Source organism: Sinohyriopsis cumingii, chromosome 15 (assembly GCF_028554795.1).
Source record: "Sinohyriopsis cumingii isolate HCF-2022 chromosome 15, ASM2855479v2, whole genome shotgun sequence".
Taxonomy (NCBI): Eukaryota; Metazoa; Mollusca; class Bivalvia; order Unionida; family Unionidae; genus Sinohyriopsis; species Sinohyriopsis cumingii.
The window spans coordinates 40,856,221-40,998,766 of NC_142975.1; the positions used below are offsets into that span (position 1 = coordinate 40,856,221).

At 38.8% G+C, this 142,546-nt stretch overlaps 1 protein-coding gene and 2 long non-coding RNA genes across 4 annotated transcripts; 1 reads left to right on the forward strand and 2 right to left on the reverse strand.

Annotated features, from left to right (window-relative positions):
- Positions 1–70,430: 70,430 nt before the first annotated feature.
- LOC149781665 (uncharacterized) lies at positions 70,431–76,936 on the reverse strand. The gene is made up of 2 exons (XR_016414517.1): positions 76,806–76,936; positions 70,431–70,754 (listed from the first exon to the last, which is right to left on the reverse strand). It is a non-coding gene; the product is annotated as an uncharacterized LOC149781665 (long non-coding RNA).
- Positions 76,937–83,517: 6,581 nt separating this feature from the next.
- Positions 83,518–107,301, forward strand: LOC149781666 (beta-1,3-galactosyltransferase 5-like). 2 transcript variants are annotated; one of them, XM_089935745.1, is made up of 2 exons: positions 83,518–83,704; positions 105,426–107,301. In XM_089935745.1, the coding sequence occupies exons 1-2, from the start codon at positions 83,674–83,676 to the stop codon at positions 106,718–106,720; spliced, it is 1,326 nt and encodes a 441-aa protein (XP_089791871.1). In that variant the 5' UTR covers positions 83,518–83,673; the 3' UTR covers positions 106,721–107,301. The 2 variants fall into 2 exon arrangements, with proteins under 2 accessions (XP_089791871.1, XP_089791870.1); XM_089935744.1 differs by lacking the exon at positions 83,518–83,704 and adding an exon at positions 104,353–104,481.
- Positions 107,302–109,384: 2,083 nt separating this feature from the next.
- On the reverse strand, positions 109,385–111,316 carry LOC149781667 (uncharacterized). Its single transcript, XR_016414757.1, has 2 exons — positions 111,226–111,316; positions 109,385–110,365 (listed from the first exon to the last, which is right to left on the reverse strand). It is a non-coding gene; the product is annotated as an uncharacterized LOC149781667 (long non-coding RNA).
- Positions 111,317–142,546: the final 31,230 nt, after the last annotated feature.

Sequence of the window (142,546 nt, forward strand, 5' to 3'; positions counted from 1 at the left end):
GGAGTCTGAAACAAATGGATCAGACTTTTTAATACAACCCAAGAGAAATAGACCTTCCCGAGCTAAACATTCTTATCCCGTCACACTCCCACGTCGCCTGAGATCCAACATTAGTGATCTCTGCTAAATCATTGACAGTAGCAGGTCAAGAAGTTGCAAAGACATAAGGCAGTTAAAGCTCATTACCTCCCGTTTCTGTTTTGTTTAAAAAATAGCATAAACCAAAAAGAAACACCAAATGGTCTTTTTCAGGGCCACCCACTTCTCTCGAATGGAGACTATTCAACGTTGCCACCAAAAAGAATTAAACCGCTTTTTCCCATGGTGTACGTGTGTGAGTGCGTGAGTGTAAAAATGATTACAAAAACCAAACCCAAGAGAGACACTGAAGTGTTTCTCTCTGGTATATTCTTTGATACAAATTACAATCGAATTTCACAACACATCACTTTATAAAGTTCATTAGCTTCTTCTGTTTCTTTCACCCTTCTTTTTTTTTCTTAATTTCTTCACTCTCACAATTGTTCTTCTTCTTTCTCAATTTCTTCTCGTCTTCTTTTTTTGCTTGTTTTCTTCACGGGTATTTCTTCTTCCTTGTCGCAGGAATCTTCTTCATGTTCGGAAGCATTTTCCTCCCACTCCTGTGGTTTTTGGGTCGGTTCTCTGTTTTCTTAGGGCAGACTGAAGACCAATGTCCTTTCTCTTGACAATGATAACAGGTATCTTGACCTTTGTCTTTCTTAACGACTGTCATACTTTGACGTTGTGAACATTCTGAAGAACAATGTCCTTTCTTCTGTCCGATATAACAAGTAACTTGACTTTTATTTCGAAGGGTGGATTCAGTATTCCGTCGGATTCTCTGAAGAAAACCTTCTTATGACACCTCATAAACCTTTGATCAGAAGTTCGATTTGTGTTAGCTCTTCCATCTTTTTGGTAGGATTGAGAGTGAAATGAACACTTTGAGGGAAGACACTGACCGTCTATTGATATATAAGGGACCATCGCATTTAAAATGTAGTTATTTGACATTTTGCAATCAAGATGAAACGATCGCACCATTTCAAGGAGAAAGGAGAAGAAAGTAAGAGACAGAAACTTGGCCTATCTCCTCGCACAGTAGCTGAAGTTTTGGCTCAAATTCATGCCAGTGATTTTGAAGATGACATGAGTGAGCCACCATTTTGTGGAGAAAAGAGACGAAAGAGGCAGACACCTGACCTATCGCCTCGCACAGTAGCTGAAGTCTTGGCTCAAATTCATGCCAGCGATTTTAAAGATGACATGAGTGAGAAAGAATCCAGGCCCAGAGACCATACGTAAAACCAAAGTCCATCACCAGTTACATCTAAAAAAGAACTACCACATTCTGGAGACGGATATACGCTCCTTTTAGAAAATTTAGAACCAAGGCCTACACGATACACGGTGAAATTTAAAGATTTCAGGTCAGAGGTACCACTGAAGGAAACAAAGGAGTTCATCACAGATTTGTGGAATTTGTTATTGACTACATTGACACGGCAACATCAAACCAACGAAGACGATCGCTTGACACTTTCCATTTACCACGACAGTCTGAAGTCACCTGCTGGATTGACTTTATCAGGCTATCGGAATTGACACCTTCCAAAGTCATCGACAGGATACAACACGTTCAGAAGTCAAATGACTCACTGATGGAAAAGCGATACTGTAGATGACCCACATTTCTATTGCCAAACCGCACGCATAAAGGTAGTATTGGTTGACAACCTTCATAGCACCAAACCGAGCCTCGTCCGAATTAACAACACTCAGAACAAACTGTGTTTAGCCCGGACTATAGTTGTAAGACAAACGTATGCCAACAAGAACGTCACAATAGAATGGAAAAGAGCCTGGGAAACTATTCAATGATCGGACCGAGCCAAACAACGAAGTGAAGCAGCACTCCTGTTATGCGCACGCCGGCCTATCCAAAGACACCACTTGATGCATTCCTGAAATGCAAATAGTGCAAGACGTCTTAGCTCCAAGCTTCACCTTGAAAGTGCTCTCTCAAACAGTGTGTGGACTTCTGTTGTTTTGAGAAACAGATTTCCAAGACGGAAAATAAATTCACGTCTTTCTTCACGTTAAACATTTCGATGCCATTACCAGTATTACTTAATTCCTGGGTTACAGTTATGAGTTTAAGACATGTGACTATGACTATAACAATCGATAGCAACACAACTACTGTGGCTCGAAATCCTCAGGATGTTTTGCCTCTGAACCCTGTTTTGACGATGGACATGAACGAGTGCATTGCTCAGCTTGTGGGCGCATTTTTTTCAGCCCTACCTGTTACCAACAACAACTCAAGACGCTAGGTTCACAGCGGAAAGTGCTTGTCAACTCCTGAGATTGTGCCCTGCTTGTGGACATGTGATGCGTAGCCATAATGCCAAGGTACACCTAAGCAGCAGGGAAGTTCTACAGACCAGACGTTCCAGACCAAATAAGGCCTCCTACGAGAACATTTCCCGTAGAAGCCTCAGATTTCAAAAATAAGCCTTCCTGCGAGAATTAATTTGCGTAAATTCACTCCCGACTGCAATTTTTTGTGTGCAAATTCAATGATTCCAAACAAGTATTTTAGGGGGGGGGGGAAATTTATTCTGGTGTCGATGAAGTTTGCAAAGTTTGGCTGCTAATCCTAATTTTACCTCGCATTAAAACAATATAGTTGAAAATAATATGAGTCGGAAAGCTAGTAGAGTTGGAGAGCCTCATTCTGCCAGATTAGCGCGAGAAGAATTAGCGGCACTAAAGAAACTTATCCCGGCAAAACAATTATTTAAGAAAAAAGTTCGTGATTACGAAGACTCGCAATATGGAATTACTGAGATATCGTCAAAGTTGTTGAGTCCAGTCACTGGAGCGATCGAACAAGTAGCATACGGTGATGAAAAGAAAGATAAGGAACTTAGGAAGAAGGGGCTTATCCCCATGACGAGAGACATTGAGCAACACACTCGATTATTGCCGGAGCGAATAGTACAAACACAAACACGAGCACAAGCACAAGCACGAGCACGAGCACAAGCACAAGCACAAGCACAAGCACAAGCACAACAAGAACAAGCACAAGCACAAGCACGAGCACAAGCAGAATTGAGGACGGGTCAAATTCCTGAAGAATTAGATGAAGATCAAAAATTACGGCGAGAACAAGCGCAAGAAGAAGAACAAGAGCAAGAGGAAGAAGAAGAAGAAAAAAAAGAGGAAGATAAAGATATTCAACCTCGAGATATAAAAAAAAAAAAATTTACCGAGAATGGTTGGAAAACATTGCAAGAACAATTTGACTTATTTGGTAAAGATATTAAAATATTTGCTATATTTGCCGAAGATTCCTTTGACAATAGAAAAGTTTTTTTAACGGAGGAGGGATTGAAAAAAATTAAATCGCGGGATTCTTGGTATAATAATTTATTTCGAGCTAAATATAATTTACCTGAGGCGAAGAAAACAAGTTTTTTTTATAGTGATTTTCTGGATTTCGCAAAAACAAGAAAAGAGGAAAAAAAATCTTCGGGGATATCGCAAAAATCAACTCAACAAGAGAAAGAAACTGCGAAGTCCGACTATGAAAATCTTCATAAAGCTATCGGAATTGTTTTTACCCGTGATGTGCATGAACAAATCGCAAGGGGAGAAAATTTAGTAGATATTGCCGCGGATTATGATGATAGCGATAAATATTTTAACTCCAGTGTTCGTGGAAAACCTCTTGAAAAAAGCAAATATATCGAATGGATATATTTTGCTAGTAAAAAACCTCCTTACAAACGTGATGACGAATATTTTAAATTTATGGAAAAAGTAAAACAAAAAGAAAAAGAAAAGGAAGAGAAGGACGTGTTAACGGAGTGGTTTAGCGAACCATCAAAACCAAAACCAAAGACAGGAAGCGGATATACCGTTTGCCCTGATAGTGTTGTCAACGATGTATCTCGCCTTGAGGTATTAATCGGAGGAAAACGAGCCGGAAATAACTCCCATGAAATAATTAATGAAGCCTCGGATATTTGTCAGCGATTATTCCGCGGTGGTGTCATTGATTCTCATATTTACAAGGAACTTATCGATGAGCTCATCGATTAAAACAACACAATTGAAATAACATGATTGTTCACAAATATCAGCGCAGACCCAAACAGGTCCGCGTAGTAAACTCTCGATTGCCCGTATACAGATATATTCACGGCAATGGATTCGGCGATATTATTGGAAGTCTCTTCACGCGAATAATACCTAAAATTGGACCCATGATCAAACAGCTCGGGTTAAAAGCAATAGGAAAAATCGGCGAGACTGCCGTTTCTGGTATCAGTAATTTGGCCAGTAAAGGCTTCAATGTTGTCAAAAGTAAAATATTAAATTTAATGCGCAAAAAACAACCCGTCAAATTGCCTATCACCAGAGAAATGCCACCCGAAATCAGCAAAGTCATAAACGACGCGGCAAATAAAAAAATAAACGATCTAGCGCAGGAAGTCGCTAAGACAAATTTAGCGCAGGAAGTCGCTAACACAAATCTAGCAAAGGAAATTGCTAAGACAAATCTAGCAAATACAAGCTTCATTTCAGGTAGCGGTCTTCGTTTTAGATGATATTCTTAATAATAAATGTTCGCACAAGTGTCAAATGAAGTGTTTGACATGGACGAGCCTGTAGGCAGGGATACATCCGTGCGAGATTTCCAGTATTTCTCGTACGATGCAGTTGACCCAAATACAAATAATCGCTTGGAAATTCAAGTCCACGATACAACAAGATATTTTCTTCCATCTGAGGCATATATCGAGGTTGTTGGGAGAATTATTAGGACAAACGATACCAACTTTGGCGAACATTTTAAATTCGGATTTGTCAATAACGGCATCATGGCTTTATTCAAGAGCGTCACTTACATGATCGATGGAAGAGAGATCGAATCAATTACGGACAACGTTGATATAGCAACGACGATTATAGGCCTAGCGAGATACTCGGATGATTTTACCAGGTCAGCTGGCCCTAGCATGATGTTCGCCAAGGATAATTCTGATTTCGCTGATCATGTCCAGTATACCATCAGACAACCGAAAAAAAATACTAACGCCGCCGAAAATGCTGACGTCGAAAGCATGATAATTAATACCAATGACAATTACAATCTTGGATTTGCCACGCGAAGAGCTATGTTAAAGGGAAATGAACGAAGATTTTCCTGTGCAATTCCGCTATCTCACATTTTTGGATTTTGCAGGCATTTCAGAAAAGTTATCTACGGGGCAAAACACACGATAACTTTCGTTCGAGACGCTGCTGGCAGTGACAAAGCCATCTGGCGAGAAGCTAGTGCGGATGCCGCTAATGTCGGTAAAGTTGTCCTTGAAAAATTTACCTTGTGGATGCCAGCGATAGTTCCATCGATGCTCGAGGAAGAAAAATTATTATCATTCATGAATCAAGGCGGAAAATCCGTCATGTCCTGGTTGACAACGATGACCGACTCCTGCGATGTTAATATTAACGGAATATTTACCTGGAGAATTGCGTCACAACAAGGCGCTTCGGCACCTAGGCAAATCTTTGTTGCTCTTCAAGCCGCAAACAGATACGATCAACTTCACAGTCATATGATATTCGATCGATTCGCGGCAACAAACGTTTCACTGAGAATAAACGGCCAGCAAGAGCCATCCGAGGAAATAGCCATCGATTTTGAAAATTTTTCGACGGCCCGCGCGTATCATCGCTTGCTAAGTTTCATGGGCCGCGATCAAAATATCGATACCGGATTGCAAATATCACAGCTAGATTTTAATACTCGCTATCCTATCTATTACTTTTCCCTGGAGCATCTCGATTTGGTAAAACAATCCGTTGTCGATATCCATTTCAAAGCTAGAATTAACACAGCCGGAGCAGCAAGAGCCATCGCGGTAATCCTCAGCGATAGAACAATGATCTTGGAAGGCATTAGCGGCAGAATGAGAGTCATCGATGCTCCTGTCGAGAACATGTGACAAATTCCAAATTTAGATTAAGCGATTATTAATATGCCATACGAGCACGTCAGTGTAACTCTGACTCCGGGTCAGATAAAAAAGCTCCAATCAGCGATATCAAAGCGATGCGGTATGAAATTAACACTGAAAAACGATCAGATTCACGGTGGACCTAACAAACTGTCGCTAACTAGAGGTCAACGTGAACGATTTACCAAGGCCAAATCAGCAAATTCCGGTGTTCATGTGAGCCTTTCTATAGGCGCCATCAGAGACATGGTCAAAACAGGCGGCATTTTTCCTCTGTTAGCTGCTATTCCGGGACTGCTAGCTGGGATTCTTCCGGCAGTTGGAAAAGCCGTAGGTTCCAAATTAGCGCATAAAGTGATGGGAGGAAGATACCGTAAAAAAAAGGGAGGATTATTTCCCGCCTTCTCTCCCCTAATCGCGAAAATGTTGCAAAAACAACAAAAAGGATCAGGCCTTTATCTAAGACGGCCCCCATACGGATCCGGCCTAAGACGAGTCTACCAGCCTCAAATTTAGATTTGATCAACGAAGCAAAGAATAAAAAAATAAAGTTTTTCAGAGGCGTATTTATGCGAGATCAACTACCAGAAAAACCAAACCCTACCGAGGCAGGAATAATTAATCTCGATAAAAATACCGGCCCTGGCACACACTGGGTTGCCTACGCGATTAATCCTCGCGAAGTCGTTTATTTTGATTCGTACGGATTAGCACCGCCAAATGAATTTATCAGCTATGTGTCAAAACTAAATCTTCCGATTTGGTATTCGACTCTTCCAACACAAACATTAGCTGATCCACCAATATGCGGTCCAGAGTCAATTAATGTTCTTGACGCAATTTCAAAATCATCCGGTCCGTATCACAAAATTGTATTTGAATACGCCGTAGATAAATATCATGGTTGATATTTACGGTAGATTTATCTACAGGAAGGAAAAAACAGAAGTGACTGACGTCGATCTATCAAAGTTCGCAACCAAGAGCGATATTAACAATCTTCTATCGCTGTCAGAGGTGGACCCTGGTGAAGTTGCTGTTTTTCAAAATACCGAAGGGCGATTACACACCAGCAACGTGAAAATAACTGATATAATCAAGCGAGAAGAATATAATGATCATATTAGTCAGTTTACTCGTCAATCGGAGATGGTATTAAAATCTATTGCTGATATTACCGATCTATTAGCGGTATTGCCACTAAAGGCCAATATCGCGGATGTGGAAAAATCCGACAAGGAGTTATCAGCAACGTTGCTTCTGAAGGCTGATAAAGCATTACACGACGATCTTCAGGACAGAGTGACAAAAAGATTTACCAAGCTAACTAACGATCTTAAAAAACTAGACGATACATCAAAAAATCTCAGTAAAAAACTCGACGAGGATATAAAAAAATTCATCGAAACTTCCTCAACTACACATAACGATCTTACCGAGAAAACAAAGAAAATAAACGAAGATATCGCCCAAATCAACAAAGATATTGAAGCGGCACGTGCATTAATATTTCAAAAAGCCGATAGAACATCACATAACGATCTTACCGAGAAAACGAAAAAAATAAACGAAGATATCGCCCAAATCAACAGAGAGATTGAATCGGCACGTGCATTAATATTTCAAAAAACCGATAGAACATCACATAACGATCTTACCGAGAAAGTAAAATCCATCAACGAGGAAATTACCAAAATAAATACCGCGATGGGTCAGAAAATCGATAGAACATCACATAACGATCTTACCGAGAAAACAAAGAAAATAAACGAAGATATCGCCCAAATCAACAAAGATATTGAAGCGGCACGTGCATTAATATTTCAAAAAGCCGATAGAACATCACATAACGATCTTACCGAGAAAACAAGAAAAATCAACGAAGATATCGCCCAAATCAACAAAGATATTGAATCGGCACGCGCATTAATATTTCAAAAAGCCGATAGAACATCACACAGCGATCTCATCGAGAGAGTAAAATCCATTAACGAGGAAATTACCAAAATAAATATCTCGTTAGGTCAGAGAGCAACAATCGACGATATCAACAAGGAAATTAATAAACTCAACGATCTTGTTGTTCCCGAATTTACCAAGGGGTTTAACGCGATACGTGAATCGACAGATGAGAAAACAAGAAAAATCGACGAGGATATTACTAAAATTAACAATGAAATTAACGCGGTACGTGAATTATCGCGTCAAAAGGTCGATACATCAGTGTATGATGGAAAAATTCAAGAAATCAACGAGAAACTTCTCGCCGTAACAACAAGCGTCGACGAAATCAAAGTAGAAATATTACCGTTGGATATTACTATGTTGGGGCTTATTACGGTACCAGAGGAGATATATACAGCAAATCTTCTTCTCAATATACCATTTATGCTGAGGGCAGAATATTTTACATGGACACCTGATAATGATTCTTTTAACTTTACCGCGCCATTTCATGCTGTATATCGAGTGTATATTATTTCGAAGTCATTAATAAAATTTAACGTGATGGCTCTTCTTCGTGAAATTTATGAATACCATCCTGGATTTTTCGTTATTTCTATAAGCGAGAATAAAACTGAAACTTTTAAATTAACGCCACTGGATAGAACCAACATGGGACCAGTGCATTATTTTGTAATTTTCGAATATTTAGCTGGTTGGGGCACAACCAATCCCTCCAAGACTGTCAACGTTGCCGAGATAGAGGACCCGAGCCATTTAAAGTTGCCGAGATAGAGAATCCCCAATCAATTGGCTAGATAAATTAACAATAATGACCGCATCGGATTACCGTTATAATCAGGCGCGATCATGGCAGGATTCGCTAAAAAAAACTCCTCGACGAGTATCAGATAAAAATAAAAAAATACCAGCGTAGATTAGTTATCATTGACGTCGCCGTGTACACGGTATCCGCGGTAGTCGCTGGTGCTGGAATAATTTTATCCGCGGTAACAACAATAGCGCCAATCGTTGCAACGATAATAATCTCGTCAACAACGACAATCGCTGGTGTTCTTAATATCGTAGCGAAAAAAATCTCATCATGCGCGAATGAAAAATTATCATTGTACAAAAACAAACTAACCAAGGTCAATGACGCGTATTCGAGATTATCATCGTTGCTTTCGGAGAGTCTCAACGATGGCGTTATCTCCGATCTAGAATTTTCGGTAATGATCGGTATTTACTCGGAGATTGAACAAATGAATATTAATAATGTCCGAGCTAGCTCAGATCGTGACAAACACGACACCGCCGACAACAACACTAATATCGTTAAGCTCAACCAAGCCTGAATTTAGCATTAATTTTTCAACACCAATCAGCGTCAAAGAAATTGCGTTAACACAATTGCGTGTCTACAATAGTTGGCCTAATGTTAGATCGACGTCGTTCGGTAAATTATCATCGAATAATTCACTTGTTTTTGCCAACAAAAACAAACCCGATGGAACACCTGATTGGATCGTCGTTGGCATACCAACAGGCAGTTACGAAATTGATCAGCTGGATAAGGAATTTACCACCAGAATATCAAATATAACCGGCGATGCTACTCCGGGAATAAGGATATCTGCGCATGAACCAACACTGTCATCGATGATAGAGGTGAAATCGCCGTACATGGTAGATATTTACCAATCATCGATTAGGACCATATTAGGTTGGCCCGAAATCGCACCTCTAGCAAAACCAAAAAAATCAGATTTTATTATTCCAGGTTGGTACGAGGAAGCTCCTCCAGAACTACCGGAACCAAAAAAAGAAAATTTTACCACCGACGAAGGATGGTATGGAGATATCAAACACAAACCTCTGATCGATAGCGCCATCAACCTCATGAATAACCACAAAATTAACCTGGTAATATTCGCTTTTACTTTTATTAACGAAAGAATTCTCTCGTGGTTGCCTCTTCCTAAAATTCCCCCCGGTGTGAAAATCTTCGACGCTACCCACATTTACAGGATAATAGCCCCCATAGACGGTATCTTGGTAAGAAGAACCCTCGACGAATTTATTCAAGAACATACAATACAATTAAATTTATTGCGGGAATCCTTTCATGAATGCATCTTAAATAAATCAGGCTCATGTAGCGAAATTATCAAACGCGTGAAGATTTTAAATCAACTCGCGAATGATGTTGAATATTATCATGGTATGTTTATTCAGGCGATAGTCGACGATATATCAATTGCCGATTATGTTCTTCCTATTAGCAAATTCGAGTTGATCAGAAATTCAGGAGAAAAACAAAAATTCATGAGAGTATTTGGTTTAACCGAGGAAACGCTACCAAATTTCAAATTTCCCGATTATGATGTTGATAAAATGAGAAAATCCGTCACTGATACCATCGATGATTTATTTCCGAAGTTACATGCCGCGTGGACTAAAAAAGTACAATTGGAATTGATTCTCAAACACAATAACGATCCCGCCGGGCAAGGTCGGCATATCTCGCCAGGTATCGTTAATATAACGGAAGTTATCGCGATTTATCTTCACGCGGATGTTGTCGAAGGCAGCTACAATGTTGATTCGTCAGAGTCAAATCAAGCACAGCAGGGATTCATCTTGTATTCGTTTTCACCTAGCGCTTCTCCTGGTTATTTGATAATAAAGGAGCCGGTGAATCCGTTTTATCTGCGATGTCATAATCGATTGTTGTCAAGGATAAATTTCAAACTGACGGACCAGAAAGGAAATTTGCTTGATATCCGCGGAGAAACTGTTAGTATCAATCTGCTGGTGAAATCATAGATTTTCAAATCGTAAATCTATCTACCAGGGAAAAATAAATAAAATCCGGGAAATTTTCAAAATTAGTAAAAAATTGCATAATTTCAGTAAATAAATTATTTTGGTAAAGAAAATTGCATAATTTTATGTTTTTGATGGGGGGTAAATACCCGTCAAATTGTGCAATTTATATAATTTCGTAAATCCGTTAGGGTAAATACCCGTCAAATTGTGCAATTTATATAATTTCGTAAATCCGTTAGGGTAAATACCCGTCAAATTGTGCAATTTATATAATTTCGTGAATCTGCTGGGTAAATACCCCATCAAAATAAAGAAAATTGGATAATTTCAGTAAATAAATTATTTTGGTAAATAATAAAAAAAAATTAATAAAAATCAGAAAAATTAAGAAATTTGCGTAATTTTATGTTTTTTTATGGGGTAAATACCCGTCAAATCGAGTAATTTATATAATTTCGTGAATCTACTGGGGTAAATACCCGTCAAATTGTGCAATTTATATAATTTTATGTTTTTTGGTGGGGTAAATACCCGTCAAAATAAAGAAAATTGCATAATTTCAGTAAAATAGGCCAAAAAAATAAATAAAATCCAGGGAAATTTTCAAAATTAATATATTTTTTTAATTTTGTTTTTTTTTGTTGCAGAAATCTTCAGGAAGATATTTCCTTGGCCTTACTTTCATCGACAAGTTTTTTTAGCTGCCTGACACGCGAGCTTGTAATTTTTTTTGACTCGTATGCGTCTGATAAAATCAATCTAGCTTTTTCCACTAGCGTAGATAATTTAACAAAATCCTCGACGCGATCATCGCTGACTGTCGAAAGTGATTGATACATCGCGATTTGGATTTTCTTTATTAATTTGTATTCGGATGGTAGCGTGTATTTGTATTCAAGTTTTCCTTGAACAATTGTCTCGAATTCGGATCGGATTTTATTCGCGTCCAACTCCGAGGGAAGATTTATATTTTTATTTCTCAGGTCATCGATAGCTTCGATGATGTTGCTTATGGTTTGTTCGTTCATGTTATATTAATTTTGTAATATTTAATTATTCTTCGTCGCTCTCCGAATCAAATATTATTGGTATATAGGAGAATTTGATCCACACGCCGAGATTATATGAAAATGTCGCATGTTGAATTCCCTCTGCCGCAAATTGCACCGATCGTGAGTTAATTTCATAATATTTCGCAGCTGCGCTCATCGATTCGAATATCATATCCTCGCCCGTTTCTTGATTTATCGACTTGACGGCCTTGGCGTATTTCGGATGTTTGCCGGTATTACCGGATCTTGAATTTTCGCTCGAAGTTACAACCCGAAGATTGGAAAGTTTATTGTTGAGTTTATTTCCGTCAATATGATCGATAACAAGTCCAATTGTTATTGGTCCGTTGAAAACTTCGAATACAAACCGATGACATAAATAATTCGTTTTTCTTTGTTTTTTATTCTTACCGACTGTGAACATGAGATAACCGGAATTAATAACTTTACCAACACGTTTCTTTGTTTTAGCATTTCTGACAATACCATCTGATGACGCCTCGTATCCCTCGATGGTTGGGTGAGATTTATACTCGCATGTCATTTTCATTGCAGGAATCGTTGATTTCATTTCCATATACAATATTCTGTTTGTTTAAATCGTAATTTGCCTTGAATCGATTAATATAATCTTCTTCGCATGTTATCACCGACGAGGATCTTTTTTCATAATATCGGCGCAATTCCCGATAATTTTTCCCTCCACAGGACAAACACAATCGAGTCTTTCCTCGAGTGCCAACTTGACAAACTAAACACCGTTGTGGTCCTTTACTGCCTCGTCGAATTGCATATATGTGAGCGCCACAATAATCACCTCTGCAGGATTTGTCGCATGATTTTGTTGATCCGATTGGTATCCACGAACATTTATTCATTATAATTTAAATATTTGTCTAAAATATAATAATGGATATTTTTGATCTTGATGAGGCAGAATATATCATTCCTGAGGTCGATCGCGCCAAGAGAGAATTCCTCGATGATGGAGCGATTCATGTTTGGTCGACATGGAAAACTAACGCTGTTGACGCTACGATGAATCTAGAGCGGGCCAAGAAGATAATCGAGCATATAAAATTCGAACACAAGGAAGAACGATTTATCTTTGGAATAAAATTTATTGCACAAATGCCTGACGACACTTGGATTATTCGCGATAAACGAGATCCCGTGCGTGGCGGTAAGAAAAACGTCATCCTTGATAAAAATTCGAAGCCAGGATTATTATTGGGAATCGATGGTCCTTATTATGCTAGGGCGTATCCTTCTAGCGCTGTTGTCTATGGAATTTATCGGCTGAATAACAACCCGGATGTGAAAAATCTACCTGCTATGAAAGAATCACCGATGATAAATTGCGTTGCCGAGCGCGTTATCGAGCATATGAAAAACGCTCGTCGTGGATCTGGATTGACTCAGTTGAGGTTGGATAAAATTAACACGTGGGCGAAGACAGTTGTTGATGGCGCATCGATTGACGATGTTGCTGTGTTGAGCAAGAAACTTAAATTTCCTATCACGGTGAAAACGCTATCAGGAGAAATATTATATTCGTCGCCGTATAAATCTCGAGGAGTTCCAATCGAAATTATTGATCATAATTCACATGCGTGGTCGCAGTCGGTAATGATATTCCCGCGAGATCGCGCTGTTAAATTTTATCCTGTGGAAGGCGCAAAAGACAATTCCGATGCCATGTTTCGATATATCAAAATATTAGCCGCATCTGATCCAATATCAGTTTGGTTATTCTCGAGCGAAGAAAGATACGATCAATTTATATTGCCGCGCGGAGATATTTACCGTGATGAAAAATTACATGAATCTATGAAAAATATCGCGGTGAAATATTCGTCAAATCCTGATCAGTTATTAACGAACTGCTTTACTGTTCCGTCTGTTGCCGCTCACGCTGCAAGAGAGAGAAACTCATGGAAACCTACAAGGAATGAATTTCTCACTGATATTCAACTTAGCTGTATCGAATACGGCCATGGCGGATTGTGGAATACCAAATATTATTTCGAAGATATGATATCCGTTGACATGAGCGCGTGCTATCCTGGAAGTTTCCTCGGATACGGCGATTGTGCGGATTATTTTGCTAAATTCGGCCATCCCACCAGCGAGATGACGAGAGTTGCAATTAACGGACCGTTACCTGATTTTGTCATGACCGGATTCGCTTGTGTCACTTCATTTGAGTTTGCTGAAAATTTACATAAAATTTGTTATATTTGGTTCGGTCGGCATTTCTCTCAACGCAGATGGGTCCCTATAGTGTTATTGAGATATATGCTAGATTCGTCAATGTTAGTATCGTTGACAGTGAGCGAGGCGATTATATCATACAGGAAACAAACTAAGGTGTGGCTACCGACGGACTGTGAAAACGCGAAAGATATTGGAAGAAAAATAATTGGCAAATTTACTCAAGGAGGATCCGTTGATCATAAACACCGACACGCTAGGTTATTTATCAACGACGCCGAAATGGACTTTATTATTGCCGATACGGTATCGCGAGGAATATTCTGCAACAGAGAGAATATTATCATTGACGGAGTAAAGTTAGGTACCGTAATTAGTTACCTTGACGGAGAATCAGCACAGTATACGCATTTGAGATCATCGATGCTCGCTTATGTGAGTATAAATTTACTGTCGATGATAAATAAATTTTCTGATATCGCGGTAAGGGTCGCAACGGACTCGTTTTATATCGATAAGAAATATCAGTATAGGCTAGAAAATTTAATCGCTGATGGTTCTTGGGGCACTTGGAGGATAAAAAACGAAGATATCCTAGATTACTGTGAGGACGCCGATGTCGAAGATTGCGATAAATTTCATCAAGATAAATTTGAGGAAATATCGACGGCTGCATCTGCATTTGACCCGATTTCACGTAACAAATTCGTTTACATGAATGGTCCTGGTGGTAGCGGTAAAACAACGCGAGCGATAAATTTATTTGCGAAATCTGATATGATCGTGTTGACTCCAACTCACAGATTAGCGCGAGAAATAAGGCAACGCGGCGTTGATTCTGGTACGTATCACAGTTATTTCAAATACAGCGGTGGATTATGGGATTCGGCTCGCATGGGAAATAAATATATCAACAAAATTATAATATTTGATGAAATTTGCACAGTAAATTTAGTTGTATTAAAATCGTTCCTAACCTGGCTGGAGGAGAAAAATACAGCCGTGATAATGTGCGGAGATCATGGCCAACCTGATCCGATTGATGGTGAATCTCCTCACGAATGGCTCAGGAACTTTGTTGACTATTATGAGGAAATCGACGCTGATTATAGATCCGATGATATTTTACTGACTGAATTTAAGAAAATAATTCGATTACAACCGAATAAAATTCAATGCGATGTGATGAGAAGAATAATCGACGAGACTCCGATGGATATTTTTCTAAATTTGTGGCGTCCCGATCATTTGATCGTTGCTAGTAGGAAAATTGTTCGCGATGTTATTCAGGAAATGTTATTCAAGCTTCATTGTGAGAAATTTCCAACATTGCAGGTGCCGTTGTGTTACAGGCCCGCTGATACCAGAAAACAAAATATCAGTGTTACTTTACCCTGCGGAGAGGAAAAGATCTTGGTACTGAATGATATTATTCTTGTTGATATTAATCTTGTTAATGACGCGATAAACGCAGAAAGATCGCCATGGAAACTAGGATATGCAACAACGATACACTCGTCGCAGGGATTGACCGTAGATGGTCAAGTTTGGATCGTCGATGATAGAATTTCCTGGTCAAATTTAGTTTATTTAGCCGTGTCAAGAGTAAGAAAATTATCTCAGTTAGGTAGAATTCGGTTTCACATTAATGACGCTGGCGGTAGTTGAGTATCTTTCGGTATTATTTGTAATTCTTCCTTGGTAAATCCGCGCTGTGGCGCTAGCAAATCTGGGAAATAAATTGCCGGTCGTCCCGATGATCTTGTTACGGCGGATATTTTATGTGTTGTAACGCTCCAATTTGGATCAGTTGCTCTTTTTCTTCCTCCTTCGGCCTCGCCTTCTTTATATAAATACCTGACCGTGACGCTACCTAGCACAGGCGGAATTGCGGAATCTCGCTTTAGGGGTATATTTGGTTTTGTAATTGCAATTGCGGGTTTCATTGCTATTATTCGTGTTACTTCGTTATTTAGCGCGTTAATCACGTGAGGTAATCTTGTTACCCAATCATGAGATCGATTATCCTGAATAAATTCGCGCGCGTACTGGTATCCGAATAATCGTTCCGCGAGAGTTTTATTGAATCTCTCAACGATAGCTTGATTGTGATGAACACCAACTATACCACGTCGGATTTTAACATTATTCTTCTTCATCAGTGAAGTAACCGCGCCAAGAAATTCTCGACCTGGATCAACCTGAAGAAGCTTCGGCCATGTTAATGGAGATCGTGAATAAATTTCGCTAAACGCCTTAGCGATCTCCGTTGCTGTTTTATTCGATAACGGCTCGGCTTCCTTGTATCTGCTTGCGATATCAACAACCGTTAACACGTATTTATATGTGACTCCGTCGACGGTATCGTAAGGAAGAAACATTAAATCAGCCTGATGGACTTCATTAGGGACACTGACAGAGAAACTCGCGTACGGTATTTTCTTAGGTGGAGGAAGATAAATTTGCCAGACTGCCTGTTTCGATAGCCACGATTCAGCAACGGATTATTTTACTTTTGCTGCCTTGGCGAGTTTGGCTATTGCTGATTTTCCTCGCCAAAAACCTCGCGGAGAATAATATATTTGCTCCATTATTATTTACCAGCGCCGAGTACTAATTTACCTTTCATCGCGCCTTTTATCAACCAAGTTGCCAATTTTTCTTTGAAACTTTTGTCAGGAATCGCGTTTAGTGCGTGAATTAGCCTAATATCAGCGAGATGTCTTTGTTGTAAATCCCCGCTGCGATACGCAAGATCATGATAGTAACACGCGTTATCGATGGCGTTTACTGGATCTTCGCCGGGATTTGGTTGATTATTATCGTTGAGTCTTATATCGAGCCTTGTGCCGGGTCCGCAGTAATTGTATCCTGGTAGATGCTTCTCTCCGGGATATTTCGCCCAGGGCAACCCGGGTAGATTTTTCATGGAGGCGGTAATGTCTCCTCCGGTTCTTCTATTTTTTTTTTTACAAATCTGAATTTGCGTGTATTACAAACTTCGCATTCTCCTGCAATTGCGTTTCTGTTATTGCGTGTGACGATTTCGGTTGGATTTATCGTAGCTGTGCGAGTGCGACACTTAACACAATATAGATCCATAATATTCTAGTAACATGAATGTAATTGATTTTTCCGCCACGAAGAAACGCGAGCAAGCGAAACACAACGCGGTGTTACCGAATTCGATTAGGATGATAATTATTGGCCCATCCGGTTCTGGAAAGACGCAATTGTTGCTAAATTTGATAATGCGATGGCTAAAATGGGACAAATTGTATTTGGTTGCACCGTCCGTTGATGATCAGCGATGCTATCAGGTACTAAAGGAATTTAGCGACAATACCGACGAAGGCACGATAGAATTCATCACAGACATCAATGAAACCCCATCCGTGGAAAATTTAGATGGCGATGTTAATAATCTTGTCGTATTCGATGATGTAATGCTGGATAAGCAAACTAATCCGGCTAGGATATTCTCGCGTGGCCGACACAAGAACACCGATGTGATTTACGTGACGCAGCGATATACACAAATTCCAAAGGTAATTAGGGACAATTGTAACATTTTGTCGGTGTTCAATGGCGTCGATACTCACACGTTGAGAAATATTCATCAGACTTGGTGTAACGGCGATATGGACATAAACAAATTTAAAAATTTCTTCAGCCGTGCCCAGGCAACACCGCATGGTTTTATCACGATTAATCTTCATGATCCGCGTAGTAGATATCGAATCGGTCTCGATCAAATTTATTCATGAGACTCGCAGCCAAACTTTGCAAACTTCATCGACACCAGAATAAATTTCCCCCCCCCCCTAAAATACTTGTTTGGAATCATTGAATTTGCACACAAAAAATTGCAGTCGGGAGTGAATTTACGCAAATTAATTCTCGCAGGAAGGCTTATTTTTGAAATCTGAGGCTTCTACGGGAAATGTTCTCGTAGGAGGCCTTATTTGGTCTGGAACGTCTGGTCTGTAGAACTTCCCTGCTGCTACACCTATGTCCAGGAAATAAAAATGTCACATTTGTTATCAAATCGTTGACTTGTTACACGAATGCTACATTCAAAAATGGCAACTTCAATATGAGGAAGAAGAAGATGACCAGAAGAAAGGCGATTTCATCTATTTTTATTATTTCGAATGCATGCAAGAGACCGGCTTTCACATTCCTAATTTCTGTGTGCCTCATCGAGCGTGCGAGAAGTGCATCCAAGAACCGATCTTTTGTCATTGCCCTCACTGTAGCACGATTCCTGCAGGGCTCGACAAAATCTTTTTGGGACCTAACAAGCTGATATATTTTGCCCAATGGTTCTTAGATCCTATCGATGAATTGCGGAGTCAAGAGGACATCAAAAGTTACTGAGATTGCCATCACTATGCTGCGGTGATGGCTCACAATTTATTGGGATACGATAGATAGCTTCTTCTGAAATACTATAGGAACAAAGCACCGAACGTCCTAAAGTCACTTTGAATGGGGCCAAGCTCATTTCCTTCCACTTGGGACAAGTGCAGATTAAAGATTCGACGAGTTACTTGGCCATACCTTTGAGTCGAATGCATAAAACATTTGGAATGACAGAAATGGCTAAAGATTATTTACCACACTTTGTCAATACCGTTCTCCTGATGCTCACCACTACGGCCCCGACAACATGCACACCGAATAATGAGAAGATTTCAATGCTTGGTACCAAACTTACGCTTCGGACCCCTTCGACTTTCATGAAGAAATATTGAAGTATTGTCATTCCTATGTGGACAGTTTACGGCGCTGCGGTGGATCATTTCGAGAATTGTTCATGGAGCACGTAAAGATCGATCCTTTGAAGAAAGGCTGCACTGTTGCCAAAGCGTATTCCTTTGTGTAATGCAAACAATACAGTCCTTAGAAGACTCAAGCGACCAATTTTGTCAAATGTCACTACTCGGTCGAAGCTCTATTCTGGCTACATTCTTTGTGCGACAAGGACGACAAAATCGATCCAAGAAACTCGAAACGGAGGAGGTAAAAAGAGCATCAAAACACATTCTGTGGATGGCTGGGACTTAGAAAACCATAAAAATCGTGTATGAGTTTAACGGTTGATTATTTCACGGATGTCCGAACTGCTACCATCAATGGTACACCCAAAATCAGTTTTTACAACGTACCATGGACCACTTGTACGAGGCCACTTGTCAGCGACGCTTAAAGTTAGAAGTGCAAGGATACCAAGTGGTGGAAATGTGGGAACGCGAGTACGATCACCGTTTGAAAACCGATCCCGAATTTAAGTTGGTGGACCCTCTGAACCCGATGGACAGTTTGGATGGAGGACAGACAAATGCAAAATGTTTGCTATACCACGCTGACAAGGAGAAAGAACAAGAAATCAAATATGTGGACGTATGTTCACTGTATCCTTAAGTGTGCAAATATCATCATTATTTCACAGGGCACCTACAATTGCTGACGAAACATATCGACCTGGACAACATACGACAATACATAGGATGCTTAAAAGTAAAGTCTTGCCTCTCAGGGACTTGTAGCATCCCGTTTTACCTCACCATTGCCAAGGAAAACTGATGTTTCCCTCGTGCCGTACTTGTGTTGAAACGTTCAATCAAGACCAACCTTATCAGCACACCCAGGAAGAACGCGCCTTGACAGGAACGTTGGTCAGCTTGGAATTGTTCAAAGCTCTGTGTCTGGGATACTAATTGTTAGAAGTGTACGAAATTTACCAGTTTCCCAAGACAGAACAGTACCATAAGGGCGACGAGACTCAGAAAGGCATTTTTGCAGACTACGTTAATGTTCTTTTGAAACTGAAACAAGAAGCCAGCGGCTATCCTTGCTCGTGCCACAACCCCAAGACAAAAAGAAATTCAAAGAGAAATCCTTTGAGAAGGACGGAATCACATCGAGAAAAACTAATTTCGACGATTATTTGCCAAAGTGATGTTGAATTACTTGTAGAGTAAAATGGCACAACAACCGTGTTTACTCAAGACGGACTGGTGAACTTTGGGGTATCGAAAGAAGCATAGCAATCTGGAGAAGATCAACATTTTAAAGTGACCACTTACGAGTCTTACAAGATTGTAGGTTGAGCCATACACCAAATCGCAATTCGACTCTTCGAAAAACTGTATCAAATCGTGTACCAGAAGCTAGTGCGGATTCCCAATCACTTTATCTTATGGACACGTAGATAATGGTTAGCATATAAACAGGGAAAATGTCCAAGACCGATCGTTTAATATGATTAAAATTGCCAAGCGAGAAAAATTAATCCGTTCAAACAGGCACAATTCAAGTACGTTGATTCTCAAGTGGAGTACGATGATGTGCCTTGATATTGCAGGGATGGCGTACGCTTGACCTCAGCAAGTCAGCAGGACATCATTGGGACTTCGATATGACTACTACTACTACGCCTACCATGGAAAGTAATGATGTGCGTGTCAAAACTAACGGATACGAAAGCGATGCCACACGTTGTCGTGGACTCCTTACTGATTTTCAACCTAAACGTGAAACCATGCAGCTACCACCCTGCGGATGTCATCCATGCCTGTGCAAACTACTTCGGGTTTCACGGTAACCTCATGGAAATGAACTAGTGAAAGAAGAAAAATCATTCTCTGTGCGTTTGTCTGAATGCTAAGACTTTGGAAGTCGTTTCCAAACCTTCCAAGGTAAGTGGCCAAAATATATGGGAGGAACTAACCCAGAAGAATTAGTCAGAGCCGGATTTATTTACTTGGGCGAAGGTGATATAGTCAAGTGCCTTAGTTTTGGTGTGTCACTTCACGGGTGGGCGCACAAAGATTCAGCTTACCTGGAATATGCTCGATGGTCTCCACATTGTCACCTCCTACCTCTAGTGGGACCCCAGTAATCTCTTAATGATACATTACAAGAGAACAATTGTAGTTTGCCTCTGGAGTTGAGAGAATGCATTTACCCAGAGTTTGCCATAATACAAGTCAAACGCAAAGAGCAATTGTATCCTTTACGTCACCAACGGTGAAACCACTGGTACCTGAGTGCGAGAGGATGACTGATTCTGATGAAAGCTTTCCAGGGTGCATAGATTGATTACCTACCAAAGGACGAGAATGACTGGTTTGATGCTGATTATATGTACTACAAGGTAGACCTTCTGCAACAAATTCCAGAGAAAGAATTGGAGAGTTACCAAAATCATTTACACAATCTAATCTTGGTTGGAGAGGAAACTTCTGTAAGGTGTGTGGTGTGCAAGATAATGACTAAACAATTTAGATTGGCCACTTGAATACGATCAGCTATGTGTAGAAAGCACACTTGTTGCCTCCATCAAAAGAAAGACTTAGCTGTGAATGTCTAGTTTAGACAACTACATTTAGAATCTACATCGAGAGCTAAGAGAACGCAAAGAGCATCTGCATCATATACGGCATGCGATGTTCGAACCTCTAGTACAACATGGTATAAGAGGATTGATTCATTTCAAAGTTTTTCAATGTTCAGACATTGCACTCACACGGGATTTAGAAATATTTTGGATGGTAGTGATTCTACTTACAAGGTGACCATAGTACATCAAATTAGAAAGGAAGAGATAGAGGATTACAAAACATCGTTTACACGAACAAATCTTGGTTCAAGAGGAAACTTTCTGCGCGATGTGCGGTGAGTGAGTTAGCGACTAAACGATTTTTGTACGGTACTAAAATAAAATCGCTTCTGTTAAAAAAGAACTGTTATTACTTTCAACAAAAGAGGGTACAACACTTGCTACCATGCCACGACCTTCATCATATGTGATACAACAAATACCGAGGTACGAAGTCAATGACACTATTTAGACTGTGGAGGATTACCAATACTTATTACGAGAACTGTGTCCATTGAATAGGGGTCGTTGTGTGATTTGTGTCTTAGTGACTTCTTTTCGGGGATTTCGTTTACTAGCCGATTCCTTTTGAACTCTTTACGAACAATACCTACCACCAAAACAAGAGGGTGGTACCTTTACATCTACACAAAGGACTCGTTCTATTAAAAGCTTTGCACTTTCATCTCGATACTTCTCTACCTCTCAGGGAAAAGATGATTCAACTTTTAGTCACTGAGGATGTTTACGAAGATGTGTGCATAGCTTGTGACTTAAATCCTCACTGGCAAGATGTACGTGACTGAAAAAGTTTTGGGTTTGAGGCTTTGACCAAAAATAGTGGCTCACTATGCAAACAATTTGTGTTAAATGACTTCAATCTCCCAGTGAAAAAGTAACTTTTACACATGTGTTACCCACAGTGTCAGAAGAAGAACAAGACACCGAGGAAATTCACTCCATTCATGACAAGACTTTCACTGACATCGACACCGCAGAAAGGTCATTGAGGGGGGACACCTTTGAGACTGTACCAAGTGGTGTAGAGACTCTACATCACACCATCTGTCTCAGTGCTTATTACGTCGACTTGTTTAAAGGTTCTTGACATAAATTGAAAGTGCAAAAGTTTGCCAAACAGTTAGGAACACCTTGGATCACTCATGCCTACGACGATGCCATTTAAACCCCTCAAGTCTATTTACTCGTGGATTTAAAACCCACTACCCACAATTATTTGCGATTTAGTACCCATCTGTTTCACCACTGGTGCCTAGGCGGAGGGCCTGTCGTGTACACGTCCCTGTCGACTTAACAAAATCTATATAAACCTCAAACACTTTTGGTCAGTCTCACACATCTTCAACAGGACGTTCCTTCAGACTCTTTCCGTCCAATTGATTCGTGCATTGTACGGCATTAGTCACGAAACAAATCTGCAAATACGTGTTCGTGTCTTAGACGCCAGTCTCAGAGAAATCTTACGATGATTTACGGTGACAGCACGTAATTTTCTGCAAGGCATCATTCACATCCATCATCAAACCAAACGCCTTTTTGACAGATACAAAGTAGCCTTGACGCAACTGGCAGATCTCTTCATCGACACTCCAACCACAAAGCAAACATTTTTGAAACATGGAGGTAGCGGATCTCTAGGAGGTGTCATCATTCGTTCCCTCTTAAAATGGGACTCCAATGCCCCAAAAGTCATCCCCAAGCAAAATCCACTCCCCGATCCACACTTACCCAGAGGAAACAGTCCAGTGGTGTCAAGACCAGATCACAGCCCCAGAAAAAGAAACGTTACAATAAAAGACCCCAGAAAACAACTTCTACACTCAAGAAAAAACCGAACGCAACCTTACATCCCCAAGCCACGACATGCAGTGATGACGACCGCATCTCCAGTAGCATCAGGTTATTCCACTTCTCCGTGCTTGTGATGCCAGCTAAACCTTATTTGACACACGTCTTTCCTTATTTGATGACAAAAATGGAAACCCGTGTCTCCAGGAAATTTCTCCTGCATCGGGGACACTCTCCTCTTTAGCTGCTGTTGCAGCTAATACCAAAGTACCCTTCCCAAAACTTAAACCCCAAGAGAAATATGGTATATTACAGAGTTAACTGGATTTATCCAAGCAACAACTGACTCGATTTAGCTCCATGAGAACCGCTCAACGTCGAGTGATGCCTGCCACGCAAATAATACTACGGACAGAAAATCTGTGATGACACATTCCACCATTATAAAAAAAGAATTGGGCAAAACGATGGGTATCAGTGTTTTTGTGCTCCTGAACGCAAATGATGTCACCTACAAAAGGTGCACATCACCAACACTCTTCAATCCAAAACTAAAGGAAAAGAAAAGAATTTTCCCTAGTTTAGTCAAAAATTGGGACGCGTTTTCAGCTTTATCCAAAGCCCCTCCACCCTAGCAAAAACATTCAAACCACTTCAAAAGACGTCGTATATACCGTGTGAGAACGTGTGAGACGTCGTATATACCGTGTGAGAATGTTGCCTAAATGTCTTGAAATGAACGATACCTTTGTCTTAACATCAGAAAGAATGCTTAGTTAAACATCGACTCGGTCTTTGCCATGGTCCAAAAGAAATTACCCATCCGTCAATATCAAAATATCTTGGCAAAAAGCGGATGATTTTTGTATCTGGAATTCCATCGTTGGCAAGAACAACGGATTGGACATTTTCCTCCCAATCCTCATTCGACCGAGAAGTCCCAGTTACAACACAAATTGCAATCGTTGATGGATCACATCGATTTGTCAGAAACTGAAAAACCGCAACGGCATGGTCAAGTGTTGCAACGACTTCAATGCTTTCACCAGACCGACTCTGAATTTTGTTTTAGACAATGACGAAATGTCCATCACCACCACTAACCCCAGTGACCAAGACTGACGCAATTCCATGGATGCCTGACGAAGAAAAGGCGCGAGAAGTCTTTAAAACACCGTGAGGGGCTGCCGTCCCTGGTAAGATTTCATCGTCCTTGTTGATCCCTTCCGACCATGCCCCAACGAGAAGAACTCAAAGCTTGGGTTAAAAGATGATGTCCACTCCTCCTTCCAAAGATGGAAAAACCAAAGTAAGACAAAAGCCATCTTATTAGTACCACCAGCATTATTAGCCTAGACTTCTACTCATGTGGCACATTGGACGCGTAAAGCCGTTTCCAAGCCATCACCTCATCCCAGCCAGAGTAGCATGAGTGAAGAGTGGGTAACTTATTGAGGAGAGAGTACCCTAAAGAGAATTTGCTAGCCAGCATTTACTACAGTGTTGCCCATCGTTTCGGAAATTGTATCGTGCGGCCAAAACCTGACTCAAAAGTGTCAATTTACCTCAAGTGCAACGATGGTTACAACAATAGGCCACGAAAACCATACACAAACCCATTCGACGAAAATTGTCCGCAAATCGCACCCGAGTTGAGGACATCGATCATCAGTGTCAAGCCGATTCATCCGATGTCTCTCATTTGGCCACCTACAATGGTGGCTACGAATATTTGTTTTGTATCATCGACATCTTTTCCAAATTTGCTTGGCTCGTACCAAATCGTACACTGAGTTAGTGCGAGTCTTAACGCTGGTGTTGAACAAAGTATTCGTCATCCTCTTCGATGTTAAATCGACAAAGACACTAAATGTCTGAACAACGCTTTCCAAATAAGAAATATAGAAACGAGACATTCATTGTTCCTCCACCGAGAAACTTAAAACCGAAAACAGCATCGTGGAAAGTTTTCGAAGCACCATTAATGAACGCACGTGGAAATATTTTACAAGTCAACACACTCTCAAGTACATCTTACCGCACCTCGTCATAGCGTACAACGAATCTTACCTTCGGAGCATCAGATGTGCCCCCAAGAAGTGACTCCCAACAACGAAGTGACCGTCTTCAGCGCCTGTTTGGTACGTCCACGCGATTGTGGCTGTACCGAAAAAAAGTGTAATATTGACGACGGGAGATAGGGTGCGAACTGGCATAACTCAACGTACTTTCACAAAGGTTACTTACCTAACTGGCCCAGTGTCACTGGAGATTGCGTGGCTGTCATCATGCCGTCTATAAAGTGGAAGATATGAACGGAGAAGTGTTAAAAAGAACGTTCTACTACCAAAAAGAAGACGAAGTGTATAACATCGAAAGCATTCTCGATCAAAGAACCCGTAAAGTGGGAAAAAGACGTGTCAAAGAAGTCAAAGTATGATTAAAAGGATATCCTCCCACTTTTGATTCTCGGATCGAAGCTTTGCAAGTCATCGACTATAAAAAGAAGTGACCATCATGCCCTTTAACATATATTCAAGCACAACAATGACCACTCCTTCTCCGAGTGCTCTCTGCAAGATCTACAAAAGCAACCCTTGAGGGTGTGGTGTGGAGAATGTGTGCTTAAAACGCAACTCGTCTTTTTCTGCCAAATCTTTGTGGCGTATTGTGTCATCTGTGCTGCCATTGCCAATCTGAGTTTGTAACAAGGAGACAAACAATTGTGGATCATTTTACTCAACAGTTGAATCGGTTACCTTCTCCCATATCGTTCCCTGAAATAGTCTAACGGAAACAAGGGGAGCCTTGCGACCAACGTCAATCACCCTCCCAACAGCCACCACAAAAACAACAATAACCATCTTTGGGACACTATTAGCTAGAGTGACGCCTCGGACAGAAGAACTCTGGAATTATGAATAACCAATTTTACTGAACTTTACCTAGGGACAGTTACATAGATGTGTTTCCTCGCAATACTCTGTGCTGTTCCACGGCCAAATTACACCAGGCCATCCAATTGGATCACGAAGCCCGTTGAGTAATTGGCTTTGGTCTAAATAATTCACCCTAACCCAATAAATATCACTGAAAATCAAAACACTTTAGAGTCCTCTATGAAACAACCAGTGTCACCCATTACTCCACGGTACTTCTATATGTTGAAAATTCATGTGCGATATTATTTTAACGGGCAACATCTGGTGGACACGATTGTTTCCAAATTCAGTGCGTTGTTTGGCAAAACCTTGGACAATACGAACCGACGGGTCTCCATCGAGTACCATAGCGTGGTTCGTCACCTGCTAATAAACTTTTCGGATGCTAAAACGTTGTCTATTACATTTTGTCCTGAATTATTTGACATTTTGGTGGTGAACTCAAGGTGGTCAAGGGTCCAGTCATGTCACCCATCACAAACAACTTGAATTTATTTTTCAAAGTTCTTTCGTCACCCTGTAGAACTGAACCAAGGATTAAATTTGATCTTCGTGTACTCTCATATTGTGGATTACAACGTGTTGGAACACATCCAAACCGTTACAGCGAGTCATTCCTTTCAAAGTGGATTCTGCCACGACAAATGACGAGGAAGGTTGAAACACCTATCACGTTGTGCATCCTCACAGTTTGCACTTCAGTAAGTCGTATTTCGACAGAGTCAACATTGGTATAAAAGGAAATCTGGGAAAAAATATTTCATTCTCCAAAGGGAAATTCACGGTTAAACTCCATTTTCACAAACGATTCTCTAACGACTTGTAAGCCATGTATCATGTTTATCGAGGAGTAGTTCGACAGCGAGGACATGGTTTAGGAGATATGCTGAAATCAGCGTTTAGTTTCGTGTTCTCATTTTTGAAACTGGTGGTGACATGAGGATTTCACGCCTTAAAAGACGCCACTTTGACACAAGGGAGAGAATTTCTCGAACATGTCACCATTGACAAACAAAACCCGAAATAAGCCTTCTTGATAACTAGCAAAACTGTGATGCTTAAAAATGGAAAAGACATTTTGGGCCGACGAGAAACTCCTATAAATGCACTGGACGATGCCCAGCCAGGCATTCCTGCTTCCCTGACGCCACAGCAATGATAAGGCAGCAAGAGACGACGAAGACATCCCTGAAGGGGATTTTACAGACACAGAGCTATAAAGACAAAGAAATAAAAACCGTCAGAAAATCAGACGTTTTTGATTATTAAACATAAAAATGACGCACTGAGTCGGAACTGGTTCTGTTTGCCATGCCACCCACTATGATGGGTAGAATTGCATCCCATCTCTTCTTTCACGACCTCAGCCCAAATCAAATTTGAAATCAAAGGACATTCCAAAGATTACTTCGATCTGAATAGCAGATACTTGTACCTGAAAGTCAAAGTAATAACAACGGATGACACTGTGAAGCGAGCCAATGGTTGAGTTACTCCCGTTGCCAATTTAATGCATTCGTTGTTCAGTGAAGCGGATTTGTACTTGAATAATAAAATAGTCAGCAACTGCATGGATATCCACCCTTATCGAGCGTATCTCGAAAATCACTTGACGTACGGAAAAGACGTCAGGAATTATCATCTGGATGCTTGCGTAGCATGGAAACCTGACACAGCAAGCAAGTTGAACGTCACAGTCCTTACAGCAGCTGACGATGCTCACAATGTTGACTTTACCGACTGTCGAAAATATCCTGCCAGGACGTAGTTTAGAACTGATGGATCGTTTGCATTTGGGCATGTTGTTTCAGGAAACGTATTTGCTGAATATTGTGGATATCCGCCTGACACTGAATCTCAACAGTACGTTTTCCATTTGATGGCCGATGCCAACGAGTACAAAACCATCATGCAAGAAGCCAGACTATACTTGCGACGCGTGGCAGTGTTACCAAAAAGTGAGAAACGACATTAATCACACTTTGAGCAGAACGACTGCCAAGTATCTGATACGACGCGTGGAAGTGAATACCTTCGCCAATGATGCTTGACTCCCATCTAAGATCAAATATCATCTGTTTCGAGTGCAGTTACCCAAACATTTAACAAAATGGATAACTGGGAACTTTATTTCCTTTTGAAAAACAGTTCGCACACATCTTCTTGTAATCATGTCTCGTGCGCTGAAGATAACTTTCGCATCGCAAACCTAAAGTCTACTTTCCCGAAGATGACCATAGTGATCATTTTGATTCGTATGGATTAACGCCTTTGAAAGTCGACATCATCGACTTTATCAGCATAAATGTCAGGACGACACGATTCAATAATGTGAAACTGCAATCCACTCATTCCATGGTTTGTGGACACTATTCTGTATAATTTCGTTATCAATGCAGTCTTGGATATTCCGTAGAACATTTAGTGAGTTATTTTGATCGTGAATCTTCCAAAAACGATCATAAATTTGATAGATGGTTTTGTGACCATTATGGATATCCCTTGTCTTTAGGTAGAAAACGTAGTTTACATCAATGGACAAATCAGTGGAAGTCTAACTTGACCTTAAAACGTTGTCAACCTTCTCAAAAATTTGTTATTTTAAAAAGTGTGCTGATGATAGTTATTCATTAATTTGTGGATTGTTTGTTGGTTGAATGAAAATGTTGTAATTTGAAAAAAGTGTTTATGGTTTGTTTTAAAAATCTTGTATAAATATATATGCTCTTTCACTTCTCTCTATTAATCTACATTAGATGAGCTATAGCGTTCCTACCAAAACATGCAGGGATGTTTTCTATCGCGTCCGCGCTTGTGACATAAATAGGGGTGATCTCCGGTCTGTCCATCCATTGTTTGACTCATCAACTCGTGACGATGTCTTCATGACTAGCTAAACTGAACGAAACCTACGTGCATTTACATCATGTCATGCAAAACCTGATGCCAACGCCTGAAGAGATGGAAAATGTCAAGATGATTAAATTATACAAGACGTGATAGACGAGTTGTTTAGTGAAGAAATTAAAAAGGAACAAGAAGACTGTACCGAGAAGTACACACATCAGAATCAGCAGCAACAGCAACAGCAGCAACAACAACAACAACAACAGCAGGAGTCAGGAGAGGTTTCTTGGAATGTCGTGTAGATACTAAGGAGGTCTACTTCCGAAGAAGCGGGCCGTATCCCGTGGGATAACCTGCTGCAAGACGGGATATAATCCCAGGCGTAAATAGAGATTGACAAAAATTTTAACAAATAAAACAGCTCTTCTCAGGGCTACTCCAAAAATCTAGAATGGACATACTACTCTATTGCTAAGGTTGTCTGTATTTGTGTGTTAATCTTTGAGTGTCATTGTAAATCAAAAGATAGAAGTGTGCCCATGATCACTTTGTTTCGCTGGCTTTTAGGATAGTGTATTTGTTTTAGGCTTGTGTGTATATATGGTCATAAAGTGTGTTTGTAGGAAAACAAACTGAATAAAAGTATTTCTTTTAGGTCCGCGTGGTCCATATTTTGGTTGTGGTGTGGGTGTTGTTTGTTTCTATGTAAGGGGGAGTTTTCCTTTACTTCCGTACTTCAAGAATACAAAGCGGGTGTTGACGAGTCAACGATGGGTAGCCAAACCGGTCTGGCTATCCATCCTTGACTAGTCTACATCCAACATGAGCAAAATAGCCAAACTGATTGAGCTCCAGATGTACTTGGAGTATGCCCGTCGCCACTTACTGATTTTTGCATAGCTCCGTATATGGCACCAGCGCGTGATAAGGAGAAGGCTTAGGTGTAACCTTTGGCATCCAGAGAGGTAGCCTAGAAAGAATAAATTGTATGTTCTCAATCACCTGGGCTATGCATATATGTAATAGGATCAGCTTTCTATAAGACCAAAGTGTGTTTGACGCCTGAATAGTGTATCAGTAGCGCGGCAAAAACCAAAAATAAATTTCAGAGGCAGCAACATACAAATTTCATTATGGTCATCAGTCACAGCCCGCCTCATAGCGAAGTCGATACTCTATCCAGGGTTTTCTGGAGCAGAACGTTGCCCAGTACAAATTTCAGAAATAGTGTCGGTATGATCTCCAACACCTAGCTTAAGGTTCTGCTATGATATTGACTATAAAATCACTCTGAATGTCTAATAAATTGGTTGGGTACGCATGTTGTCAGCAACGTTACCTTCCTCTGTTATATATATATATATATATATATATATATATATATATATATATATATATATATATATATATATATATATATATATATATATATATAATTGCACGATGTAATATTACGGAACGAATTCCAAATTTTCGCAGAAAGTTATACAAGCTTACTGTATCTGACAGAGAACTTACTGCTTATCCTGTACAAGCTTGGAGACAAATAAAACTGCTTGTAACATGGAAATACTTAATCACTGCAAAACCCTTTCTATTCGGGATTACTACGTAAAATTCGTTGCTTGTGCAAGCATGGAGACAAAGATAACTGCTTTTAACATGGCTATACTTAAACAGTGTACACAACTTTCTTTATGGGATTACTTAGTAAACTTTGTCAACGCAACATTTTTAATATTTCAGTGATTTCGTTGTCAACTTATTAACAAACTTTGCCAAATTGCTCTTTTGCCACTACCAACATCTGTCATGCGACAAGCTCTGGTAAAATTTTATATTCTTTTATTCATTTGCCAGATGTTCCACTTTCCCTTCCATTTTGTCCTGGAAGCGTCGTAGTCCATTCTGCAGAGGTGATTCGCTATTCGTTTCATCAGCTGTACACATAAGATGCACTTCGATCTCTTACAAATATATTAAATCTTAGTATTCTCTCCTCGGACAGTCGTCGTAGTAAATGTTCTCATTCAAAAAGCAGTTCTACAGCCACATTACTATTTCTACAGACAGCTCACGTGGCACAAAAACCTCTGGAGAACGTCTTAGAAAGTTGTATGTGGGTGTTCTCGTGCGTCGCTTGACTTTTAAGTATGTAACATCTTGCTGTTCTTCCGAAGCTTTAATAAGCAAATCTTGCATTATATCACGTGATTTTACAGTCTGTTAGATTTGTTGTGCTATAGATTTACAAAGTTCTTCTGTTACAGCACTAAATACTGACACGCCAGTCTATACGGCAAGAATGAGACCGCTCTATTGCTGCTTATCTTGTTGCATGTATTTCCTCACATGAACAAATTTATATTTTTTACTCCTCTAATCGAAGAAAGGGCATTAGAGAATATGCTTGCACAAAGTAAAGATTAGGCTTTTTTGCAGCACGTATATTCTATAGTACGAACGTTTTCTTACAGCAAATTCAATTCGTCAAATCCAAGATGATACGTATCAGGAACGTCTTCAACATCCCTATGAAATCGTATAAAAATAATGTTTGTTGTCGCCTATGAATCTCTAGATAGCACTGTATAAATTTAGCAGCATCTATTCAAAGACAATGGCTACGAGGAAGTGAAACCATATCTCAGCTGCATAAGCCAGAAAATAAAACAAAACAGCCTGTGGAACGTCTTATGTTTGAAACATCGAATTGCAGGTCTTATTTCCTGATTATATTCCCATTGTCACGGCATCCCTAGTACGTCGTGGCCGCATGCTACTGGTTGGCGACATGATGACAGGACTCAATATGTCACAGAATAAAAAAATAAATTTGACTGCGTCTACAGTCACTATATATGCAGCCAAGAAGGAATACGCGGATACATATTCTGGTGTCTAAGTTTTGCTGATTGAGGCGAACAATGTTTTTCCAAAAGACATAGTTCTTCTACCAGACAAAAGTTAGAATCAAGTACTAAAGGCTGTATGTACCAGGCGATAGGAACATGGGGAAAAAAAATAATTGCAAATATGGTCGCGCCTGCTGCATTCAGTAAGGCTGCAAATAAGAAATACATTGATGACAAACTTCTGGGAAATGTTATTATACCAAAGCCACCTACTGACTTGTGGAATTTTGTTGCCAAGGAAAATAATAGTACTGCGATGACGTTTCATTTGCAAACAAAACAAACACACACACACACACACACACACACACACACATATATATATATATATATATATATATATATATATATATATATATATATATATATATATATACACACACACACAGAGAGACAGAGAGAGAGAGAGAGATGCAAGTTGGTTCAATTGTGTAGGCAATGTCTGTGCACAATGATTTATGATCACGAATGCTGGCATGACGTGAAATGCTCCTTTAGCAATGAACTACGATAAGATCAAAGGTTAAGTGACTGCAACATGCCGATAAGCAACATGCAGATATACAATCTGCTTCGGCTGCAATATATTAGTCGATAATCCCGCTGCGACCAATATGTATATTGGACTGCAATCAGATTTGTATGAATATAACTCACTGTTATTTTACTTTTACATAAAAAGAGGCCGATTTTTGTAAAGTGAACATCGGTGGTGGCATACAGTCCAATAATAATTCAGGCGCCAGAAGGATACATAATTTAGAGTAACGTTATTAGGTCTATATTTACACTTAGCATAGTAGACGTAATAGTGAAAAGCGCAGTTATAAAATAAAAAAGTTGTTGGCATACCAACAGACAATACAGACGCTGAAACATAACAGTATGTTCATACCTAGCTGGCACAGAGACTGTTTGATATATTTCTACGCTGTCGTGAAATGTTTTGAACAACATTGACTTTCATGCACACGCTTCGACCGAATTCTTAAACAGCTACCAAGCCTTCTATGCGTTTGTTGGCCAAATTCCAAATTCTACACCAGGAAATGACTGGGCGACTCCTGGTGTCAACATTTGTTTTAGATTCGGGCAGATTGCCCGTCATCAGAATGCATCTGGCGTCTTGTTGATGGTTTATAATGGTTGGTAGCGAATTTATGAATGATTGGTGAATGCAGGAGTCGAACTATGCTGTCGCCTGGGCAATAATTTTCTCAAGCACATACACAACGTCAACGAACCCTGGTCTCAGTTACTTTCAAATATTAATGCTCTCATGAAATTTTGTAGACAACATGATTTACATAATGTCCAACAGTGTTAGGATTGCACGCGATTTGAGAGAGACAAAAATTTGAAGGCGTGCATGCCAAAGCATATTCTAACAGCTTAGAAAAACTGTACAAGCTGTTTAGTTTAAATCCATCTGCGTTTAAGGTAGACGCTATATATATATATATATATATATATATATATATATATATATATATATGAATGCGCTCGTCCTAGACCCCGTCCATCCATCCCCGATGGTTGCCATAATTAGCCGATCCGGTTTCAAATCTTAGTAGAATACGAATTACAAACTTACCTATATGATAATAGTATTTCTCTATATTTACTTAATGTTATTAAGTATAATTCGGCATGATCCAAGGAAAGCACTTTCCGCTGTGTATAGCGTAGTTTTGAAGGTGAATATATATATATATATATATATATATATATATATATATATATATATATATATATATATATATATATAAAGGACAAAGAAAGGTTTAAAATTGACAAACAATAATTACACAAATTGGTGTAAACAAATGGTATATCTTTTCATATTTTATCAACCTGACTAGTCTTGCATTCATCTGTAAGATTTATATACATATATATATATATATATATATATATATATATATATATATATATATATATCGAGAGTAGTAGTATTAGTATCCGCATGAAACCGAAGCCTCTAAGCACATACATTTTTCATGGGCATTCTTGCCCTGCATGGACCTACATCTAGTGCGCGATGTCAATAGTTCATAGGGTTTAAATACAACGTTATCAGTTCAATAATCTCTCAAGAAATACAACTCTCGAGGGCAAACTACAATTTGGACTGAGATGAGTTTTCGGTAAAATGAATTTAATTTAGCTAATTATCACATAAATTTTGCATTATACGACATGTCCTTTTAAACAGACATACATGAATAAGTTGCATTCAGATCTTCTCTATAGCATTATACGACATGTCATTTAAACAGACATACATGAATAAGTTGCATTCAAATCTTCTCTATAGCATTATATGACATGTCCTTTTAAACAGACATACATGAATAAGTTGCATTCAAATCTTCTCTATAGCATTATACGACATGTCATTTAAACAGACAGACATGAATAAGTTGTATTCACATCTTCTCTACAATTAGAGACGATATATTGCTAAAATGTACAAGTGTGTTTTAATTCTGTTTATTGCGAAGACATATTGTTATGTACAATTTGATTTGCATTGTCTGTTGCCTTTTCGCCATGAATGTATATTACGTGTATCAATCTCTATTGTGAGACTAATTGTCTGCTCACATCATTTGGGGATTTTATGGCAAACAATATATTACAAAGCTAATATTTCTCTATAATTTTAGATTATATATTAAGATCATTATTATTTCGTATTGAGTTTAAGGTCTATCTTTATTTGGAAGTTAAGAATGATCTAAAAACAAGTAGTTTATGAATTTAATGGAAAGTTTGATTAAGATGACAGAATATTTCCATAAAATGTCTTTTGCGACATAGGTCGGGTGTGAGGTTTATAAAGTTGTATATTGATGGGTGGGTGGGTCTGTGTTTCGAAAGTTATAAACTCGATTTCAGAACATTTCTTAGGAGATAATTTTCTAACCACGACCGCAAACGACTTTTGATGATGTTATTTCTAAGTTTACTAGAATCAATCTGGAGTGTCAAGCACAAGTAAATGTTTAATAATGTATTAGCTAACATATAAATCCTGATTTCTTTATACATTTAATTTATACAGAACAATATAAATATATTATTTCTTAGATATGCATAATTCAAATATATTATACAGTGTACAACGCAACCATATTGGACGATAATTAGAAACATTATTTTTGGTAAAAACCACATGTACTGGTACCAAATTCTGCTGTTTCAGTGAATAGGGAAATCTTGAGATGAATGAGCGAGGTGTCAAGTGAAACCTTGAGCAGACACACGTGTTGTATTAAAATAGATTTTGGATCAAAATGTGGATTTCTAAACATATAAGTGAGCTCCATACGTTGCAAAAGACAATAATTACCATGTTTCCCGAATTCATCCGAATGGCTCTTGCCAAGCTTCAAAACAATACTTGACTGTTAAATTTTAAAATTTAATCACTGTAAAATAAAATACGTAAACTGTAGATAAGATACACTGTGAACACATGACAATCAAGGTTTTGTCATAATTCTGGAAAAACGTCTTAGATAATGATGATTTAAAATTACATGGTTTCGTCAAATGCTTAATAGAAATCTATTAGAAAAAGTCTTTTTTAAAAAAGATGTTGCGATAAATAAGATTGTCTTTACACAAATGCTTACATACTCGCCCCCTCAGTTTGTTTTTACTTGCACTTCAGTTGTGTAAATGACATAATTTCATAGATTGATTTGTAAAGCTGCGGTAGCTCAGTTGGCAGGACTTCGTTCTCGTAATACAAGAGTCTCAGGTTTGATACAGGCCAGCGACGGATCGGATGCCTTGGTGTGTTATTGGGAAAGTTGCATAATTCCTTTTTTCTAAACATGGTATAGCCAATAATATGAGAAAAGTAGCGTTTAAACAGACGAAAGAAGCAAATAAAATGTTGATTTGTTAACTCATATCAGAACATGGTGTACATGAATTCACACGATGTAACTTACTTAATATGAGATTCGTAAATAAATTGTTCAAAAATAATCTGATGCCGTGTTGTGCATAGGCCTCCCCTGGAATAGTATATTTATATCTTTCAGTATTTTTTATTTAATATATGCAAACGCCTTTCACAGAGTCTTTCCACGCGAATAGTACATATATCACAAAAGAACGATGGACATTCTTCCAAGTGGTCATACGTTCTGGAAGTGAAAACACAAAATGACGATTTGACATTTCACAGTCAGAAGAAATCGCAAATCCATTTGTAAGTTACGAATAACGTGGTATAAAAGCTGCACTATCTGCGTCTCAGTTTCCCACTATCGCGAAATACGGGTTTATTCCACGCATTCTTGCCTCCATTTCAACTTCGATGCGAATGTGAGTATGTATGTATGTATGTATGTATGTATGTATGTATGTATGTATGTATGTACGAATTACATAATAATTATTAATCTTATATTTCCACTTCGTAATAATTTCGACAGTACAATATTATGCGTCTAATTTATAATTGAGCATGACTGGGTTGCGTTTATAATATATCAGCGTATGAAACATTATTTATAATTTTTACTCCAGAATATACTATTTGTATATAGTAAACAATTGTTATTGCAAAACCCTCTTTTCCCCATCAATTTAATCACTAATTATATATAATATCAGCTATAGGTGTTCTCTTGCTTCTGTTTTAAGGCGCCGAAGTGACATTTTCAAAATGATTGTTAAGAATTTCTTATTAGCGTCCTCCTTAGCCACCTTTGGAAACATAACTAACTATTAGCGAAAAAGAAATTGTCAATTACGGTTTTCTTTAGAGTAAATTATTTAGAGAGATTACACGAATAAGCTGGGATATAAAAACAAAATAACTTTTGTTTGCTCGTTTGAGTAACGCAAAAGACTCTTTTCGTCATCATGTCTTATTTGATTAGTTTTGAATTATTAAAATAGCGTTTTGAAAACATAAATTCATTTTGGAGTGTATGTTAACCTTTTCTCTGCCATCGCTTTTCATGTCTTGTCATAGCTTTGGTTTTCTTTTGCAGCCATATGTTTATATAAAGATTCAAGCCCCCAAGCGCCCATCGGAAAAAAGTCTATTTCGTATAGCTGTACCACTGGAGCCAAATATGTCCGTAATGATGTCATTAACGTCTGCTGCAAGAAAGTTTTCCCGCCAGAATCCAGTCAAACGGAATCCCTTTGATATTCGGCTATTTTGGAATACAAGAGATAAATGTTATCAAATCGAAAGTGTTTTATCAATACGTAATACCAGCTTACAACTTTGGAGACTGGTGATACAAGACTCATTCAAACAGGTACACATAATTTTTACTAATTTGTTTATCTTTTATTGTATTTATTGGACGAGAAAGGAGACGGAGAAGAGGGGGGTAGTAAGTTATGCACCTTCACCTATTAGTCCTACGATTGCCGATATCATCTTTAAATGGCTACAATAAAATATTAAATCGTGAACTATGTTTTCAATCCTGCTGCATTAGTTATAGTTTATAAGCATTAAGTCAACGCACGTAGTTTGTGGGGGTGGGGTTTCAAATAAAGTTTGTCTTCAAGTAAACACTGACATAAAGAAAACCAATTCAACACAATAAATTAAGCGTATGAAAATATAACCCCTATGGAATGGTAATAATTATTTTGTTTCTGTTGCTTCCATTGCAAAATGTTTACGGTAATTATCGACATACAAGTAGGTGTCGGTAGACACATACAACGAATTTAAAGTGAAACCAAGCTATTAGTGGCAATTGCCGCTCTTTGTTGACGCAATCGCACTGTTATATGGTTGTATGGCATATCAATCAGTTAATCAATCAACTCGTATTTCCTTTTACACTAGATAACATGTTCTATTTAGTCTCATATCACAAAACAGAAAGTATTTCCTTTCAGATTACTTAACATGTACTTCCTTTCAGACTACATAACATATAATAGTTCCTTTCATACTAAATACCATACATTATTTTAAGATATATAAGCAAAACAACATATATGGCTTATTGAATCAAAAAACATGTATATAAATGCCGAATACATACAACAATTAAAGGTAGAACTGGTTCCTGGAGGAAAAACAAACACATTTCAACTTCTTTCGAATATAAATCTAAGGACATGTCAAGAATAGGCTGTCTAAATATATTGTCTGACTGTTAAAAGAATGCGTACACTGTTTCACCTGCCAGCTGACATCATGCCAAACCATATTGCCTAACTGATAAAACCATGCATAAACATTTTGACTGAGTGTTACAGTATGCATAAACACACTACCTAAGTGTTGCAAGCACGCATAAACATATTGCATTTACTGTTTAAACCGACCATTAAATATTGCCACACATTTAATAGGATGCCTTTTATTTGTGCAATTGTGGATAATAAAATATGACTGCCAACGCTTAACAGGCTTCTGGTATCTGCTCCTGACTTTTGTGCTGGTTTTCATGACATATCTATTTGTCAACGCATTTAGTGAATGTCTTTTTCTACGTTATTGTTTCCATCGTGCATTGGCTGTCATTGTATTTGTCATGTATTTGCTATTACTGTGTTCATTATGGACTGGCTGTTATTGTGTTTATCATACATTGTCTGTTATTGTGTTCATCATACATTGGCTGTTATTGTGTTCATCATACATTGGCTGTTATTCTATTTGTCATACATTGGCCGTTTTTGTCAATCCTGCATTAGCTGTTATTGTGTTGATCATGTTTTGGTTGTTATTGTTTCATCATGCAGTGGCTGGTTTTGTGACTACCATGGACTGGCTGTTATTGTGTTCATCATGGATTAGCTGTTATTGTGTTCATCATGCACTGGCTGTTATTGTGTTGATCATGCACTGGCTGTTATTGTGTTGATCATGCTCTGGCTTTTAGTTTATTCGTCATACATTGGCCGTTTTTGTCAATCATACATTAGCTGTTATTGTGTTGATCATGCATTGGTTGTTATTGTGTTCATCTTGCACTGACTGTTACTGTGTTCTTCATACATTGGCTGTTATTAATGTTCATCGTGCATTTGATGTTATGGTGCCTATCATACTGTCTCTTATTGTGTCCATCATGCAGAAGTTGCTATTGTTTCCCTCAACCATTTTCTGTTATTGTATTCATCATGGATTGCTTGTTATTGTGTTCGTCGTACATTTGCTGTTTCTATGTTTATCATGCATTGATGTTATTGTGTCCATCATGCATTGGCTGTTATTGTGTGCTTCATGCATTGTCTGTGTTTGCGTCCATCATGCATTGGCTGCTTTTGTGTTCATCATGCATTGACTGTTATTATGTTCATCGTGGATTGGCTGTTATGTAAGAATGGTTTAATTATTTACTTTTTTCGAAAACAAGAACTATTAGAGTTTTTTCAGTTGCTTTACCACGTTGCTACAACTGCCAATGTTGTTGTGCATATTGTCATCACGATATATCGGCCTGTTTGACCATTTATGCTTTGATGGACCCTCATTCAAAGCAAAACATAACACGTTTTAGACACCCTGGACTATTTTGTTCACTAGACTAAATGACCTAAGACCGCATTAATTTTCACTTGAATGTAAACGACACATAAAATGAAACACTATATATATGCCGGCTAATATAGATCAGGAGGAAAATATTAAGTTATTGTCAATTTTTTGTTATGAGCAGCCAGTAGCGCATCACATTTTTCAAAACCCAGTCAGTTGGGCCACCGGAGAAGTGCACATAAATAGTCAACTGTATCAACGGTCATCATATCGACATAATTTTCTTGACAGAAACATGGCTGAAAACATCAGGCGATGAACCATTGTGCCGGGATCTAATTCCCGGTTACTCAGTTAGGTATCCCCCCCCCCATCAGTCCACTTTTGAGGTGAAATTATTGTATTCGCAAAGAACTCCATATTCTACCGACTGTTCTACATTTTAACTATCTGTTTCGATCACATATCGTTTTAACTGGTCCAACCCGCTCTCACAATAGAATAAAGGTCAGTCCGTTTCGTCTGCATTTACTGCCATTTCTAGTCATAAAAATTCACGATGACTGAATCTTTCTTTGTGGAACAGTGTCCTAACGCATACTGATTAATCACTGAAAACTCACACACATAATAATTCTTACATTTCATTCATGGTTTCAACATGATCAAATGTTCGACTGGATTCTTCCTAGAGCTGACGACGATATTCTACAGTATTCATTTGTGTTCCACAAACTCGCATCAGATTACCTCCGTGTCAGATGCCATATTGACGTATCAATCATTAATCTTCCGTGTGTGTTTGCTACTAAGAGAATCTTCCGTATGATAAATACAACCAAGTAAACTAATGCATGACATCCAAAGAACCTTAACAATTTGTACATCTTACAGATCTCTTTGCAGATTTCTTCTGTGAAAAAGTGCTCATCATTAGATTTCATACTTACAATTCTGATGAAGAGCGCCCCAAAGTCATTTTAACTTGTCCCAGTTCGAAGATCACTACTGCTATCGAAATTAAATGTTAGAGGTGTTACTTATTTTCACAGGGTATTCGCGTCATTTCTTCCGGACGGTCGTTGTAAGCCGATGTAGTAGAACTCATCTGCCACAAACGATTGCAATAGATATCGTCCTATTCCTTAAACAACCTTAGAAAAATGTTTCTGTCCCACCTTTTATCTCTCTGAATTTAGTCTTTGTAGCAATTTAAAGTCTGCTTGCCGCGCTGGACACAGAAGCTATGCTACCCATCTGAAAGAAGTTAATGGGCTTCTCCTTGCTTTGGATGCTGGAATGGTGCAGCCCTTACTCTCCGCCATTCATCTTCAACATATGATAAAACAGGTCATTACATAAAAGTTCACTGTCTCCAGCATTACTATGCCTTAAGCCATACATAGCTAAAGAACACAAATTGTGTCCGTAAATGGAAAATAATTCCAGCCCAGCTGGTCTTGTTTCGTTATCAAACACGTTATATTCACTCCATACACTCTGCCCCATCAGGTGTCACATATAAATCGTTATCCAGTGTCTCACCAATTATATGCTGATGACACCAGACTATACAAATCAAGTAATCCAACTAGTTTGCTGCTACCACGCAAGGCATAGACATGTGCATTGTTAATATGAAATCATGGATGACAAATAAGAAGCTGCAGATGTATATTTAATTTGCATTGCTTCTTGGCTTTTCTCCATGATTATATGTTATGTATGTATATATATATATATAGTGTGTGACTGACCTTGGTCAGTGATTGCGTTTCGGGCCTACCTGACAAAAATATCTTTTTATTTTGCAAAGATCATTAAATAGCTAATATTTATCTATGATTTTAGATTGTGTTTTAATATCTGTATTACTGGAGGTAAACATATACTTGCATCTGAATTTAGGGCATTAGTGTTTCACAGGAAATTCCTATTCTTGTTGATAATTTAAGATTATTCTAGAAGCAATTCTTGACGAAGTTATTGGGAAGTTAACCCTTGCCCTGGTTCTGTTATTGTGTCTCAACTGTTTATATTAATGTCTGAGGTGGAAGCAGGCTTAGCGTTGTGTTCAGGTAATATTTGAGAATATTTATATCTTTAAATTATTGTTTGGAATTGCAAAGAGCTCTTTGATTTCAGGATTATATAACTATTTTGGGACTAAATCCCAAATAGTCATAAAGTTATATCACGTGTCCAAATGTATAGTGCATTCCGAAAGAACTGATGTGATGTGTCAGTAGCCTGGAATGTGCTAATGTGCCAACAGTCTTTTAAAAAACCACAATTATATAATTCAAAATGCCTTTGAAAAAATTCACAGTAATCCCAAATTAATGATTTAGTAATATTATTTTGTGAAACATATGTTGTCGTTTGTTACTGAAGTGAATTTGCTGGTAAGACACAACAAGGTCGCATTCAGTAGAACATTGGGATCTTTAAATTCATAGTCAGATTGATGGAATACAAGTCTAAGCATGGCAGAAAAATAGATGGACAATTGTCATTCTATCTTTTCTGTAAGCTCTCGCATTTTCGGAAATCTAATGCATGGTGTTATTGTCACGAAATGTTGTCTCACTGACGACAAGATTCCTCCTTAGACGGCACATCTATCTAGTTGCTCAATATGTAACTAAGCAAATGCATTATATAAATTCAATTTAAAAGGATAGAAATATTCCAAATTAAAAACACAATTTAGTCCCAAATAACATAATTTTTCCGTCAATAGCAACCACTACTTCACTTTCATACCACCCGTCTCTCTCTCTCTGTCTCTCTCTCTCTGTATGGGTGCGTGCGTGTGCGTGTGTGTGTGTGTGTGTGTGTATGCTTAGCTAAATGACTGCATAACAGTTTGTATTTCTTGGTGTTATCAAAGTTATATCTTTTCTAATTTCAGAACATATTCCACGGACTATGCATACCAGAGGGATTTATTCTACGACCTGGTTCCCAAGTCTCTCTTGTATACTCTTAACTCTAGTTCGAGAAAAGATTTTTAAAAAACAGAACAAATAGAAATATAGAGACAGAACAAAGATGCCTAACCGTGATATATCTAACTCAATATGTATAACCACATGATACGTTTCATTCAATTAGTGTAGCTGTGCAAGATAATCATTATGTCTTCGTGTTTGAAGGGTATCAATCTCTACGGAGCCAAAAAAAATCCGCTTAATTGCTTTACCTTAGATGTTTTCACGTCGGTTTAATCATAAAATGGTATCTTTGCCCAAAATTGAGATCTTCTTTAACTTGTTCCCAAGTTTGATTTATAGTTTTCCTAAATATTATTTATAAAATTTAGGAATTTGGCAACAAATGTTAACTTGTCTATGGCTACTACAGATTGGAATTTTCAACCATTGTTTTTTTATATATTTTTATTAATGCGAAATGATGAAAATAGAAATGAAGAATCATCCATATTGATGATAGGTTTATAATATAAAAATTAATATAGGCATAGTTAGAAATCAATAACTTGATGATATGCATCAAGCGCCATCTTTTTTTCGTCATTTAGACATACTCTTAAACTTCTGGAACACGTTGCTATGAAAGAAAAAAACCTGAAGATGATTTACATGATGTGTAATATATTGTGAAGAATACATGTTATAAATAATTTAATCTGTTTTAACTGATACACGTATGAGTGAGAATATTTCTTTCTACAAAGAAAAAACAAGAAGAAGAAAAGCATTGTAAAGTTTTTATTTCTAAAGGTTTGCAACAGACTTGGAAAATGTTGTTGTTGTTGTTGTTGTTGTTTTGGGGCTTAACGCCATTTTTCAGCACACGATAGGCTATACATGGCGGCCAGTATTAATGGTGGAGGAAGAACCCGGGAAAACCCCGGAAAGAACCACCGACCCACGAGAAGCTACTGGCAAGCTTTCTCACATACCCACATTGGCTGAATCCTAGACTCGAACCGCCGCAGACAGAGGTGAGATGGCAGTGATCCGTAACGGAGAGCGCTTTAGACCACTCGGCCACTCGGGGCCCCTGGAAAATGTAAACAAAGTTATTTCTGTATTTGCATTAATTGTCATAGTACGGCTGTTTAATGTGCTAGGGCAAATATGCATTAATGCATATATGTGGTGGGCAAATGACGGGCGGATTATTTTATTTTTACATAGGAACATAAACATGTTTATTCCTTAACCCCTGCACTTTACATCATTAAATGAAACAAAAATCAAATTCATAATTTAAGAGAGCTACAAAATTCATTTCGATGCGTCAACAGTTGATGACACTGCCTTTTTAAGAGAATGGAGGCATAAAATACTGCCAATATATTTCGACACGAACTCATTCTTAGCTAATCTGTTGATGTTTCATAACAACTTGTTATGTCCCTTGGAATTTAAAGAGATACAAAATATAAACAAAGACAAAGCCATTGTGTTCAAAATAGACAATGCAAGTCTGTCGTCGAGAATAGAGTAACTACTGCGTCTCTTCTTGAAATATTTGCAATGATTCATTGGTTACGGGTTCATAACATGAATTGGTGGTTCAGTGGCTGTATTCTAAATGTATAGCTATGATAGGAAATGACAAGTATTTAATTATGCAACATAGCTGCTGTAAAACTTATGCTAACGAATACTATTTAACAGGTTTAATTTTTTAAACTAGTTTTATTCTTAATGGTCTGTAGGGGAAAATGACATACTCAGTTAAGGAGACCAAACCGTTTAATAGCAAATGAAGTCTTATAATTTCATGAAACTTATATGACGAAAAATTAAATTATTACTGTAAACTTATAAAATATGTTATATATGAGCCATATCCCCACCCACTGCAGCGGTAAAGAAGCTCTACTATTTTGAAAACATGACGTTTGCACACACAGGTAAAATATGTTCCATTAGAAGTACTATCTATCTAGCAATATAACCAAATGTATAAGAGGGTTTATCAATACATGCCAGTCGCTGATGGTAGGTAAATGTAGTTGTAGTGTAAATTTGCCTTATTAGTTTTACAAGATCTACCAAGTGTGCGTTCGGATAGAAAATATTACAACTGTGCCTGCCATTCTTGTGCGATAGGTATTATGTAGTGTGTACCATATCTCTGTTATTCCCGTTGCCTTGTGCACGGTAAAGAGAACTAGAAGACAGATGATTAATGTGATGTATAAGCTTGCAGAGGTTCAACCTTGTAGGTAAGGATGGTCTAGCCATAGGCATGTCCGTAAAGACGGACAATGCAGTGCACAACCTGAATAGTAGTCATAGTAGCTGAAGTTTCTTACACATGGTACCTAGACTAACTGCTCTAAAAGCAAGTACACGCCAGCCCCAAGAATTACACCTGACCTTAGCCGGCACCGACAATAAGTCGCAAGCGTACTCAAGCTCGCAACAAGAAGATATACTTGGTGGATATATATGTGTGTGATGTTATAGTGTGTATGTGATGTTATAGTGTGTGGGTGATGTTATAGTGTGGCAATTTATAGTGTTGTCTAGCATGGGCATCAAGTTGCAGACGTATAGTATGATGTTCCACCCAGGCACATTATCCTGACACCAGGCCGACCAGTCCTAACACTAACTTCTTAATGCTGCGCTCCAAGCGAGGCAGCTTTTAGTACCATTTTTAAAGTCTTTTGTATGACTCGACTGTAGTTCAAACTAGCGATCTCACGCATCCAAGGCGGACCCTCTAACCACTAGACCACCGGGTACTTGGTGGAAGTAAACGAAAATAAGAAACGAAACACATTCAGCAACAGCAGAAACCATGCAAAATGTGTATGCGCATGAAGTGTACGTCTTAGATAATCGACATCTTTTTTAGATGATCGGAGATGCACGTTCTTGATGAAAACGCAGTAGAAGCTTATCCAGCAGCATTTCTAAAGAGCATATGGACACTTTTTCAGTAAAAGCACCTAGAGAAAATATTGCACTTAAACGATGTAAAGTTCCTGCTAGGCCTCAACGTGCAGCTACAAAAGGACAACCAGGACAGACGTCAACAGTTAGTAGATCCAGTCTAGTGCGGTTATCAATTTTAAGCTTGTCCATCCTCCGGTATGCGTCCATGGTGGGACAAGACTAGATTTAGCTTTTGTCATTAAGCCCTTTGGTTTATTCAGCCTTACTCCTGCGACTTTATTATGTAGTCTTCGATAATGGTAATTGAAAGCCTCGTGTCACGCTAGGTAATGTACAACCATTCGGCAAAAGAATAACCAACTATAGAACGGATTTCCTGACGTGCGCCTTGGCAGTAGTTAATGCTGCCTGCTTGGTCTTTAGGTATATGAATGGTATATTCCATTTTCGCCAAAAATTCCATCGGTGCGTCAAAGCTGTTCCTGATCCAAGGAAGATACATTATAGTCCTTACCTATAGATCCGTCAGGGTCGATTCGTTTATACAAGCAGCAGTAGCTGTGTGTGGAGATTGGGGGACATATCATAATTATATAGGAGCCCATAGGTTGACATTGACGGGGAACATGGGGGGACAAATGATAATTATATATTCTACAGGAACGGTATTTTAGTAACAAATGTGTTTATAGCAAAGAAAGTGTTTATAGGGACAGATGGAAATGGTATGGGTTTAACTTTTTGTTATTGTCGTCAACAACATGTACATCGAGAAACACTGCTTCATTGCTTTTAATTCATGTACGGAATACTTAATCTTCTGTTACGTTTTCATATATTTTGTCGGTAGTGTTTTCTATCGGGGGATAGTTCACATTTCCAAAGGTTTTAAATATATCTAAATGTGTTTGGATTCATCGAAGGTTTGACATAAATGTTTATTTTATTCTTGTGTTGAATTAATGCGTGACTTTTACATGCTTTAATGGTTTTCTTGAGTGCAAATATCTAATTGGTATAAGTGTTTCACTAGCAGTCATACAAGTAAGAATTCTTGCAAATTGACTAAGAAAATATGCATTAATTAGAAGTGTATTATTGAGGAACCTGTCTTTTCAAAATGGAAATACCCTTCAATCCTATTTGAGTATCCCCAAGTCACTCTAGTTTTCCTCCCTTATACACAATAACATGTGTAGTGAAACATGCCAGTTTATGCTACTTCATCTTCGCTAGCCACGGTTCCGATTCGTTAATCTATCTAAACCTTGCGGATCAATCCGATATTTCAAACTGTTGTCCAAGCGACATCTACTGGATTTCATGAGTTGCCTCCATTAGTATGCAATGCCAACTGACCAACCCTATGTAAGAGTGGTGCATTGTACATCGGCGGAAATTGGTGGAGGCAATAGACCTCAAACGGATACTTTGTAAATTTAACATCGAAATCCTGACAACGTAACAAGGAGAAGCCATTACATGTGTATTTGAGGGAAAGGAATTGTTTATATGAAAACGGATCGGCAGTGGAAAATTGCATATTTATGAGTGTTTTTCAGTTGTGTGCTCCCCTTGTCTCTATCATGTAGTAACACTGTTCAAACTTTAATAAAATGATTTTGACTGGATGCAGTAGTATGCCGCCGCATCCATCGAAATTCACAGACCTGAAGCACTGCAATATCTGATCGATCCGCCAAGGTGTAGACAGGTTAACATAACGGAACCTTGGCAAGCGAAGATGGTACTACCTAACTATGATGGAATGATGCCTATAGTGAAACACGGACGTTTGTACAACAGGCCCATGATAGAATGCCGCCTGTAGTGAACTACGCAATTTTGTTCTTCTGTCCATAGTAGAATACTGCCTGCAGTGAATCACGCCAGTTTGCACTACTTGCCTTTGATGGATTCCTGCCTGTTGTGAATCACGCCAGTGTGTACTTCCTGTCCATGATGGAACGCTGTGAACTGCGGAAGCTTCCCGATTCTTGGAGCTGGATATGCAATGTGAACATTTACAGAACACATTAAAAAATTTGTCGAATTTGTGAAAATCGTCAACTTTTATATTCTTTATTATTTCTTTATTTCTATCTTTACAATTTTATATTCAAAATTATAAAGAAAAAGTTCCTTGTTTATCTTTCCAGATTCCTGTTGTTACACACATAGAGATTAATTAGTAATTTGGCATTTAATCAATACGTATCGTTAAAATTTAAAACATAAATAAGTACATACACGTATGCAGATATGAACACATAAAAGTGCAGATGCATATAAACATGCATATTTGTATCAATACATTCCCATGTAAGCACATGTTAATACTACTGTACCTAATACAAGTGGCTTTTACATGCTAGCATTATTTAATAACAGTTTCCAGTTTCGCGCTGCATAATAAAATCAGGCATGAAATTCGCAAAACTTGCAAAATAAAATGATTTACCACATGCTGTAAACTGCTTTGTTCATCAATGTTGCATCAAAATGAACTTTTGTAACATATACCTTGTAACTATTGACTATTAACTATAATCATAGATCGTCGATGATATGTCTTATTTAGCTGTATTGATCAAATTTATATATTTCTCCATGGTGGGCACAATATATATTGCCTTTCATGGCTTTGCTAACTCAACCCATTGTGATATAAGCTCGTTCGTCTGCAGGGATTTTGTTACATGAAACCGTATTCATTATAACCAAACGCAGATTTCCAAAAGTAGGAAGACAAATTGCTTCGATGTTTGATGAATTATCTAAAAAACAATATGCTTTGATTGGGATCATGGTTATTTATCACCACTGTGATGTTGAAGACAAAAATAAACAAGACTTTAACATAACACTATTTGAAAATGAGTAAAGGTCATTTTACTTGTCAGGTTTAAAGGTATTTGACAGATGATATTTCCAACACACATTGCCGTACTTTGGAAACTCCAACCATATCAAGTGACTGAATATTTATCAGTCAAATGTTGATTGGTAGATATAGTATTTAGAAGGACAGATGTAGGTATATTCACAGAGATATGAGTACGTACGTACGTATGTACAGTCCTGCATAACAATGTACATCGGTAGATAACTACATAAACAGTACATCAATATATGCATGCCTGCAAAGATTATATAATGAGCGGTTCAATGAGATTGTCGATAATGTGACAACTTCCGGTTCATCCATAAAAAAACATGTCAGAATGTGACGCTATTCATATGTTGACCGGGAAAGATTTTGAACGAAGTATCATGTTCACCAAATTATTTCATAGCCATGAAAGAAAGTAATAAAATTTAAAAAAAACAAACAAATTATACATGATTCAACTCGTACATGTCTTATATTCCTTTGATAAGTATATTTAATTCGAATTTTGTACTTGAACGTTATCTTTGTCTGAGGATAGAGTTTTGGTGTAAACCTGCTGTTTGTCAGTGTTGTAAGTTATAAATAGGTTGTTTACTAATATGTGAAGCCAATGTCCAGTTGTCTTTAGAAATGTATAATGTTCTGGACGTGAATTGACACACACATCCTTGTAATTTTATCTTGTTTTAGGTTGATATATAAGGCTGTTGTCAACAACAAAAATTAATTCCTCCAATAATTTAAGTCTGTAGAATTGTTGAGTTCAGATATAATTAGTGAAGAGTCGTTTATTTAAAAATTACTTGGAATAATAAGTGCTCTTTGACACTTTGAACTAAATCACTATTTTGGAATTCTGAGTTCTTTCTAATACATTTTGGATTAAATTGTTGAGATGAATACAGACTCCTAAACGTTATTCACACACGTACCTCATATTCCCAGAGGCAATTCCTTTGAGGATTTTTACAACTATAACCATAGTACAAGCTTCGATAAAGTTTACTATTTACACATTTGAGGCCTTCACAAATCTGTCCCAAATGATCAACGGTTAAATGTCTTTAGTTTTTCAACAGGATATGCATGAATTAGGCATCAAGCAGTTTAAATCTTCTGCCTATTAACTGACAAATCACGTGGGTTTGGAAGGAATACATCAAGGTTGGAAGACTTTGATACAGGAAAACTTTGGGACGAAGATTTTCTTTTAGTTTTGTTCGCTGTTATGGAAACACTTCAAGAATATTCGGATTTATTCCTTTTGAACTAGATTTTGGACATACTGGCTCTGGACTACAGAAGTTATTAGAATCTTAATTCAAATGCACATGCCAAGATTAATCTTCTTGACGCGTTTCACACTTCCAAGCACGGCTGTCATTGTTATTATTAAATGTCAGTTCGTTTTATATTTTATAGTTTCCCTGCGTAGATTAACAGCTGCCACATTTACATGTCTTACACTAATAGGTCGAGGTATTCGCAGCATAGGATTTTGTTTTGATTATAGATGCACTTGTTTCAATTGTACAAATCCTTTCCATAACGCTTCACCGTCTTCAGTTCTTCCTTTTGTAAAGGCAGTATCCGTTTTGTTTAAAATAATTCCAAGGATTACCGGTAACTTGTTTCTTTCCCATACACTCCTTAAACGCCGCTTTAGATCATTGAATATTCAAGTGTTCATCAGATATCATTGATGGCATATTTATCATGCACTCTTCCAAGTGATCAGGTTTATTATGATCGACACGTATAGAAATTTCGAAAATCGCCTGGAGCTCCTTCATTAAAACCTGGAGTTTTTAACGTTTATATCTGTCGGGATCGAGTTTGGCATTGCTATGTAATTGGATCCACCGCTCCGATGGCCTAGTGGTTAGAGCGTCCGCCTCAGATGCGGGAGGACGTGAGTTCGATCCCCGGCCGAGTCATACCAGAGACTTACAAAATGGTACTAACAGCTGCCTCGCTTGGCGTTCAGCATTAAGAAGTTAGTGTTAGGACTGGTCGGCCTGGTGTCAGGATAATGTGACTGGGTGGGACATCATGCTACATGTCTGAGGCATGATGCCCCAGTGCTAGACATCACTTAAAACTGTTACATTGCAGACATCGTAGCGATATGACTGAACAATTGTTAAAGTTACGTTAAAAATTAAAAAAATCACATCACATCACATGTAACTGGATCCACGAAATGGTGAAAGATGTACTCGACTTGTGTACATTTTTCGAGAGTCCATCCGGATCCTGTCTTAGTGTATTTCTCCAAAGTTTCCTAACTGATGGTTCTGCAGTCGTTGCGGTTCAGGATTACCCAAGCACCACTGTGAATCCACTAAGTAGCAGTTTTAAATCCACGGCTTAGTGACATAGCAATATGAGCCCTAAGAACAGCGTCTGCTTTAACCCCAGAATGACCAAGGTTTGGTAACACCGTTACGATTCCAGGAATTATAGTTGTCAAAAGTTGTTTTGCGTTTTTGCCTGGGGTGTTTGTATTTGGGATAAGTGCACGTGATTTTCCGAATTCACTACTCTGCGTCTGAAATTTGAATTCTGATGCTTGTGTTTGATGTGCTTTTACATTAGTAGCAATAGCAGATGCTAGACGACGACAACGGTTTGTTCATACTCGTCTAATACCGCAAGGATATCAGCTTTTATTGTACCTTTGGATATTTTAATATTGCGCACACGTGCAAGTTGTTTTAGTTGTTGCATGGTTGCAGTGTAAACCGTTGTTGTTGGTGGTGGTGGTGATGGCGAATTCAATTCAGTTATGGGTCTCAATATTTCAAGTATATCAGCCTTTCTCATACAAGTTATATATATTTTATGTTGTCGTGCAAGCTGTGCGAGCTGAGGGGAAAATTTTCTCTAATTAAGAATTCCTTCAATGATCTTTTTAATATTTGTAATATACTAGGATCCGAAACTTCAATCGTTCAGTTGTATGTTATTTTATTTATTTGTTTCATTGGTCTCTGTATCAGTGCAATTACAGGCGTTTTGTACTGTCACAGGTGTTTGTCGTTTCGATTTACTTCTGTGCGCCTTCAAATATTTACGAACAGATCCACGGGGCAGGAAAAGCTGATTATATGATTTGAATCCGATGCAACATTTAACTCGGGGTCTCGCACCTGGTCATCATGTGACACGTATGTATGTGTTGTACGTGATTCGTACTGGCATGTTCTGACACACCTATAGTTCGTGTAATATTGAAGTTTAAGACCAAGCATTCTCAGATATAAAAAAAACTTAACGTTGTTTTACTTCATCAAATTGACCTAATAAGTCATATAAAATAACTTAATCATGACTTTAGACCGAATAAGCTCAAATCACTTGTCAGTGAGTACTATACAAACTCGAACTACATGTCACTCCATGCGTTGTTCTCTAATAACAGCAATTTTTGGAACGCGTGTAAATAACTCATAGAAGGTTTGCTTCGTTGCTTTTAGCAATAGCTTCGGAAAATTGTTCTCGGTGATCGCGCTGGCCGCAACTCTGCAACGTCATATATTACTTCATACAAAACTTTCTCTTTCCGGGTAGGTGGGTCAACTGCTTCTTCTTTACCTTACCTTGGTATATATCCGAGTGCCAATGTCATTTATTTAAGCGTTTGTTTAATTAGCCTGCTCTTGAAAATCCTAGTTACCTACTTCGTTATTACTTAGTGAGCCAGCTATTTTTTTTTTTCTTGTTTACTCTTTGATGCACAATATTCTGTAGATTTTTTAAAAACAATTAAATGCCTCAAGGTAACTCCAGGATAACCAATTTATCGGCGTATTCTGGATTTGTTTTCGAGAATGTGTACATTTGTTTGTGCTTCTTTAATAAACCTGTGTGATGCATTCAAGCGATACTGCAATCTCAGTTTATCTGTCACATATTTTATATTCCAATCGTTTGACAGGTTTATGACGTTATTAGACTCCTCAATAAATTATTTCAGTATACTTCGGGAGTCGATGGCCTGGCTCATCATTTTTATATAAACCATCTCAATCATTTCTTATATACGAAAATATTCAAACTCAACTCTATATTGTCTCTTTTTGCGAGTACAAACTCATTATGAGTCATACAATTTAAACTGTGCAATCATGGCTGCGGAGGAAAATCAATACACAGCTTATGTTGATATAGTTAAGTTATAATCAGTGCGGCCGAGGTTGAAACTCTGCTGGAGGAAATGCATAATCACAGACTGTAACTAGTACAAATAAGAAACTACGCGGGTTCCCGAAAGTCAAAGTCGACTACACAAAAGCAATTTTCGTGCACAAGACTGGTTATTGATCTAAATAATAGCTGCTAATAGTAAATTTATTAATTGCACTAGGTTCGTAGCGTGTAATGATAAGTACAGTATTTAACCACGTCTAATCTGAAGCAAGGAAAATTGAAAAACATGATTGGGTCTCATCTTGGAGGAGACAAATCACTGGGCAGGTAGAGGCTAAGACAGGTGGCAATGTCCCCAAAGAGGCATGTGGGTAAAACTACATAAAACTGAAAGGTTCCTTTTATAAACTCAGTTCGTGCAGTAATCATTGGTCATGCTGCATCAGAAACAACCTCAACAGTGTTTAAATATGATTGTAAGATGGATAACATTGGAACTGGATGTACATGATTTAGTCATCGGTAGATAATCATACCGGTTATGATGTTTTAAACATTTTCAAAATGCGCTAAGCAGACGTGTTAACAGTGCCATCATCGATTTCCACCGTCGACTAAGCAACTACCATTGACAATTCGGATGCTAACGAACACCATTTGAAGTTGTCAATTATTTATATCGGGGCTCTAGCGCTTGTCCTTGACAACTACAGTTTTATTTGATTATGCCAGAACAAACTAAGATGCATGGCCCCATATTATATGTTATTGCATTTGTATGGGAAAATATGAACGAGTTTTTAGGATGGATATATTGCACGACCTTGGGAGTGCAATATATCCATCCGAAAAACTCGTTCGCATTTTCCCATACACATGCAGTAACCTTTTTTTATTATATGCTCATTTTCTTATTGTACCTAAGGCTTAATTATATAAACAAAAATATACTACAAGAAACAAAACAAATGAATTTATGCCACATTTCAAACTAAATACACAAGCACAGTTGCATCAGTACACAACAATAACATTAATGATGTGCACATAATTCAGCCCAGACAAAATTTAAACTTAGTCGCGCGCTAGACATCACTTTCAAACAAAAATGGCATTTTGGTCTATTTGAAATTGAAATTTAGATTCATATTGTGAATGAATGCGCATGGATCAACTTTTCCATTTAGTCTGTAATTAAAGGATTTTGTCGATTCTGCTTAATTTCGTGATAATGAAAGGATTTATCTGCTTCAATTATACATGAAGTACATTGATTTCGGCAGCGAAGGGCAGCGTGTTGACATCGGCAAGTGTGTTTCTCTTCTATTATTGAATGTGTGAAATGTGGGGGGAAATATGAAGTCTTTCAATTGTAATTATCAAATAGACGCTTGTATTTTGAGTGCAGTAAGGAGGATCCAATTGCACTTGGAATGTAGTAGAAATTACAGTACAATTTCGAAATGTGTAATAAAGCTTAAGAAGTCATGACGTGGCTCGTGTAATTCGGATTTGCAGAACTAAGAAAGTACATTTTGAGGAAATTCAGGAAGTAAAACTAAGCATAGTTTTGCCATTCTTATTACCAGCTAAAGAAGATAGTTTATGCCTTGTCACTTGCATGTTGTTTGTAGGGACCCAGCAGTTGTATAACTTGTTTATCGCTACCCCAAAAACCCGAAACATTGAATCAAAACTTTAACGCGGAACGTGGCAAAGCAGCTGGTATGTGACAGTCCACGAAAAATCTGCTTTAGTTAATTCAGAAACAAATTTAATCAACCAAAACGTAAAGTGTCTATTACGTGAGTGCACATGATTCGTTTACATGGTAGTTCTTTATACACTATTGGGCACAAATGAGTGAAATCTGAAGTGCACGTGAGTGCAATGTCGTAAAATACTGCACGAGTTTGACAATGTAAGGTTAACGAAGAAAAGAATGAGCATATAATAAGAGGTCCTCTTGTCGTTGAAGCGTTGCGAACAATTAAGTGTTCGCTAACACAACCAATACTTATTGATCTCACGTTAAAGTACGTTTAAGATCATAAAAATGTATATTAACAGTTATGGACCTTACTCAGCTCGAGGACAAAGTGCTGATGTGGATCAGAGACCCGCGTAGTGACTTCATACACAAAATACATAGGAATGTTTAACTGCTATGGAAAGGATGAAACAACTGCCCCCAATGACAAGTGACCGACTAATTTTTTGTTTTCATAAACCTAAATCTCATCTTAAAAGTGCGCGAGTGTGATTCGTATTTGTTCATCATATCATTTCTTTTTTCTTTTTGGTGGTAGGGGTTCAATAGAAATACTAAGAAAAAATATCCAGATTGGTTAATTAATAGCACGTGACTCCAAAAACATCATGATCATAAAATGTTTTGCACATGCGATGTCAGGACTGTTGGCGCAGGAAAGGAAATACGACTCGAACGACTGAACATTACTCCAGTCAGGTACTTCGACGTTTCTGTCGTTTATGTAAGGTTAGTTTTGATGTTACGTGATATACGTGACGGATTCTGAAACGGTGTTACCATACCCTCGTATACGCTCAAATATAACCTTGCTAACTTTATTACGGGCCAAATAGAAATCAATCGTTGGAATCATCCTGATGTACGATAACCAATTCGAGATTACCTTGGAATCATCGCAAAACATATACGCTAAAACGTTAAATGCACAATCAGGCATCAAAACAAGCCAGCATTGATTATACAACGGCGTATTTGTATTCAGCAATGCTTCCACCTCAGTTAAGTTCATCAACGAATATTTTGCACCAATATTGACTTAGTTAAGAAGAGTAGGGTCCCATTTATTATTCAAGAAAGTCGCACTTGTTCAGGTAACGGTTATTGGACAAAGACGCTCGTTAGATGTAAAAGGTACAGGAATAATTGGTGTGTTTTGACTGAAACTAATTACTAAACCTTATAATGCTCAGTTGCTGGAAATTTAAATACTACCCAACAAGAGGTTTTCTATGATTGTATGACAGTTGCGCCAGTAAAAAAAACGGATAATTGACTAGAATTTGATTCTTATACTCCTTCTTGAGAAGTACAGCCCGTTGTTTTATCGTCCGAAAATGGCAAGGACAAAGGATTGTGCATAGAAGAAAGAGGTAGCGAGGGTTTTTTGAAACTAATATCTTTATAATCTTGTATTTTATCATATATTTATTGTAACACTTCCACTAATTCCGGCCTGTTGCACAAGATTACCGGTAATCCCGGCTGGGACTAGGTGCAGCAGAACAGAGTGAGTAGTATTTATCATATATATATACAGTAGCAAACAGTGATTTTGCACGTTTACACCCTAAATCTTAGTTTGTAAGTGTTATTTCTATAGAATTAATGCAAATTTAGAGAGGGTTGTCCGGATATATAATATTAAAAATTAAATAGGAAGTAAGGTACTGTAGAATCAGTAGTGTGCGACCAACTTTCAGTTGTTTTCACCCAAAAGAAAATAAAAATGGATCAAGAAGAGGGACACACCGCCCCCGTCCGGTCCAAGATCAGGCAGTATTTCCACACCATCATGGAAGAAAACAGGATGATCGTAAACCATCCGGCTTGGTGCCAAACGATAGACTTTGAGGGAGCAACAAACCCACCCAGACAAAGCGAGGTGTTGATGGGCCTGCATACCATGGGAATTGACATCGGGAAAATTGAAGCGATACAGAACGGAGGACTAAACTAAATAAATATGTTTTATATCCTAAAGGAGGTGAGGCTCTGGTAGAAGAAGAAGAAGAAATCAACATAAAGGGGATCGTTGCCAAAGTGTACAAAACCGCGCCCTTTATCAGGACAATGGAGCCCAGATTGACGGAAGTGAATGTAATGGGCCTGCCAATAGAAGTAAGCAGCCAGGAGCAGATCGAGAAACTAAAGAAAAAAATGGGAGTGACAACAGTAACACACAAAATGGCAACAGTATGGGGATTTGCCCCTATAAAGTCGAGCAACAGGCTAATCTATGTGAGTCGCGAAGATGCCAAAAAAATACCAATCTTTTTTATGTCCTGGGTTTTAGACTCAAAACCTGGTACATGGGGAGTGAACAGGACAGAGTTTGCCCCCTGTACCACCAGAAAGGCCATGGACCCAGGGATTGTCCAGGGGGAAGTGAGCAACCGAAACAACAAGGGCCTACATATGCTAGCAAAACAGCGGGCCAAGGACAGAAACAACAACAACAACAACAAAAACAACAACATCAAGCAGAAGAAATCCTGAACCTAATAAAACAAGTCAGGGAGGGAAGGGAAGAAGAAATACAAAGTCTCCCAGAACTAGACATAACAAAGATCGAGGGACACAGGACCCTAGAATGGGAGGAATATCTGAGCCCTAACAAAACAACCAGAGCAGAAGTACAGAGAGATGAAGACATACCTACAAGAAATCGGTATGATGTCTTGGAGATTGAACCCACCCAACAGGAAGATAGCTCCCAGACAGCAACTCCCCTAATATCAACACCCATGCCCAAGAGGAGAAGGTCAAAAAGGAAGACAGACGTTATCTCACCACAAAAAAGGACAACATCGAGAAAAAAAAAATAAACAAGAAAGGAAAAATAAAGAAACAGAGATCCAGGAAGAAGAAACGGACCCAGAAAGCCATAGCGAGGGGGAAGGAAAAGGACTAACGGAATCGGAAACGGAAACGGAATATGACACAGAAATAGAGGATGACACAGGAAACAAAGAGGAAACAGAATCCATTCAAACACACGATACAGAAACAGAAAGCACAATACAAACGACAGTCACCAGTGCAGCAAAAAGTGTAAGCAGTATAATTTCATCAGAGGGGGTAGGGAAACCAGTGCCCCCCCCCCCCCCCGAAAATTCACAACTAAGTATATAAATTACAATCCAGTAACAAATTCTAAAATTAATATTATCAAAAAGCAACATCCTGGTAAGAGACAGGAATGGAGGGAAAAAACTTGCAGCCCCTGTCTATTAATGTAAATGGTATCAATAAGGAAAAAATTTTTAAATTTCCGAAGGATCTAAATTATGATATAATACTTATACAAGAAACACATAATGGGTTCAAAAATGATATGAAAGTCACATTTGAAAGTCACTTGGACGGAATTTTATTAACTAGTAATTATGAACATACAGATGTAAAGGGGGGGGGGTGGCAACATTAAATAAAAATAAACTGGGATTAATATGGGACAGAGTAGAAGAAGATGGGTTTTTTAAAGGTAGGATGTTACATATTATAATAGAAGAAATACACATAATTAACATAGATATGCCAGCAAATAGAGAACAAAAGAAAGTATTTTTAGAACATTTAACTGAATATATGGGGAAATATGCTACAGAGAATGTTATTATAGGGGGAGATTTTAACTGCGTGGGAGAAAATATAGATAGGGAGGGAAATCTGGCACCAAATGACGTTAGAATAAAACCAGAAATGGATTTTTTTATTAAAAAGTATAAACTTACAGATGTATATAGAATACAAAATTTATTAAGGAAGCAGTTTACCTATGACTATAAAATAAATAAAGGGAGTCGTCTAGATAAATTCTATTGTAACAATTATAATGTAAATATGCATAAGGAAACAAACATAACCGATTTTAAAATATCTGATCATAAACTTATAAACATGACTATAAATATTAAAACCAGGACTAAATGGGGGAAGGGAAGGTGGATGTTGAACAATTCGATTTTAAAAGATGTAAATTTTATACAAAATATCAAACAGGAGATAGAAAATTTTAAAAATAACGGGAATTTAGATACAATGATGGAATGGGAAAAACTTAAAATTAAATTTAAAGAAATAGCCATAAAACACTGTACTCTAAAAAGTAAGAAACTAATAATGGAAAGGGAAGCAATTAGACACCAACTTCAAAAACCGAATACTAATGATTTAGAAATCAAATTAAAAAACAGATTGGAAGAGATACATAAAATAGAAAATAGGGGAAGGGAAATAAGGGCAGGAAAATTCACGGGAATATACAAAAAAAGCAGAGGGGTTGTATAAAAGAGAGGAGAGAAGGATGGGGGGAGATAAAACTTTAGATAAAATAAAAATACACAACAACAACAACAACAACAACTATAACAGAAAAAAGGGAAATTATGGAACTGATTCAAGATTACTAAGCTAAACTTTATAAATCGCAAAATATAGCAGGGAATAAAATAGATGAGTATCTAGAAAAAATTCCCTGTGTTAAAATTAATAACGAGTTCAAAAAACTTTGCGATGAATTTATTACACAGGATGAAATTTTAGAAAGTATAATGAACATGAATAAGGGAAAATCACCGGGAGGAGATGGACTCTGCAGAATTCTTTATGAATTTTTGTGGAGAGTTGTTGCCCATTCTCGAATGGTTGTACAATAATATTCTTTTAAAAAATAACGAAATGTCAGAGACAATTAAAGAAGGAATTATAATACTGATATATAAAGGTAAAGGAGATAGAAAGGACTTAAAAAACTGGAGGCCCATCTCCCTCCTTAATATAGATTATAAAATATTGAGCAGAATTTTAAGTAATAGGTTAAAAAAGGGAATAGGGGATATAATTAACATAAATCAAACTTGTGGACCAAAAAATAGGGATATACAAAGCAATATTTTAAACATAAGCACAATAATAGATTATTTACAGAATAAGGGACAAATAGCTGCCATGGTACTTTTTGATCAGGAAAAAGCCTTTGATAGAATTGAACACAACTATATACAGAAAGTCCTAGAAAAACTTGGATTCGGAGAAACTTTCCGAAAATGGACCAAAATACTATACACTAATATAACAATCCAGAATACAAAATAACGGAGCAATGACAGAGAAATTTGACATAAAAAGGTTAGTGCGGCAAGGGTGCCCACTATCTATGTTATTATACGTAATAACAATCGAAATGCTAAGTATTAGCATAAAACTAAACAAAGAAAATAAAGGTATAAAAATTCCAAATATTAAAGACGAAGTGAAAATGCTACAACATGCAGATGATTGCACCAACTTTTTAGATGATCCGAAATCCTTTGAGCACTTAATAAAGGAATACGAACAATTTGGACAGGCATCAGGATCGAAAATAAATCAGGATAAAACAGAGATATTAGAGACAGGCAACTGGCGTGGTAGGCACTCAACCATACCAGCCCATATATTTAAAGATACCGTTAAAAAGCACTAGGGGTATGCTTTGGGAAAAACGAAGAGAAAGATAACTGTAAAAAAAATGGAAAACGAGATAAAACGGAATGTTGATATATGGGCACTTACGCCGTTATGTCTAATGGAACGAGCCCAAGTGGCTAAAACATATATGTACGTAAACCTCAATTATATAATGAAATCCACAAACATAAGTAATATAATACTTAATAATATCGATAAACTAATAATTAAATATATATGGGACTTTAAACTACATTATGTTATAAAAGAAACTCTATATAAATCAAAACAATAGGGAGGGATAGGGGTACCGAGTCCCATAATTTTAAAAATTACGAATATTTTAAATAGGTTTAAACGACTAAATCACGACCGTAAATTACCGTGGGAAGGGATTTATATATATTGGTTTGGTTTCGTTTTACGGAACAGGGTGGGGATTTATAAAAATAATAAACTTATGAAATTATTAGAAACGCCTAGGAAATTTAAAAGTATTAAGGACTTACTAATGAAATATCGGGATAAAAAAGAATTTTGGGACCTGGACGAAAAACTTTCTTATAAATGGATTCGAAACGACATTACCAAAAATATACAATGTAAAGTAGAAACAGAAAATCTATATGTTAATTGGAAAAGAGCGTGGGGGCACTGGTCCCAATTAGGTTCTCTTAAAATACAAAGCCTCGCCTTCAAATAAATGCATGATGCGTGGTTGACAGGAGAGGCTGCAGCGAGACGGCATATGGTCAGAGTACCACCAAAATGTCCGCTGTGCAAAATAGGCCCATATACAAAAAGGCATGTTATTTTAAATTGTATGGAAACTTTTGACACTAGGAAAATCATAATAGATGAAATCAATTTAAATGATACTTTTAAACCTCCATGTCTATTATACCTAGATGGTAATTTCAATAAACAAATATTATACAAAATTTCAAGTTATATAGTAAATACGATTAAAATCTGTGGGCCAATCAATTTTAACCAATAATAGCTCTCAAGAGGGAAAGTACGGATAATGACGTCATGGGGCTACGTCACATGGCGCCACGCGAAGTGAACAGGCCCATGGAAGAGTCTGGAAAAGAAACCTCCTGAGACAGTAGAAAAATTAAAAGTATATAGTGAATATCTATCCTCCTATACTAACAACTTTTTATGTAAAATGAAATCTTTAAATCTTAAATTTGAAGATTTGAAAATTTTAAATTTTAATTTTTTTTTTCTCTCTCTTCCCTAAACAAATCATTATCACTATTGTGATGAACTTTTGGATCAATTATAATTAAAAGATAGACCTGCTCCATGGGGGAGACACACACAAAATAAAAAAAGTGTGAACCCCTCCTGGAGCTCAGTCTCATCTCATAAATAGAAAGGTGAAAAAAAAGGACAAAGCAAGTGTGCTGAGAAATATTCATGTACTAACACCTTTATACTATTGATATTTATTTATTCCTTTGGTATAGTGAAATTTGCGTGCGTGTGTCCCGGCTGGGACTAGCAGGCACCTTGCACTTGTACCAAATTTGCCTTTTATTTCTCTAAATAATTTACTTGCAGTGAAACGTTTGCAATATTGTATAATTGTATGTGTATAGTGGTCAGTCTGTTAGTTCAGTGGCTAGGAGTGACCGCCTCTGTACACAGAAATACGGTGTTTTGCAACGGAAAAAAAACATAGTGGTGTGAGACCTACATTGAGTGAAATCTGCTCATCTACTTATACTAGGTGAATGGATACCGACACAATGCCGGTTAGAGCTATACCGAAGGGCTCCAAACTAAATCAATACTTTCACACTGTAGTGGAAGACAGAAGATTAATAATTTGTCATCCAGAAGGGTGTCAAACTCTAGATTTTGGAGAAGCACCCTCAGCGCCAAAACAGGGAGAGATTCTGATGGCGCTGAATACGATAGGAATTGATACAGGCAAAATTGTTGGTCTGCAAAATACCCCCGATCAACAAGTTTGTAATATACCCTAAACACCAAACCCCCTTAGTAGAACTAGACAAAATCACAATCAAAGGGATGACAGCGACTGTAACAAAAACTGCACCTTTCGTGAGGAAGAGCGAGCCTAGGACCACGGAGGTGCACATAATGGGCCTACCATTAGAAGTAACCAATGATGTGCTGATCCAGAAGATATAAGGGAAATTTAAAGCAAATATTGTCACACACAAGATGGTCATTGCGCCCATTAAATCATGAAACAGAATAGTCTATGTCAGCAGGCTAGAGAAATACCCATCTTCTTTTATGTACTTGGTTTCCGGTTAAAAAGCTGGTACAAAGGCTCTGAAGATGACAGGATGTGTCCAAAATGTTATATGACCCGACATGGCCCAAGGGACTGCCCAGGCCAAGGACAAACAACACAGCCTGCACCAAGCCAAACAACATATGCAAGTAAAGTGGCCTCACCAAGATGTGATCCAAATGGTGACCAGCAACAGCAACAACAACAAAAAGAAAAATCATACCAAGAACAGATATTGACACTTATAAAACTAATCAGGGAAGGGAAAGAAGAAAACAATGGAAACCAAACCGAAGAGGACGGATTAGAGACGACACACCCACTACCGGAAATAGACTTAACGGGAATCGAGGATACCCAGAAAACGCTGGAGTGGGAAGAAATATTGAGTCCAAATGAAACGGGGAAACTCAGAACACCCGCAAAGGAGGGGCTAGTACTGAAAAATAGATTCGAAGGGTTGAGAGAAGAAGTACTACAAGAAGAAGAGCATAGCAGAGAGGAAATGAAAGAAAATGAACAAACGGGAGCGGGACCCCTAACATCCACCCCGCTACCAAAGCGCAACAGGAAGAAGAGGAAGGTAGACTCAGGTCTTGAATCGCCCCAGGAAAATGAAGAGGGAGTAAGAGACTCAAAACTGAATACAGACAAAAATGAAGACGGGACAGCGAAAGGAAACAGTACTCTCAAAAAAAAGAGAGAAGATGAGGAAACTGATGTTAGTGAAATGGAAACGGACATAGATAGCGAACAGGAAGATGAAGAAGAAAGAAAATCAGAAACGGAGACAGAAACTGAATATGAGAGTATCGAAAACACAGGAAACACGATTAAAACAGAAACGACTGAATATGAGACGGAAAATACATCACATGATTCAATCCAAACAACCCCGACCAGCATTTCAAATGAAAGGGGGGGGGGACACCTGTGCTCCCATCTAAACCCAAATACCTCACAAATAAATTAATCTTAAAATATAATAGAAAGTATAACCATTACTGCGACAACCTGGGGAGGGACAAAAATGGAATGAAAGAACTTCCAAATTTTGTCCATAAATATAAATGGAATAAATAAAGAGAAATTATTTAAATTGGGAAATAATTTTGAATATGATATTTTATTCCTTCAAGAAACACACAATGGTTTTACAAATGAAATTAAAGTATTATGTGAGAACTAATTAAACGGGATATTGTTAACAACCAATTATGTAGGAAATGATATAAAGGGGGGAGGGTAGCAACACTAATAAAAATAAAAGAGGAATTTACTGGGAAAGAATTGATGAAGGAGAATATTGTAAAGGTAGACTTTTACATATAACTATCGATAAGACTCATTTTATAAATTTATATATGCCTGCAAATAGGGAGCATAAAAAATATTTCTTAGAGAAACTTACTAAATATCTAGAACAATATACCATGGAAAATGTAATATTAGGAGGGGATTTTAACTGGATAGGGGAAAACATTGATAGGGAAGGGGAACTAACAATAACGACTTAAGAATAAAACCAGAATTAGAAGACTTTATCAAAAAACACAATTTCACGGATATATATAGGATTTTAAACATGCCGAGAAAAGAGTACACTTTTGACTATAAAACAAATAAAGGTAGCAGACTGGATAAATTTTTAGTAACAAACTATAATGAGAAAATGCACAAAGAAGCAGAGATCATGGATTTAAAAATTTCGGATCATAAATTCATCTATATGACGATGGAATTATATAATAATAAAAAATGGGGTAAAGGAAGATGGATGTTCAATAATATACTATTAAAAGATCAAGATTTTACAAACGAAATAAAAAGAAATACAAATGTTTAGAGAAAATGGTAACACTGATATAATTAAGGAGTGGGAAAAGTTTAAAAAAAGATTTTAGGAAATAGCGATTAAATTTTCACAGATTAGAAGTAAAAAACAAAAAATGGAAAAAGAAGCGATAAATCTACAACTTAAAGAAATAAACACAGCAGAGCTAAATATGAAATTAAATAATAGAATGGCGAAAATATTAGAGGAAGAACTAAGGGGCAAACAAATTAGAGCAGGAAAATTTACAGAAGTATATAAAAAGGCAGTGGGTTTATATAAGAGAGAAGAGATAAGAAAGGGGGGGAGAAAAAATTCTAGATAGTTTAAAACCTACCGGAAATAAAGTAACTAAAAATAAAATTGAGATTATGAACCACATAAAAGAATTTTACAGTAACTAATATAAAACAGAGGGAACTGCAGATAATAAAATTGACGAATATCTGCAAGACATCGAATGCGAGATGATATCATCAGAACATAAAGACTTATGTGATGATTTAATCTCGCAAGAAGAAATAATAGAAAGTGTACAAACTTTCAATAAAGGGAAATCACCAGGTGGAGATGGACTCTCCTCAGACTTCTATATGAAATTCTGTGGAGAGTTGTCGCCCATAATGGAATGGTTATACAATAACATTCTACTAAGAAATGAGAAAGTGTCAGAAAGTATGAGAGAGGGAATTATAATCTTAATATACAAAGGGAAAGAAGACAGGGAAGAACTTAAAAATTGGAGGCCCATCTTCTCCCTGAATATGGATTATAAAATATTAAGTAAACTTTTAGCAAATAGAGTAAAGAAAGGAATGGATAAAATTATAAATATTAATCAGATACGTGGACCAGAAAGAAGAGATATTCAAAATGATATATTAAATATAAGAACAATAATAGATTACACACAAGACAATGGACAAAAAGCTGCTATGGTACTTTTTGATCAAGAAAAAGCTTTCGATAGAATAGAACATAACTATACACAAAAAGTGTTAGAAAAATTTGGTTTTGGGAGTAACTTTCGAAAATGGACTAAAATCCTGTATAATACAATAACTTCAAAGGCACAGGTTAACGGAGCCATGACAGATAAATTTGACATCCAAAGATCAGTGAGGCAAGGGTGCCCACTGTCAATGTTATTATACGTAATAACAATTGAAATGCTAAACATTAGCATAAAACTTAACAAAGACATAGTAGGTATTAAAGTTCCAAATATAAAAGAGGAGGTAAAAATGGTACAACACGCAGACGATTGCACAAACTTTATACGAGATCCAAATTCCTTTAATCACTTAATGAGGGAATTTAAAAGATTTGGAGAAGCATCAGGATCTCAAATCAATCATGAAAAAACAGAAATTATGAAAATAGGAGACTGGAGAGGTAAACACTTAGGATTACCCCCACATCTTATAAAAGAAAGAGTCAAAGCACTAGTTATATACTTTGGTGTAAATGAAGAAAAAGAAAACTGTAAAAAAAAAATGGAAGAGGAGATAATAAAAAAATGTGAACATCTGGGCACTAACGCCTTTATGCCTAATGGAACGAGGCCAAGTGGCAAAAACATATATGTACGCCAATATAAATTATATCCTAAAATCCACAGATATTAATAACATTACATCAAATAAATTAGACAATAAAATTTTAGATTACATGTGGGATTTTAAAATGCTTTACATTAATAAGGAAACTCTTTATAGGGCCAGGGAAAGGGGGGGGGATATCCCTACCGAGTCCCATACTACTTAAAATCGCGAATATAATAAATAGATTCAAGAGGAGACAAGCAGAACCAAAATTAGCATGGGAGGGGATCTATATTTATTGGTACGGGTTTACATTAAGGAATAGGTTAGACATATACAAAAAACAATAAACTCGTTAAAAAATTAGAGATACCAAGAAAATTCAAAAGCATAAAAGAACTTTTATTAAAATATAGGGATAAAAAAGATTTATGGGATAGGGAAGAAAAAATAACGTATAACTGGATGAGAGAGGATATAACAGGGAAAATTAAATGTAAGGTAGAAAGGGATAACATGCATGTGAATTGGAACAGAGCATGGGGCACTGGTCGAAACTGGGCCCCCTGAAAATACAAAGCCTCTGCTTCAAATACATGCACAATGCATGGTTGACGGGAGAGGTTGCACTGAGACGGCGTATGGTCAGAGTACCGCCAAAATGTCCACTGTGCAATATGGGGCCATTTAGTAAAATACACACCATAACACAATGCATCAAAACAAAAGATAATCGAGTCCAAATTATAGCTGAAATATGCAAAAATGATACATATAAAAAAGAAAACATATTGTATTTAGATGGAAATTTTAGCAAAATAAAACCTTATATAAAATAACAGAATATATAGTATCAGTAATAAAGGCGTGTGGCCAAGTAATTATTATAAAATAATAAAAAAACACAAAGAAATCCAAAAGCATGATATATGTATAACTAAATAAAAGAAACCCTATGAGGATAGTACGGTATGATGACGCCATGGGGCTATGTCACATGGCGCTACGCGAAGTGAACAGGCCCATGGAAGAGTCTGGAAAATACCCTCATGGACGGTTTATATATATATATATATATATATATATATATATATATATATATATATATATATATATACATGCATACGATAACAATATCTCTGTTTTATCTCTCCAATAACCATACTAATATAAGTACAGCTCATACTGTACTATACACCCCGTTAAGGGAAAAAGTTTTCTTTCCTTAAAAAAATGTTTTGGAAATTTTGGAAATAAATAATTAAAAGACAGCCTGCTCGAGAAGGGAGAAGTGCAAAAAAAAAAATTTAAAGAATAAAAGTATAGATCCCACCTCGAGCACAGCTAGTCTTATGGGAAATGCGAGAGCGAAATATATAGGTACACACATATAAACCACTAAGGTTTAAACTTATTACATATATAGATAACGCTAACTCGACAAAATTCAAAATTATAAAACCTCCCAATGATGAAATTGGGAGAAGATAAGACAACTGGGTTGAAATTCGACAAAAATGCTGTCCCAACATAAAAATAAATATAGCAAACACAACATATAGCACCAGCATATAACATACACGGGATGTAGATTACCCTAGCAAGGTCAACTCCAAAGAACTAGGGGAAGCAATTCCGAGATGACAGAAATCATTCTCGGATGAAAAACCCTATAGAAACACTAGCGAAAATAAAAATTAGAAATACCCCAATCGAAATTTCTAAATGATTCAAAATTATTTTTTAAAAAAAAAACCCACGCAAAATGCACCTTTGGGGGATACACAAACACATAAACTATTTCTAGATTTGGTTATTTGTGGGGGGGGGGGCATCTGTCTGGTGCCCCCCGCCCCGCCCCACCCAAAAAAAAAAATTGACTAGACCTACGCATGCTTATTGTACCTGGACGTAATGAGTCCTGACAGGGTCTGCCAGTCGAGCTATTGAAATGCCCAATTGTATTAATAATAGAAGAACTGTGACAGACCCTCGATGTTAATGACGTGAAAAAATAATCGAAGCAGAAAATTAGTGCGAGATGAAATCACGAAGAGAACGACGTTGATTGTAAAGTACAAACGCTCGTGTTTAGTCGTAGATACTATTTGTGGTCTTGCCGCAGAAACAACTGTTGGGCTTGGTGTGGCTGGAATCACAGCAACGACAACCATCGTTGGTGCACCAACTGGTATTTTTGTCAGAGCTGTATCTGTAGTAACCGGTGTCTCTGACGGTTGTAGCAAATTAATTTCGATACGATTAATTCACGAGTATATCATGTCTATTCAGAGTTGCTTGCATTGACACAAATCAGTCTCTTCACGATTAATAAGCTGTATTCGATGTCCTATTAGGATTGTTTAAAATGTTAGCATGGCCGAGATTGAGAAAGAAGAGGCGGAAATGGAAAATCACCGACAACTCCTAGCACACATAAGAGATTTTGCAGTTGCGGATTTATAAAAAAATACAAGTTGAATAAGATCGACCGTTTTGATAAAACTTCCTAAGTTGTAATCACACAGCAAATAACCTGGAAAATATTGATCGATTCAGCACTGCTGACTCTCCTATAACCGTATTCAGTCTAAACAATATGTATCCGTTTCGACTACAAATACACATGTAACAAAATTACTTCTTCACCACCGTGCGACTAACACCTTTGCCAGTTGAAACTCCATTAACAAAAAGCCTACATGCTCTGCACATATGCGACTGTAATCAAGTTTTGCACTCGTTAGTCGGTTTGTCACTTCCGTGAATCAGGCACGCATTCTAATGTTAATTTCGAGTACCTTTGCGTCAGACTGGAATGTTGTTGTTGTTGTGGGGTTTAACGCCATTTTTCAGCACACGATAGGCTATACATGGCGGCCAGTATTAATGGTGGAGGAAGAACCCGGGAAAGCCCCGGAAAGAACCACCGACCCTCGAGAAGCTACTGGCAAGCTTTCTCACATACCCACATTGGCTGAATCTTTCAAACTGGAATAAATAACTCTCAAAATCAATATGCACCTGACCTTAACGGAGACAACTATATATCAATCGCTTGATCAAAAAGGCACACGTTATATTCTTGAATTGAATAACAATTTTTCCAAACCATACAAGTGTACCTAAATTCCTTGGTTAAGAAAACAATCAAAACTTACGATGTTTTAGTGGAAAATACATTATGTTCGGACTCTGTAACATGATATAGCCGTTGTGATCGGCAAGGCTGTCTTACAAGAAGTATTCGTGTATTCATTGTTATAATCACTATTAAATTGATCAAGTAAGATTTACAAAATGAAATATTTTATCTCACAGTACAGAATACGATTCAGTTTTCGTGTTAAGAAATATATTGCTAACTTAAAGCAGTTTTTTAACATTACAAATCTGTTTTCAGATAAACCATGACGCTTTAATGTCATGTCACATTCAAATTCTATGCCTGGGAAAACATGACGTTTTTCATCAAAAAGGCCGATGGTACTCTGATAAAAAAAATTCCAATTAAATTAATAAATTTAACACACACGAGGCGCACAGTTTATGGAATAGGACAATGCCATATGTGAATATTATTGGTAGGTACACAAACTGCCGGAAACACTGCACATACATATTGTTTCAGTACTGTGCATTTATATTTTGCTCACAATTTATCAGTATATATAACTTAAATGGGTTATAAGTTGAGTGACGATGGTAAGTTCGTTTGCTTCGGACTAATTTAATCTTGTTCTTGATTGATCCGGTGTCATTGAATGTTATCTACTTTTGAAGTGATATGGTTATCGCACGGCCACAGGAAACCGTATTACAAAAGGAAATTTTCGGGACAAGATATGTGAAAGTACGATTAATGTAATCTTGCTATCTTTTCTGTTGCCTTCTATATTTATTTATTTTATTTTTTTTGAAAAGCAACGAGTTACATTCCAAAAGTAGCTTGTTAGACACGATTTCTATTTTTTTTTCCGAAGATAATAAATATTTCTACGTTCACGATGCAACAAAAATGTGATGTGAATATCCGCGTTACTGTTTGCAAATGTAACGTGTTACCAAAAGAGTAGCGCTCGTAGAAACAAATTAGAACTAGCAGTAGTAGCAGTACTTTAGTAGAAATAGTTTTAACCAGTGAACATTTTATTATTCGGTATATTTCCGCATCTAATTTTCAATGATAATATATTGAAAATATGTTTGACAAAATTATAGTTTACAACATCAGTTGGACAAGACTTGAATTTACTAATACCAGTTTGTACATAATATCCTAAATAGATTTGTGTGCCAAGATAAATTTAAAGCCGATGCTCAAAATTTTTAAAAGAATATGATTAATTTTAATGGAAATAAGCACTTGTGGGTGTGAGACCGTGCATCTCTCTAACAAGTATTATTTCGCTCTTTTGCACTAAATGGGGTAAGTAAGCAATTACAGACAATACAAACGGCTCCGGTGGCCTAGTGGTCAGAGCATCCGCCTCATATGTGGGAGGTCGTGGGTTCGATCCCCAGCCGAGTCATACCAAGGACTTACAAAAATGGTACTAACAGCTGCCTCGCTTGGCGCTCAGTATTAAGAGGTCAGTGTTAGGACTGGTCGGCCTGGTGTCAGGATAATGTGACTGGGTGGGACATCATGCTACATGTCTGCGGCATGATGCCCCAGTGCTAGACATCATTATAAACTGCAACACTGCAGACATCGTAGCGATATGACTGAAAAATTGTTAAAGCTACGTTAAAAATCAAAATCACACACACACATAGACAAATACCAATACCACAAGATGTAAACATTTTTCATTCAGCGCAAACGAGGCCTTTCGAGTTTCCTTTGAATGAAAAATTATACAACGAGTGGTATATCATTGATACAGTGTACATGTTATAAATATATTTTATTTATATCACAAATACACGTATTTGCCCATTGAACAGTGTTAAGACTGACTACAGGCAATTGTGTATTGACAAAGTGAATGAACTATCATGCCGAGTGTCCGCTACAAAATGTTGTTCTGTATCTTTGCATATTGATTGGTCGATTGTTTTTTATTTTTTATTTTTTTTTTCTTTCGTGTTTCTATTTGTATTCACATTGATTAAATTAATACAAGACACACTTATGATTTAAACATGAAAGATGGTTTTAATAAAGAAAGTAAAGCACTACAAACAATGAATCCCAGCCATTCACGTACCAGCGCATGGGAAAAAGTGGAGTAGAAGCTATGGGAAATGACTAAGCGACAAAAGGTATTTTAAATACACTCTCCATCATTCACGGGTCCAGAGAATCGTAGTATAACACTAGCGCTCTGGCTTAACTAGGGTTGATATCACCCAGTGGTGTCACCCCGATGGACTTCCTTCCTGCACACAAATTCAATTTTTTTATAGACAGTCATGTGCGGTAACTTATGGTGTCACTGCTATGGACCTCCTGCCTGCAAAAAATTCAAAAATTTTATAGACAGTCATTTTGATGTCACCCTGTCTGATGGTAATACCCGGTGTGGTTCAACCCCCCCCCCCCCGCATTCTCATAGTGAGGCCACTGCACTAACGAAAATCCAAGCGAAAACACTCTTCGGTCATGTTTCATGGATTTTCGCGTGTACCTTGATGCGGGTGGTCGATCGAGAGAGAGAGAGAGAGAGAGAGAGAGAGAAAGAGATTTCTTTTTACATTCTCGAACAAAAAGATCAATTCAGACTCTAGCTCTGAGACCAATAATGTTCTCCTTTTCAAGATCCTCAAGAAAACGGCCATTGTCAGCTGAATGGTTTTAGTCACGAGATTATAATTTACCTCTAATCACATACTTACCTCACGTCAATGAAATTTATTTCCACGCATAGCTTTTCTTGTTTGTATGATTCATCAGTAAGGCTTTCCAAGTCAAAAGTAAATACCATGTACCACAAGATACGGCCTAAACACCCAATACAAACTAGTAATCTAATCTCCAATTCCAAAACAACTATACCTATACGTATTTATTAAATTCAATACCTTAAGAAACTAATCCGGATCATCGTAACGTTTCGTCCATACGTTTCTGTGCATTATGCTGTCTGGAAATCCGCTAAATATTCTAGTGTATAAAGTATTTGCGTCGAAAATGTCAACTACTTACAAATTGATCTGTTTAAAGCGTATATTTATATTTCCATTAGATCGAGTCTCATTTTGTATAATTTAACAGCTACATAAATTGTATGAACCTAATTGTAATTGTAAGGAACGTAACCAAGGTCTGAATAGGAACAGAAAAGCCAATTTTTCAAATAACTTTGAACGACTTTTCCGTTGCAACTGTCAAACACGTGCCAAATGCCCGTTTCATACATTTCTTAGTGCTTTCTTAGATCAAGTTAAATCATGTTTCATTTAAAAGTTAAATAATGTGATTGTAGACTGCACACAATTTTGATAAAGTTTGATCTAAGCTTAACACCATTATCTAGGATCTAGCCACATAATATTCTATCTTCGAAATAAGTTGAACCGCATCAATTTGCAACTGTTATAAATATACCATGTGATCTGTAGTATACAATTCTAGATTTTCCAAGCCATGCATGGTATCATTTTGATGCTGAAAAATATGTAGACCGAACAATCCTTTAAGAAGTTAATTTTAATTTTAAGGAGCAAACCCAATTGCCTAAATACTGTACATTAATATAATTATATCTTTGGAATAGATGTGTACTGCTTGTCACATGTTGCTATGCATGTATAATTTAAGTACAGTCTATACTTGTGCAATGTAAGTACAGAATTTTAAATCTAGATATTAGTCGTTTAAGAACACTTTTTAGAATCTAGACAGAATCCATTAAAATACAGTATTAGTGCTTAGACATGAGCCATTCACAGTCTATGCATGTGCCATTTACTTTCAGAATGTGTCGTCTAGATAGCTGCCATTTAAGGACTATAATAGAATCAAGACACATGCCTTCTAAGTACAATATTAGAGTCATTACACATGCCTTCTAAATACAGTATTAGAGTCTAGACACATGTCTTCTAAGTACAATATTAGAGTCTTTACAAATGCCTTTTAAGTACAGTATTAGATTCCAGACACGCGCTATTTAAGTACAGTATAAGAGTCTAGACAAATGCCTTCTAAGTATAATATTAGAGTCATTACACATGCCTTTTAAATACATTATTAGTCTATACACATGGCTTCTAAGTACAATATTAGAGTCTTTACAAATGCCTTTTAAGTACAGTATTAGATTCTAGACACGTGCCATTTAAGTACAGTATTAGAGTCTAGACACATGCCTTCTAAATACGATATTAGAGTCTTGACACATGCCTTTTAAGTCCAGTATTAGATTCTAGATACGAGCCTTTTAGGTACAGTATTAGTCTAGATAAATGCCTTTAAAGGACTATATTAGAGTCAAGACACATGCCTTTCAAGTACATTAGTACGAGTCTAGACACGTGCTTTTTACATACAGTATTAGAGTAGATACATGTGCCTTTTAAGTACAATATTAGAGTCGAAACATGTGCCTTTTAAGTGTAGGGCTTAGAGTCAAGACATGCCTTTCAGGTACAGTAATAAAGTCAAGACACGTGTCATTTAAGTATAATATTAGAGTCGAGACATGTACCTTTTAAGTGTAGGGCTTAGAGTCAAGACAATTGCCTTTCAGGTACAGTATTAGAGTCAAGAGACATGCCATTTAAGTACAGTATTAGAGTCAAGACACCTGCATTTATTTGCATTATTTGAGTCCAGAGATGTGCCATTTAAGTACAGTGCTTATAGTCCAGACGTTTGCCAAAATGTTATCTTTGAAATAGTCCCTATTCTGGTACGATCTTGAATATAAATCAGTTGCTCCAATTTTCATGCATTATCTAAGTTTGCTTGTGTACTTAATGCAACTTTGCATTATTTTAAAGGTAATTAAATATTTGTGCTACTGCAGAACTGTTTCAAAAGCTAATTTCAAATCAAATGGTGGTGACTAGTGTCGCACTTAAAGGACCTCGCTCATAGATTTTAATAAATCTTCATTTTCATTTACCTCTTTGTTTCATTGTTTTATTTTGCTATCTTTCTTGTTGTTTTTTTTTTTCTTTTTTTTCCTTTTTTTTTTTTGTTTTTTTTGTGGAATTTTTTTTCTTTTTGTGATTAATCACAACCACAAAGATGTAAAACATTAAGTTTGTGATCATTTCAAAAGGACTGAGATCTGCATTCAAAGAAAGTAATACTTTGACGTACGTAGGGTTTTCCCGGTCTAAAATATAGCTTGATTACGTGACATATGGTCATTTAATGATAATTTAAAGTGCACTAATGGCAGATATGCCTCCCATCAGTTTCCACGATAACAGTAGACAATCTATTAATGTTGATGATACGATGAAACTTTTAGTAAAGAGTAATGTCCCCTAGATGTGACGTTTTAATAAAGGGTAATCTCCCCTAGATGTAAAGCAGTTTTGATGCAAGTTTAATACAGAGTATTGTATGTCACTATATGTAAAGCAGCGATGATAAAAGTTTTAATACAATGTAATGCCTCTCGTTGAAAAGCCATTGTGATGAACGGTTTGATACAGAGTATTGTCCTCTAGATGTGAATCGGCTGTGATTGAAGGTATGATTCGGAGCAATGAATGTCCCTACATGTAAAGCAGTTGTGATGAAAGTTTTGAAGCACTCTGTTGGTCATCAGATATAAAAGAATTTGGATAAAAGTTTTAATACAATGTATTGTATTCCCCTAAATTTAAAGCAACCAAGTGAAAGTTTTAGTGCATAGTAATATTCCTCTGGATGTAAAGCACTTTAATGAGAGTTATAATACAGAGTAATGTACTCTAGCTGTAAGGCAGTCTTAATGAAGTTGTAATAAAGAGCAACGTATTCCCCTAGATGTAAACCAACTTTTATGAACGTTATAAAACAGACTAACTTCTTTATGCTGAGCGTTAAGCTTGGCAGCTGCTAGTAACATTTTAAAAGTCTTTGGTATGACTCAGTCGGGGTTTGAACCTGTGACCTCCCGCATCTGACGCGGACGCTCCAACCACTAGGCCACCAGCAGTACGAATACAGAGTATTTAATTTTCGTGGATGAAAAAGAGTCTTGATAAACGTTTAAATACAGAGTAATGTATTCCCACGAAGTTAAGACTGGCTGACGAATGTTTTAACACAGAGTAATGTATTCCCACGAAGTAAAGACTGGTTGATAAATGTTTTAACACAGAGTAATGGATTCCCACGAAGTTAAGACTGGTTGATGAATGTTTTAACACAGAGTAATGGATCCCCATGAAGTTAAGACTGGTTGATGAATGTTTTAACACAGAGAAAGATATTCTTCTAGATTTTATGAAGCATTTCGTCAAAGTTGCAATACTTTCTCAAGATCTAATGCAGTTTCTATTAAAGTTTAAATATAAAGCAACGATTTCCTCTAGATGGTGTGCAGTCTTGATGAATGGCTTGAAAACAAAAAAAAAAAACAATCATTGCATGTAGAGCAGAGTGGTTGTTCATTCTCCTAGCTGTAAATCAGTTTAGACGAACGTTTTAATAACAATATTGCATTCTCTTAGATGTTAAGCAGTTAGACAAGGGGAACAGGTTGCGGAATAAGTAAAACCGGATGCTAGTATTATTGGTAGGCATACATACTACCGGAAAAAATTGCAAAGCGCACATTTCCGATACTGTGGATTTTTAGTTTGTTCACAGTTTACAGTAACGTAAACAGTAATGTCGATTGCATTTCCGCTTGAGATTGTCACGTATTCGATACCGTTCACTCTTTCATTGTTTATCTAACGTTGAAGTGCTCCGGTTATAGCACTCTCAAAGGAAACTACCTTATAAAAAGAACTTCCTGACAACGTGTGTGATAAAAATGAATAATGTAATCTGCTATCTTTCCTACTGCCCTGCTATACTGAGCATGCGCACTTTCAGTCGATCCAAAAAGAGCAGATTAAAATGCTACGAAGGACCTTAGGTGTCAAAAGTAACGAGCTGAAAAAGCAACGCGTTACATTCCAAAAGTAATAGATTATACTTGATTTCTATTTTGTCTATACCAAAATAGTGGTAAATATTTGTACGTTCATGGTGCAGAGAAAACCAGTTGTGAATATAGCGCGTTCTGTTGTCAAGCGTAACCAGTTACCAAAAGTGAAGCGCAGTTTTTAACAGTGGCATGTACTACATATTTACATGAAGTGAAAAAAAAATGGATCTAGCAGTAGTAGTGGTAGTACTTTAAGTGATTAGTTTTAACCACTGAAAATTATATAAATCAATATACTTCAGCATTTATGTTTCAACGATAATGTCTCGAAAAGATGATCTGCAAAATTCGAGTTTACATCATCATTAGGACAGAACATGAAAATCCTTCTGGAAAATACGTCATTAATAGATTTTAAACGCTGTTGTCCGCCCAGGTATATTTAACGCCATAGCTCGCAAAATGCGTATATTATTCATTACAACAGAAATGCACACTTGTGTGAGACTTCGTTTATCTCAAAAAAAGTATAATTTAACGTTTTTGCTTGAATGGGGTCTGCCAGCAATAGCAGACATATAAGTCATACGTTGTCTAGCTCTTCGACCAAAAATGTTCCCTACTGTCAACTGAAGGGTTTTGGTCGAGAGAATTTATAAATAATTTTCTCTAAACACATAATTACCACACGTCATGGAAATATAATTCCACACATAGTTTTACTTGCTCACTTTTGTATAACTCATCAGTAAGCTTTTCCAAGCTGTATGTATGATTCGTTAGTGCTTCTTTGTCTTTCAAAGTAAAATATTAGTACCATGCAACGCAAAATACAGCCCGAGTCCCCGATATGAACGAGTATAACTATCTCAAATTCCTAATCAAAGATCCATCAAACTCCATTTGCTAAGAAACTAGGGAGGGTCCATTTCACGATACTGGTCTGTGTCATCATAAAGTCTCGTCAATACTGATAAATAACGTGCATTATGACGTCTATAATTACAATTTTTATAAACGAAACACATTTTCTGCGATATGATTGGCTGTAAACGGTCACGTGATACTGGTCTGGAATGTTTTACACTTATAAATAAACATCGCAGTCACGCCATTGCGAAACATTTATTTCATATTTTCAACTCTTCATTTAACAACTGCACATTTCATTTCACGTTAGAAAACGGGAATGGTCATGTCAAGTATTAATGCTGATGAAAAAGATATACAATGAAAAAGATACAAAATGTTATTATTTTATGGGACCGACTGAAATAAAAACGAATGTTGTTATTTTTTTTAGGTGAAAAGAAAGGTGTTGACACCACGGGTAGCCATTGCCTAATATGCAAAGTATGAAGTTGCCAAATAAACGTAACTGTGACATCAGTCACATTCAACAGGTCTTGGTGAGTATTAAAATATAAACTTGTTATTCCTGATTACAATTTATTTATTTGTTACCTTTATTTTAGTAAGGAATAGCATCATCTTGTTCATATTTTCATGTTGTTCATTGATAAAATCCATAACGATTCACGGTTTGAATGGAAATTTAATCTTGCACACTTGTTCAATCCGTATCAGCTGTTATGATGTAAGGAAGGTCATGGTCATCTGACGTAGCAGATGGGACTGACTAAAATTGAACAAGACTGTTGGAAATTAAATGTGTTGAAACCACCGGTAGCCATTGTCTAATACGTAAAGTATGAAGTTTCTGAATAAACGTGACTGTCACAATAGTCGATATGTTCGTGTGATTCTGTACAGGTTGTGTATTATGGGGCGATTCGAAGCGGCGAAGGAAAGGATAGTACGCGCTACTTAGGTCTCACTGGACAGTTTATCTGGCGAATTTTCATCCGATAATGACCTATTACAGAAAAATGAGAATAATTTTTACACTGATGATGCTAATAAAAACAAAGTAATGATTTTTGTAGAAAGCATACATGTGAAATTTTGACTGCGGCAATCAGGTTAATTCCTGATGCAACTGGTGGCTTTTATAATAAGCCAATACTGCCACCAACCCTTAAATTTTACATTCATTTTTTTACAACAAAGAGCTATTCTGAATAATTTCTGTGACAAGGCAGCTAAAAGAATCAGTATGTGCCTTAAGTATGAATGCATACTTTTCATCACCCCTCAACTATCTAGAGTTTTAGATATTTACCTCTGTAGCAGACAAACGTAAATACGTAAGCCAAGTCCGCTGCTTATTTGCAGCCCAAGTTACGCATTTGATCTCCAATGCTCATCTAGCTGTGACATGCAGTCACCAACAAGCCAACATATTTCCAAGCCTAACTCAAAGTAAATCAAAACCACATTACATATTTAACTTCTGTATGTATTTATAAATGCTAGACTTGTGATAATTAGGTTCATGGATTCTACCTTAAAACTTATGGAGGTGGCAAAATACGGAATTATCCAGTGAGACCTTAATTTAGAATGTAGTTTTGATGGAATACGTTGATTTGACGAAAGAAAGGACGAAATTGGAATTATAAGGATTAAATGGTTTCGATGCCATTACCAGTATCACATGATTCCTGGCATACAGTTATTACTGTGAGAAATGTGACTATCGCTATAACAATCGAGAGCAACACAAGCATTGTGTCTCGAAATATGAGGAATGTTTGGCCTCTAAACCCTGTTTTCACGAAGGCCAAGAACGACTGCACTGACCTGCTTGTCAGCAACTATTTGTCAGCCCTGTCTGTTACCAACAACATCTAAAGACGCAAGGCTCGCAGAACGAAAGTGCTTGTCAACTGCTGAGATTGTGCCCTACTTGTGGACAAGGCATACGTACCAGCAGTGCCAAGCACACGTATGTTCAGGAAATAAAACCGATGTCACATGTGTCACCAAATCATGGACATGGAACACGAATGCTACATTCAAAAATACCAACCCCAATAGGAAGAAATTGACGGCACGAAGAAAGGATATTTCATCTTTTTCGATTTAGAGTGCATGCAAGAGACCGGCATTCACATTCCTAAGTTCTGTGTGGCTCATCGAACGTGGGAGAACTGCATAAAAGAGCTTATCTTTAGTCACTGTCCTCACTGTAGCAAGATTCCTGGAGGACGTGAAAAAATCTTTCGGGGACCGAACACGCTAGCCGATTTCGCCCAATGGATCTTAGACCCCATCGACGAGACACGGAGCCAAGAGGACATCGAACGTTACGGAGATTGTCATCGCCATGATAAGGTAATGGCTCACAATTTCTCGGGATACGATGGACAGTTTCTTTTGAGATATTATACGGAACTAAGTACCGAACGTCCGAAAGTGACTTTTAATGGAGCCAGACGCATCTACATGCAAGTGGAACAAGTGCAATTTAAAGATTCGATGAGTTACTTGGACATGCCTTTGAGTCGAATGCTTAAATGACAGAAATGGCCAACGGCTATTTCCGCACTTTTTCAGTACCGAAGCCAATCAACACGCCGTTCTACCACCATTTGCACGAGGCTCACTACTACGACCCAGACATCATGCGTACCGAACAACGAGGAGCTTTATACGCTTGGTACCAGAATCACGCCTCGGACCCCTTCGACTTTCATGAAGAAATGTTAAAGTATTGTCGTTCCGACGTGGACATTTTACATCATTGCTGTGGAGCATTTCGAGAATTGTTCATGGAACACGGATGGATCGATCCTTTGAAAGAAGCATGCACCATTGGCAAAGAGTGTTCCCTAGTGTACCGCCAAAGATTCATGCCCGAAAACACCACGGCTGTCATCTGCCCTCAAACGACGAACTTTGTCAAACGTCAATACTCGGTCAAAGCCCTACGCTGGCTACGTCACTTGTGCGACACGGAAGACAAATGGATCTAGCAAGCCCGAAACGGAGGAAGCAAAAAGAAAACATCGGAACGTATTCAGTGGATGGCTGTGACTTAAGAAACCCAAGATCGTGTACGAGTTTAACGGATGCTTATTTCACGGATGACCCATCTGACACTAAAAATCATTTTTTTACAACGGTCCATGGAGGACATGCACGAAGTCACTTGTCAGCGGCTCTTGAAGTTAGAACAGTAAGGATGCAAGTGGTGAAAATGTGGGAACACGAGTACGATCACCGTTTGAAAACTGATCCCGAGTTTAAGCGCATTGCGGAAAGTTAAAAGCTGGTGGAATCATTTAACCCGAGGTACACTTTGTACGGAGGACGGACAAATGCCAATTGTTTCCTGAACCAAGCCGACGAGGAGAAAGGAGAAGAAATCAAATACTTGGACGTGTGTTCACTGTATCCTTACGTGTACAAATATCGTCATTTTTCCGCAAGGAATCCGCAATTACTGACGGAACATATTGACCTGGACTATATTCGACAATACGAAGGATTGATTAAATGTAAAGTCTTGCCTCTCAAGGACTTGTAGCATCTCGTTTTACCATACCATTTCCTTGGTGCCGTAATTGTGCCGAAACGTGCAACCAAGACCTAACTTGTCATCACACCCAGGGAGAACGCGCCTTAAAGGGAGCGTAGGTCAGCTCTGGACATGAGATACCAACTGTTAGAAGTATACGAAATTTTCTACTTTCCCAGGACAGAAAAATACCACATGGGCGACGAGACTCAGAAATGCATTTTCGAAGACTACGTGGATGTCTTTTTGAAACTAAAGGAAATTCACAGAGAAATACTTGGAGCATGAAAGCATCACTTTGGACCACGTTGAGAAAAACGACAGAACCTGCCCGCTATTTGCAGATGATTCACGATTAAACCCAATAAACGAAACACATTGACGTCGTTCGTAAGGACTTGATCTTAGTCAGTTACGGAGATGAACTGGACTTTGTAGGAGACGACGAATTTTTAAATCTCATCGTTACGCCTTACGTGACAGCCCATGCTCGCTTAAAATTGTACGAAGTTTTTAAACTGTTAGGATATAGTGTCCTGTATTTTGACACGAACGGTTGCATCTACATCGATCGCCTTATTCAACGTCACCCTGACATCGAAGGGGACCGTTTAAGAGTCTGGACAGACGAGCACCTCGACGACAAGATTCTACGTTTTGCTAGTGGCGGTCCTACAAATTACGCTACGAATACCTGGATAAACAAGGAGTTATGCACACCGAGTGTAAAGTGAAAGGATTGACTCTAAATCATCGCACCAGTCAAGTGGTGAACTTTCGCGTGCTGAAAGAAGAGTTGCAGTTTGGAGACGATTGAAATTTTAGAGTGACCACCTACGAACCGCACAAGATTGTACGTTTACCCACACATTAAATCGTCAGTCAGCCCTTGGAAAAACTGTATCAAATCGTGTACTAGATGCGAGTACGGCTCTCCAACTACACTTTACCGTACGGACACACCGATATTGGTCAGCATATGAAAGGGGAAACTTCCAAGACCGATACTTCAATGTGACAACAAACGCGATCAAGCGAGAGAAAACTCGAGTGCGACTTTGTGCCTCACGATCAGATCGTCAATGCAGTACCAAATTTTAGTTGTTTATTTACTAACGTCATGGAAAACTTAGTACAACCAGTGGGACTTCTAGACTACAAGACTTTACTTCATGGACACGCTGATATCTCCCAGTATAAAAAGGGACGACTTCCAAGAACGACACTTCATTGCGATTGATTCACTCTACGCAGATGAAAAAAGAGAAGGAACAAACATCAATGACCTCGTTCACCACCATACTGTCACAGCAAAGTATGTCCAATAAGGGAAAAGATTCAGTAGACTTAAAGGAGTATTTAGCATCCAAATGACTCGGACAGAGACTTCGAGAAAATTTAGGACGACAACTTAAACCTACACGGTGAAATTTAAAGACTTTGCCTCTGATGTTCCAGCAGAGGAAGCAGCAGGTTTCATTACAAACTTGTTTGACTCACTGTTATGTATCTCGACAATTTGAACTCTCCTGTATGTCTAGGGTTTAGTACTCCCGCAGAATTAACTTCTTCCAAACTGTTGAAGGCAATTGAAGACGGGCAGACGATAAGAGAAAAATTTGACATCACCGATGGAAAAGTGACCATTCGTATGGCATACGTTGTACCTCCATGGGAAAAAGACAATAACCGCCATTGATCTGCTTATCGATAAATGTACCTGTCACGATGGATATATAAACAGATCTACAGATTAAAGGGAGTACATGATGGGAAACATCTATGCTGGGACACAAGTGGTAACTGACCAAATTTAAACAACATGTGTAACTGATAAAATGAAAAGCACGTACCGTGTCCTATTTTATCATTTGTTTCTTGGTTTAGCGGTTCCTCAAAAACGGACATTAGTTGTAGTATGAAAAATGTCATTCTTTTATAAAAAGCGTATACGCTTATTTTTGAATGCATGAACTTTAATTTTTAAGGTTAGTTTTCTAGAACCAATAAATAGATAACTTGTAAATAGGTTTGTTCCATGTCCAAATTTATTAAATGGAGAGTACTTAGACAAAAGTACAGGCCATAGAGCCTATGTATATATTTTAATAAATATTTTGTACACATACAATAGACTTTTCTTTTTGGAGTCTCTATTCTGTCTGTGAGTCTTTCTTTGGAACATATCTGTCCTCTTTTCTGTGTGTTTGGATGTGTATTTATGTCTATGTTTGTCCCTATCAACCCTTTGTCCTTATAAATACGATCCACTCTATAAGTAGTTTTGACCCTATAAACCCCATGTCGTCACATATGTTCAATTCCCACTGACCTTTAGGTGACAGTCCCATCTTAAATTCCTATTGTCCCCAACGTGCAAACCACCTCTTTAATCATAAAAGTCTACGTGAGGCTATAAATATTGACGCTATAGTGCAAACGACCCAATTTAATGTAGAAGTCTAGGTGAAGCCATATCGCCCCCATAAACTACTCGTATCCTTTTTAGTGAAAAAGGATACTATTATTTTATTATTTTAAAACTATTTTGTCACGAATAATAAAAAAACGATGTTAGTATAATTAAAGTCGTAACAAGATTCTTCGGTGATTTCCGTACATTCTTTAGTGACGGAAACTACCGACGTACCATCGGTAACAAATACCGTGGCGAACTGGTATTCAGGTAATACAGCGCGCCTCAGATCGGTCGGTATAATGTCTCATGCAACTTCATCCAATGTACTTAAGTGTGAAGTATTGAGACTCGTCGCAATAATTTTCTTTTTTTCATTCCTATATTGGCGCCCGTGAAAAATATATACTTTTAAGATTCCACATCATGCCATGAGCCTTGTGACGCTTGGTTCTGTGTGCCTAAGTTACACCTGTCAGAACTAAAAAGAACCCCCTGTAAATAACAATAAATAAAAAGAAACTGCCTTATATCTCACATATGGAAATTAAACTTTGATAAATGAATCGGACCAAACGCCGTTAGCTATTTCCTTTTGCTTACTTACAACAACGACAACATCCCCCACCCCCACCCCCATAAATTCATTGCTGTATCGAATATGCAATGTTTTTAGATACGGTCAAATAGTTTACAAAATGAAAAAATTGTAATTTGCTATGACAGATTAGATCAATCATTCTTACTGCTTTCGTTTGTCATGTGTAATTTATACGATAAGAAAATGAGGTGAATTTATGAAAAGGAATGTGAGCATGTTGTGCTGAAGAAATATATTCTGTGTTAAAATTAAGAAACGAAACATATATATATATATATATATATATATATATATATATATATATATATATATATATATATATATATATATATATGTATGTATATATATGTATATAGTATTGATAACAAATTTAAGTTTGCAATGATGATGTATTTTTCCAGTTTGTAATTATTATTCCTTGTTATTGGCGATGACATACATGTGAAGCAGAATACCGATTTGTAATCTTAATTGCAAACGCCTGGAGAAAACAATCTTTCTAAATATCAACCGCTTCTTTATAAAAAAAAAAAAAGATTTCTTTTGGCCAAATACCGACAGACAATTCTACTCCTTTACTGTTCTTACTTAGTTTTGGAGAAACGCATTACTTTAATATTCTATCGGAAATAAATCTTTCTTATAGGTAGGCGTTTAAGTAATGCGTCCCTTTCCTAACACGTTTCTTCTTGTCATTCGTGGTATCTACGGCCACTCGTAGAATACGGGGACAATCTTACATCTAACTTTAAACTTGTGGATCTAGCTTGTAACGTCATTCAAAAATATAAATTGCAGATGTCTCTGTTTTAATATTTACTCATTTATCGGCTTCTCTGGAATTATTTGAGAATATGCGTGTTTTAATATGTAAAAGGGCTTCAATTATTGGATGTTCAGTCTACAAGCTTTTAAGTGGAAAGGTAAGGTCAGATTTTTTGCAGTCTTATACATGTATACATGGCAATTGGTCTTGAATTAAATTTACTGATTGAATAAGTTTCGGAAAAAACGAACGAATTTTTTACTAATTAATGGTTGACAAACTAACTATTATATAACATATCACTTTAGTCACTGAATGTCCAAATAACATATCACTGACATTAATTATCGATTGTTTTTAAACGAATTATTATGTAACCTATCAGTTAAGGTAGACATCGATTTATATGCAACGTAACACTTATCTTAGTCATCGATTCTTTTAAGGGAACTATTATACAAAATATTACTTTCTTTAGTCACCGATTTGTATGTGCCATAGTAGTTAATGGGGATCTTATAGGGTCTATGGGATTTATCATTACAGACCCCCTTGGGAACATATAGGGTCTATGTAAATTTAACATGGAGAAAAATCGTGGGAACATATAGGGTCTATGGGAATTAACATGGCCAAAAACCCTGGGACAATATAGGGTCTATGTAAATTTAACATGGAGAAAAATCGTGGGAACATATAGGGTCTATGGGAATTAACATGGCCAAAAACCCTGGGACAATATAGGGTCTATGTAAATTTAACATGGACATAAACCCTTGGGACTGTATAGGGTCTATGTAAAATTGAAACAGGGAGGGTCTCTATGTTTTTTTAAAAAAAATAAAAAAATAAAATAAAAAATAAAATAAAAAAAGGGGTAGGCAATTCAAAGACTATCTCTTTTCGAGAAATATGGCTGGCCCTGAAAAGGGCCTTTGGTTTATGTTAATATGCCCTTAACATAAAGGGCATTTGCGACATCTTCTTGTCCTCAAACTTCGTCTTACAGCAGGGCCATACATCAGAGTCCTCTTGAGGCAACCTTGTCTCTCTATATAGACTCTTCTTATCCACAGGCTGCTGCTGGTCCTGTGGACAACGGTCCACTTGGATCGGACATACATGAGCATGTCCGTCCTGAACATCATTGTTGACACAAGGGTTGAAGATTCAACGTCGGTCCACATGTTGAGGCTCCGAGAATAGGTGAATCAATGCACTGAACTGCGCTTATTTATAGGGACAGGTAGGATTGAAACGGATTGAGTTCATTCACCAATCCGAACACGCGTTACAAAATTCAGCCAGCTGCATCCAATCCGAAGAGAGCAGTCTGTGACGTCACGTAGTCAATATAGATCTGCTAGCGCTTGTGTGCAGTCAATCTATGCGACAGTGATTCAACATGACGGAAACTCAGAAAACGATCCAATGGGGTGCACCAGCAGCGGAGACCGCCCAAGGGAACCCGGACTTACTTTCAGAAGAGGTGAATTGGGATTTTGTCGATTTTCTCTCCTCGCAAGAATTTGTTCCGGAACCTTCGTTACCTTCTTCATTACCGCAAGTGGAGAATTTTAGACAGAGACAGAAAGAAGAATTGGAGAAATTTATGCAACGACAAAAAGAAGCGGAACAGGCTTTTCTCCTGCAGCAACAGCAACAAGAAGAAGAGGTAAGAAAAAAAACAACAGCAACAGCAAGAAGAAGAAGTAGCAGCAAAGAAACAAGAGGGTGAGAATCAAACGGTCACGGTACTGTTGGATATTTTAGCGGAGTTAAGAAGTCTGAAACAAATGTATCAGACTTCTTTATCACGACCGAAGAGAATACGACCTTCCCGAGCTAAACACGTCAACCCTGTGACTAAGCCTACCGTACCACCCTTAGTGATTTCAACCCAATCATTATCATCATCATCAACATTACGCAGTCCAGAAGTAGGCCTTGGCCGTGGCAAAGGCATAAGGCAGTTAAAGTTGATTGCTTAAACTCACCCCTACATCGTAAAGAAAAAAGGCCCTTTTCAGGGTCACCCACATATCTCGAAAAGAAATACAATTTCAATTTGCCAATAACTCAAAACAAAAAATAAACCCCACCCATTTTTACCCTTATAGTACGTGCCTGTGTATGAGTGCGTGAGTGTAGCTTCTTTTTTTAAAATCAAAACTCAAAGACTCTTACCTTATATCATTCATTTATTCTTTTCTCCATTTTTTACAATCCAATTCACAATTCACAACACAACACTTTAATAAAAAGTTCATTGATTTCTTCTTTTCTCCTTGTTTAGTCTCTCTGTTTTTTGAATTTCTTCACCGTCACACTCTTTTCCTCTTCTTCCTCCTCGCTTTCTTCCCTTCTTTTTTTCGTCTCCTGTTTCTTTTTCTTCACCTGTCTGCTTTCTTCCTCTGAAGAATCCCTCTCTTCTTCTGAAGAATCCTTCTTTTCTTCTGACTCCTCTTGTTTCTTTTTTGGGCAATCTGGAGACCAATGTCCTTTTTCTTTACAATAATAACAGGTATCTTTACTTTTGTCTTTTTTAGCTCCTGTTTTTTGACGGTCTGGACACTCTGAAGACCAATGCCCTTTCTTCTGACAGATATAGCAAGTATCTTGACTTTTATCTCGAAAGGAAGGAGAGTAGTCCGTAGGATGGTCTGAAGAGAATTTTCTAATGACCCCTCGCAAAGCTCTGACGAAACGTTCCATCTGGTTAGTCTCTTCCATCGTTGTGCTCGGCTTGAGAGTGAAATGAATAGTGAAAGGACAAGACACACACCCTTTTATATACGCTGGTCTGCTATGACTATAAAGTAGTTCATGGTGTTTGAACTTGAGTCATTTGACTTTTTGCTTTCAAGATGAAACGATCCCATTCATTCGAGAAGAAAGAAGAAGAAAGTAAGAGGCAGAAACGTGATCTATCGCCTCGTACCAGGGCTGAAATATTGACACAAATTCATGCCAGTGATTTTGAAGAGGACATGAGTGAACCAGAATCCGAACCCTCTAAACCAAGTCCACCACCCTTTGTCAACCCTGAAAAGTACTATTCCATTCGAGAGACGGAAAAGCGCTCCTCTAGAAAATTTAGAACCACGGCTTACAAATACACGGTGAAGTTTAAAGATTTCAAGTCCGAAGTACCGTTAGAGAAAGCAGAAGGGTTCATCACCGGAGTGTGGGATTCTCTGCTCACTGCACTCAAGCGACAATGTCAACCCAAAGAAGACGATCGCTTGAGACTTTCCATACAACACGACGGTTTGAAATCCCCTGTTTGGATCGAGTTTAGCACCCCTGCAGAATTGACCGCTTCCAAAGTCATGGACAAGATTCAACACGTGCAACAATCTAATAACCAGTTTGACATCACCGATGGAAAAGCCACATTGGACATGACCCACGTCTCTCCTCCTCAAGGGACCGGACGCAAAAAGATGTTATTGGTGAACGACCTTCGCAGCATTAAGCGTAGCCTTGTCCAAATTCACAATCCTCAAGACCAGATGTGTTTAGCCCGTGCCATCGTGGTGGGACGAACCTATGCCAACAAGAACGACACGGTAGAATGGAAAAGAGACTGGGAGAACATTCGACAATCGGACCGAGCCAAACAACGAAGTGAAGCAGAACTCCTGTTACGAAAAGCTGGCATGTCCAAAGACACACCCTGTGGCATTCCTGAGATGCAAAAATTGCAAGATGCCCTAGCTCCACGATACACTTTGAAAGTGCACCCTCAAGAAGTGCGCGGGTCTCTGTTGTTTCGAGGGCAAGATTTTAAGGACGGAAAATACATTCATGTTTATCATCACGATGACCATTTCGATACCATTACCAGTATCACCGGATTCCTGGGATACGGTTATTACTGTGAGAAATGTGACCATGGTTATAATAATCGAGAGCAACACAAGCATTGTGGATCGAAATGCTCAGGATGTTTGGCCTCTTCACCCTGTCTGAGCGAAGAACCAGTGCCTTGTTCCACTTGTCTGCGCACGTTTGTCAGCCCTACCTGTTACCAACAACATCTGAAAACGCAAGGTTCACAGCAGAAATGTGCTTGTCAACTCCTGAGATTGTGCCCTACGTGTGGACAAGGCATACGTACCAATAGTACCAAGGCACACGTATGTTCAGGAAAAAAGAAATGTCACATTTGTCACCACATCGTGGACTTGGAACACCAATGTTACGTGCAAAAATACCAACCCACACCAGAGAAAGAGGACGGTCACAAGAAGAAAGGCAATTTCATCTTTTTCGATTTCGAATGCATGCAAGAGACTGGCATTCACATTCCTAATTTCTGCGTGGCTCATCGAGCGTGCGAGAAGTGCATTCAAGAACCTATCTTCAGTCATTGCCCTCACTGCAGCAAGATTCCTGGAGGGCGTGAAAAAATCTTTCGGGGGCCAAACACGTTAGCCGATTTTGCCCAATGGGTCTTAGACCCCATCGACAAGACGTGGAGCCAAGAGGACATCGGACTTTACGGAGATTGTCATCGTCATGCCACGGTGATGGCTCACAATTTCTCCGGATACGATGGACAGTTTCTTCTCAGATACTATACGGAACATGGCACCGAACGTCCTAAAGTGACTTTGAACGGAGCCAAAATCATTTTCATGCAAGTGGGACAAGTACAGTTTAAAGATTCGATGAGCTATTTGGCCATGCCTTTGAGTCGAATGCCTAAAACGTTTGGAATGACAGAAATGGCTAAAGGGTACTTTCCACACTTTTTCAATACGGAAGCCAATCAACACGCCGTTATACCCCATTTACCTGAGGCTCACTATTACGACCCCGACAACATGCGTACCGAACAACGAGAAGCTTTCTACGCTTGGTACCAGGCTCATGCCTCTGACCCCTTCGACTTTCAGGAAGAAATGCTAAAGTATTGTCGTTCCGACGTGGACATTTTACGGCGTTGCTGTGGAAAATTTCGAGAACTGTTCATGGAACACGGAGGGGTCGATCCTTTGAAAGAAGCTTGCACCATTGCCAAAGCGTGTTCCTTAGTGTATCGACAACGATTCATGCCTGAAAACACCGTGGCTGTCATCAGCCCTCAAACGACCCACTATGTCAAGCGTCAATACTCGGTCAAAGCCCTACGTTGGTTACATTACTTGTGCGACAAGGAAGACAAGTGGATTCAGCATGCCCGCAACGGAGGGGGCGAAAAGACCATCGGAACGTATTCGGTCGATGGCTGGGACTTAGAAAACCCCAAGATCGTGTACGAGTTTAACGGTTGCTTATTTCACGGATGTCCCGTTTGTTATCCTGACCGTGGCACTAAAAATCAGTTTTTACAACGAACCATGGAAGACTTGTACCAGGACACTTGTCAGCGGCGCCTAAAGTTGGAACAGGAAGGATACCAAGTGGTGGAAATGTGGGAACACGAGTACGATCACCGTATGAAAACCGATCCCGAGTTTAAACGCCTCGTGGAAAGTTACCAGTTCATGGACCCGCTGAACCCGAGGGATAGTTTGTACGGAGGAAGGACCAATGCCACCTGTTTGCTGTACCAAGCCGACGAAGAGAACGGAGAAGAAATCAAATACTTGGACGTGTGTTCGCTGTATCCCTACGTGTGCAAATATTGTCGCTTTCCCGTAGGGCACCCGCAATTGTTCACGGAACACATCGACCTGGTCAACATTGGACAATACGAAGGCTTGATCAAGTGTAAAGTTTTGCCTCCCACGAACCTATACCATCCCGTCTTACCTCACCATTGTCAAGGCAAACTGATGTTTCCTTTGTGCCGTACTTGTGCCGAAACGTGCAACCAAGACCAGCCTTGTCATCACAGCCAGGAAGAACGGGCCTTGACGGGAACCTGGGTCAGCGTAGAATTGTTCAAAGCTCTGGACATGGGATACCAACTGTTAGAAGTGTACGAAATTTGCCACTTTCCCAAGACACAACAATACCACAAGGGTGACCCTACTCAGAAAAGCATTTTCGCAGACTACGTGGATGCCTTTTTGAAACTGAAGCAAGAAGCCAGCGGCTATCCTTCCTGGTGTCACACTCCCGAAGACCAAATACAATTCAAAGAGAAATACTACGAACAAGAAGGCATCACTTTAGACCACATCGAGAAAAACGAAGGCAGGCGATCGTTTGCCAAAGTGATGTTAAATTGCTTGTGGGGTAAAATGGCACAACGCCCGTGTTTACCCAAGACGGAATATTTGACAGAACCTTCCCGCTACTTTCAGATGATTCACGACAAAACCAAATTCATGAAACACGTGGACGTCGTTCGCGAGGATTTGATCTTAGTCAATTACGAAGAAGATCTGGACTTTGTACAAGACGACCCCTTTGGAAATGTCATCATTGCGGCTTACGTGACAGCCCATGCTCGCTTAAAATTGTACGAAGCTTTAGAACTGTTAGAAGAACGCGTCCTGTACTTTGACACGGACAGTTGCATTTACATCCATCACCCGATTCAACATCACCCTGACATCGAAGGAGACCGTTTAGGAGCCTGGACAGACGAGCATCCCGACGACAAGATTCTAAGTTTCGTCAGTGGCGGTCCCAAAAATTACGGCTACGAATACCGGGACAAACAAGGAGAAGTGCACACGACGTGCAAAGTGAAAGGACTGACTCTGAATCATCGTACCAGTCGTGTGGTCAACTTTGGGGTATTGAAAGAAGCCTTGCAATCGAAAGAGGATGGAAACTTTAAAGTGACCACTTACCAACCGAACAAGATTGTACGTTTACCCACTCACCACATCGTCAGTCGACCTTTGGAAAAAGTTTATCAAATCGTGTACCAGAAGCGAGTTCGACTTCCCAATCATTTCACCTTACCGTACGGTCACGTCGGTATTGGTCTGTATATAAAAAGGAACCCTAGGCAAGATCGATAGTTCATTGTGACTACCAAGACCGAGCAAACAAGATGAATACTTTGAAAGAGACATCGTTCCAGTTTGGGGATTGTAAAAAAGTTGTATCTTCCTCTAGTGTGACTAATATTGGATGGATAAGACCCATGCATTGCGACGGAAAATGTCCGGAAGGAAACTGCGATTGTCCATGTGGTTACCATTGTAATTGCGTCACGGAGTTTGCAGACGAGTGCGATTGTGAGCCTTGCGATGGATACGATGCTGTACGTTGTGACCTGAGCGATGCCGTAAAGCATCATGGGAACTTTAGTGCCCCTACCCCTATCATGGAAAGTGATGCTGTGCGTGTCAAACCTGTCGGATGCGAAAGTGATGCCGCTCGTCCTCTTGGACATTTTACTGGGTTTCGTTTTAAAGGGGAATGTTCACCTTCACGTCTACCCCCCTACGGATGTCATCCAGCCTTGAGCAAACTCCTACCCATGTCACTCAACCCTCATCGAAACGAACCTGTGAAAAACGAATATTCGTTTCCTGTGCGTTTGTCGGAATACTGCGACTTTGAAAATCGTCTTCAATCGTTCAAAGGAAAATGGCCAAAGTATCTGGGAGGACCGACCCCCGAAGAATTAGCCAGAGCCGGATTTTTCTACTTGGGCGAAGGAGATAAAGTCAGGTGCTTCAGTTGCGATGTGACACTTCACCACTGGGAACCGCAAGATTCGGCCTACGTAGAACATGCTCGATGGTCACCGAATTGTCATTACTTACCCTTAGTGGGACCGAGACATTGAAGTAACTTCTTACCATAATAATCTGTTCATGGATACTTTACAAGAGAACATTCGTGCTTTGCCTGTGGAGTTGAGAGAACGCATTTACCGAGAGCTGGTCAAAATACAAGTGAAACGTAAAGAACAATTGCATCCGTTACGTCACCGGTGTTTGAACCACTGGTACCTGAAGGCTATACAAGGATTGATTCAATTGAAAGTGTTCCATCGGACAGACATTGATCAACGATCCTCTAGTTTTAAAAAGGATTGGTTTGGTATGGACGATTCTACCTACATCATTGTAAACGTACTGCATCGAATTCCAGAGGAAGAGTTAACGAATTACCAACATCTTGAACACAATGTCAACTTAGTGAAAGAGGAAACTTCTGAACGAATTGTCATGTGTAGATTAGTGACTCAACGATTTAAATTTGACACTGAAGTGAAACCATGTTTGTGCAAAGAGTACATTTCTTGTGTCAGACCAAAGAGGATTTAGTATGACCTATTCATGGATACTTTGCTAGAGAACATTCGTGCTTTGCCTGTGGAGTTGAGAGAACGCATTTACCGAGAGCTGGTGAAAATACAAGTCAAACGTAAAGAACAATTGCATCCGTTACGTCACCAGATCTTTAACCACTGGTACCTGAATGGTATAAGAGAACTGATTCGTCAGAAATTGTTTCAGTGGTCAGACCTTGTTCAACACTTTGAGTTAGTGAATGATCGAAATGTTCATTATTTTGGTTACTTCGAGATTCACCTACAGCAATACATTGAGGAAGACAAGTTAAAGGATTATCAACATATTTTACGTGGAATCTACTTAGAGGAAGAGGAAACTTCTAAACGAACTCTGAAGTTTCGGTTACAGTATGCAAGATTTAGATTCCCTACTGGAGAACGAAGATCTCTGGCTAGAAAGTACGTGTATTGTTTCCGAAACAAAGAGACTATAAAAACAGGCTGCCATGCCACGACTTATGTCACATGTCATCCAACAGATTCCGTGGAAGGAACTCAATGACCATATTCAAACCGTGGATCATTACCATCGATTATTACAAGAACTGTATCCATTCAATTTGGGACGACAAGTGGTGTGTGTCTTAGTGACTTGTTTTCTGGGATTTCGTTTACCAGCCGATTCTTTGTGGACTCTTTACGATCAGTACTTACCACCTCCATGGCCTTAAATGGTCACGAATAACTCCTTTTGCTCAAAGCCTTGCGGTTTCATCTGGATACTTCTCGACCTCTACGGGAAAAAAAGATTCGTCAACTTTTAGCTACCCAAGACGTGTATGACGATGTGTGTGTAGCTTGTGACTTACATCCCCATTGGACAGATGTCCGTGCCTGGAAAGAATGGGATTTTGAGGCTTGGACCCAAGAAGTGGCCCAGTATGCACGAGAGTTGTTCAAGGAAAAAAGTTACTTTTCAACCCGTGTTAGTGACGGTGCCAGAAGAACCCGTCACCCAGGTCAGGACTGTCGTGGACAGACCTGAAAGACCCTTTCGGGAGGACACTTGTGTGACCTTACCCTCTGTTGAACTGGTTAGAACATTACCCAAAAGATGTGATTGTTGTACAGACACTTGTGTTTATTCCACGTTCATCGTTATCATGTGCCTTTTATCCTTGTACTTAAGCCTTTGGCTTTTATGTATTTTTGTCTTTCGTATTCATGTTTGATAAAAAAACATTCAATAAACGTGTTCTGAAAAAAGTATATAAACTCTTGTCTTGTTCGTTTTCGTGTCACAAGTGACATTTCTCACACCATGGCTACCTCTGCTGTCTCTGCTCCCTCTTCCTCTACTGTCAAAGTCATCGACGAACACTTAGATCGTGCCAGTTGGGAGGCTTTGTATCTTCGCCATCCCTTTAACATGCTCATTGCTGGACCTAGCGGTTCAGGCAAAACCGAATTCGTCAAACGTTTGATCGAACATAAACATCATTTGATCGATCGGCCACCTCAACGGATCGTGTGGTGTTACAAAGAGTGGCAATCGGCGTACAGCCTCTTGCGAGAAAGTCAAGGCGATTCCATCGTGTTTGTGGAAGGCATTCCTAAAGAAGACGACGGCATCGTCTCTGACTCCCGTCAAACCCATTTGGTCATTTTCGACGACATGTTAGGAGAAGACGAAGAAGAAATTAAATTGTGGTTCACGCGCAAAGGGCATCACCGTAATGCCAGTGTCATTTACATCACCCAAAATTTGTTTCAACAAAGTAAAGCCCATCGCACCATCAGTCTCAATGCGCATTACGTGGTCTTGTTTAAAAGCCCTCGAGATAAATCGCAAGTGCAAGTCTTAGCCAAACAGTTAGGAACGCCTTGGCTGACTCAGGCGTACGACGATGCCACTCAAACGCCACACGCCTATTTACTCGTCGATTTGAAACCTACGACCCCCGAGGATTTGCGATTTCGTACCCACTTGTTTCACCACTGGTGCCAAGACGGAGGGCCTGTCCTGTACACGTCTCCGTCCTCGACTTCATTTCACTCCCCATCAAAAAATCTATAAAAACCTCAGACCCTTTTTCGTCTGTCTCACACAGTGTGAACATGACGTCCCTTCAGTCGCATCTTCCCGTCAAATTGATTCGTGCCTTGTATGGCATCAGTCGAGAAAAAGATCCACAAACACGAGCCCGTGTCTTAGAAGCTAGTCTCAAAGAAGTCTTACGATGGTTCACGGTGACGGCACGTCAATTACTCCAAGGAATCATTCAGATTCCTCATCAAACCAAACGCTTTTTCGATCGAAACAAAGTCGCTTTGGTCCAACTGGCCGATCCCCGCATCGACACTCAAACCAAAAAACAAATCATTTTGAAACCTGGAGGGAGCGGTACTCTAGGAGGGGTCATCATTCGCTCACTCTTAAGATGGGATCCTAATGCCCCCAAAGTTATCCCCAAGACAAAAGTCCAACGAAGCCCCAAGAAGAAAAAGAAAAAGACCAGGTCCCCAAGAAGAATAACTTCTCCAGTGGCAGGACCCTCCTCTTACCAGACACCACCACCCCGGAAAAAGAAAAGAAGCCCCCAGAAAAAGAAACAGAGAAAAAGTCCACAGAAGAAAACTAGTCGCAAGAGAGGCACTTCGGCCAGGACGCAACCTTACACTCGCAAACCACGACCTGCCACGGCAGTGACTGCGTCTCCGGCATCCTCACGTTCATCCACTTCTCCGTTGATGACACCCAGAACTGAAGAGTACTTGGAGACGTTGATCACACCAAGAACATCTCCGTTGATGACCCCCAAAAGAACTTCCCCAGTGGCAGGACCCTCCAATTTAGTGGCAGTGGCTGCTGCTCACAAAGTACCTTCTCCCAAAATCAAAGTCCAAGAAAGATCGGGCATGTTACAAAGTTTACTGGATTTGTCCAAGCAAGAACTGGCTCGATTTAGTCCGTTGCGTACCCCTGCACGACGTGTCATGCCTGTCCTCAAACTGATAAAACGTAAAGACAATCAGTGGCGACGCGTTCCAGTATAAAAAGAGCCTGTGACCAAGTCGGGGTATCAGTGAACTTGTAAAAAAGATGTCACCTCCAAGAAGCCACAAAAGAAAGAGACAAAGGCAGACGCGTCATCCGACAAAGCGCTTAGCCAAGCATCGACATTACCCTAAGAAAAGACACAGTCGTTCCAAGAAAAAGAGGCGTCAACAAAGGGGAGGATTCCTTGGTGATTTTGGGAAAAACATTGTCACCTTTATGACAAAGCGATAGCCCCAAAAAAAAGATAAAAGGGCGTGCGTTAAGTCATCGACGTTAGTGTCTGTTCGGTGAATGTCCCGGAACCCACAAGTAAAAAATGTCACCCTCCAGAAAACCCCAAGGAAAGAAAAGGAAAGGACTGCCACCACGTTTAGCTAAACATGGGGACCTGTTATCTGTCCTGTCCAAAGCTTCTTCACCCCTACGAAAAAAACTCATTCAAACAGCCTCCAAAGAGGTCATCGATACCGTGTGCGAATGTTGTTTGAACGTTTTGAAAGGCACGATCCCTTTGTCCAAACACCAGAAACAATGCTTAGGCAAACATCGTCACGTTCTTCGCCAAATGGTTCAAAAGAAAATTCCCATTCGTCAAAAAAAGAAGATGTTGGTCCAACGTGGAGGCATTTTACCTCTCTTGTTAGGCCCCATACTGAAAGGAGTCTTGGGAACCATGTTGGGAGGACTGGTGGGAGCAAGATAAAAAGGCCTCGGAAGTTCCAAGATCTCAGAATCGACCCCTGACAACCCCATGGAAGGACGAAAACTAGCTTTAGTGCCTTACAAACGATGGATGGAATACCATCGGTGGCAAGAACAACGCACCCCGCATTTACCTCCCAATCCCCATTTGAGCGAGATGTCCCAGTTACAACACGAATTGCAATCCTTGATGGATCGCCAAGATTTGTCCGAAACAGAAAAATCGCAAAAGTACGGTCAACTCTTGCAACGACTGCAACTCTTTCACCAGAAAGCTTTAGACGAAACAGCTCTACCTACTTTGAAAGATTTTAAGACCTTGATGAAAAGTCCAGCACCATCACCAGTACCAGTACCAGTACCGGTACCAGTGGTCAAGACAGAAAAAGGAAAAGAAGAAGAAGAAGAAGGGTTTCAAACTCCACCAGAAAAAGTACGCAAGTTAACAACACCACCTACCTCCAGAATTGGATGGATTAAAAAGATGATGGCCACCCCTTCTTCCTCACAAGAGAAAAAGAAAGTGAAGACAGAAGTGAAACAAGAACCGATATCCCCTGCTCAGACATCCTCCTCTTCGACACCTATTGCCGGTCGCACACGCAAAGCCTTGCAATCCAAGAAAATACCCCAAGAGAAAAAGAGTAGCCTCTTCCAAGAGTGGGTGCCTTATTAAGACACCAATCAACACAAAAAAAATGGAAAAAGTCTTAGCTAGCATTTACTACGATCCCTCGCATCCTGCAGGTTACGCAGGAGTTCAAAAATTGTATCGTGCTGCCAAAACGCGAATGAAAAGTCTCCGTTTACCTCAAGTGCAACGATGGTTACAAGAACAAGCTACCTACACTTTGCACAAACCCATTCGACGCAAGTTTGCCAGAAGTCGCACCCGAGTGGAAGGCATCGATCATCAATGGCAAGCCGATTTAGCCGATGTCTCTCATTTGACCAGCTACAATCGTGGCTACAAATATCTGTTTTGTGTCATCGACGTCTTTTCCAAATTTGCCTGGGTCGTGCCCTTGACTTCCAAATCCAGCAGCGAGTTAGTGCGAGCCCTGCAACGAGTGTTGAAACAAAGTGGCCGTCACCCTCTTCGATGGCAAACGGACAAAGGCACCGAATTTCTGAACCAAGCTTTCCAAAAAGAATTAAAGAAACGTGACATTCATTTTTTTACCACCGAGAATCCCGAAACCAAAGCCAGCATCGTGGAGCGTTTTCAACGCACTTTGAAAGAACGCATGTGGAAATATTTTACGCATCACCACACTCTGAAGTACATCGACATCTTACCGCACCTGGTGCAAGCGTACAACCAATCTTACCATCGAAGCATCGGACGTGCCCCGCAAGACGTGACTCCCGACAATGAAGTGTTGGTGTTTGAGCGTCTGTTCGGTACGTCCCCGACGAGGGCTGTCCCCAAGAAAAGTGGAGAGTTGACCGTAGGAGATTGGGTGCGCATTGGCAAAACCAAACGCACTTTCGACAAAGGTTACTTACCTAACTGGACAACCGAATTGTTTCGCGTCACTGGACGAGTGCATGGCCGTCATCCTGCCGTCTATAAATTGGAAGACATGAACGGAGAAGTACTCAAAGGAACGTTTTATTTGCCCGAGTTACAACGTGTCACCAAAAAAGAAGACGACGTGTACGACATCGAAAGCATTCTCGAACGCAGAACCCGTAAAGTGGGCAAACGACGTGTCAAAGAAGTCAAAGTACGTTGGAAAGGATATCCACCTAGTTTCGATTCTTGGATCGACGCTTCGCAAGTCATCGACTATAAAAAGAAGTGACCATCATGCCCTTTCACACATCAGACGCAGCTACGTCGACCACTCCTCCTTCCCCTAGTTCTTCTGTGCAAGATTTACAAAAACAACCCTTGTGGGTGTGGTGTGGAGAACGTGTGCCTAAAACGCAAATCGTCTTTTTCTGCCAAATCTTCGTGGTGTATTGTGTCATCGGGGCAGCCATCGCCAATTTGAGTTTGCAACAAGGAGACAAACAATTGTGGACCATTTTATTGAGCAGTTGCATCGGTTACCTGCTTCCCAATCCCTCCCTGAAATTCTCCTCGAACGGGAACGTTGTGTCCAGTGTCAGTGCCAGTCACCACTCCAGCAACCACAACCAGAACCCCATTTTGGGCGGAGACACGCCTCTGACGTCCACTAATATTCCCTCGGACAGCCACAGAACTCTGGAATTATGAGTCACCAAAACCAATTTTACTTGACCTTACCCAGTGACAGTTCCATGGAGGTGTTTCCCAACAACACGTTGTGCTGTTACACGGCCAAATTACCTCAGGCCATCCCCTTAGATCACGAAGCCCATTGGGAAGTGTCTTTAGTAGAAATGATTCACCCGACCCAAGTCCTCAATGTCCTTCCCAATGAAAATAAATTTGATGTGGAAGTTCATGACGAGCAAATGCAACAGTGGATGGATACCCATAGCAAATATGACAAGAAAACCCGTACACCAAATTCAAAGTGGACCACCTATCACTTGTTCATTCCCCCAGGCTATTATTTTAGTGGTCAACATTTGGTCAACACCATAGCCACCAGGTTTAATAGTGTGTTTCTGAAAGCTTTGGAAAGTGTCAAAAAAAGTGTCACCCTGGAGTACCACAAAACAGCTCGTCGCTTCCTGATGAAATTTCCTGAGGGGCCCAAAATCATGTCTTTCTTATTTTGTCATGAATTGTTTGACATGTTGGGCGGTGACATGGAGCTGAGGAAGAAAGTAGAAAAAGAAAAAGGTGAATTACCAGTCATTTCTGACAACGATTCTTTTGCCAAGTATTTTCGTACCCCGGTAGAACTGAACCAAGGACTGAATTTGATGTTCGTGTACTCCGATGTGGTGGAGTACAACGTGGTGGGACACACCTCCGTACCGTTACTGCGTGTCATTCCTTTCAAAGTGGATTCTGCCGCAAACGCTGACGAGGAAGGTGGAAACACTTACCACGTCCACCGCGAATTTGTCCATCCTCACTATTTACCTGTCAGCAAGTCGTATTTGGACACGGTCAACATTACTATAAAAGGAGATTTGGGACAAAATATTCCATTCACCAAAGGAAAAGTCACGGTGAAACTCCATTTTCGAAAACGGTTCTCTCACGACTCGTAAGTAAGTCATGTATCCAGTGTACCGAGGGGTTGCACGACAGCGAGGACACGGTTTAGGAGACATGTTAAAATCAGCCTTTCGTTCGGTGGCCCCGGTGTTGAAACCGATGGTGACACGCGGATTGCACGCTTTGAAAGATGCGGCACTGACACAAGGCAAAGAATTTCTCCAAAATGTCATCATTGACAAACAAAACCCTAAAGAAGCCTTCATGAGGGCAGGCAAAAATGTCTTGCTGCAAACGGGCAAAGACATTTTAGGCCGACGAGACACACCTATAAATGCCCTGCACGCTACCGAGTCAGGCATTCAGCAAGGACAAGGCAGAAAGAGACGACGAAGAAAACACCCTTTCACCAGACTTCAAGCTAGAAAGGCCAAGAAAAGAAGAACCGTTCGAGACTTAGACGTTTTCGATTATTGAGACACAGAAAAAAATGATGCACCGAGAGTCATGTGCTTGTTCCAAGTCGGAACTGGATCTGTTTGCCATGCCCCCCACCATGATGACGATGCAAGAATCCCAGTGGGTGGAATTTCATCCCGTCTCCTCATTGACCGATTCCGCTCCCATCGAGTTTGAAATCAAAGGACAGCCCGAAGATTACATCGATCTGAATAGCAGTTACCTATACTTGAAAGTGAAAGTGATCGAGCCACCCAACGCTAACATAGACGCTGATGAAGCAGTAGCTCCCGTCAATAATTTCATGCATTCCTTGTTCAGCGAAGTGGACTTGTACTTGAATAACAAACTGGTCAGCAGCAGCATGGATACTTACCCTTACCAAGCGTACCTGGAAAATCTCTTGACGTACGGAAAAGAAGCCAAGAATACTCATCTAGATGCTTGCGTGGTATGGAAACCTGACCAAGCGACTAAGTTCAACGGCATTACACTTGCTGGGGATGCTTCAAATCCAACGGGATTTGTAGAACGACAAAAGAAAATTGCTGGAAGTCGTAGTTTAGAACTAACGGATCGCTTGCATTTGGACATGTGGTTGCAAGAAAAGTATTTGCTGAACGGGGTGGATATCCGCCTGAGACTGAATCGCAGCAGTGCCGCTTTCCATTTGATGGCTGCTCATGATGCCACTTACAAAACCAAAATCGAAGAAGCCAGACTCTACGTGCGACGTGTGGAAGTGTTGCCTAAAGTAGGTAACGACATCAGTCAGACGTTGAGCAGAACGACCGCCAAGTATCCGATACGTCGCGTGGAAGTGAAAACCTTCACCATTCCCAAGGGACAGCGATCCATGATCGAAGATCATCTGTTCCAAGGACAGTTACCCAAACGTTTGATTGTTGGTATCGTCAAGAATTCAGCTTTCAATGGAGCCTACAATGAAAATCCTTTCTACTTTAATCATTACAATGTGTCCAAGATTGAAGTCAGTCGCGATGGCAAGACCTTGTGCACCCGACCTTTTGAGCCTAACTTTGGTGCCGCGAAGAATTATTTGAGATCGTACTTGTCCCTGTACGAAGCCACGGGACAGTTTGGAACCAACACCAGTCACGGTATTACGTACGACGATTATGCAGGAGGCTACGCTTTGTGGGCTTTCGATTTCACTCCAGACCAAGGCAGCGACGAGGGACATTTCCACCCTATAAAATCCGGCCAAATTCGTGTGGAAATTCAGTTTGCGAGTCCACTGGATGCAGGAAACACAGTGAACGTCCTCCTGTATGCAGAATTCGACAATACCATAGAAATCAACAGTTTGAGAGAAGTCATTCTAGATTATTAGAAGCCATGGAAGACTGTTATCCCTCTTTACCTAGTGGAGAAACTTTGGACATGAAATGTGAGGAGACTGTGAAAGAAGAAGTGATCATGATGAAGTCAAGATGGCCAGAACAAGAAGCCCATTTAGTCTCCTGTTTTGCCAAACACTTGGTCGACAAAATGACGGAATTGATCAAGAAAAATTGTTATGGTTGTCAAAACGATCATCCCAGTCAAATTCAACACGATAAATGCCTAATGTTAAGTCAAGAAGAAAAATTGGACGAGTATCTGGACGAAGCTTGGAGTCTCATCTCGAACAAAGACGTGTTGCACCAGTGGTATAAAGACTTGCGTGAACATTCTTGTCCACCATTAACCACTCAAGAGATCCATCGTATCGAAGCTCTCCTGAATCAGAGTGAGGAAACAGAACGAATCACCGTTTATTCGTCAGACATTTTCAAGCAAAAAGTCAGGATCGAATTGACGACTTATTATTACCTGTGAAGAAGAAAAAAACACACACAAATCAATGGATACCTGGGAACTTTATTACCTTTTGAACCATAGTTCGTATACGGCTTCTTGGAATCCTGTCGTCTGTGCTAAAGATGAACTCCCTCATCGCAAACCTAAAGACCATCAAGCTTACGTGATCAACACGGACGACAGTCATCTCCCAGGAACCCACTGGGTAGCCGTCTACTTTCCTCAAGAAGGATGTGTGGAATATTTCGATTCGTACGGATTGCCCCCTTTGGAAGACGATATCATCGACTTTATGAGAAGAAATGCTCAAACCACCCGATTCAATAATGTGAAATTACAAGGCACAGATTCCTTGGTGTGTGGACAGTACTGTGTGTATTTTCTGCATCATCGCAGCCTGGGCTATTCCTTAGAACATTTAGTGACTCATTTCGATCCTCGTTCTTCTGCTAGAAACGATGTGAAAGTAGATCGATGGTTTTGTGACCATTATGCTTATCTTTTATCTCAAGCTAGGAAACGTAGTGTCCATCAATGGCCTAATGATTTCCAACAGTGGAAATCACAATTTCATTCACAACGTTGTCAGCCCTGTTTAAAGTAGAGTGTGAATTGAAAAAAAATGTTTGGTATTTGAAAAAAAAATGTTTGATGTTATAGTGTTGGATTATTGTTAAAAATGTTAGAGTTGTTGTTTAGTGTTAAGTGATTTTTGAATAAAAATGTTGTGTTTTGAAAAAATGCCTTTGTGGTTTGTTTAGCTATAAGAATGTTGGATTGATGCTCTTTCATTTCTTACTATCCCTCTCATGACACTCACTGAACGTTGCGACTCGAAAACCGTGTGGGGATGTTTTCCTTCACGTCCGCGCTTTGACTATAAGAACCGGGGTTGTTTCCAGTCTAACCATCCATTGTCGACTCATCCTCCTACGAAGATGTGCTCCAAACTAGCTAAGCTCAACGAAGCCTACGTGAATTTGCATAGGGTCAGACACAGTCTGATACCGAAGCCAGAAGAAATAGAGAATGTGAGAATGTTAAAAATCACTGAAGACCTGATAGAAGAGCTCTTCAGAGAAGAAGTGAACAGGGAGAAAGAAGAATGGACAGAGAAGTACAGACTTCAAAAACAGCAACAACAGCAGCAACAACAGCAACAACAGCAGCAGCAACCTGAACCTGACAGAGGCTTTGTCGATTGCCGTATCGACACCAAAGAGTTCTTCTTCTCTTTCCGAAGAAGCAGACCTATCGCCAGAAAGTCTATCCTCAGAGGACATCGCATTCTTAGAAACTAAAAAAGAATGCCATAGCAAAACAAAAAAACAGCCCTTTTCAGGGCTACCCCAATACTCTAGAAAAGAAGTAACGATCGATTTGCCAGTGTGTGAGTAGGTAGAGTAGTGTAAAAATAAACACTAACTCTTTATTGATAGTGAAAGTGTATGTGTTGGTGTGTTTGTGTTTGTAAGAGCTAAAGTAAGTTGGTGTGGATAGTAGATTAAAATGATATCTTTTCTTAGTGTTTGAGGTGTATATTTGGAGTTAGATTGAATTGCTTTGCGTATGTGGATAGTCTACTGAAGTGATTTATAAAAAAATTTTAAAATAGTGATGGGTAGCATAAAAAGTGAGTGAGTGTTTCTTTTAGGTCCGCGCGTTGTTGTTTTTTTTGGTCATGATCTAGGTAAGATGAATTTTATGTTATTAGGGGGATGTTTTCCTTCACGTCCGCGCTTTCAGTATAAATTGAAACTCGTTCGGTAGTCCAGTTACCCTTGTTGATTGATCAACACAGCCAGAAGAATGAACACGAGACTTGAGAAACTGTTGGAGCTTCATGTGCATCTGGAATATGCCAGGCGCATATTAAATGAACTGGCTGCGGAAGCCATTGTCGAGGAGGGAAGGATAAGAGAGGAGGAAAGAAGAAACAAAGAAGAGGAGGAGAGAAGATATAAAGAAGAAGAAGAAAGAAGATATAAAGAGGAAAGAAGAAACAAAGAAGAGGAGGAGGAAAAGGAGAGAAGAAAAAATTTCAAAATCCCAGAGAGCGAAAATTGGGATTCTGAAGCGACATATCCTGCCTCTGCTCTCTCCCCCCAAAAGGTAAAAAGTAACTGGGGGATAAGATGTGTATGTGGCGCCAGGCCTGGAAGGTGCCACCATTAACCAGGTGTCCATGAAGTTCCAAACAAAACAGCCCTTTTCAGGGCTACCCAATACTCTAGAAAAGAAATAACGATCGATTTGCCAATGTGTAGGTAGAGTAGTGTGAAAATAAACACTAACTCTTTATTAATAGTGGAAGTGTATGTGATTGTGTGTTAGTGTTAGTAACTAATAAAGTAAGTTTGTGTGAATAGTAGATTATGGGTTTCTTTATTGTTTCTTAGCGTATGTGGAGAGTATAGTTTGGGTTATGTTATATGAAATGAGAAAAGTGGAGATGTTTTCCTTCACGTCGGCGCGTTGTTGGGTCATGATCTAGGTAAGATCGATTTTATGTTTTTTAGGGGGATGTTTTCCATCACGTCCGCGCTTTCACTATAATAACCCACAGTGTTCGTTGTTCAAACCATTCTGCAAAGAATAAAAAGAAGATGGCGTCAAACCAAATTGACAAAATTCAAACCTTGCAAGACGTTTTAGACAACTTAGGAATAATGGAACAGATGCTATTAAGACTGGTTGAAGACCATTATTCCTATAGTCCCCATCGTGTGAAGATGGAAATTAATAACTTAAGGAAAGCAAAGGACAAGATTAGTGGTGTAATGAAAGAGATCAAGGAGGAGAAGGAGGATGAAGAGGAAAGAATAAGAATAAGCAAATGGAACGAAAAGATTGAAAAAGAAGAAGAAAATGAAAAGAGGAAGAAAGAAGAGGAGGAAGAGAAGAAGAAAGAAGAGGAGGAGAAGAAAAAAAAGAAAGAGAAGAAGAGTGTAGGAGATAAAATAAGAACTTGGTGGAGGAAAAGAAGAAATTAGAAGAAGAAGAAGAAAACCCAAAGGCCCTTTTCAGGGCCAGCCATATTTCTCGAAAAGAGATAGTCTTTGAATTGCCTACCCCTTTTTTTATTTTATTTTTTATTTTATTTTTTTATTTTTTTTAAAAAAAATAGAGACCCTCCCTGTTTCAATTTTACATAGACCCTATACAGTCCCAAGGGTTTATGTCCATGTTAAATTTACATAGACCCTATATTGTCCCAGGGTTTTTGGCCATGTTAATTCCCATAGACCCTATATGTTCCCACGATTTTTCTCCATGTTAAATTTACATAGACCCTATATTGTCCCAGGGTTTTTGGCCATGTTAATTCCCATAGACCCTATATGTTCCCACGATTTTTCTCCATGTTAAATTTACATAGACCCTATATGTTCCCAAGGGGGTCTGTAATGATAAATCCCATAGACCCTATAAGATCCCCATTAACTACTTGCCATGTATTTAAATTAGTCATCGATTTTTACGTGCCATGTATTTAAATTAGTCACCGATTACAGCAACACGCTATCGTCACATTCTAACAGAGAAATGTATTCCAAGGCCACTTCATTACTTCAAGACAAATTAATCAGATGTGCGTAAAGACAAACAAATGTTCAAATGAGGGTAAGTAAAACGCAAATAAATGTATAGTTCTGGACAAAATATAGTTCGTATCAGTTTCCAAACAACAATGAAAGACATCTGAAAAATTATCACGGAGAATGCGGCAATAACATGCCTATCAAGTGTAGAAAATTTTAAGCTAACTATAATCTCATATGATCTAAACAATGACCATTAGAAAATTTAAAGATAGCTATAACCGCATTATATGATCTAGACAATTACCAATAATCTTCTCATTCTCTGGTCAACTATTATATTTAATTGCAAGTCATTCCTCTTTCGAAATTGTGTCTATATGTCTGTCTAGTATTTTTGTATGAAGGAACTGCTTCATAGGTGTACAGTGGGCAAATATTGTTGATTATCCATCCTCTTATTGGCTGTATGACCAATACAAATATTCGTATGCTTCTTAATTATAAGTAGTTGTTGTTGTTGTTATAGGGTTTAACGCCATTTTTCAGCACAAGATAGGTTATGCATGGCCGCCAGTATTAATGGTGGAGGAAGAACCCGGGAAAACCCCGGAAAGAACCACCGACCCACGAGAAGCTACCGGCAAGCTTTCTCACATATCCACAATGGTCGAGCCCTAGACTCGAACCCACGCAGACAGAGGTGAGATGGCAGTGATCCGTGACGGAGAGCGCTTTAGACCACTCGGCCCCTCGGGGCCCTTAGTTATGAGTAGAACAAAACTGCACGCAAATGAAGTAACTTTGATTTTTATTCGCTGATACTGTACAAGTATGCATCAATTTATACTTCAAATGTAAAATTGTATATTCTTTAAATCTATTATTTTCGAACATCATTTTGAAAGTATCTCAAGCGACAGATGATTTTGGTGTTTTCACAGTAAGTTTACAATTAACACTCATTAAAAAATCTATTCCTGAACAAAGCAACAACTGTTTAAACTAAAATAAATCTTTTTTCAGATTACTCAACATTTGAAGGTATATTTACAAATATATCAACTTCTTCCAAGATGATTCGGTGGACAAGTGTTAAACGATTACATGTTGGGTGCATGGCTTTTGGATGCTTTCTGCTGTATATGGTTACTTTTCAGTACAATGACAACGGTTTCCAATCAAAGTTTCCAGGAAACAAAGGACAATGTGGTACATTTCATAAGACGAACTGTTCTGGTCTGTCCACAGTAGTTCATAATATAAGTGATAGGATGACAATGGTTCCCCCTGGAAAAAATTCCTGGATCCCTCATTCTACTGTTAGAAACCCAACTGGTCCTATTCATCTGTTGTTGAAAAATGAAAATTGTGTACCGTACACAAATTATACTTTTATGCCGTTGACCTTGACATCAAACTACGTTTTGAACAGCCCGAGCGCATGCGCTAATAAAAGACTTAATCTTATTATCATCGTACACAGCGCCGCATCCAACTTCCAAAAAAGAAAAGTTCTCCGTGAAACATGGCTAAATTCTGTTCTTCTTGAACAAATGTCCTCTCAACATGTATTTTTACTGGGGAAAACATCCAGTATTACAATGCAGGATATGATCGCAGACGAACATCAAAAGCACGGCGACATAGTGCAAGGCGACTTTATAGACGATTATCATAATCTTACACACAAGGCTGTTCTAGGACTAAAATGGATTCGTGAGATTTGTAAAACTGCAAGATTCGTTTTAAAAGTCGATGACGACGTCTATCTAAATATATTTCGTCTTATGGATGAAATATTGCCATATGTCCATAATTCACCTAACTCAATTATGTGCAACGTTCATCACGATCCGGACGTTTTGAGATACGGAAAGTGGGCCGTGGATACAGACTATTTCCCTACGTGTAGATATTATCCGTTTCGATACTGTGGTGGTGGATTTGCCCTATTTTCCTCGAAAATTGTTCCATTACTGTTCGATTTAGCGCACTCTGTCCCCTTCATATGGATAGATGATGTATACGTGTATGGCATATTGGCTAATATGGCTGAAAACGTCTCACTTCGCCACATTGACGGGTTATTTAATAAAGAAATTGAAGCTTTGGAATGTTTTCAGGACGATGATTACTGTAGAATAATAATGGCTTTCACAAACTCTACAAAGATTATGAAGTTCTTTTGGTCCAAAGCTTTATCAACAGAGTGCAATAATCATGGGAAAATCTGCGAAACGTACATGGCTCTTACAAGAAAATCACGTGAGATATACGGTACAAGTCCTCTAAACAGGTCCCGTTTTGAACTACAATGAATTGGCGTACCTGCCAATTAGTTTCAATTACAGTTTTATGGTAACCAATGCTCTTTTAACCAGCATCACCTTCATAACTTTGGAGGGGGGGAGGGGGGCACCAGACCGAGGCCCTCTACATTTCCACACAAAATATTAAAAGTGTTTTTGTTTGTCCATGTATCCCCCAAAGGTATGTATGTGTGGAGATGTTATAAAAAGAATTTTGATCAAACGTTTAGTTAAAACTAAACTTTTGATAGGGTATTTATTGTCCTAGTGTAATATAAAGGATTGTTCATCCAATAGTGGATTTGATCTCCAGTAACAGAATCGCTTCCCTTGTTTGTTGAGTGATCTTTTCCAGAGATCTCCTATGTCCCGTGTATGCTATGTGTGTCTTTGCTATATTGTTTGTGTGCTATAGCTTTGTATGTAGCGACGGCAGACTCAATCAAGGTATATACCCAGTTGTCTCGGGAGAGGAAAATTGTTGGACGTGATGAAATGCCCAAGTTGGTTTTCTGTGAAGTTTTATTTGAAAATTTTTAATTTTCACGAGAACCGGTGCGATATAATATTTACAAAAAAAAATCCTAGTGTTTTATGTATCTGTTCACTGTGTCTTTTCTTGTTATATCTTAATTCGTAACAAATTTGAGAAAGGCTATGACTTAGTAAGCAGCCACATTTTATTTATTTATTCATGCTTCTCTTAACTGAAGATAATAGCCTTCTCATTTTTCATTAAGCAGAACAACTCCAAAAGGGTTTAAAAAAGAATTTAGTTCCTAAAATTGCTCAAAGCAGTTGCACAACGTTAGTATTTGAAAAAAGGAGCAAAAATTCTACAAAACGATATAAAGAAAAGGAAATCAAAATTTAAAATCAATACCTTGAAACCAAAAAATATATGTGAGTGTATGTCACACTTCCAGTATCCTCAACTCTCAGGTACCCTCTCCTCCGGTTTGCTTTGTACGTGCCATTGCCAATGATAAAACAGACTTTACGTCTCAAGAAGGAGTATCAAAATCAATAAGTTCTTAAGAGCACCCACCACGTGATGACATGGTGGGAGTGTGTGCCTGTCTGTTGAAGTTCGAACCAATAGGGTGAACCCTAAAGAGCACCCACCACGTGGTGACATGATGGGAGGGTGTACAGTTTGTTGAAGTTTGAGCATTTGGGAGAACCACCTTCATCACAGGTTAAATTTGTTGCATGAGCAGTGTTAGATTTATGGAAGTTTCACTGTAATAATAATAGTCATGTGCTCCCATTCTTTGTTCGGTCACACAGACAAGATCAAAACGAGTCCCGTGACAAATTAAAGATAATGACAGACTATGTGTTGACAATATCACTAAAGGGATTAGACCCTAAGTTCCATCAAATTTGAACCTGCCATTTCGATTTGAAACAATCAATACAAGAGAGAGAGAGAAAAAGAGACGGGGGGTGGGGGTGTATACATCATTGGCATATAATTATATTCCTAAGTTCTCATTCTGGATGCTATTTTGAAGTCATTTCAGTCGCTTGAAATTCTCCATACATGTTTGAACTCATTTGAACAAAAGTACAGTTGCAATAAAATAGTTTTTTCACATTTCAAGTCACAAAGTGATATTTGGTCTGCTTGAATGCTTAATACTGAAACGAACTGTGAAGTCTCTTGGTTAAGAAAAGAAAGTGGTAGTTAAGATCACAATTCAGAAATGTATCATTTACAAATGATGTATACCTAGTGTGTGGTGAAATAAAAGCCGTATTAGTACTGCACGGACAAACTATGATTGTGAGCTGAAATATCTATGAAAAGGTTATATGGAAACCAGATTAATGTTGCATTTGTCAAGACAAACAAGGGTCAGGAAGAAATAAAGAGTATTTGCCGATATACATGTTCAATATCCCACCCATAAGGAATTGCTTATTTGCAGTGCTAGTCAGCCAACAGTATAAAGAGAATTGTTTAATCTTTACTTAACATTCCAATTTTAACCGGTGAAGTCTACGTCTGGTTAGATAGCTTCATAAATTACTTAGTCCAGTACAAGGAATGTATAGTTTGTTTTGCCAGTAGGTCCGATACAACATCTAAAGCGTGTCAGAAAATGATTATTGACCTTGTCAGCCAACAGGATAAGAAGAATCCATTAATCTTTTCGTTAAATTCTTCAGTGACGCCTACGTCTGTTTCGAGAGCGTCATAAATTACATTATCCAATACTATATTTATTCTACTGATAACCAACCGATCGGTCCTTGTAAAAAAAAAAAACAAAAAAAAAAAAAACGGCTTGTGATAAAATCGTCGTTCCTTGGTTTGTTTGTTTTAAACTCTGTAGACACAACGCTGGTGTGTAATTTCTGAGTTGACTGTAAATACATCATTTCCCTTACGGTCCATATTTTCTTTGCCAGTCGATCTCCGACGAACCTTATGTCTTTGACTGAATGGACGGTCATGTGCACTGACTTTACTGATGTAATTAGGTACACTTAAAGTAGCGATAGCATTTGAGACAAGATCATTCTGATGATCATTCTTTGAACATAATATCGCATTAGCCACAACGTATTTTACTAAGATGTTTGTTATTTAGAATGCTTCTTGGTAATTAGTATTTTGAACTTGAACTTGTTCCAGATCAAGTTCGATTTGTACCTGACAAGAGACACTTTTGTTGTTTTTGTTTTGTAAACAAATATTTCATAGTTAATATCTCACAAAGAAATGTGGGTTAATTGTTAGGATCATTATCAATAAAGGCAAACCTGTTTATCTGGGTCTGGGTCTAGAATATTGGAATCCCCCCATGATGAACCCGTTGTTTCTGGTATTTTCCGTTTTCTTTATAATAATTTTAGTAACATATTTTATCTGTTTACAACTATGCATTTTCTAAAACTGACGTTTGTACTTTCATCCTGGCTCCACGTTTGCGTCTTAGATTTGTATATAATCTTGTTCACTTGAAAATTTATTCATTCTGTCAATAAAGTTAGAAGCAGAATCGTTTTTATTGATGTGTTCAGTTTTTGATTTGGGTGGAATCATTTATTCAAACTATTATTCTCTGGACCGACAACGTGCTCAGTAATATTCTTGACATAAACATTAATTCAGAATTAGTGTCAATTCAAAGTCATATGTGAATATATTGTAATTGATTGTAAAAATGATAGCACATCATTACACTTCAAGCCTCTGATATATTAGTATTTCAAGACTACGGGCACATGATCACCTTCAGCGCTGGATCCTCCTTCGAACACCACTAGAATTTAATTGAACAGTGTACAATACGACTAGTGATATAACTTTTTGGAGTACTTGGGATTTTTTTTGCAACATGTAAGTTCTTTTAAATTTTCGCCTTGTATTTTAAGGAAATAAATTATTTGTTAAATTTTACGAAACATCTTTATTTTTGCTCTTCTATGCTACTTAGCTTAAGACCATAGATACGTAATATTGTAAAGTCGTCTCTGCTTCATCGACACGCTGTTCTATGTTGTTTTATAAGCGTGAGTCTTAGTCGCAGCTGGCGTGGTCTTCACGTGAAAAGTAGTCCAGAGAATGATAACTAGTTCGGAGATACACCGAGGCTATGCCTTGGCGCTACGAAATATGAATATCATTGACAACCGGAGAACCTGAAAGAAAAGGCAATTATTAGAAGGTGTGTAAAATCCCATCTAATCTGACCCTGGCCTCGTAGCAAGGAGACAACATTGTATTTTATCTGGTTCTTGCCATAGTGCAACGATAAAACATCGCATGCCCACTGGCTCTGACACCAAGGCAACAATAAACATCGCATTTCCTCTGCCATCATAGCAATGATAAAACATCGCATCGCCTCTGGCTCTGGCCCCATTACAACGAACACAAACATAAATAAATAAATAAATAAATAAATAAATAAATAAATTTCACTCTAGTTCTGGCCTCATGGAAAGGAAACATGAACCAAACATGAGCCTGATTGCAAAGAAAAGTTTATTCTTGCTTTGGCCTGATTGCAAGGTGGGTAATATTCGCAGATGGTGAGGTCTTCAAGTGAAAAATAATCAAGAAAAACGTGCGTGGTTCTGAGATCCCTAAATGCAATGACTTGGCAAAATATACATATCATTGACAATACTTGCTTCCTTCTCCCTTTTTACTTTTTAAGCCGAATGAATGACACGTTCGTTCAAATCGTGATATGTACTTTATGTGGTCTCTAAGAGAGGGAAACCGGAGAACCTGAAGGAAAATGCAAATCTTAGACGATGTGTAAAATAACATCTAATCTAACTTTGGCCTTGTATCAAGGAGACAACATCATATCTTCAATGGTTCTGGCCATAGTTCAACGATAAAACATCGCATCACGTCTGGCTCTGACCCCACGGCGACGATAAAACATGATATCTCCCCTGGTCTCATAGTAACGATAAAACATCACAGCGCCCCTGGTTCTAGCCTCATGGCAAAGAAAATAAAATGCAATAAAATAAATTTCACTCACATTCTGGTCCCATGGGAAGGAAATAAGAACCAAAGTAAGATTCACTCTGGTTCTGATCTCATTGCAACGAAAACAAATCACTCTATGCAAATAGATTATTATTTTCTCCCTCTAGTTTAAGTTATATTCCACGACTATGATAGCTGATCGCTCTTAAATAATAACATATTGGCTAGTGTAGAGAGGTTACTGATACCAATTTTTTTTCTTTATTTGCATATTGTTTAATCATCATGCCCATTGTTATAAACGCAGACCCTCCTGAAGAACACATTAATTCCTGCTTGGCAAGGAACACAGATCGATATTAGAACTCTTTAACCCTTTACGGTATGTTTGGCAGGGCACGCGTTTAAATTATAGTTAAAGAGAAATATCCATGATATACCCAGGCCGTCGAGTGTTTTTTCTTGCAACACACTCTTTTTAAGACAGTTGTATACGTAACCGTATCCAAGGCAACACATTACATATTATAAATGACATAAGGAGAGACTAGTATCTAATCTAGTCAATAGTTTCCAATTTTTGTTTCCCTTAATTTTAACGTGCTGTAAAATATCATATATGTTGGTGTTTACTGGTTTGTCTTTTTCACTTTCGAGATACGGAGAAAAATAATTTGCGCTGCCATAGACAAAACAATGTGGTCCCGCGCTATTTGTTAGATCAATATACTTTTTTCTGATAGGATCACGCAATCATGCTAGTGTAATACAGCAAATTTTCATTGATTGTTATGAAACAAGTTAAATTTTATGGTTATCATCAGAGAGCGTGCATCGGAGAGCGTGTATTTCTGCAACATGCGTTTAATCCGCCATATTTTATTATTGATTTTGCCCGTTTTGTCTTTCAAATGTATGACACAATCAGCTTAGTACAACTAGTTCCTCAGCTTTTGATGGATTGTCATGATTCTTCGTAAATTATAGTGTCATGATATTTGGTAAATAGTATGGCAGGATTTATGTTATATAGTATCGGCATGATTCTTGGTAAATAGCATTGGTATGGTTCGTGGTAAAAAGTATTGGCAGGATTTGCGCTAAATAGTATTGACATGATGCCTGGTAAATAGTACTGACATGATGCCTGGTAAATATTTTTGACATGATGCCTGGTAAATAGTATTGACATGATACTTGTGTTACGACTCACTCGTCACAAACTAAGTAACAAAAAGAAGCAAAGCCAACAAGTTTTGTAAAACGTAACAAATAATTTACTTATTAAAGTTATACGTTAAAATTTGAGAGGAACTCAAAGTATGATGATGTGAAACCAAAATAATCCTGAAAATGTTCTATTGAAGTCCAAAAGAACGAAAAGTTCCCAATAAATTTTAGAACCGGAAATGGTCTTGTCCGCCAAGATTCGTGACGTTGTCAAAATTGCGTTGTCCAGAACTCCTCTGAATAGTTCACAATAGTTCCAGGATACTATTATAGTCAAATAATCAATTTCTATTTCCACCGTATAATCCGAAGAAAAAAAGGTGTTTCCTCTAAAATAACATCTAAATAAAACATGTATGTAGTCTTGATGTTACAATAAGAACGCTAGAAATAAGAATGACTCAAAAGTATGATTTACTCAGATTTTCAGTTCTCTCCTTATATACACGGCCAAGAGCCTGTTATTATTATATGTCTTAATATACCGCAGGTGACAGACCGTACTCTTCAATATTCTATTTCAAAATACCGATGCATGTGAATGGAAATTAATTTAATTCTTCTAGGAAACCACCTGATCAAGCTGTCTAATTGGGAAATTGTCATATCACGTAAACATATTTACTAATAATTTTATTTTTAGTAACTGTCAAGACTTACGTAAGCATCTGTTTAAAGATCTTGTGCAATTTGACGTTCTTTAATATCTTGAAATAGTCCCTATGCACGTATGCACAATCCAGCTAAAGATAATCACTACAACTTACAGTCACGAATAAAACTACAGAAATTAGACAAAACCATTTACCAGGACTTACAGAAAAATACAGATATACATAACAGTTCGGTAAATATTATTGGAATAAATATCAATAGCCTGAGGATTTACATATCGACCTTTGTCAGTTCCTATTTGAAGTGTATTTTAATGCATGTTATGACATACCTTCGGTGGTGAAAATATGTTTATGATGGGTTGAAATGAAACTTGGAAAATATTATGATCATCATAAACTTGTACATATATTACTTTGCTCCTACAGGTTTCGTTAGAGTTATTGTCATTTTTGTCTTGTGCATTAAATCCCAAATAATCCTAAGAGTTCGTCCACAAGTCCAAAATTATAGAGTGTTCCGAATGAATTCCTGGACTTTAATGTTCTGATGTGTCACTGGTCGGGGATATGCTGATAAACCAATAGTCCTGATATATACCAATTACACTTAACTGATGATGTGGATGACAGAGTCTTGCTAGAGAACCTAGTCATTCAGTGTTCCATCGATTATCATGAAATTTGGTAAATAATATGGTCACAGATAGAGCATGTATATGTCGACAAATTACTTTGATGCCGCGATTTTGGTACGATTAATTGCACATGTAGATGAATGCAGTCCACGACAACTTGTCCACTATTACTGTTTCACATAACAAGGAGAAATCAGCAAACCTAAGGATTATTTTTGAAAAATAGAAGGCAAAGATATTTATATAATTGTTTGCTCAGATAACGAAGAAATGTGCCCACTTATCAAAACGTTATTAATATATTTTAAAACCAGTTTAATAAACTGAGATTGCACGGAGAGTTCTACCTATTAAAGCCTATTAGCAGCTTTTTTTGCACGACATTCTCTACACACACATAACAGTGAACACTTTTAGTGCAAGGTTTCATATTAACATGTGCCTCTAGCGTCTTTTGAAATTATGTTTGCATTGTCTATTGAAGGAAGTCTGAGAAGAAGAAGAAGAAGAAGAAATACAAAAGGTAAAGAAAACATACAAGCATAAAAGTTACAGTTAGACAAGCCTAACTCCAGTCATGCCTCCGCCGTTAGACTCCTTGTATTCAAAGTCATACATCTAAGACAGTGATTCTCAAACTGTGTGCCGCGGCACACTAATGTGCCGCGAGAGATTTGCAGGTGTGCCGTGGGAGTTTTGAAAAATAGTTAAAATTGCTTGCGTTTTCAAACCTTGAACATATCGAAAAATTTAAATGGTAAATCAATGTCGCTAAAGTTAAAAAAGTAACATATATAAAAACGCAATCTCTGTCAGTCTGTCATTCATTGGTTCCTTTCGTAACGTGAGACTTGTGCGAGATCTCGGGAGAACTCGATCGCTCTAATGATTTCGTTCTTGGAGGTTGAAAAAACAGACTTTGGATTCTCTCTTCATGACAAAATCTGGCGGCTGAAGGTTCAATTTCTCTCCGATTTGTTCTCGAAGGTAAATTCACTGAATTTAAGTCTTCAAGGACCATCAGAAAACATCATCACTGCAACATCAAAACAGAAGTCATTTGATGAAAAGTTGTCGCTGTGGCAAAGTAAGGTCTCGAAGGGAGTCCTCGACTGCTTTCCTACTGTCAACGAATCTCATTCAAACAAGAAAATCAACCCCGAAATTCTGGACACACTGAGAGACCTACAATCGGCACTGCAGCATTACTTCCCATCACATGCAAGCGATGGATATGGATGAGTGATCAATCCATTCGGCAACAACGAAACTACAAATCTTAACCGAAGAAGAAGAACAGCTCAGTGATTTAAAAACGATGAATTTTTCCAGTCAACATTTCCATAAAAGAGTCTGGATGAGTTTTAGATCTCAATCAAGAAGTCATATCCTGCAATCAGTTTAAAAGCAGTCAAAGTAATTCTGCCATTTGTGTCTTCGTGGTTTTGTGAGTTTGGATTTTCAGCATTGAATGAAATCAAATCGAAAAAGAGAGAGAGAGAGACTTCTTAAAATCGACGATGAAATGCGCGCTTGTTTGTCGACTTTGGAGCCTCGCTTCAATCTCATTTGCTGTCGAAAGCAGGCACATCCTTCACATTAAATTTAAAATTAAATATATATGTAAAACGAATAAGTTCTTCACCACAAAAAGTATTAAATCTTTTCAGGTGTGCCGTGAAAATTGTTAGATCTTTTTGGTGTGCCGCAAAACAAAAAAGTTTGAGAAACTCTGCCATAGCATATAAGTTCGAATGGTATTAATCAAACGTTAATACGAAATTTGCCTATATCATATATGTTGTTAGTTCTTTTAATTTGGATTCTTTGATAAATCATATTGATTGGTTGACATTTTATAATTGAATATCGACCTCAAATGGAGATGCTTTATCGATCGCTGATGTAATAAGTGACTGTTTACGAATTTATTCTAAGCCCTATTGCTAAAATACGTACTGACGAGGAACATTAGTACGATAGTGTTATAGGACATACAGTAGTAACCGAGGAAATTTAAGGATAGAAGCCGTTCTTTTAAACATTCATTATGGCTAAAATATAAATATTAATAATGGCTGAAATATAAATATTAATTATGGCTGAAATATAAATATTAATTATGGCTGAAATATAAATAATTATTATGGCTGAAATATAAATATTAATTATGGCTGAAATGCAAACAGGGTAGGGCTTATGTGATTCGTCGTATTTTTGTAGAGTCTCTGATCTTGATGATTATCATATTTAACTTTTCAACCTAAAATTAATTATAATAATTTTCCCTCCATAAGATTATTTCGTGAAATTCTTTAGTCATTTCCAATTAATAAACCGTTTGGTCCAGACAGAGTTAGTAATATATTGTTGAAAGTGTTGCTGATTCTTTATCACTCGCATTGATGGATTTATCCGTGTATCTATATCAAATAATTGTTTTCAAGTCTGATGGAAAGACGCGAAACGTATTATTGTATTTCAAAACGATGTAAGAAAATTGCAAGACCGATTTTTCTATTGAGATGTGTCAGTACCTTACTCTCAAAATTAGTCTTCAAATACATGACTAATTTAGTTTATAGAACAAAAATAATTCCCGTCAGGTAGTTGATTGAAATGTTCTGCAGATTATGTCAGTATTTAACTTCGAGCGAATGCACCCACATAGTATAGTTTGAAATCGTTATGCACATTTGAATATGCCGTCATATAGGAATATACATGCATAGAATTTTCTTATAACTCTAACGACACTAGATTAGTTGTTTCAGATAGGAATACACCTGCATAGTATATTCTAATATCATTAAGAATATTTGACAGAAGCCTGCATATAGGAATACGTCTGTATATTGTTTTTGACATCTCTATGAACATTTAATATTGGTGTCAGTATATTTGAAAACACTGGTATAGTATGTTCTCGCATCTCTAAGGACACTTGATTTGCAGTGCCATATAGGAACATACTTACAGGGTATTTTCTGTCATCTCTAAGAAGATCTGACAGGTGATGGCATATAGGAATAAACCAGCATTGTACGTTCTGACATTTTATTGATATTCAATTGGTGACGGCATATAGATACATCTGTTTAGCATCTTCCACTCTCTCTGGGAAGATTTTACTAATGGTTGTGGCAGATAAGATTACACATGCATATTATTTTCTGTGATCTATTTGGACATTTGGTTGTTTCGGATAGTACTACGCATGCATATTATTTTCTCACATCTCTAAGGACACTTGATTGTTTGCGGCTGATAGGAATGCCAGGTGTATTCCACAAACAATGCAGGTCATGGATATTTTTTTCTGTGACATATCTATATTTGTATATTTTATAAGCGCAGGTGTAAAGAATACACCTGCCTAGTATTTTCTCATACCTCTAAGGACATTTGACAGAGGCCTGCATATAACACTGTCCCGACACATTATTTTCTGACATTTCATTACAACACTTGATACTTGCCGGCATACGGGTTTGATTCACAAATGCTTACAAATTTATTCAGACCTTTGCGTTAAGGTTTCAGACTTATGTGTAAGACATGACACAAAGTGTAATAATAAACTCAAGAAAATATCCCCTGAGTTTATCCTGGGATCAGCGGTCAAAGTAAAGATTATAACTGTATAACTAGATATGTTGAAATAACAGTTCTTTATCTTGCAGTTCGGGTAATAGTGACACAGATGAAAGTGATATAAATGCTTATTTTAAACAACAATCAGAATGGGTTAAACATACACACCGATGCTTTGATCATGGTTTATAGATAAATTGGAAGCGTCATATAGATAATATTACAATTAACTATTCGCATAAGTTTGGAATATTGCATAAACTTAAGTCTCTTGTCTGGAACAAATGTTGGAATATGATGGAAATATGGTTTTTATTAGAAAGACTGCACAATAAAGCGTCCATGGTCGTGACTGTATTAACTGAATGAGTCAACTTAAAGCATCATTTTACAAAGAGACCGTGGGAGGGTCCCGATTTTGCAGGAGGAAATTTTGAACATAATTTGAATATATTTTGTTCTAAAATAGTTATTATTTTCCACAGGACCGTTTGACTGACTTTAGCATTAAATTGTTTGCCTAACTTAAGAGAAAAAACCCTCCTTCATTCATGGCGTTATGACAATTAGAAGTCACGGAGAACAACATGTACATGTAAATGTGAAATGAAAAAGCTTAAATTTTATTTTAGCGCATTCGCACGGATCGTTCAAAACGCTATCAGAGGTCACTCGTAGTAAATTGCAGACATGGTGCTGGAAGTAAATAGTGTCAATAATATTTAAATATGCTTAGAACTATGCACATAGAACACATAGATGAAGCAGAGACGACTTTATTACCCAGAAGTATGTTAGAAAATAGGTATGGGAGAATATCAGTAGGAAACGTTTAGATTTAGACTAATGCAACATATGTTCAAAGACTGATCTTGGGAATGGTCACATTCAGACGGTTGTAGCCTCTATAGGATTATCAAATTACACCAGGAAACAGAGTGGGCACACCCATCACTGACGTAAAGTTAGTTGGGGATCGGCTGGAGAACAACACGAGATTTATCTTGCAAAGCAACTGTGGTATTTACAGTTGACAGAGGAATTACAGTCATGAATTGGATAAACCAAATTAAATTCTCGTTAAAACATGCGGGTCAAAACAGGATTTTAACAATCGATTTTTGTTTGGGTATCCATAGAGTAAAGATAAATAAGCAATTTGTCAGACTTCACAAGCAAAAGTAGACAATTAGATTAAAACTGTTTTGTGACAAACTATTAATCCATGTTCGATCCCACAGGTTGACAAGTCTTGCTATTAATCTTTACTGACACGCTATTGACCTTTGATCTGCCCTAACCGCGAAACACACTAAAACTTTATCTTTTTCCCTGACGCCTCTTTGCCTTAACAACTATAAACGTAGATAATTTTAAATTAATTTTTTATATTTTAGCTTACAAACATAATGTATCGCTGCAGTACGACCACGGCTTTTATTGCATAAAAAATACATGATTCGTATTTGAATGTTAAACAATGTTTAGTACAAAGTACCTCATTTAAAATGTTATTCATTAAAGCAAAGGTTTATCGCATTCTCTTGATACAATCCTTAAATGTGGTCTTAATTATCGCTTCATACAATCCTTAAATGTGGTCTTAATTATCATTTCTTTGTCTTGACCATATCAGACACTTCACGGTCCACTAAATAAAAGAGATTAAAGTAGTCTTATGTTTCGCTTGAGTGCGACACATGTCAACAGACTTAAAATCTGTTTGTGACAGGACATGTGAATATACATTTTTACAACTACATCAAGGCTGTACATTCTTAATACTATTTCAAACACTTCTGGAGAATTCAAAACAATTCGGCTGAATTTCCAATTCACACATCCCACCCCGCCGGCTTACAATATGAACTATTGTGGACAGGCCAGATCGTTCCGTTTTATCAAATAAAATATATTGTCACTGATTTGCAGAATAAATTACAGAAACGTTTCTTCTTGGACTGAAAGATGAACAGAAATAGGACAAACCATTCGAAAACCATGCAACTGATTACTCTTTTCCTGAGAAAGTTATTTTTTTCCACCGAAACACCTTTCGAATGAAGCTCTTAGATCAGTGTTTCTCAAACTTTTTTGTCTTGCGGTACATCAAAAAGATCTAACAATTTTCACGGCACACCTGAAAAGATTTAACAATTTTTGTGGTGAAGAACTTATTTGCTTTTACATATATATTTAATTTTAAATTTAATATGAAGGATGTGCCTGCTTTCGAGAGCAAATCCGATTGAAGCGAGGATCCAAAGTCGACAAACAAGCGCGCATTTCATTGTCGATTTTAAGAAGTCTCTCTCTCTCTCTCTTTCGATTTGATTTCATTCAATGCTGAAAATCCAAACTCACAAAACCACGAAGACACAAATGGCAGAATTACTTTGACTGCTTTTAAACTGATTGCAGGATATGACTTCTTGATTGAGATCCAAAACTCATCCAGGCTCTTTTCGGGAAATGTTGACTGGAAAAATTCATCGCTTTTTAAATCACTGAGCTGTTCTTCTTTGGTTGTAAGATTTGTAGTTTCGTTGTTGCCGAATGGATTGATCATCCATTCATATCCATCGCTTGCATGTGATGGGAAGTAATGCTGCAGTGCCGATTGTAGGTCTCAGTGTGTCCAGAATTTCGGGGATGATTTTCTTGTTTGAATGAGATTCGTTGACAATAGGAAAGCAGTGGAGGACTCCCTTCGAGACCTTACTTTGCCACAGCGACAACTTTTCATCAAATGACTTCTGTTTTGATGTTGCAGTGATGATGTTTTCTGATGGTCCTTGAAGACTTAAATTCAGCGAATTTAATTTCTAGAATAAATCGGAGAGAAATTGAACCTTCAGTAGCCAGATTTCGTCATGAAGAGATAATCCAAAGTCTGTTTTTTCAACTTCTAAGAACGAAATTATTAGAGCGATCGAGTTCTCCAGAGATCTCGCACAAGTCTCACGTTACGAAAGGAACCAGTGAATGACAGACTGACAGAGATTGCGTTTTTATATATGTTACTTTTTTAACTTTAGCGACATTGATTTACCATTTAAATTTTTCGATATGTTCAAGGTTTCAAAACGCTAGCAATTTTAACTATTTTTCAAAACTCCCACGGCACACCTGCAAATCCCTCGCGGCACACTAGTGTGCCGCGGCACACAGTTTGAGAATCACTGGTCTTGAGCCTGTTCCAAGTCGGAACTAGTTCTGTTAGCCATGCTACCCACCATTATGACGATGCAAGAATCCCAATGGGTCGAATTTTATCCCATCTCTTCTTTGGCGGCCTCAGCTTCCATCGAGTTTGAAATGAAAGGACAGCCCGAAGATTACATCGATCTGAATAGCAGTTACTTGTACCTGAAAGTGAAAGTGTTAGAAGCGGACAATTCCAATCCAGAGGAAGACGATACGGTTGCCACCGTCAACAATTTCATGCATTTGTTGCTCAGCGAAGTGGATTTGTACTTGAATAACAAACTGGTAAGCAGCAGCATGGATACTTACCCATGCCGAGCGTACCTGGACTATCTCTTGACGTACGAAATAGAAGCCAAGAACACCAATCTCGATGCCTGAGTGCTATCGAAACCTTACACAGCAAAGAATTTCGACGATGTAGAGCGTCAAAGTAAGGGATTCATGGACATGTGGTTAAAAGAGAAGTATTTGCTGAACGGTATAGATGTCCGCCTCAGAATGAATCGTAGGAATACTGCTTTCCATCTGATAACTGATGATGATACCAAATACAAAACTGTCATCGATAAACCCAGGCTCTACGTGTGCCGCGTGGAAGTGTTACCTAAAGTGGGAAACTATATCAGTCACACTTTGATCAGAACGACCGCTAAGTATCATACGACGCTTGGAAGTGTAAACTTTAACCATTCCCAAGTGTCAGCGTTCCATGATAGAATATCATATGTTCCAAGGACAGTCACCCAAACGTTTAAACATTGGTATGGTGAGCAGTGAAGCTTTCATCGGAGCCCCTACAAAATATCCTTTCCACTTTAATATTTTGGCGTGTCCAAGATCGAAGTCAGTCGCGATGGCAAGACATTTTGTACAGAGGCGTAGCTGGGGGGGGGGGGGGGCAGGGGGGTATATATGTCCCCGAGCGCCAAGGTACAGGGGCGCCAAAATGAGGCTTACAACGTTACATTATAATAAGTAAACAAGGGTAATATTCAAAAATGTGATTAAACGGGGAGGGGGCTGGGGCGCCAGTTTTATAGTTCGTCCCCGGGCGCAAAATATCATAGCTACGCCTCTGATTTTGTACCAGACCCTTTGAACCTGACTTTAATGTTAGTGAAGAAGAAGAGAAAAAAAAGAAGGCCAATTACTTGAGATCGTACTTGAGACCAGTCACGGCATTACGTACGAGGATTATGCAGGGGGTTACACTTTGTGGGTTTTTGATTTCACTCCTGACCAAGGCAGTGACGAGGGACATTTCCACCCTATAAATTCCGGCCAGATTCGCATGAAACTTCAATTTAAAGTACCTCTGAAGGAGACAGTGAACGTCATCCTGTATGCTGAATTTGATAATGCCATAGAAATCAACATTTTGAGAGAAAGAAGTCTCTCTACATTAATAAAAACGATGGCAGACAGTAAACCCTCTTTGAAAAGAGGAAAATCTATGGTAATGGAATGGGAGGATACCGTGGAAACAGAACCACAAGACGAAGACGAAGAGGACCTAGTGATGAAGTCCATATGGCCAGAACAAGAACAAGATTTAGTCGCCTGTTTTGTCAAACACCTGCCAGAAAAAAATACGGAATAGATCAAGAACGATTGCTATGGATGTCAAAACAATCATCCCAGTCAAAATCAACACGATAAATGTTTGATGTTGAGTCAAGAATAAAATTGGACTAGTATCTGGACGAAGCTTGGAGTCTTATCTCGGAAGAAGCCGTATAAAGACTTGCGTGATCATTCCTCTCCTCCACTGATTACTCTAGAGATCCATCACATCAAAGCTCTCTTGGCTCAGAGTCAGGAGTCGAAGCGAAGAAACGGTTACTTGTCAGACATTTGCAAGCAAAAAGTTCAGATTGAACTGATGACTTATCAATACCTGTGAAGACGAAAACAACCAGAAAAAGACAAAAGAACACAAAAATGGATGCCTGGGAACATTATTACGTTTTGAACCACAGTTCGTACACTGCTTTTTGGAATCCTATCGTGTGTGCTAAAGATGAAGTGCTTCATCGCAAATCTCAAGACCATCAAGCTTATGTAATCAACACCGACGACAGTCATCTCCCAGGAACCAACTGGGTAGCTGTCTACTTTCCTAAAGAGGGTTGCGTTGAGTATTTCGATTATGGATTGCCACCTTTTGGAAGAAGACATTATTGACTTTATGAGAAAAAATGTACAGACGACACGATTCAATAATGTGAAATTACAAGGCACAGATTCCATGGTGTGTGGGCAATATTGTGTGTATTTTCTTCATCAACGCAGTCGTGAATATTCTTTAGAATATTTAGTGACTTATTTTGATCGTCACTCTTCCAGAAACGATGACAAATTAGATCGATGGTTTTGTGACCATTATGGTTATCTTTTGTCTTTAGTTAGGAAACGTAGTGTACATAAATGGCCCAATGACTTCCATCATTAGAAGTCTAGCTTCACTTCACAATGTTGTCAACCTTGTCAAAAGTAGTTTGTTTTTTGAAAAACGTTTGCTTGTTTGAAAAATTAATAATTGTTGGTTGTTAGTTATTTGAATAAAAAGTGTTGTGTTTTGAAAAATGTGTATGTCGGTTGTTTTCAATTTTTATCGTAATACATGCTCTTTGACTTCTCTCTTTCCCTCACCCTAAAATCAAACAATCATAGCTTTCCGACCCAAGAAAAAATCTTAGGGATGTTTCCTATCGCGACCGCGCCTGAACCATATAAAGCGAAACAGTCTTCAGTCTGACCATCCACCTCTTTTATCCACCTCTTCAAAATTCTAACCTTTTTAACCTAACTGTGACCAAACTTTTTATATGTCACTTAGACATATTAGTGTTTAGAAATTTGCAGGGCATTTAAAATGTACACTATGTACTAGAATTATTAGATTGTTAGGAAGTAGGAAATTGTTTAAAAACTTGTTCGATTTGATCTAATTGCACAGGTGTCTTACACACTACTAGTAATTTTTTTATTGTCCATTAGAATAACTGGACTAAAATTTGATTAAGTACGGGATGGTGTTTCAGGGCTCTGTGCGTTTGCGCCTGCTGACGGGTACCTTTCCTTCCTTGCCTCTCCCAGACCTCCTGTAACTTTGACGGAGATGTGGAACCATTTCCTCCCGTCAAATCCAGGTGTCCCGATGTGACGTCATCGTAGCGACCAAACGCAACGGGCGTCACATACTGCTTGAGTCGACACCTGGAACAGTCGATAACAAACTGAAATTCATATTTTTTAACATGAGTGTGTGTTGGGTCCATTCCCACTCATGAAAGCCCTTCATTCATGTCATAAGGGACATTTAGTCCCACGACCTGATGGCTAAATTAACGATGCTCTTGGATCACATAAACGCCTGGGAGATGAGGCTCTAATTCCTTACCCCAGGAACAATGATCAGTCCGCCTTACGGACATAAACCAGTGGCACATGTACTTATTGTACGCACGCCACTATAATTAAACAGTTAATCAATCTATCAGTCTGACCATCCGTTGTTAACTCGCCCTCCTATAAAGATGTCTTCTAATTTACCTAAACTACACGCATTTGCACCGAGTCAGGAAAAGCTGGATATCCATGCCTGAAGAGACTGAGAATGCCCGAATGTTGAAAGTGGTCGAAGACCTGATATGAGAGGTCTTCAGAAAGGAAATCAAGAAAGAGCAAGAAGAGTGGATGGAGAAATACAGACTTCAGAAGCAGAGATAACAGCAGCAACAACAGCAGGAACCATTTCCATTCACGGCTGCTATACAGAAGGCACTACTTCTTGCGAGCAGTGTGAGCCGTCTTGGCTCACACTGCTCGCAAGAAGTAGTAACTTAAACCATAGAGTGGCTGTGAATAACAAAGCTGTGGGGACAAATCTATTAATCACCAAATCCTAAGGAGTGAAATAGTGGTACCGCCTGCCATCACTTCAGCAAACCAGCCCGCATAGCGGGACATCGTTCCAGCCCTACTAGCAGCCATCTTGAATCACCTCTAAACAAAGGATACTTTATATCAAAGGAATAAGATTGTAACATTTGCTAAGCCTGCGGACATATCCATTCTCTGTGCTGTTTTGACACATTTTATTACCTTACTGTTAACACAACCCTTCTTTTATCTTTTTATTTCTCCAACTCAACACCCTAAATCTAACAATAACAATCTTTTTATCTTTTGGCGCCATTATCCTTAAGCAAGTGCTAGGTCAAATACTAGTGTATACTTGGACCGAGTCTTTACATACTTTCAAACGCTGGAAATTCCCTGTAAGGTTCTCGTTATAGGTCAATACATGAATGTAAACTACTATTCACTAAACCTCTTAGAAATAATAATAACCTTTCTTTTTTCTGCCGCTTTTTTCAGAAAACAGGTGCTAGGTCCCACACTAGCATACACCTGGACCGTGTCCTTACATATTTTCAAGCTCAAGAAAATCACTGTAAGATTCGAGGTTATCGGAAAATCTAACATCACTGAAACCATTATACTTCTCCCATTTCTGCTAAGACTCTAACCCCCCTCTGGTGAAAAAAACCCACCGATAACAGGTACTACACGTCACATTAGTGAACACCTGGGCAAAATCCTAGCAAGTTTATACGCTCTAAAACTCCGCTGCATAGACTTTATGTCATCAGAGAAAAATCACCATCTATTAACCACACCTAACTCAAAACCCCTCTATCTCCTCATCCCTCTATCTACTACAAAAAAAAGGAAAAATATAGTAGAAAAGTTACCCAACTATAAGCATAATCTGTTTTGTTAACAATTTAACACTCATCCAAACTATACAAACTAAAATGTCCCATATCACTGGCATCAACAAAGTTGCAATAAACAAGAGACATAACTTAGTAAGGAGGCAAAACTCCCTCACCAAACTCATGACCAAATGCAACCCCCAGGCTCAACCACAGGGAACCACTAGCCACCGCCACCCTCACCACCCAACCCCCCCTCCACACACACATAAACATAGGCTCAGTACACCCTTCATTAAACACATAGTAGAGAAAACGTTGCAATGCACGATCAGGTCCCCCGCCAGCACGAAACAAGTAACGCCAACTAAACAAGAGTGTACAAAATCACCGGTCTACTTCAAGGACCCAAATAGATCGTTAGAATTTGAGGAACTAGACGACACTCTCCCCATGTCATGGACCGAAGTTTTGAAAGATAACTCTACCATAAGTTCCCCACTATTGGATCACAACATAAACAAAGTACCAACTCTGCAACCATCATGCAAATTGCTCGTGCTGCCCTAAGCAAACTACCAATTGTGCTCAATATAAACCATGAACTCAAAATCAGCATAACACCATCTCAACAATAACCAATTCATGATAGAACTAATAAAACAACGGCCAAACAAAATGGGGCATCTCTAATAAAACCAAAACATCTAAAAACCTAACCCTCTCCAATATAAAATCAACTAATCCCACTAACAAATAAACAGGAAGTCCTCCCAAAAAAACATAAAGAGGTAACTCATAACAGCCAAAATCCTCGCCCTTCGTGAAACTCAGCAGGGATCCCAAGAAAACAAAAAGAGGTAACACTTTACAGCCAAATCCCTAGCCCCTCAGGGACCTCAACAGGAAAGGGAGTCACTCTCAAGCACAGCAAGCAAAACCTACCCAACCCGACCACCTCTCCACTAAGGACAGCCACAATAAACAAGTACCCTACATAGGACAAGTAAAGGGTTCCATGAAAGCAAAAACTCCAACTAACTCTAACCAAATTGGGACCAATAATACAGGGACAATCAACTCTCACTACTCCCATGAAGCAAACTCCAAAGACCACTCACTGAACATACACTTTTCATCAGTAGCAGAAACAGTAAGCTACTTCACTTAAGTTCCACAAGCTTTACTAGTGCTTTGTCTAGAGCACAGCAGGGGCAATTCAGGCTAATTAGACCAAACACCAATTATTTGATCATAAATTGCAGCACCCTCAGCCAAGTGGAGAAATTTTTACCAATAGAAAACATAGGGCACATAAAAATCAAAATAAACAGGTATTACAAAATACAACAAAAAAATCCCCAAATAACTCTGCTACTCACAACTCAATCACACCACCCATCTCAAGCTGAACCAAAAACCAACAATAAACCCACAAAATCACCACAAACAAAAAGCTTTAAAGCTGTATTAACACTTAGAGGCCATAACAAGGACTTAAACAATGAAACACTCTTTAAAAAAAACTCCAAAAGAATGGAACTAAGGTTTAAAAAAGTCTATTGACTTAAAAATCACTAAGGATAAACCACTACAAAATCAGTAATAGAGTATACTGAACCACTCTCAACCATGGTCAAGTTAGGTCCATATGGGGTGCGACACAGACTTGAACCCTTCATCAACAAACCCCGTTTCAGTACCAAATTTCAACACTGGGGACACTTTGCCCTCAAATGCCGCTACAAACATAGATGCGAACACTGCGGTGGTCAGCAGAAGGGTACATGCCACATTGAAATTATTAAATGCCCTAATTGTCAGGAACCTCACTATCGCAGAGCAGCAGAATGCCCCCACACGATTAAAGAAAAACTGATCGGTGAACTCATGAACTCAAAACAACTGACCTACTTAGCTGCCAAAAATACAGCAAACAACTCCAAACCACCACCCAAAACACCTGAGGCGAGTAAAAAAATCAAAACAATCACCCAAATAAACTCAAAATACTTGAGGTTAGAAAAGTATCTATTAGTCCAAATCAAACCAGGATGCACAGAAGTATCCCCCGAAAAAATAAAATAAAAATAAAACACCCCCAAAAAACTACAACTTCAATTAAATCAACTGCCACGCAAACTGACTCTAATCAGGGGACAAAAAAATCAATACCATAGTCACTCTGACAATACTGAAAAATAAACCCCCAAATAAGTAAACTGCAAACACAGTAGCATGGCCAATGTAATATAATTACTAAAGGAATTAGCCACTTTAGACAGCACTAAACCGCCTACTTTAGAAACCATAGTTACATACCTAAATACAATTCCATTGAAACACTTCCATTCAATACTTTCAATCAGTCCCCAACCTCCCATCATAACAGTAAATTCCAGCATTTACAATGCATGGCACAACAAAAATAAAGGCGTTACAATTTGGCAATAGAACTAAAGGGGATTAACAATAAACCTCCTGGAACTACTATATAAACGTAACCATGCAATCAACAAACCGGATATTATTTGTCTCCAAGAACCACACCTATCGGAAAACCATAAACACCTACATAAGATCCCAGGGTACTCCCCAGGCATGTTTAAACATCGCACTAATGGGAAGAAGGGAGGGTACCTGGCAATAGTTTACTCGAAACCTTCCATTACTCAAAAACTCTAAAAGTTACAATGGCCTATTATACCAGCATCACACTCAAAATGCAGACAATCCTAGTCAACATTGGCTCAGCTAATATATAAATTGTAAACATCTACGACCCAGGAGGCAATGAAAACCCAGTCAACGTAAATACTTATCGCCAAGTCTCTCAAAATTTAGCAAACAACTTAAAAATCTGTGGCGACTTCAATGCACACAATGAATTATGGAAAGGAAGTAGGAAAGATAGCAGAAGCAAATTTGTTGAAGAGTGTGCAGCTGAATCAATCTCATCATCCTCAGCGATGGATCAAAAACCAGACTAAATCCCGAGGATGGCTCCCTCTCAGCAATTGACCTGACCATATGTACCCCCAAACTAGCACAAATAACTAATTGGTGGGTAGATCAAGAAAATACACTAGGTAGCGACCACTACCCTTATTATCATTTCCTCCAAATGGCAGTACAACATTACCCCCTTGAAGTCCCACCTAGATAGAAATACGATAAAGCAGCCTGGGACAAACTTAGAAACATATTATCAGCCATAAATAATGACTTAGGAAGTGCGGATATTAACATTTGCTATGATAATGTAATTAAAACTATACACGATGCAGCCAAATTAAGTATACCAACGACAGCAAATACCCAGTCTGAACAATCAGTACCCTGGTGGAATGACCTATGCGAAAAATCACACAAAGAAAAAAAAGAGCCCTCAATAAGTTCAAGCATACAGGAAACTCCCAAGATTTTCTCAACTACAAAGAAAAAGAAAACACCTAAAACAAACCATAAAATTGGCCAAAGAAAGATCCTGGCAATTTTTTTCTCTAAAGTAAACTTAAAATCAGACTCTAGACAAGTCTGGGATAAGATGAAAACCATCCAGGGGAAAACAATTAACCTAACCCCTAAATTAAGAAGTGCTAAAACCAACCAAGAAAAGGTTAACATGATCGCCCATTACTTCTCTGACATGAGCAGCAATAAGAACCATACAATAAACTTTCAAGAACATAGAGGTAAAGTTGAAAACTCTCTTCAACACCTCTTTAAAGACATAGGGACCCGAACTCAGGCTTAAATAGCAAAATCATCTTAGATGAATGGGAAATAGCATTAGGGTCCAAGAAAGAAACATCCCCTGGCAAAGACCAAATTGCGTATGTAATTTATAAAAACCTCCCCAACAATATAACAACAATCATTCTAAAACTACTTAACTTAATTTGGAATAACGAAAAATTACCTGATAGCTGGAAACACGCCATTGTTATACCCATCCCTAAACCTGGCAAAGACCCTGATAATATAAATTTGTATCGACCCATCTCCCTCACTAATAAGATTTGTAAACTTATGGAAACTATCGTAGCAAACAGATTAAAATTCCATCTAGTAAGTAACAATCTGCTATCTGAAAACCAATGTAGGCTTTGGAAACAAGCGTTCCACCACTGATCAATTATTAGGATTAGAAGCGGATATAAAACTAGCATCCAGTTCCAAGAGAAAAACAGACATACACCTGATAGCTGTTTTCCTTGACCTAGAAAAAAGCTTTTGGCCTAGCCTGGACAACAGGATTGATTGCGAAACTTTGGAATTACTATACGCATGTTTAACTGGATTGAACATTTCCTAACAGGTCGCAAAATTATCACCAGAGTAGGGAACATTCACTCGAAATAATACTCCCTTGAAAATGATATTCCACAAGGGAGCATGCTCAGCCTAACGCTCTTCAACATTATGATCAACGACCTTGACCATAACCTTGCCTCCAAAGAAATTAACATCTCACAATTCGCAACGAGAGCGGCATATGGAGAGCAGGAAACCCCGCCAGCAATCTAGTCATATCTGAAATCTAACATAGTTTAGATAACATAGGGAGATGGGCGGATAAATGGGGGTTTAAAATATCACACGAACAAACTGTAGAAATTATTTTTACCCCTAAACGAAATATTTAACCAATTCTTCCTGACCTCTATATTCAAAATCAACTCATTAAATATGTTAAGGTAGTAAGGTTTCTAGGAATGCACTTTGATAGCCATCTATCCTGGAAACACCATATCGAACTCATAATACAAAATTGCAGTAAAGACATAAACCACCTTAGAAACCTCAAAGGGACCACATGGGGATCCAACCAATAAATTATGCTCACATGATATAAAGCACTCATAAGATCGAAACTAGGATATGGTTGTCAAGTCTATAATTCAGCAAAACATCCTCTACTGAATAAACTAGATGCTATCCAAAGGAAAGCTTTAATCGTCTTCACTGGAACACTTCCCTCAACCTCATTTGACGAACTTCAAAATCCTCACTGGAGAGCTGCCACTAAAACTGAGAAGACCAGGAATGCTCCTCAGATACTCACTTCGGTTCGCTAACCACATCAATACCCATCCCACAAAAATTGCCATTTGCAAATGTAACACTACGTTTAGGGACAAACTAGTTCCAAACGCTCCAGGTGGCAAACAAATCCTAGAACTAAGGAAAACACTGCCAATCATAGACCAATAAAAAATTTCACTTCACTCCCTGACCAAACCTCTTAGATTCAATATAAACCAATGATAAACACCAAAGCCACTGAATATGGGAATAAACTGGAATAAGAGATTATACTAAAAGCCATCATTGAAAAGGACATTCGGGAAACCTACTCTGGTTTCGTAAACATATACACCGATAGATCAAAAACAACTGAGCTACCTAGAACGGCAGCTGCAGTAGTTATCCCCGAATACAGTATCCAAATGGTAACCAAACTACCAGATCGCTGCTGTATATTCGCTACAGAGTTCTGGGCTATCACTGAATCATTACAATGGATTAAAGAAAATAACACGCAAAAAGCAGTAATAATCAGCGACTCCCTTAGTGAAATAAATTCAATTAAAACCCATAACACTAGATCAAGAGAGCTGTTACTTGCCAGGACCGACCATATGCTTAAAGACTTAACCACAAGGGACCAGATAGTTGAATTCATGTGCGTACCTTCCCATGTGTAGATAATACATATTGTGTTGTTTTGTTGTTTTTCTTTTCTTCTCTCTAACGTGTGAGGATAGTAGATATTGTGGTTTTTTATAGTATATTTTGGGTTTCTATGTGTTCGCTTACGTTTGTGTGGATAGTATATATTGGGGGTTTTGATAGTATACTTGGGGCTTGTATGAGTTCGCGAACGTTTCTGTTTATAGTAGGCCTTGGGTGTTTTACAATTCCCTTCTATGTGGATAGCAGATAATATGTGAAGTGAGTGTAAGGGATGTTTTACTTCACGTTCGTCCTTGACAAATGTAAAGTCAAGCTTCTGTAATTCGCGCCATTATACGGAATAACCAGAGAAGAAGATGGCTTCTAATACCATTGATAAAATGAAGACGTTACAGGAAGTAGACGACAATATGTGAATGATAGACGAGATGCTGGTCAAACTGGATGAGGATCACAATTCTTCCAGTCCCCATAAGTAGTAAGGTGGGCCACCATAGCCTCATTGGGAATTAGCATTACAGAGACCCCTGGGCCACTATAGCCTCAAGGGAATTTAACATGGAGAAAAAGTCTTGGGCCACTCTAGCCTCAAGGGAATTTAACATGGAGAAAAAGTCTTGGGCCACTCTAGCCTCAAGGGAATTTAACATGGAGAAAAAGTCTTGGGCCACTCTAGCCTCAAGGGGAATTGAACATGGGATTTTTTTTTTTTTTTTAAAAATTTTTAAATTTAAATTTAAATTTAAATTTAAAAAAGGGTAGGCAATTGAAAAGTCATTCTCTTTTCGAGAAATATGGCTGGCCCTGAAAAGGACCTTTGGGTTTATGTTAATGTATTCATTAACATAAATGGCACCGCATTGGTCTTCTTCTTGTCCTTAGGCTGCGTCTCACTGTTGGCCCGTAAATCAGCACTCTTTTGAGGCATCCTTGTCTTTCGACGTAGATCCTACGTATCCACAGACTGGTGTTTGTCCTGTGGACAACGGTCCACTTGGATCGGACATACATGAGCATGTCCGTCCGGAACATCATGGAAGACACAAGCGTAGAAGATTGCACATCGGTCCACATCTTGAAGCGACAAGAACAGGTGAATCAATGCACTGAACTGCGCTTATTTATAGGTACAGGTAGGATTGAAACGGATTGAGTTCATTCACCAATCCAAACACGCGTTACAAAATTCAGTCAGCCCGCATCCAATCCGAAGAGAGCAGTCTGTGACGTCAGTTGGTCTATATAGATTCGTTAGCGCTTGTGTGCAGTCAATCTATGCGACAGTGATTCAACATGACGGAAATTCAGAAAACGATCCATTGGGGTGCACCAACAGGGGAGACTGCCCAAGGGAACCCGGACTTACTTTCAGAAGAGGTGAATTGGGATTTTGTGGATTTTCTCTCCTCGCAAGAATTTGTTCCGGAACCTTCGTTACCTTCTTCATTACCGCAAGTGGAGAATTTTAGACAGAGACAGAAAGAAGAATTGGAGAAATTTATGCAACGACAAAAGGAAGCGGAACAAGCTTTTCTCCTACAGCAACAGCAGCAAGAAGAAGAGGTAAGAAAAAACAACAGCAACAACAGCAAGAAGAAGTAGCAGCAGCAAAGAAACAAGAGGGTGAAAATCAAACGGTCACGGTACTGTAGGACATTTTAGCGGAGTTAAGAAGTCTGAAACAAATGTATCAGACTTCTTTATCACGACCGAAGAGAATACGACCTTCTCGAGCTAAACACGTCAACCCTGTGACTAAGCCTACCGTACCACCCTTAGTGATTTCAACCCAATCATCATCATCATCAACATTACGCAGTCCAGAAGTAGGCCTTGGCCGTGGCAAAGGCTTAAGGCAGTTAAAGTTGATTGCTTAAACTCACCCCTACACCATAAAGAAAAAAAGGCCCTTTTCAGGGCCACCCACATTTCTCGAAAAGAAATACAATTTCAATTTGCCAATAACTAAAAAAAACCCCACCCATTTTACCATTATAGTACGTTTCTGTGTATGAGTGCGTGAGTGTACGTTCTTATTTTAAAATCAAAACTCAAAGACACTTACCTTATATCATTAATTTATTCTTTTATCCATTTTTTACAATCCAATTCACAATTCACAACACAACACTTTAATAAAAAGTTCATTGACTTCTTCTTTCTCCTTGTTTAGTCTCTCTGTTTTTTGAATTTCTTCACCGTCTTTTCCTCTTCTTTCTCCTCATTTTCTTTCCTTCTTCTTTTCTTCTCCTGTTTCTTTGCCTCTTGTAAATAGAATTGTCTTCTTTCTTCCTCTTCTTCCTCTGAAGAATCCCTCTCTTCCTCTGAAGAATCTCTCTCTTCTTCTGAAGAATTCCTCTTTTCTTCTGATTCCTCTTGTTTCTTTTTTGGGCAATGTGGAGACCAATTTCCTTTTTCTTTACAATAATAACAGGTATCTTTACTTTTGTCTTTTTTAGCCCCTGTTTTTTTTTTTTCCTTTTTGACGGTCTGGACACTCTGAAGACCAATGCCCTTACTTCTGACAGATATAGCAAGTATCTTGACTTTTATCTCGAAATGAAGGAGAGTAGTCCGTCGGCTGGTCTGAAGAGAATTTTCTAATGACCCCTCGCAAAGCTCTGATGAAACGTTCGATTTGGTTAGTCTCTTCCATCGTTGTGCTCAGCTTGAGAGTGAAATGAATAGTGAAAGGACAAGACACACACCCTTTTATATACGCTGGTCTGCCATGACTATAAATTAGTCTATGGTGTTTAAACTTGAGTCATTTGACGTTTTGCACTCAAGATGAAACGATCCCATTCATTCGAGAAGAAAGAAGAAAGTAAGAGGCAGAAACGTGATCTATCGCCTCGTACCAGGACTGAAATCTTGGCACAAATTCATGCCAGTGATTTTGAAGAGGACATGAGTGAACCAGAATCCGAACCCTCTAAACCAAGTTCACCACCCTTAGTTAACCCTGAAAAGTACTATTCCATTCGAGAGACGGAAAAGCGCTCCTCTAGAAAATTTAGAACCACTGCTTACACCTACACAGTGAAGTTTAAAGATTCCAAGTCCGACGTACCGTTGGAGAAAGAAGAAGGGTTCATCACCGAGATGTGGGATTCTTTGCTCACCGCACTCAAGCGACAATGTCAACCCAAAGAAGACGATCGCTTGACACTATCCATAGATCACGACAGCTTGAAATCCCCTGTTTGGATCGAGTTTAGCAGACCCGCAGAACTAACCCCTTCCAAAGTCATGGACAAGATTCAACACGTACAACAATCTAATGATCAGTTTGACAACACCGATGGTAAAGCCACACTGAAAATGGCTCACGTCTCTCTTCCTCAAGGGACTGGACGCAAAAAGGTCTTATTGATGAACGATCTTCGCAGCACCAAAAAGAGTCTCGTCCGAATTAACAACTCTCAAGACCAGATGTGTTTAGCCCGTGCCATCGTGGTGGGACGAACCTATGCCAACAAGAACGACACGGCAGAATGAAAAAGAGCCTGGAAAACTATTCGACAATCGGACCGAGCCAAACAACGAAACGAAGCAGAACTCCTGTTGCAACAAGCTGGCCTGTCCAAAGACACACCCTGTGGCATTCCTCAGATGCAGAAAATGCAAGATGCCCTAGCTCCACGCTACACCTTAAAAGTGTACCCTCAAGAAATGCGCGGACCTCTGTTGTTTCGAGGTCAAGATTTTAAGGACGGAAAATACATTCATGTTTATTATCACGATGACCATTTCGATACCATTACCACTATCGCTGGATTCCTGGGATACAGATATTACTGTGAGAAATGTGATTATGGTTATAATAATCGAGAGCAACACAAACATTGTGGATCGAAATGCCCAGGATGTTTGGCCTCTCCACCCTGTCTGAGCGAAGAACCAGTGCCTTGTTCAACTTGTCTGCGCACGTTTGTCAGCCCTACCTGTTACCAGCAACATTTGAAAACACAAGGTTCACAGAAGAAATGTGCTTGTCAACTCCTGAGATTGTGCCCTACGTGTGGACAAGGCATACTTACCAACAATGCCAAGGCACACGTATGTCGAGGAAAGAAGAAATGTCACATTTGTCACCACATCGTGGACTTGAAACACCAATGTTACGTGCAAAAATACCAACCCCCACCAGAGAAAGAGGACGGTCACAAGAAGAAAGGCAATTTCATCTTTTTCGATTTCGAATGCATGCAAGAGACTGGCATTCACATTCCTAATTTCTGCGTGGCTCATCGAGCGTGCGAGAAGTGCATTCAAGAACCTATCTTCAGTCATTGCCCTCACTGTAGCAAGATTCCTGGAGGACGTGAAAAAATCTTTCGGGGATCGAACACGTTAGCCGATTTTGCCCAATGGGTCTAGACTCCATCGACAAGACGTGGAGCCAAGAAGACATCGAACGTTACGGAGATTGTCATCGTCATGCCACGGTGATGGCTCACAATTTCTCCGGATACGATGGACAGTTTCTTCTCAGATACTATACGGAACAAGGTACCGAGCGTCCTAAAGTCACTTTGAACGGAGCCAAAATCATTTTCATGCAAGTGGGACAAGTACAGTTTAAAGATTCGATGAGCTATTTGGCCATGCCTTTGAGTCGAATGCCTAAAACGTTTGGAATGACAGAAATGGCTAAAGGGTACTTTCCACACTTTTTCAATACGGAAGCCAATCAACACGACATTCTACCCCATTTACCTGAGGCTCACTATTACGACCCCGACAACATGCGTACCGAACAACGAGAAGATTTCTACGCTTGGTTCCAGGCTCATGTCTCTGACCCCTTCGACTTTCAGGAAGAAATGCTAAAGTATTGTCGTTCCGACGTGGACATTTTACGGCGTTGCTGTGGAAAATTTCGAGAACTCTTCATGGAACACGGAGGGGTCGATCCTTTGAAAGAAGCTTGCACCATTGCCAAAGCGTGTTCCTTAGTGTATCGACAACGATTCATGCCTGAAAACACCGTGGCTGTCATCAGTCCTCAAACGACCCACTATGTCAAACGTCAATACTCGGTCAAAGCCCTACGTTGGTTACATTACTTGTGCGACAAGGAAGACAAGTGGATTCAGCATGCTCGCAACGGAGGGGGTGAAAAGACCATCGGAACGTATTCGGTCGATGGCTAGGACTTAGAAAATCCCAAGATCGTGTACGAGTTTAACGGTTGCTTATTTCACGGATGTCCCGTCTGTTACCCTGACCGTGACACTAAAAATCAGTTTTTGCAAGGGACCATGGAAGTCTTGTACCAGGACACTTGTCAGCGACGCCTAAAGTTAGAACAGCAAGGATACCAAGTGGTGGAAATGTGGGAACACGAATACGATCACCGTATGAAAACCGATCCCGAGTTTAAACGCCTCGTGGAAAGTTACCAGTTCATGGACCCGCTGAACCCGAGGGATAGTTTGTACGGAGGAAGGACCAATGCCACCTGTTTGCTGTACCAAGCCGACGAAGAGAAAGGAGAAGAAATTAAATACTTGGACGTGTGTTCGCTGTATCCCTACGTGTGCAAATATTGTCGCTTTCCTGTAGGGCACCCGCAATTGTTAACGGAACACATCGACCTGAAAAACATTCGACAATACGAAGGCTTGATCAAGTGTAAAGTTTTGCCTCCCACGAACCTATACCATCCCGTCTTACCTCACCATTGTCAAGGCAAACTGATGTTTCCCTTGTGCCGTACTTGTGCCGAAACGTGCAACCAAGATCAGTCTTGCCATCACAGCCAGGAAGAACGTGCCTTGACGGGAACCTGGGTCAGCGTAGAATTGTTCAAAGCTCTGGACATGGGATACCAACTGTTAGAAGTGTACGAAATTTGCCACTTTCCCAAGACACAACAGTACCACAAGGGTGATCCCAGTCAGAAAGGCATTTTCGCTGACTACGTGGATGACTTTTTGAAACTGAAACAAGAAGCCAGCGGCTATCCTTCCTGGTGTCACACTTCCCAAGACCAAATACAATTCAAAGAGAAATACTATGAACAAGAAGGCATCACTTTAGACCACATCGAGAAAAACGAAGGCAGGCGATCGTTTGCCAAAGTGATGTTAAATTGCTTGTGGGGTAAAATGGCACAACGGCCGTGTTTACCCAAGACGAAATATTTGACACAACCTTCCCGCTACTTCCAGATGATTCACGAGAAAACCAAATACATGAAACACGTGGACGTCGTTCGCGAGGATTTGATCTTGGTCAATTTCGAGGAAGATTTGGACTTTGTACAAGACGACCCTTTTGGAAATGTCATCATTGCGGCTTACGTGACAGCTCATGCTCGCTTAAAATTGTACGAAGCATTAGAACTGTTAGGGGAACGCGTCCTGTACTTTCACACGGACAGTTGCATTTACATCCATCACCCGATTCAACATCACCCTGACATCGAAGGAGACCGTTTAGGAGCCTGGACAGACGAGCATCCCGACGACAAGATTCTAAGTTTCGTCTGTGGCGGTCCAAAAAATTACGGCTACGAATACCGGGACAAACAAGGAGAAGTGCACACGACGTGCAAAGTGAAAGGACTGACTCTGAATCATCGTACCAGTCGTGTGGTCAACTTTGGGGTATTGAAAGAAGCCTTGCAATCCGGAGAGGATGGAAACTTTAAAGTGACCACCTATCAACCGAACAAGATCGTACGTTTACCCACTCACCACATCGTCAGTCGGCCCTTGGAAAAAGTCTATCAAATCGTATACCAGAAGCGAGTTCGACTTCCCAATCATTTCACCTTACCGTATGGACACGTCGGTATTGGTCTGTATATAAAAAGGAACTCTAGGCAAGATCGATAGTTCATTGTGACTACCAAGACCGAGCGAACAAGATGAATACTTTCAGAGAAACACAGAACAAGTTGTTTAGAAAGGCACAATTCAAGTGTGAGGCTTCGGAAGTGGAATGCGATTGTGAGCCTTGCGATGGGTACGATGCTGTACGCTGTGACCTTAGCGATGCCGTAAAGCATCATGGGAACTTTAGTGTCACTGCCCCTATCATGGAAAGGGATGCTGTGCGTGTCAAACCTGAGGGATGCGAAAGCGATGCCGCTCGTCCTCTTGGGCATTTTACTGGGCTTCGTTTTAAAGGGGAATGTTCACCTTCACGTCTACCCCCCTACGGATGTCATCCAGCCCTGAGCAAACTCCTACCCATGTCACTCAACCCTCATCGAAACGAACCTGTGAAAGACGAATATTCGTTCCCTGTGCGTTTGTCGGAATACTGCGACTTTGAAAATCGTCTTCAATCGTTCAAAGGAAAATGGCCTAAGTATCTGGGAGGACCGACCCCCGAAGAATTAGCCAGAGCCGGATTTTTCTACTTGGGCGAAGGAGATAAAGTCAAGTGCTTCAGTTGCGGTGTGTCACTTCACCACTGGGAACCGCAAGATTCGGCCTACGTTGAACATGCTCGATGGTCGCCGAATTGTCATTACTTACCCTTAGTGGGACCGAGACATTGAAGTAACTTACCATGTCGTTGACGAAGAAGAAACCAGATTGGCTAGGAGTCAAATGTTGGACATCACCGAGACCAGTATTTAAACTTCATTTCAAAAACGATATTGAATCATTGCCTAAAGAACTGCAAGAGAAGATTTACAAGGAAGTTTGGCAGGGACTTGCCAGAGTGAAATCTCAATGGGTCACTGTAGAACTTTTGTGTCGAGAAATTCATAAGAGGAAAGTGAAAAAAAGTCAACCAGTGTGTTAGATTTCTTTGGGTCAAGGGTGCATTCATCCTATTATACCGCTTTAGACCGTTTACATCAAAAGAGTTCAGTGACATTCTTGGACGTTACCCTGAATGGCAGTGGTCAGAAATTACTCACAATGTGGATTACTTTTGCTCTCTATGAGAAGATTGTGAATTGTACGGACTGACTTATTCATGAATACTTTACAAGAGAACATTCGTGCTTTGCCTGTGGAATTGAGAGAAAGGATTTACCGAGAGCTGGTCAAAATACAAGTGAAACGTAAAGAACAATTGCATCCGTTACGTCACCAGATCTTTAACCACTGGTACCTGAATGGTATAAGAGAACTGATTCGTCAGAAATTGTTTCAATGGTCAGACATTGTTCAAAACTTTGAGGTCGCTAATGATCGACATGTTCATAATTATGGTTACTTCGAGATTCACCTAGTGCAACGCATTGAGGAAGACAAGTTAAAAGATTACCAACATTTGTTACGTGGAATCTACTTAGCGGAAGAGGAAACTTCTAAACGAACTCTGACGTTTCAATTACAGTATGCAAGATTTAGATTCCCTACTGGAGAACGAAGATCTCTGGCTAGAAAGTACGTGTATTGCATCCGAAAAAAAGAGAATATAAAAACAGGCTGCCATGCCACGGCTTATGTCAGATGTCATTGAACAGATTCCGTGGAAGGTACTCAATGATCATATTCAAACCGTGGATTATTACCATCAATTATTACAAGAATTTTATCCATTCAATTTGGGACGACAAGTGGTGTGTGTCTTAGTGACTTGTTTTCTGGGATTTCGTTTACCAGCCGATTCTTTGTGGACTCTTTACGATCAGTACTTACCACCTCAATGGCCTTAAATGGTCACGAAAAACTCCTTTTGCTCAAAGCCTTGCGTTTTCATCTGGATAATTCTCGACCTCAACAGGAAAAAAAGATTCGTCAACTTTTAGCTACCCAAGACGTGTATGACGATGTGTGTGTAGCTTGTGACTTACATCCACATTGGACAGATGTCCGTGCCTGGAAAGAATGGGGTTTTGAGGCTTGGACCCAAGAAGTGGCCCAGCATGCACGAGAGTTGTTCAAGGAAAAAAGTTACTTTTCAACCCGTGTTAGTGACGGTGCCAGAAGAACCCGTCACCCAGGACAGGACTGTCGTGGACAGACCTGAAAGACCCTTTCGGGAGGACACTTGTATGACCTTACCCCCTACTATAAAACTGGTTAGAACATTACCCAAATCATGTTGTACCGAGACTTGTTTTTATTCCACGTTCATGGTTATCATGTGCCTTTTATCCTTGTACTTAAAAACCTTTGGCTTTTATGTATTTTTGTCTTTCGTATTCATGTTTGAAAAAAAAACATTCAATAAACGTGTTCTGAAAAAGTATATAAACTCTTGTCTTGTTTGTTTTCGTGTCACAAGTGACATTTCTCACACATTGGCTACTTCTGCTGTCTCTGCTCCCTCTTCCTTTACTGTCAAAGTCATCGACGAACACTTAGATCGTGCCAGTTGGGAGGCTTTGTATCTTCGCCATCCCTTTAACATGCTCATTGCTGGACCTAGCGGTTCAGGCAAAACCGAATTCGTCAAACGTTTGATCGAACATAAACATCATTTGATCGATCGGCCACCTCAACGGATCGTGTGGTGTTACAAAGAGTGGCAATCGGCGTACAACCTCTTGCGAGAAAGTCAAGGCGATTCCATCGTGTTTGTGGAAGGCATTCCTAAAGAAGACGACGGCATCGTCTCTGACTTCCGTCAAACCCATTTGGTCATTTTCGACGACATGTTAGGAGAAGACGAAGAAGAAATTAAACAGTGGTTCACGCGCAAAGGGCATCACCGTAATGCCAGTGTCGTTTACATCACCCAAAATTTGTTTCAACAAAGTAAAGCCCATCGCACCATTAGTCTCAATGCGCATTACGTGGTCTTGTTTAAAAGCCCTCGAGATAAATCGCAAGTGCAAGTCTTAGCCAAACAGTTAGGGACACCTTGGCTGACTCAGGCGTACGACGATGCCACTCAAACGCCACACGCCTATTTACTCGTCGATTTGAAACCTACGACCCCCGAGGATTTGCGATTTCGTACCCACTTGTTTCACCACTGGTGCCAAGACGGAGGGCCTGTCCTGTACACGTCTCCGTCCTCGACTTCATTTCACTCCCCATAAAAAAAATCTATAAAAACCTCAGACCCTTTTTCGTCTGTCTCACACAACGTCAACATGACGTCTCTTCAGTCGCATCTTCCCGTCAAATTGATTCGTGCCTTGTATGGCATCAGTCGAGAAAAAAAATTTACAAACACGAGTTCGTGTCTTAGAAGCTAGGCTCAAAGAGGTCTTACGATGGGTCACGGTGACGGCACGTCAATTACTCCAAGGAATCATTCAGATTCCTCATCAAACCAAACGCTTTTTTGATCGAAACAAAGTCGCTTTGGTCCAACTGGCCGATCCCCGCATCGACACTCAAACCAAAAAACAAATCATTTTGAAACCTGGAGGGAGCGGTACTCTAGGAGGAGTCATCATTCGCTCTCTCTTAAGATGGGATCCTAATGCCCCTAAAGTTATACTCAAGAAAAAAATCCAACGAAGTCCCAAGAAGAAGAAAAAGACCAGGTCCCCAAGGAAAACTTCTCCAGTGGCAGGACCCTCCTCTTACCAGACACCACCCCGGAAAAAGAAAAGAAGCCCCCAGAAAAAGAAACAGAAAAAAAGTCCCCAGAAAAAGAAAAGCCCACAGAAGAAAACTAGTCGCAAGAGAGGCACTTCGGCCAGGACGCAACCTTACACTCGCAAACCACGACATGCCACAGCGGTGACTGCGTCTCCGGCAGCCTCACGTTTATCCACTTCTCCGTTAATGACACCCAGAACTGAAGAATACTTGGAGACGTTGATCACACCAAGAACTTCTCCGTTAATGACCCCCAAAAGAACTTCCCCAGTGGCAGGACCCTCCAATTTAGTGGCAGTGGCTGCTGCTCACAAAGTACCTTCTCCCAAAATCAAAGTATAAGAAAGATCGGGCATGTTACAAAGTTTACTGGATTTGTTCAAGCAAGAACTGGCTCGATTTAGTCCGTTACGTACCCCTGCACGACGTGTCATGCCTGTCATGAAGTTGATACGACGTAAAGACAATCAGTGTCGACGCGTTCCAGTATAATAAAGGCCTGTGACCAAGTCGGGGTATCAGTGTTTTGGTGCTGCTGAAGATGTCACCCTCCAGAAAACCCCAAGGAAAGAAAAGGAAAGGACTGCCTCCTCATTTATTCAAACATGGGGACATGTTATCTGTCCTGTCCAAAGCTTCTCCACCCCTACGAAAAAAACTCATTCAATCGGCCTCCAAAGAGGTCATCGATACCGTGTGCGAATGTTGTTTGAACGTCTTGAAAGGCACGATCCCTTTATCCAAACACCAGAAACAATGCTTAGGCAAACATCGTCACGTTCTTCGCCAAATGGTTCAAAAGAAAATTCCCATTCGTCAAAAGAAGAAGATGTTGGTCCAACGTGGAGGCATTTTGCCTCTCTTGTTAGGCCCCTTACTGAAAGGAGTTTTGGGAACCATGTTGGGAGGACTGGTGGGAGCAAGATAAAAAGGCCCTCGGAAGTCCCAAAATCTCAGAATCGACCCCTGACAACCCCATGGAAGAACGAAAACTAGCTTTAGTTCCTTACAAACGATGGATGGAATACCATCGTTGGCAAGAACAACGCACCCCGCATTTACCTCCCAATCCCAATTTGAGCGAGATGTCCCAGTTACAACACGAATTGCAGTCCTTGATGGATCGCCAAGATTTGTCCGAAACAGAGAAATCGCAAAAGTACGGTCAACTCTTGCAACGACTGC

Coding starts and splice junctions, on each gene's coding strand:
- LOC149781666 (XM_089935744.1), top strand. CDS start 104,448: ATGTGCGTAAAGACAAACAAATGTTCAAATGAGG. Junction 104,482..105,425: donor AAACAAATGTTCAAATGAGG/GTAAGTAAAACG, acceptor ATCTTTTTTCAG/ATTACTCAACATTTGAAGGT.